Source organism: Stegostoma tigrinum, chromosome 2 (assembly GCF_030684315.1).
Source record: "Stegostoma tigrinum isolate sSteTig4 chromosome 2, sSteTig4.hap1, whole genome shotgun sequence".
NCBI lineage: Eukaryota > Metazoa > Chordata > Chondrichthyes > Orectolobiformes > Stegostomatidae > Stegostoma > Stegostoma tigrinum.
Genome location: NC_081355.1, coordinates 59,192,905 through 59,314,800, shown reverse-complemented (window position 1 = coordinate 59,314,800; position 121,896 = coordinate 59,192,905). Strand labels below are relative to the sequence as shown.

Below are 121,896 nucleotides of genomic sequence, written 5' to 3'. Positions count from 1 at the left end.
GCTACCTATCCATGCAGATCTGCATTTGCTTTTCACAATTTCTGACAAGGTGAAAGCACAGAGTTTTGTCCTGTCAACTCATGCTAAGCACTTTGCAGGAATGGGTATGATATTCACGACTGTTGAATGTCATTCTTGTGGAGAAGGACGATGGGACCAGGAAGAGGATATTTAGTCCCTTGATTCTATTCCACCATTCATTGACCAGCAACTGACCTGTAAATATCTGCTTCCTCCACATCCCTTAGTACCTTGGGATAGTAAAAATCTGTGTCTCAGATTTAGAACTTACAATTAATCAGGCATCAACTGTTGAAAAGAATTCCAGTCTGCACATTTATTGCATGTAGAAGTGTTCCCCACTTACACTTTTGAAAAATCTGACTCTAATTTTTAGCTTATGTGTCTGGACTCAACTCGCTAGTTGTATATAATGTTAATACGTATGTTTCAAACATCAGACCATGCTATTGGCTTGAAATTTGGTCCCCTGAATCCATGTGGATAGCTCTTGCTATGTATTGACCCCAGGGCTAAATGGTCTCAATCCAGATTCCATTTCCCTCTCTACTTTAATATACACACGGGCAGCTCCCAAAGTATTTATTTTTACTTGGATTTTATTAAATACAGTTTATCCACAAATAGAGTACCTACTAATTTCTTGACTGTTTAAAATGCTGTAATTTCAAACTCTTGGCCACATCAACCAGTCATATTTTAATCCTTTCAAGTAGCTGAGAATGTTAGGAACTTCAGAATGGTTTTCACATGCTAGCTGTTTCTTGTAATAATGTGATACAGATTCTTAGACTTGCAGGTAACCATGTCAAAGGATTGGTGTGTGTCTGCCTTGGGGTCTTTGTCTAGCTACTCCAAAGCTGAATGTGGTTGACAGATAATCAAAAATCATTTCTGCAAAATGCTCATAGGCTAAGTTATAAACAACTCCAAGGGAAAATTCATAATTAATTCATCCCATCTACATTTTCAGGACCCTCACTAGAATATATTGATGCCAGATTGATATATTTCATTGAATTGCGTTCAGGTAATTCTTCCATTTCCCATTTCGCATTTAGCGGTGTGATACACCTTCTAGAGTAAGTGTAATTTCCTGTTAATTCCCATCTTATCTCATTAGCAGCTCTGGAAAAAACTTAACTGTTTGATACAAGATCTCATAGCTTTTCTTAGGGCAGAAATCAAACATTCTCATGAGATCCATTATTTTAGACTACATTTTATTTCCCTCAAAATGTTATACAATTTTATTTCAATAAAATATTACTCAAACTTCAAATAGCAGTATTGTTGAACTGATGAAGGGTCTAGGCCCGAAACATCAGCTTTTGTGCTCCTAAGATGCTGCTTGGCCTGCTGTGTTCATCCAGCTTCACACTTTGTTATCTTGGATTCTCCAGCATCCGCAGTTCCCATTATCTCTAATCAGTATTGTTGAACTGCCAGTTTTGTCGGTATTCAATTTTATTCCCTCCCCTTAGCATTCTGCATTAAATAAACACTCTTACCGAATCCTTGGAACGTTCTAAACTGTTTCTCGTCAGCTTTTTAAAATTAATATGTGATTAGCCCATAAACTGGAGATAAACTTTCCTTCTGAAGTGCTTGAAAACATAATTCATATCAATATATATTATCAATTCCAAACTCAGGAACAACAGCCTGATCAGTTGAACAACATGATGTTGAGATTATACTTGAGTTGATGGCACACACACACAGATGAATGGCAGAGCTAAGAGCCAGCTGGCCAATGATGGGTGATGGGGGTCTGTCAAAGTGCTGGAAGCTTGTGCTGCAGTACCATTCTTAAAGCTGTGTGTGATGCAGGCTTCATGCAGGCTATATGTGCAGGCAAGAAAGGAAATTCTACATGAGAGAGCACAGGAGCAGCTTCAGCACCATCAAAGTTTGCTCAATGGCTCGGTGATGCCTCCCTGGAGAAGTTCCCACAAGTATCAAGCCAAAGAAGGGATGCCCTGCTTCCAGAAGATGGGAAGAGCCACTGAGCCTAACCAAGAGGGCGTGGCTGGAAATGGCAGATATAATGAGCTGTCATGAGATAATTGCAAGAACCTGGATTGAATGCACACAGAGATTCAATGATGCATTGTGGCTTGGAAAGGTAGATTTGCGACTGGAAGATCAGCACAAATATTAAAGCACTTATGAGATATGATTGTAGACCAATGCACCGGGCAATAACAGACGGTAAATGTTTACAGTCCCCGACATGGAACTGGCCAAGGTCAATCTTAAGCAGATTGTTATGGCCATGTGCTCCCTGGAGCTAAAACAAGTAGTAGATCAGGACGCTCTGAACAAATGCATGCTGGTTGGTTGGGGAGGCAGTGGCATATTGGTAATGTCACTAGACTAGTAATCCAGGATCCCAGGCAAATGTTCTGTGGGCAAAGGTTCAAACCCCACTGTGGCAGTTGCTGAAATTTGATTTCAATTTAAAAAAACATTCTGATGGTGTCTATATAACCATTGGCAATTATTCTTTTGAAAACAAAACCATCTGGTTCGCTAATGTCTTTTAGGGAAGGAAATCTGCCATAGTTACCTCGTCTAACTGACATGTGACTCCAGACCCATATCACAGGATTGACTCTGAACTGCCCATTGGCCAGTAAGGGCTGGTGAATGACGTCACGTCAGCTTTCTTGAACCTCTGATGCTGCCTGGCCTGCTGTGTTCTTCCAGCTCCACATTTTCTTGTCTCTGGCGTTGACTATCTGCTTTGGGGTACAGCAGCCATCACTGTCCTCTTGTCAGATTCCTCTTTGATCTATTTAACCTAAAGGTGACTTCTGGCTCAATTGGTACTATTTCGCCTCCACAATATTACATCTATATCCGACTGGCACTGCAGTACCTGCTTGTATATAACGGCTAATGCTAATTTTCCATCAGGAGGTACACTTTCATATTACTCTTGATGACATTCCTGCACCTGTTACAAAGACCAGAACTAGAACTCAAACTGAAACTAGAACTAATGATGAAAGACTTGGAACTGAAAATGAGAGGTTGCTGAAAAAACACCATCTCATAAATCCCTAATTTTCAAAGGCATCACCACATTCTGTTGACCAATTTTGATGTAACTTGTTAGAAGAGTTCAAGTCATGAGCATGAATGATCCCACAAAACTCTGTTGGTAACGCTGGTTACCTCCAAATCAATGAAACACTAGAACCCAATATACTGTTTAGTCCCTAGTTTTCTTTTATGCCTTGGCTAAGGAGGAGGCTGTGATCTTGCAACCAGACTGAAACAGTTCATTGAATCATAGACTGAAACACACAGTCCATTCAGCCCCTCGTCCCTGTTTGGAATAATCTGGTGATTTGTTTCATTCCTGTTGTTGGAAACTTGCCGGGCGCACATTGACTGCTGCGACTGGGCCTCAAACATTCTTCATTGCCTATGGAACGCTTAGGACTACCTTAGATTGTAGCTGAAAGGTGCTACATAAATGCAAACGTACGTGCTTTCTCGTTCTTAGCTTTCCTCTCTTCCCCAAGTTTGTCCACTTGGTTTACAATATTCACTCACTTTTAAATGAAAACCTTCTCAAAACCTATGTCTGTGGTCGAGCCTTGAATTTCTGCTTTTGCAGTTCCCCATTTTACATCAGTGCGACGTGCTTTGGGGAGGTTGAAGGCGTTACATCAACGCAAACAGTTTTTGCCGTTGTCTGAACCCGATGTGGTAGGAGGAAGCGGGGGTTTCGACCTTGCAGCCATCGTGTGTGTGAGTGAAGAGCTGAGCCCCGCTCTTTAGGTCTCTATTTCCCTGCCCGGGACACAGAAAGCAGGGACAGACTGAAGAGGAAGCTCTGTGTCGAAAGCTGTCCCTCCTGCAGTCCGGGTGAGTTTGGTGTCGTTCCCGAGGAAGTCTCTGTCTGTCTGCTGGGAGGTGGTCGTTTTATCCGATCCTGATTTAAAGGGACGGGAACCGGTTATACCGTGAGCTGCCAAGCCTATTCTCCTTCTCAATGTTGTCGGTGCTTCTCTCTTATTTCTCTGCTCAGCCCCGCTCAATGCTCGGGCGATCCCTTATCCTTGCCTTTTAAACACAGGCCCAGAATATTTGGCAGGTCAATGGGACTTTGTGAATGCAAAGACTGCTCCTGCATGGACAAATTTCTATGTCTCTTCCACCCACGCCCCGAGAATTTGGCCTGGAGTCAGCCAAACATGTATGTTTTGAGGAAACGTCTCCCTGGAAAGTGAGATGGTGCAGGATATATGTGGATTAGCACTTATTGGGACAGCGTTTGTGAACGGGGTGGGGGGTCTTAAAAATTCCATACTGCATTCAACTAGCACCGGACGCTCGTAGCCGATCACGGGCGGCCTAATGTTTAGTTTGAAACGTAGCGAGTGTCGTGAAGCAGCGAGCTGGGGTTAAATTTGTGAAAGTGCAGTTCCCATGCCCGTAATGTGATGTGATGGCCAAAATCCAGCATTTCTATTACTGCTTGGTAATCAGAGAGGGTACAACCCCGTTTTATTATCTAATGCTGGGATTCTTGGGAAGGAGGTCCATGAGCAGCTCCATTTCAAAGCATTGCCTTTCATTCTCAAGGGTAGCATCACCAAATCGAATTGCAAAGTTTCACAAAATGCTGCCGCTAGATCATGTGATATGGTGCGTATCATTTAATCATGTGACATTTAGCCACGGTTAGCCGGAAGTTTGGGATTTCGTGGTAAAATTGTAGTGTCTCTATGTCTGATCTAGGAGGCTAGGGTTCAAGCCCCACCTGCTCCAGAGGTGTGTAGTTTCGTTTCCGAACAGGCTGATCAGAAAATATCTGCAAACACTTGAAAATATTACAATCTACCAACACCAATATCTCAGTATTACCAAGTGCAAAATAGTGCCTTTCGTTTTATAGAATTAAAAGCCTTCAGGGATATCAAATGGCAGTCACTGATAAACCCAAAGGAAGGATGCAAAATAATAGAAATTTTAAAAATAAGTAGTATTGAAATAAAAATGTGATGTTTCTCCCATTCTCTTATAATGCACCTGATGTAGATGTGTTCTTCAAAACTCTGTTGCCTAGCCCACAAGTCCCATTCACCAAACACCCAAATCACACTGCTCCAATCTGGCAACATCTCAGTGTGAAGGTTCTCATTCTTGTTTTCAAATGAACTCCCTTTCTATCTCTGTACCTGCTTGAGCTGCAGAAACCCATAATGCAAGGATGGATAATAAAATGTGAGGCTGGATGAACACAGCAGGCCCAGCAGCATCTCAGGAGCACAAAAGCTGATGTTTTGGGCCTAGACCCTTCGTCAGCTCTCTGATGAAGGGTCTAGGCCCGAAACGTCAGCTTTTGTGCTCCTGAGCTGCTGCTGGGCCTGCTGTGTTCATCCAGCCTCACATTTTATTATCTTGGATTCTCCAGCATTTGCAGTTCCCATTATCACTGATGCAAGGATGGATGTTATGCAGCTCCTATACTCTAAGCTGAATTCCCAATTAAAACTTTCCACATTGCTCCCTGTCTTTCTTTAAGTTGCTTCTTTCAATTTACTTGCTTGTCTAAGTTTTGGTCACTTGTGGCAACAAACAACTTCTTCCATAGCTTGTTATGAAGTTTCGTTTCAAAATGCACCCATGGAACAAGTAGGATAGTTTTATACTTTCAAGTACTACAATGTTAATGAGCATAAAGTTACATCACCAACATGATGTCTACATACTTTAAAACAATAATTCTTCTATTTACATTTAATCCCTATTTATGTCCAATATTCCAATTTTGAATTTATGTCCTGTGATAGCATTGGTGCAGTCAGCCGCACCCTCACTCTGAGTCATGGGCTTCCAGTGTGAAAATCCATTCTATGTCTTGAACAAATCAAGTACTGCTGTTCCTGTGCAGTACTGAAGGTGTGCTGCACTGTTGGAGGTGTTGTCTTTCAGATGAGGCATGAGATCAAGGCCTCACTTTGCCTCTCAAGAGGATAGAAATGATTCCTTGGTGCTTATTTGAGAGGGAGTAGCAGAACTATCCCTGGAGTCCTGGCTAATGTTTATCCCTCAATCGAAGTCGCTTGACCAGAATGTCCAGTCATTATAACATTACTGTTTGTGGCTATTTGCTGTCCGCAAATTGGCTGCAGCATTTCCTATGTTACATTAGTGACTACATAAGGGGAGACGATGGTGTCGTGGTCATATTAACTGGAATAGTAATCCCGATACTTAGGCTGATGCTCTTGGCATGTTGATTTGCATTCACCATGGTAGATGATGGACTTTTCAGGGGGCTAGTGGGGCAGTGGTCGTGACCTTACCTCACAGTTTCTTTAAATATATAAAAATGGAGAGAGAAGGCCAAGTGAAATTAGGCCCTTAGAGGTTCAGGCAGGGGAAATAATAATGAGGAACGAGAAAATGGCAGAGGACTTGGAAAAAAAAACTGCTTTAATCTTCACATTGGAAAATACTAATAGCATTCCAAAATTGTTAAATATTCAAGGGGCAAGAGGAAGAGAGGAAATAACACCATCAACTATCACTAGGGGGGAAAAAGTGCTAGGGAAACTAACGGAGCTGAAAACTAATGCTTCTGTTGGACCTGATATGATGCATCCCAGGATATTAAAGGGAGCAGTTATAGAGAGAGTGCATGCACTGGTAGTAATCTTCCAGTAATCCTCAGGTTCCTGAAAAATCCCAAAGGACTGGAAAATTGTTAATAGAATACCTTACTTAAGAAGGGAAAGAGACATAAAAGCAAAAGGCAGGGAAGTGGAGTTGAGGATTATCAGATCAGCCATGATCTCCTTGAATGGCAGAGCAGATTCAGTGGACTGAATGGCCTACTTCTGCTTCATCGTGTTGTGGTCACTGGTTTAGGAAGCTCTGGTTCAAGTCCCACCTGTCCTGCCCTGTCATAACACATTAGAACAGGTTGATTAAAATGTTATTGGTGACTGTAGAAGTACTTAATTGGAAGTAAAACGCATTGGGACATCTGGTGGTCATGAAAGGCATTGTATCAAATGCAAATCTTTCTTGCTTTTCCATAATCCCACACACCTCAAAAGCAAAATACAAACTAAATCACATTTCCCTTGAAGTTTAGTTTTCTTGAAATATATTTCTCAAGGATGTTAAGATTTATTGAGTCTCTTAGTAAAGACTAGCCCTTCAATTTTCAGTTCTTTCCAGTTAATTCTAATTTAAATGTGTTAAATTAGTCTCTAGATTACTTTTAGCTTTCTGTTGTACATTTCGAAATCTGCAGCAGCACCTTCCATCATTAACACAGTCTCATTAGAAATGAAAGAAGCTGCATCCTTGGTGCCAAACAATCAGCAGGGTACATGGAATGCTGCTTGGTCACTGGCCAAGGCTGTTTGGTATGAGCTAAAAGCAAAAGGTGCATTCCTCCATTAGCTTGTCAGCAGCTGTGTGAAGGAGACCAATCCCGCATTCTCAGGGGCTGGCAATTTTATGTCTCTTGTTGGAGAAATTCAATTCTTTTAAAAACTACGTTTTGATTAACTGATTATGAAATAAACATTTGAGGGAGCCTGCTCTGAATTCAAGATAAGCAGTAACAGAGGAATAACTGTGTTGGTAGCATGGCTTATGATGGGTGAACACTTATACATTTACCTATAAAAAGCTGAGACCATTTTATTAGTAAAACAGCTGTTTTAAATCTTGTTTAAATACTTGATAGCATTTTCTTAGAATTGCAAATGCCACAGAATCTTGCCTCCATGTCACATTAATTGTACCATGAATGGTGCTTGGTAGTACAGTTAAAACCTGGCTATACAAAGGCCCCATAGACTAGGCAGAGCTAAACATGAATATCAAAGGGTCTAGGCCTGAAACGTCAGCTTTCCTGCTCCTCCAATGCTGCTTGGCCTGCTGTGTTCATCCAGCTCTAAACCTGGTTATCTCATGAATGTTGAGTGTTGGATTAAACGAAAAGGGTATTAGTAACAAAAACAGAAATTGCTTGAGAAGCTCAGCATCAGTGAAGAAAATAATCAGAGTGTAACGTTTCAGGCCCGGTGACCATTCCCTGGAACTGATGTTAGCCGGGAAAATGTTGGTTTATATGCAAAAAATAGGGAGGGGGATGGGGGAGAGAGTAAACAATAGGATAAAGGATAGAGCCTGAAGAGAGATAAGAGCAGTTGGATAGACAAAGGAGTTGATAATGATCAGGCTGAGAGAGTGAATTATTGTTAATGGGAACTGTTAGTGACTAATAACAGGGCGTGTGGAATGGCAGGCTATGTGATGACAAAGCCTGGTGTGTGGGGTAGGAAGAGGAGAGTTTAGGCCCTAAAATTATTGAATTCTGTATTGAACCCAGAGGGCTGCAGGGTCCCCTTGCCAAAAATGAGTTGTTCTTCTGGCTTGCATTGAACTTGGCTGGAACACTGCAGGAAGCTGGAGACAGAGATGTTGGCCAAGGAACAAGGTGATGTGTTAAAGAGGCAGGCAACAGGTAGCTCAGAGTCTTTCTTGAGAGCAGAACATAGATGTTCTGTGAACTTGTCACCCAGTCTATACTTCCTTTCCCCAATGTAGAGGAGATGACATTGTGAGCAGCAAATGCAGTAGACTGCAGTCTACAAAATCATGAGAGGTATAGACAGGGTGGATAGCAAGAAGCTTTTTCTCCCGAGTGGGGGACTCAATTACTAGGAGTCATGATTTCAAGGTGAGTGGGGAAAAGTTTAAGGGAGATATGTGTAGAAAGTTCTTTAGGCAGAGGGTGGTGGGTGGCTGGAATGTGTTGCCAGCGGAGGTGGTAGAGGTGGGCACGATGGCATCATTTAAGATGTATCGAAACAGCTACATGAATGGGCAGGGAACAGAGGGATAAAGGTCCTTGGAAGATAGACAACAGGTTTAGAGAGAGGATCTGGATCGTCACAGGCTTGGAGGGCCGAAGGGCCTCTTCCTGTGCTGTAATTTTCTTTGTTCTAGACTAAATTTTGTAAAGTGCAGGTGGAGTGCTGCTTCACCTGGAGGATGTACTTAGGCCCTCGGTTAGTCAGGAGGGAGGAGGTAAATAGGCAGGTGTTACACCTTCGTTGGTTGCAGGGGAAGGTGGTCTGGGGCTGTGGGGTGTGTTGGGGGAGAAGGAAGAGTGGACCAGGATGTCCTGGTGGGAACAGTCCTTGCAGAAGGTGGACAAAGGAGGGGAGGGGAGGGGAATATTTGTCTGGTGGTGATGGCATCTTGCTGGAGCTAGTGGGAATGGTGTCTGCTGGTCTTCTGGATGTGGATGTCGGTGGCATAGTAAGTAAGGACAAGGGAAACCCTATCGCTGTTGCGAGCGGGAAGAGAGTGGGTGAGGGCGGAGATGTGGGAGGTGGGTTGGATCCAGTTGAGGCCCTGTCAATAACGGTGCTGGGGAATCCTCGCTTGAGGATGAAGGTGGACATTTCAGAGGCTCCCTTGCCAATGTTAGCCTCATCTGAATATATGCTACGGAGATGGAGGAACTGAGAGAATGGGCTGGAGTCTTTACAGTAAGCAGGGTGTGAAGCTGTGTTTGTGTGAGGATAAACTTGACTTGTATTGTCCAGGTAGCTGTGGGAGTCAGTGGGTTTTTACTGGCTATTAGTGGCCAGTCTATCCCCAGAAATGGAAACAGATATCGAGGAAGGGAAGAGAGAAGTCAGAAGTAGACTAGGTGAGTGTGAGGGCGGTGTGGAAATTGGAGGCAAAATCAATGAACTTTTCCAATTCTGAACATGAGAGGGAAGCAGCACTGATTACATCATTAATATATTGGAAAAAGAGTTGTTGGTGGAGGCTGGAATAGGACTGGAACAAGGAATGTTCCAAGTACCCCATAAAGAGACAGGGTTAACTGGGGCCCACGCGGGTACTCATGGCTGCCCCATAGACTGGACAATAATGAGATGATTTGAAAGAGAAGTTGTTGAGGGTGAGGATGAACTCAGCCAAGCAAAGGAGTGTGCTGGTGGTTCAGATCTTTGCTCCAGGAAGAAGCAAAGAGCACTAAGACCCTCCTGGTGGGGAATGGATGTATAAAGGGATTGCGTATCCACGGTAAAGAAGAGGCAACTGAAGCCTGCAAACTGGAAGTTTTGAAACTGGTATAAAGCATTTGAGGAATCACGGATGTACATGGGCAGGGATTGGACCGGGGAGAGAAAACTGAGTCAACGTAGGAAGAGATGAGTTCTGTTGGGCAGGAGCAGGCTGAAACAATGGGTCTGCCCGTACAGTCATGTTTGTGGATTTTTCAAAGGAGGTAGAAGCAAGAACAGCGGGGCTGGGGGACTATCAGCTTGGATGCAGTTGAGGGGAGATAACCAGATGTAATGAGGCCAGTTCCTGTGGTTGATACAATGGCCTGATGTGTCATGGTCAGGTCATGGTCCAGGGGAAGGTAGGAGGAGATAACTGAGAGCTGGCACTCAGCCTCTGCGATGTAGAGGCCAGTACGCCAGACTACAACAGCACCACCCTTATCGGCAGGCTTCATAACAGTCAGGGTTAGAACATAATAACACAAGAACTAGGAGCAGGAGTAGGCTGTTTGGCCCTTCGAGCCTGCTCCGTCATTCAATAAGATCATGGCTGATCTTTTCATGGACTCAGATCCACTTAACTGTGTTCTCACCGTATCCCTTAATTCCTTAATTGTTCAAAAAAATATCTACCTTAGCTTTAAAAAGTTTACTGAAGTAGCATCAACTACTTCACTGGGCAAGGAATTCTATAGATTAACAACCCTCTGGGTGAAAAGTTCCTTCTCAGTTCAGTCCTAAATCTGCTCCCTCTAATGTTGAGGCTATGCCCTCTTGTCCTAACTTCACCTGCCAATGGGAACATCCTCTCTACTTCTATCTTATCTATTCCCTTCATAATTTTATATGTTTCTTTAAGATCGCCCCTCTATCTTCTGAATTCCAATGAATATAATCCCAGTCTACTCAGTCACTCCTCATGGGCCAACCCCCTCAATTCCCTTAGATCTAGGCGCATGGAGTGCAGTCAGTTCAGAGGGAGATAGGTTGAATTTGGTGGGGGGAGGCAGGCGTCGAGAAATTGAAGTGGCCAATATCATGTCGACTGTTCTCGATGAACAGATCGAGTGCAGGTAAAAGGCCTGAAGGAGAGGTCCAGGTGGAGGGTAGGTGTTGGAACTGAGTGAAGGGGTTTGTGGGACGGGGAGAGGACTCCTGTCAGTGTTTAACGGCCTTAGTAGTTTTGTACAAAATGGTTGGCTTTTTGAGATTGTCACTCATTCCAAACTTGGCTTGTATTGGAGTTATTAGAACGATGCATACTTGTGATCTTGTTTGTTTAGCTTGCAGTGCAGAAGGTGCCAATAATACAATTCAACCTTTTTGAAGATTGTGCACATTCTAATCTGATACTACAACTTTAACTGCTAAACCCAGTACGATTGATGTTACAATTGAAGTCTTTCTCCTGAGCGAAGGTCTCGTGTATTCTTTTTATTCAGTTACCGCTGAAATACATTGGAAAATCAACAGTGTTTTTATTTGTGATAATGGGAACTGCAGATGCTGGAGAATCCAAGACAACAAAATGTGAGGCTGGATGAACACAGCAGGCCCAGCAGCACCCCAGGAGCACAAAAGCGGACGTTTCGGGCCTAGACCCTTCATCGGAGAGGGGGATGGGGTGAGGGTTCTGGAATAAATAGGGAGAGAGGGGGAGGCGGACCGAAGATGGAGAGAAAAGAAGATAGGTGGAGAGGAGAGTATGTGTGGGGAGGTAGGGAGGGGATAGGTCAGTCCAGGGAAGACGGACAGGTCAAGGAGGTGGGATGAGGTTAGTAGGTAGGAGATGGAGGTGTGGCTTGGGGTGGGAGGAAGGGATGGGTGAGAGGAAGAACAGGTTAGGGAGGCAGAGACAGGTTGGACTAGTTTTGGGATGCAGTGGGTGGGGGGGAAGAGCTGGGCTGGTTGTGTGATGCAGTGGGGGGAGGGGACGAACTGGGCTGGTTTTGGGATGCGGTGGGGGAAGGGGAGATTTTGAAGCTGGTGAAGTCCACATTGATACCATTGGGCTGCAGGGTTCCCAATGTTTTTATTTTATTTGTATCAATGCAAGTAACAATCACTCCTTAGGATGACTAAACAAATTGCTGTTGTTTGGGACCACTAATCTTGTTTCAGATTTCTTGTGGAAATGTTTAGATTTTTTCATTCATGCACAGAATGTAGGCAGCGCTGGCTCGGCCTGTATTTATTGCCTATCTTGACTGGAGCAGGAGCAGGTGGTAGTGAGTTGCCTTCTTAAATTGCTGCACTCCCGTCTAGTGTACCTATAATCACAGTGCTATTAGGAAGGAAGTTCCAGGATTTTGACCTAATGACTGCAAAGGAATGGCAATACAGTGACAAGTCAGGGTGGTGGAGAAATTGAAGTGAGTGATGTTTCCATGTATTTGCTGCCCTTTTCAGTCTAGGTTGTTGAGACTGTTTGAAAGTTGTTATCACAGAAGACTCAGTATGTTGTTGCAGCGCATCTTGTAGATGGTACATGCTGCCAGTACTGTGACAGTGGTGAAGTTGTAAATCTTGACCCCCGGTGGGGTCTCTCGATTCCGTGCTCAGTCAATGGATACTCGCGATCGGTCTGGCTGTTTAAGACTTGACTCTTTATTTCTTCAATCGGCTAGGTACGGATCATCCAGAAAACACAGGAGTTGAGCACTTCCATATTCCTCGGAGGAGCTGCACACACAACTTAATACAAAGACATTTTTATACTTTTCATAAAGCAGGGTACATGGCGTGATTGCATAGTGTATCCAAACAATTACCAATCAATACATGATATTGCTTCATTGACAGTTACAAGTATTAACTGGTAAACAACTTATTTCACAATGCTTAGGTTACTTTTTGTCTCACCATACAGTGCCATAACATTTGCTACTGAAGGTCAGCTAGAATGGTTAGTACAGCATTATCTTATCACTACTGCGTTATTTATGCAGCTCTAGCAAAACTCAGAGTTCCCAGGCTAAAAGAGCAGCTCTAGCAGAATTTACAGTTCCCAGGCTAGAAGCCATTTTGTTGCTAACTTGCACCGAGAAGCCATCTTGTGCCTGTATCCAAGTTTCTGATTCTCAAAGTGAGTGAATGTTGAAGGCATTAGTAGGATGCCAGTCAAGCAGGCTGCTTTGTTCTGAATGGTGTTTAGTTTCTTAAATGTTGTTGGAAATGGACTCATCCGGACAAGTGGAGAGAGTTTCATGATACCCCTGACTTGTAACTCGTAGATGGGTGGACAGACTTTGAAAAGTCAGGAATCATGTTACGTACATTGAATTCCCAGCCTCTGACCTGCTCTTATAGCCACTTAAATAGCTAGTCAATTTCAGTTTCTGGTCGATGTTAAATAATTGAAATATTTGTTGATATTGAAGCCATCGAATGTCAAAGGGCAATGGTTAGATTGACACTTGTTGGAAATGGTCATTGTCTGGCACTTCAGTGGTGTGACTGTTATTGCCACCTATCAATCCAAACCAAAATATTGTCTAGGTCTTGCTACATGTGTGCAAGAATTGCTTCAGTGTCTGTGGAGTTTCAAATGATGCTGAACGTTGTGCAAACATCAGCTGCATAAAAAGCGCAGTAATGATAACATAATGCAGTATGAGGAAATCCTGCAGAGATGTCTGAAGTCGAAATAATTGACCTCCATAACTGCAACCGTCTTCCTTTGTAGTTACTCCAAACAAAGGAATTTGACTCCAGTTCTGCTGTGTCTCCTTGCTGGAACACTTGGTCAAATGCTCCTTGAGCATTAAGGGCAGTCACCCTCACCTTGCCTGTGTTTTTTTTTAATGTTTGAACCAAGGCTGTAATAAAGTCAGAAAGTGAATCACCCTTGAACCCAAATTGAGTGTCAGTGAGCAGTTAAGTGTCACTTGATAATGCTGTTAATAACACCTTCCATCACTTTGATTGAGAATAGACTGATGGGGTGGCAATTGGTTATGTTGGATTTGACCCTGCTCTTGTTGACTAGACGTACCTGAATAATTTCCCACATTGTTGGATAATGACAGTGCTGTATCTGTGCTGCAACAACTTGGCCAGGGATGAGCTAGCTATGGAGCACAAGTCTTCAATTCTGTTGCTGGAATGTTGTCAGGCCCCTGAGCCTTTAGCAGTGTCCTTTACCTTAAGCCATTACTTGCTACCACATGGAGGAATCAAATAGGCTGAAGTCTGACGCTCCAGTGTTGATGGAACCTTGGGAGGAGTCCGAGGTGGATCGGGATTCGGCATTTCTGGTTGAAGCCGCTTGCAGATGCTTCAGCCATGCCCCTTGCAGACATGCTGGGCTCCCCCATCATTGGCTATCTTTGTGAAGACTTCTCCAGTTGTTTGGTTGTAAATTTGAGGCACTAAGTTCCGTCTAAGCCATGTGGCCGTGCAGTCGCTCGGAGGTTCCACTGGCAAGACAACACATTGGCTTCCAGTTCTGAAGCTGTCATCATGCACAGACCTTGGATGTTTGTACATTAGGAAAGATTATTACAGGGAACATAGTTCATGACTGAATGCGACAAGACTGCAGACCTTGGATCTGATCCATTAGTTGTGGGATCACTTAGCTCTATCCATCACTTGCTGCTTGAGCTGTTTGGCCTACTCTATGTGCCAGTGGTTGCTTCTGGCATTTGCTCTCCTGAACGTTACACTGAATCAAGTCAAGGGCAGCAGATCCCTACATAAGTCACATTATGGAACTTAACTTTGGCATGTTAAAATAATGCATGTGCATCCTTTCCACAGTTTGTGGAGAGCCTTGCTTTACATTCCTTACTTGGTCAGAAGTTTTTAGGTGAGTAAATTCATATCTTGGTAGGAATTGCCACGTAGTTGGCAATTAGTTAAACATTTTGAAAGTCCTGAACTTAAAAGTTGATTACTGTGTTTGTTTCTTTTTCTTGACTTACTACTTCAAAACAAAAACATTGAAGTATATTTCATTATAATTTCTACCCTTGTTTTTACTTTCTGTCACTGTTTTGCTGACTGTACTATTTTTTGATATCAAGTTGGGGAGAACAGTTACTGAGCAGACCTGCTGGGGATGCAGCGGAGGTCTCTCGACAATCGGTGTGGTACATATTTGCTGAGCAGTGGGTTTCTTGTGACTGTTTAATTTTAAACCAGATTATTGTCATTCCCTTTCCCAGTTTCCTGACTAGTCACTGAGTGTAGGTGTGATGACAGTCCATGGTTGTTATTTCAAGGATTTCTATTTAAAGCAAGCCCACTTGCCTGGAGAATCTGACCCTGCAGGCAACTGATGTATTTTTGTTTGGGTCCCTGACCAATGACCTGTACATGCAGCTCACAACTTTAAACAGGATGAAGGGAACCCTTGCCTTGTATGTTCAATAGTGCCCAGCTCCTGCCTTGCAGGAAGATTGGGGCAGCCGTGAGGGGGAAGATGGTGAAATTTAAAATGGACATGAGAACTTTGCTCAAGTCACTCCCTTACTTGTCCTTTGCCTCAGCTACCGCACCCTTTTTCCCCCACCCCCACAAACCAAATCTCTTGATCACAACCCCAACTGGCTGCTACTTGCATAGCTTCAGCCAGCTCAGTGACGGGTCTGCTCCTGCACAGGCATGCGTAGGGTGGGACAATATTTGATGGATCCATTGTGGCTTCTTAAAACCTGGCGGCTATTTGCACAGATATCTCTGATGTCAGAAAGTGTGATATGCCAGTAAGTCTGCTGGAGCTAGGGTCCAGCATCACTCAAGGGAAATAGCAAATGTAGAATGAAAAGAGGGTTTTCAGGGTGATTGTTACAATGTGACTGGCCTATCTAGTTAAAAATGTTTAAGAACATTTATATATATAAATCTTATACCCAATCTGTTATATTGTGCCATGCTTACTAAATAGACATTCACCTTGAGGGAAAATATGATCATAGTGACAAGCGAGCAAAGGGTTTGGATATGGTGAAGGAATTTCTAATCATTGGAATTAATTTATGTTGTGGTGATGTCATGGGCTCAACACTATCTTGTCAGGACTCATACATTCAACAGTCTGGGAACTATGTCTGGATGAGGCTTTTTTGACATGTGCTGAGCGGCTGCAGATATTGTGGGCACATCAGACTCTTTGTCCACCTCAGAGTTACCTTTAACATTTCATCCTGCTGCAGCTTTGATCTTATTTACAGAGTAATATCATGCAGGGATACCAACTGATGATTACCATTTTTGGATTCCCTGGCTGGTGCCTTTTGAATTGCATTCCCAATCTGTCTATGTTCCTGAATCACAACTTCAACCCAATGACTGGAATTGCCCTTCGCAGTGGGAGGAGAATGATAAAGAAACACTGCTGAAGGCACATGGATGGTACAGCTTGCACTTCATTGCAAATACAAGCTTGCATTCGTAAATGTATTGCTGTGTAATATTGTCGCCTGTTTAATTGTGTGTCATTGTAAACTGCAGCTACAAGTTTGCAGGCTACCTCTCCTTAACGCTATACCTCGTAAGAACCTTATTTAGGAGAGTGTTCCTCTTTCCTTAAGACACATCATCATGTAACACCATCTCAGTGTTCAATCTGGGTGTGTCACATGTGGGAAGGCCTTCAAACTATTGAAAACTATTCACTTCTTTTCAACAACAGCAAAAGCGAAGAAACAACAAAAAGCTGCATTTCCGTCTGGGAATCAACAAGTGCAGGTTGTTTGCCTTTTCAGCAACAATGAATTTACAGCTAACAGATGATCACTGAACCCAACTCACACTGATGGGAAGAGATAGCAGGAACTGCAGATGCTGGAGAATCCGAGATAACAAGGTGTAGAGCTGGATGAACACAGCAGACCAAGCAGCATCTTAGGAGCAGGAAAGCTGACATTTCGGGCCTAGATCCTTCATCTGATGAAGGGTCTAGGCCCGAAACGTCAGCTTTCCTGCTCCTAAGATGCTGCTTGGCCTTATGTGTTCATCCAGCTCTACACCTCGTTATCTCACATTGATGGGTAGTTGTGCCTGACACTGTTGTGCTATGTAATGTTGAATGTGGCATTCCTTCTCCTCATTGTCCTCAATCATTATCCTTAATCTTCCTCCTCTGAAGACTGCTGCCACTTCCCCAACACTTTGCCTGCTTCAGTTGTGCAGACCACAGAATGCTAGGTTTGTGTGGCATTGAATGGGTTGCAATATATCTATGCTTGGCCTCGTTCAGGGGGTTGCCTATCAGCCAGTAACCATCATTGTAAAACATCCCGACCATGAAATGAAGCAGGCACGTGGGAGTTCGGAAGAATTTGCATACCGTGGCAGCTTCTGGGATACTTTGTACTGACTTCCAAGATGTGATCATGGTGACCTGTACATTGATGGAATTTAACCCTTTCTGTTGTTGGGGTCAACTGCATTACCATATGGTGCTCTCAGTGTGATGTTCTGTCCTGTCACACCAAGCTCTACAGGAAGCCAGTGATGTTGGTAAAGCTACTTTCCAAACTGTAGCACTGACCTTGTCACTGGGAAAAGAAATGGCACAAATTGTATCGGTCACAATCTTGATGCATTTGTGGGTTGAGGTTTGAGAGATCCTGCACAGGTCCCCAGTTGATTCTCGGAAGGAGCCAGTTGTATGAAACATGAAATTGAAGCAAAGAACTGCGGAAGTTTGAGATCTAAAACAAACAAAAACAGAAATTGCTGGAGAAACTCAACATATCTGGCAGAATCTGTGAAGAGAAAACAGAGTTAATGTTTGAGTCCAGTGACTTTTCTTTAGCATGTTTCAGACTTTGTCTCACTTCTACCACACCCTGAGGGGTCTTTCAGCTGCAACTCCTTCATTTGGAGTCTGTTTGGCATCTAATGGAGACTGCTACTACTCCTGTGCTCAGACCATAAGGAACAGGAACCAGAGTAGGCCATTCAGCCCCTTGAGGCTGCTGCACCATTCAATAGGATCATGGCTAAGAGAGATAATAGGAACTGCAGATGCTGGAAAATCGGAGATAACAAGGTGTAGAACTGGATGAACACAGCAGGCCAAGCAGCATCAGAGGAGGAGGAAAGTTGACACTTCGGGCCTAGACCCTTAGGCCCGAAACATCAACTTTCCTGCTCCTCTGAAGCAGCTTGGCCTACTGTGTTCATCCAGCTCTACACCTTGTTATCTAGGATCATGGCTAATTTGAATTTCCTCATGTCCACTTTACTGCCTTTTCCCTGTATCCCTTGATTCCCCTGCAGATCAAGAGTCTGCCTCAGTCTTAAAAACATACACAGTGATTGTGCCACCACAGCTGTCTATGGCAAGGAGTTCCAAAGACACTTGACCCTTAGAGAAGAAATTCTTCTCCATCTCAGTTTTAAATTGGTGCCTATTTACTCTGAGACTATCCCCTCTGGTCCTAGATTCTCCCATGAGGGGAAACATCCTCTCAGCATTTACCCCGTCAAGCCCCTTAAGAATCCTATATGTTTCAAAGGGACCACTTCCCATTGTTTTAAATTTTAGTGAGCAGAGTCCCAGCCTGTTTAGCCTTTGCTTGGAAGATGATCCGTCCATACCAAGGATGATCCCAGTGAACCTACTCTGAACTGTCTCCAATGAAATGATATCTTTTCAATAATAGGACCAAAACTGCTCTCAGTACCCCAGAGGATATGCAGTCACCTGCCAGTGATATCAGAGGATCACAGACAAGTTCAAGACTACTTAGAGCCAGGTAGAAAGTGACTGGTTGGAGGAGAGAGTGTGTAAGAGGCAAGCGGGGCTTGGGGAGAGTGTTGGGGGAGAACTAATGTAGGGAACAGCCAACTAAAGAGGGAGGTGCATAGAGCAAGGTGGATCTTTAGAAGGGGTGGCACAGCGGCTCAGCTATTAGCACTGCTGCCTCACAGTGTCGGGAACCCAGGTTTGATTCCACCCTGGGGCGACTGTCTGTGTGAAGTTTGCACGTTCTCCCCATGTCTACGTGGGTTTCCTCCGGGTGCTCCGGTTTCCTCCCGCAGTCTAAAGATGTGCAGGCTGGGTGGATTGGCCATGCTAAATTACCTGTCGTGTTCAGTGATGTGTAGATTAGGTGGGTTATAGGGGAATGGGTCTGGTTGGGATGTCTGAGGGTCGGTGTGGACTTGTTGGGCTGAGGGGCCTGTTTCCACACTGCAGGGATTCTATGTGCCTTGTACAGTTACAGTAAGACTTTCCAACTTTTATACTCTAATCTCTTTGAAGTAAAGACCAGTGCTCTACTAGCCTTGCTGTTTCATGTTGCATCTGTCTGTTAGTTTTTTATGTTTCATGCACAAGTGCCTGCTGAGTCCCTTTTTGTGTTTCAGCTTTCTGCAATTTTTCTCCATATAAATAACACACTCTCTTCTTTTGTTCTGAACTCCAAAATGAACAACTTCACATTTTGCCACAATATCTCCATTTGCCATCTTTCTTCCCACTTACTTAACCTCTCAATAACTCGGTAATGATGACTTCAATAAACCTGTGTGGCGAACATCAGAGACAGAACAATATCCAAGTCATGTGAGCAGTCACCATTCATGTTACATATAAATGACAGTCTCCCACTGTGGGACTCGAAGGGCTCTAACAGGAAGGGCAATGGGATGTCTAAACATGGACCTTTATTCTGATTTTCTTACTACTCAAATATATTAGGAGAATATTAATGTGGTAGAATTATTCAAACCTTATCCCTACCACCCCCATCCCAATAACATCCAAGAAAGGCAGTATTACTTACAGTTTGAGGTGCGGGTAAATCTGCTCCAAGCCCTTGTGCAGTCTGAGATCTTTGGATCATGTTTGAGAATTGTGATCTGCAGGTACTATTTTTAATGTTGCCCCTGCTTACTATCTGCAATCTGCAATGACCAATGACCTAGTTTAGATTGTGACCAGGATTTCTAACTCTCAATGCTAGATACTACATGTGTGTCACATGCAGAAATTCTGGTCTTCTCTAATTCTTGTATACTTACACTTAGTCCAGTGCTAAGTTCACTTTCAGTATCTGATTTGATGTTGAATTTACGACTTGTATTTCCAGATTCAGACTTTGTGTTCTTCCTTTAAGGTACCTCAGTCTAATTCCGGAGATGCACAGTTAGTTGTTCTGTTCGCACAGATCCCAGATGCCTTGTAGAGAGCGCAGTGCCGTTTCCATCTCCCACGGCAGTAACCTGCAGAGTAAAATCATGGAAAACCCGTGAATCATTAAATCTAATGATCAATGAATGCTGAATAGCTATATTAGATTCTGGCTCAAAACATTAAGAAAAATGAGCTGAAACCTGGAACAAACAAGCCAAGAGTTAGTCTTAAGCAGCTGCCACATTTGTCTCTGTTCGTATTAATTCCTGATCCGTTAGTGAACAATAAGTACATTGTTTTAGTGGTTAGAAAAGAAGACTACTTACTCAATCCAAAAAGTGATTTCTAGCTATGTGTTATTATTTCCTCTGGCACTTCTATTCTCGATGGTTTTTACTTTTCTTTTAATATTGCTGCTTAGTTCTCACCTTTTACTGCTTCCCTCTATCCAGTGTTGTAATGGAAGCTGAGTGGCTCTGTTGGCCACATAGCCTGACATGGGGTTCAGAATAATGTCATCAGTGGAGGTTCAATTCTTGCTGTGGCTGAGGTAGACTTGCTATGTGCCTCCCAACACTGCCCTGAGAATAGAAGACATTGGCGAGCCATCACTGCTCATTGATGCAAATAAAATGGCTCAAAATGAAACATCAGTGGACAAATAGCTGAGGATCTGCCTTTAGCAGAGTACACGCTGCATGACAGATCGTTGAATAAAGGAGTTGGGCTGTCATGTTGAAGTTGTACAGGATGTTGGTGAAACCTTTCCTGGAGTACTGTGAGCTGTTCTGGTCACTCTGTTATAGGAAGGATATTATTAAACTGGGAAGAGTTCAGGAAAGATTTACCAAGATGTTGCTGGGAATGGAGGGTTTGAGTTATGAGCAGGGGCTGGATAGGCTGGGACTTTTTTCATTGGAGCGTTGGAGGTTGAGGGGTGAGCTCAGAGGTTTATAAAATCATGAGGTATAGATGAGCTGAATAGCGGGTCTCCTTTCCTTAGGGTGGTGCAATTCAAAACTAGGGGGCATACTTTTAAGGTGAGAAAGAAATTTTTAAAAAAGACATGCGAGGCAACATTTTTACATGAAGTGGTTAGTATGTGGAATGAATTGCCAGAGGAAGTGGTCGATATACAGCTACAGTGACAATGTTTAAAACAAATTTGGATGAGTTCACGAATAGGAAAGGTTTGGAGGGATATAGCCAGGCATAGGCAGGTGGGACCAGCTTAGCTTGGGAACATGGTCAGCGTGGAGTGGTTGGACTGAAGGACCTGTTTCCATGCTGTGTGACTCTGTGATAACACTGTAGCATGGAAATTGATTTTCTATGGATTCATTTCATATCAACAATATTTTTGAAGTTATGCAATTAATAACAATGATGAATTCTGAGTACAGCAATTGATTCATGTACAGTAGGATTGCTTTGGACAGGATGGAAAGGGAATTATTAATTCAAATACATAATTGCTGGTAGATGTATGTCATCTTTTTTAATGTTGATTTATAAAACACCTATTATTTACTTTACAATCAATCTTATTAATTGTTTTGCATCAGGCTGTTTAACTACAGTTGATTTTCCCACAATGGAGGTCTATGAAACAGAAATGCAAAATTTTTGTTTTCCTAAGACTAATCAACCTCTCTGTCCATTTCATTTAGGATGTGGCAAACACCACTATTCCTCATTGCACTCGTTTCTATTCAGCCATGCTGTATGTCTGGAAGGTTCACTTTTCTCCGTCAAATGTTTAAGGATGTTAAAGTTTCTACACCCTCACTAGTGGATCCTGGGAAACCCCTCTTTCTCACTCCGTATCTGGAATCTGGAGAAATTGAGAAAGGTGAGATAAACTTTTATCGACAGTCGATTATAATTGCAAACATGAAACTGTTTAACTCCAATTTAAAAGAGTACAATTGGAACTTTCTGATTCTTTTTATCATCTTCCAGTCAGTCTCCTTTTGTACTTAATTATGAAAACATTCTGAATATGAATGAGAGGCTAATAGGTTTCAGCTAGACCCTATTATAATTACAATATTAATTTAGCTGAACATTTCTGTCGCCAAGCTAAAATAAGTGAAATTATTTTCAGAATGTTGATCCAGGTTTGAATCATTTTCATGTACTTTGTCAAGCATTAGAAATATAGAAAAGCATTAGAAATGGAAGAGGAAGAAATTGGCGAGTAGTTCAGTTCTTTTAAACAACAACTACATTTAGAAAACGTCCTTAATGTAGTAAAGTTGTCCAAAGAACTTCACAGCAGACTCGACAAGCCAAACTGCCTAATTTCTGCTCCTTTGTCTTATGGTCTTATAAAGGGTTACAGGGAGAAAGTGGGAGAAACGCATTGAGGAACTTATCAGCCATGATTGAATGACGGAGCGCTCGATGGGGCGAATGATCTAATTTCTACTCCTACATCTTATGGTCTTATGAGGACAGATAAGCAAAAAGCAAAGTATGTTTTAGGGTGCAACTTTAGGGAGGGAGAAGCAGTAGTGTAGCAGAGACGTTTAGGGTGGGAATTCTGGAGCTTTGAGCCTATCACTGGAAGGCACAACTGATAATGAAGCAATTAAAATTGTGGATGTATAAACTAAGAAGTGTTGGGAGAGATTTCGAGGGGGTTGTAGGGCTGGAGAAGGTAATAGAGATCAGTGAGGAGTGGCTTTTAAGAACAGGAGAGCATTTTAAAATTAAGGCATTACTCATCCAGGAGCCAATGTAAGTCAGTGAGAAAGTGATGGGTAAATGAGATGAGGTGAGAGTTAGAAAATTTGCAGAAGAGTTTTCTAGATGAGTTAAGTTTAAGAAGGATACTGGCCAAAAGTGTATTGGAATAGTCAAGTGTGCAGTTAACAAATAACAAAGGCATAGATGAAGCTTTCAACTGCTGTTGAGCAGATGAATCCCTCCTACTGTAACCTTAAACTTCAGATCACATTTTGCAATTTGATACTGAGGCACTAAATTGAAAATGCTAAGATGCAGTGTAATAAAGTGGACTTTATTTAGCGATGTCTGAGTAATGGCTTTAGAATCATAGGATCATACAGTGTAGAAAAGGCCCTTCAGCCCATCAAGTCTATATTGCCAAAAGGATACTTGTACCTACACTAGTCCCTTTTGCCCACACTGGGCTCATAGCCTTGAATGTTATGTGCTTATCTTCAAGTGCTCGTCCAAGTACTTTATAAAGGTTGAGAGATTTTCCAGCCTCATCTACCCTCTCAGGCAGCACATTTTGGACACTTATCATCCCTGGGTGAAAACATTTTCCTTAAATTGCCTCTCAACCTCTTGCCTTTTGTTTAAAATTATTTACCATTCAATTAAGGGGAACAGCTATTTTCTATTCACCTTTTGTATACCTCAATCAGGTCCCCCCTCAACCTTCTTTTCTCCAAAGAAGAAAACCCGAAGTTATCCAACATGGCTTCGTAGCTGAAATCTGTCCAACATCCTGGTGAATCTCCTCTGCACCCGATCCTTCTGGTAATGCTGTTACCAAAACTCCCAGAACTCCAAGTGTGGTCTCCCTAAAGTTCAGTACTGCTCCAACATGACTTATAATCTATGTCACAACTGATAAAGGCAAGTGTCCCATATGCTGCCTTAACCACCCTGTCGTTATGAACCAGACCAAACTCTCTCAAAGCACATTGATAAGGTAGCCTAGACCTAAACACTTTCTTAATTTAAAAGAAAATGTGAGGTTCTGTGTTCCAGATGCAATTCAATTGGTCAAACTACTTGATATTAATCAAAGCACTATTTAAACACAAAAGTTAAAATATAACAAAAGAAAGAGGAACATGGAATAATTTAATTCTGCTGGAGAATTTAATAGAATAAGACATTATTTTGCTACCAAACTGTGACTGTTCCGTTACAGTAACATCACATAATCACACCCTTGGCAAAAGGCAAATTCCGAAAACAGATTGTCTCATATGCACTCCCACAGCAGGCAGAGAACCCCTGCTTTTGGCTGTAACTGAGAGAGGGACAAAAAATAGCTTTTACTTCTTCCAGAGCCCAACAGCAACTGCTGAAATCTGAACTAAAAATTCTGGTTCTGAGAGTGGGAGCTTGACCACACCCGCTGAGACTGTTTCTTGTCCTTAGAATCCCAACATTGTGGAAACAGGCTACTCAGCCCAACAAGTCTGATGAGCATTACTGAACCCCCACCCCCACTGACCAAACCAACATAACCCTGCATTTTTCATGGCTAATCTACCTAACCTAAACATCCCTAGACATTTTGAGCAATTTAGCATGGCCTATCCACCTAGCCTGCACAAACCCCCCAAGATTCCTCCCTCCCTCTAAGCTTCTTAGTGTCATATCATTCATTGATTACTCCCTTCTCTTGTTCCCTCTTCCAAAGTACATAACCTTACATTTACCAGGGTTAAATTCTGCCCACCTGACAAATTCAGTTATATCTTACGGTAACCTAATATCTTTATCCTCACTGTCAACCACCTGCCGATCTTTGTGTCATCTGCAAACTTAATTATCATTGCCCCCACATTGTCATTACATCATTCATGAAAATTGCAACGAATAGGGGACCCAGCACTGATTCCCTGTGGTACACGACTGCAAACTGGGCCCAAGTCACACAAAAAGCCCTCAACTACCACCCTCCGTCTCCTGTCATTAAGTCAATTTTGGATAAAACTTAACCAAGTTTCCCTGAATCCTATGTGTTTTGAGCTTTATCAGTCTCCCATGTGGGACCTTGTCAAACGCCATGCTAAAATTCATATAAACTACATAACTGCCTTACCCTCGTCACTTCCTCAAAACTCCACTAGATTTATTAGGCATGCTGACTATCCCAGTTCAAATCTTGCCTCTCTAAATGGAGATTAATTTGTTACTTCAGTAATTTCCGTGAAAGCTTCTCTACGGATGAGGTTAGACTCACATATTTGTAGTTTCCTAGTCTATCTCTACCACACTCCTTGTAAAGTGGAACCACATTAGTTGTTCTCCAGTCCTCTGGCACCTCTTCTATGGCCAAAGATGATTTGAAAATTTGGGTCAGGACCCTTGTAATTTCCTGTCTCATCTCCCAGAACAGCCTGGGATACAACTGTGGGATTTGTCCACTTTTAAATCATGCCAGATTCTCTAATACCGCTTTACTTCTTATATGAATCTGTTCAAGAATTTCACAGTCCACCTTCTCCATTTCTGTACTTGCATCCTCCTTCTCCCAAATAAGACATGAAGTGAAAACTCTATTGTTGTCCTCTAGGTTCAAACACACATAACCCCCTTGGTCCCTAATAGAATCCATTCTTTCCCTGGTCATTCTTTTCTCATTGACATAGTTATGGAATATCTTGCCATACTCCCTAATCTTGTTTTGGATACAGTTTTATTCAAGGCTGTTTTTTAAGTTATGTGTTTGAATGAATCTGAGGGAAGTTTATGTTTTCTAAGATGAAAGCCACAAAGAAATGTTGACCTTTGAACAAACGTAGAGTCACTTCAGAATTTTGTGTAGAATTATGAACTCTGTTCACCTTTTTTTCAGCTAGAGAATTGAGTTTGGTGGGCCCACTAGAAGGGCCAGTTGTGAAGAGCTACTCTGGTTTTTTGACAGTGAATAAGACCTACAACAGTAGCCTTTTCTTCTGGTTTTTCCCTGCACAGGTAAATATCCATAATGGCATGTATGAACCAAAAATCCTGCACAAAATAAAACTTCAGAAAAGGTGTAACATGCATTCACTGTGGATTTTTTAATATTAGTTTTGATATATAAATCTGACTTTTATCAAAATTCTAAATTTCAAATGGTGGAAAAGGAAACCTGACATGCTAATATTTAATTGTTTGGAACTTTGTATCGTTGAATCCTCTTATAGAATGCATGGTGCAGCTGTAGCGGCATGTTTAATTGGGAGGTTTAGAGTTTTGCGAAATAATGCCTTTGACCATTTGCTGTGTTGTAGGATTCATAACTTGCAGATTGTTTTCAGCAGATGCAAGAAAAAAATGTCAACCTTGAACTATGGTAAAGCTTAGAACAAAATTATTTCTTTCTCATGATATGTATTTGCTTGATGAATAGATAAAACTTTGTCCATTATAGTTATTTTAGTTGTTGTGCTGTCTCTGCTGTTGCAATGTTTCACTGAGCCTGAAGCCCTCAAAATGGGCAAGGCTTCAGTGTATCCTTGAGTTTAGAAGTGATCAGAGATGGGAACCGTTTCCAATATCATTTCTCTTATAATGCAGGGTCACTGGCAGTATTTGTAGCATTCCAAGAGATTAACTAATTCAAAAATCAAGGTCCAAATTTTCTAGTCAGCATCAGTATTGTGCATGATACCGCTGCCTGTGAAGATTTCTGCACCTGACAAAGTTGCATTATTCCAGTCAGGATTCCAATCCTGATTTGATTTAGTTGGATTTATTATTGTCACACGTACCTAGGTACAGTGAAAAATTTTGTTTTGCCTGCTGTACAGGCAGATCATACCATACAAAGTTCACAGGGTAATAGAACAGAGCAAAGAATACAATGTTCCAGCTGCAGAGAAGGTGCACCGAGAGCAAGATCAACATTAAATTTGAAAATTGAGAGGTGAATTCAGAATTCGAATAACAGCAGGGAAGAAGCTGTTTTTGAAACTATTTGTATGTGTATACAAACTTGTGTATCTTCTGCCTGATGAAAGATGGTCGAATACAGTGTAACCAGGGTGGAGCAATCTTTGATGTTGGTTGCTTTCCAAGGGCAACGGGAAGTATAGATGGAGCCAATGGATGGCAGGCTGGTTTTTGTGATGGACTGGGTTATGTTTACTACTCTCTGTAGTATTTTGTGGCCTTGGGAACAGCAGTTGCCAAACCATGCTGCGAGGCATCGAGACAGAGTACTTTCTATGCTGTATCTGTAAAATTGGTAAGAGTCCTTGTGGTCGTGCCAAATTTCCTTAGCCCCCTGAGGAAGTAGAGGCATTGTGCATTCTTGACCAGAGTGTTGGTGTGGGTGGTCCAGGACAGATTGTTGGTGATCACCACTCCTAGGAACATGTCGCTGTCAACCATCTCCACCTCAGCACCATTGATGCAGATAGGGGGGTGACCTCCACCCCGCTTCCTGAAGTTAATGACCAGCTCTTTTATTTTGTTGAAGTTGATGGAGAGATTGTTGTCTTTACGCCATGCACCTAAGCACTCAATCTTTTCCCTTTATTGTGTCTTGCCATTGTTTGAGATCCACCCTCTGACTGTGTGGACCAGTGCAGTCATTCATGCAGAAGGTTGAGCAGATGTCCTTTTATATCATTAATCAGCTGTGATACTCAGGTAAGTTTTTAAAGGTTTTCTGTCTTGGAACGTGTAGGGTAGGTGAGTGAGTTGATGAATAAGTGAGTGGATGAGCACTCTGATCAGCTGGTGATGGTAGTGAGACATGGGCGGGGTCATGGGTGTACTTAGATTGGGGTAGGTGAGTATTCATGGGAGAAAGAGAATCAGGATGCTGACGTTGCGGGGGGGGGTGCGTGGTTAATTGGAGAATGATGGTGACAAGACAATCTGATCAAGTCAAGGACATTGGCTCTGATCAGGGTGGGAGTAGTTGAGCTAGTTTTTGGGGTGGGGTGTGGTGAGATCAGGTTGGCTTGAAGGGGAGGTGGTGGAAGAGAGGGTCATTTTGGTTGGGGAGGGTGTGATATGATTGGGTGGGTGGGTTGCGGTAGAGTTCAATTCTATTGGCTAATCTCTGTTAGACCAGATATCATGCAGTGTAATAGTTCCTGTCTACTTATCCAGCTAAGTCCTGCATATCTGGCTTAAGCCTCTGACACTGAGCTCAGGAGAATTTTGCTCACTGTCCAAAGTAGTGGAAATCAGTTCAATAGAAATTTAACCTTCCTGGATGATTAGAGCATACGTTTGTGTCAGGACATCAGGAGGTGAGGGTCAGATTAGATTAGATTAGATTCCCTACAGTGTGGAAACAGGCCCTTCAACCCAACAAGTCCGCACCGCCTCTTGAAGCATACCACCCAGACCCATCACCCTCTAACCCACATACCCCTGAACACTATGGGCAATTTAGCGTGGCCGATCCACCTATCCTGCACATCTTTGGACTGTGGGAGGAAACCGGAGCACCCGGAGGAAACCCATGCAGACACTGGGAGAATGTTAAAACTCCACACAGACAGTCACCCGAGACTGGAATTGAACCCGGGTCCCTGGCGCTGTGAGGCTGCGGTGCTAACCACTGAGCTACCGTGCCGCCCCAAACCTCCAACTTAATTTCTGATTTTGACAGCATGGATACCAAAGGATTTGGGTCCATTTTGCTTAAGAAACACATAAGTAATTTACATTTATAAAGTGATTCACACAGTAGCCAAGTCCAGACGTCAGAAGTAATGAATTATGGAGTTGTTAGTTTATGTAATGTAAAGCTATGTTTGAGGAAAATGAGTTTTGTTGTTCTGAGTTGGAGATTACTGCGTGATGACAGAGAGATGAAATACAAGCTGAATTATAATGCCCCCAAAACAGATGTGGTCAGGTTAGATACTGAAATGGAAATATGTCAGTCTTGAATCTGATGGATGCAAGTCAAGTTAGAGTGTGTTGTCGACAAAGGTAGCTATTAAATTTTTATAAGACCAGCAATGTTTGATTTAATGCACTTTGCAGATGTAATTGTGGATGGATGGGTTTTCCAGATCTTGGGAAACCTGGCAACTGAAGGGAAGGTGGACAGTTTCATGTCAGAAGATCATTGTCTTTATAGCACCACTTGTGGACCAAGAGAAACAGGAGTGCAATAAGCATAAAAGTGCTGAGAAACTCAGCAGGCCTTGCAACATCTCATGAGAGAAAGAGAAACAGAGTTAATGTATCAAGTCTACTATGACTCCTCTTCATATTGGACTTGTTTCTCCAATGCTTTGTTTTTACTTCTGATCTGCGGATTTCAGATTTAATTCTGTTGTAGTAACATGAGTGCTTCCTCACAAGCTCTGCCTGTATCAGATATTCTCAATCAAATACTCATCGGATTGGGTAACAGAACCCTGTAACCCACCTCTGGGATTTTAGGAGCAGCTACAGGCTTACTACCTGCTGCTATGGTCAGGCCTGGAGTTATCCCTGTCTGCCTGACAGTTCTGCTCTCTTTCAGGTGGGAAACTTCTCAAAGAGAGATTGAAACTGCGCAATGTGTTGAGACACCAGCAAATTTCCTATTAATATCAGGAATACAGATGCAGGCCTGTATTTAGTATTCTTTGTATCACTACTGATAAATTTGAAAGCTCCACAGGTCATCCGAGTTGATACCTCTAAAATTGAATCTGTTTCTCTTGTGTATTACATAACAATCATAGCGCTTTGGTCTTCACCTTTAAACATCATGTGAGCACATGGTTCATAAAATCCTGGAATGTCATGACTGCCAGACTAAAATAAGCTTCCGCAGTTTTGTTAAACTTTCCACCAGAGGGCAGTAGTTGTTAACGACATGTTTTTCCCATCATTGTTCAGAGCTATATGATCTGCAGCTTGTGAACAGTGATTTACTTGCCAGTCATTTCAAATGTAACTTTTCTGCTCGGACGTTATCTATCTTTCTTTTTGTATTTAACTACATAATCAACATACCCTTTTAATTAACCTGATACATTAAGCACAATATTTATGGATGTAATTTGCATATCTAAGCCTGAAAGTACATTGGAAGCAGTTCAGAGGAAGTTTTTACCAGATTGATACCCAGAATGAGCAGGTTGCTTTACGAAGAAAGACTGAACTCATTCCACTGGGTTTGGAAGAGTGAGAGGTGACTTGATTGAAGTGTATAAAACCTTGAGCCACCTTGACAAGGTAGATGTGGAAAGGATGTTTCATTTGGTAGGTGGTCCAGAACCAGGGGTACAATTTTAAAATTAGAGGTCATCTATTTAGGTCAGAGATGAGATTTTATTTGGAACTCTCTGCCTCAGGAGGTGCTGGAAGTGGCAATATGAATATTTTGAAGTTAGAAATAGATTCTCTTGCCTAATAAGAATTTGCAGTTATTGGATGTAGATGAGAAATGGGATGATATTCAACACATAAGCAGATCAACTATGATCTTACTGAACAGTCTAGTAGCTTTGAGGGGTCAAATAGTTTACTTCTGCTAATTCATAGGTTTGTGTGTTTATATGCTGATTTGGCCTAATTATATCATCACCACTATCTTCACTGATCTGTGTTGCCTCGCAGTCTGCCAGCGTTTTCACATAAAATTCTCATCCTCATGTACCATCGAACTCCCTATTTTATGGTCACCTCCAACAATGGAGCTTAGGAGAGTATGATATGATTGATTAAAACATATGAGATCTGGAGGTGTCTTGACAAGTTGAATACGGTAAGGAGATCTCCTGTTGTGGGAGAATCTAGAACTAGGGATCACTGTTTATAATCAAATAGTTGTCCATTTAAGGCAGGTGAAGAGAAATTTGTTTGCAGTGTCTTCTTTTGGAACAGTCTTCCTGAAAAGACAGTGGAGGCGCAGTCTGTAAATTTTTAAAGGAGAGGTGGATGGATTCTTGATAAGCAAAAGGGTGGAAGATTTCCAGGGGTGGGTGGGAATGTGGAGTATCAGATCAATCACAACACTGACGTCTACCCAACAATGTTGGAAATTTCCTGGTAACGTCCTGTGCACATAAAGCAGGACAAATCCAACAGTCTACTCTCGATCATTAATAAAGTGATGGAAGGTGTCATCAACAGTGCTACTGAACCACACCTGGCAGCATCTCGTGAGAGAGAGAAACAGTGTTAAGGTTTTCAGTCTGCTGTGACTCTTCCTCATATTGGACTTGTTTCTCCAACACTTTGTTTTTACTTCTGATCAGCGGATTTCAGATTTACTTCCGTTGTAGTAACATGAGTGCTTCCTCACAAGCTCTGCCTGTATCAGATATTCTCAATCAAAGACTCATCGGATTGGGTAACAGAACCCTGTAACCCACCTCTGGGATTTTAGAAGCGGCTACAGGCTTACTACCTGCTGCTATGGTCAGGCCTGGAGTTATCCCTGTCTGCCTGACAGTTCTGCTCTCTTTCAGGTGGGAAAGTTCTCAAAGAGAGATTGAAACTGCGCAATGTGTTGAGACACCAGCAAATTTCCTATTAATATCAGGAATACAGATGCAGGCCTGTATTTAGTATTCTTTGTATACAGTTTAAACTTGGACAAAAGAGCTGAATTCCATAAGTGAGATTAGAGTGACTGCCCTTAGCATCCAAGCCACATTTGACTGAATGTAGCATTAAGGAATCCTAGAGCATACAGCAGGGGAAAGAGACCCTTCGGTCTAACCTGTCCATGCCAACCATAACCCCAAAGCAAACTAGTCCCACCTGCCTGCACTTGGCCCACTCCATCCAAACATTTCTTATTCATATACCTACCTAAATGTTTTTTAAATGTTGTAACTGTACTGGCATCCACCATTTCCTCTGGAAGTTCATTCCACATACGATGATGATGATTGATGAACTACTCTATAATTTAAAACAAAATGCCCCTCATGCCTTTTCACAGTCTTTCCCCTCTCACCTTAAAGGCATGGCCCCTAATCTAGAAATCTCCCATCCTAAGGAAAAGATATTCACCTTATCTATACCCCTCATGATATCATAAACCTCAGTTAGGTCACCTTTCAACTTCCCATTTTCTAGGAAAAAAAGTGCCAGCCTAACCAGACTCTCCTTTTAACTCAAACTCTCCATTCCTGGCAACATCATGGTAAATCTCTCTGAACCGTCTCCACCTTAATAATATCATTCCTCTAACTGGATGACCAGAACTGGGCACCCTAATCCAGAAGCAGCCTCGCCAATGTCTATCACAACCTCAATATGACATCTGAACTCCTATACTCAAAGGCCTGAGCTATGAAGCAAACATGCTGAATGCTGCCTTAACAACCTTATCTATATGTTAGTGAGTTTAAAGAATTAACTTCCTAGGTCTCCCTGTTCCACAACACTACTCAAGGCCCTACTTTTAATTGTATAAGTCCTGACATTGTTTGTTTTACCAAAATGCAATCGCTTGCATTTATCCAAATTAAACTCCATTTGTCACTCTTCAGCCCACTGACCCAATTGATATGAGCTCTATGTAATCTTTAGATAACCATCTTCATTGTCCATGATACCACCAGTCTTGGTATCATCCGCAAACTTACTAACTACACCTTCTATGTCCTCATCAAAATCATTTATGTAAAAAACAAAAGAGGACCCAGTACCAATCCCTGTGGAACCCTGCTGGTCACAGACCTCCAGTTCAAAAAACTGCCTTCGACCATTACTCTCTATCTCCTGCCTTGAAGACAATTTTATATCCAGTTGGCAAGTTCACCCTGAATCCCATGTGATCTAACTTTGCTACTTAGTCTACCACGTGGAACCTTGTCAAAGGCTTTATTAAAGTCCAAGTAAACAATGTTCAATGCTCTGACCTCATTTATCTTCTTGGTTACTTCCTTTATAAAACTTAATCAAGTTTGTGAGACATGATTTCCCTCACACAAAGTTATGCTGACTATCCCCAATCACTCCTTGCCTCTCTATGTGAATCCTATCTTTCAGATTCACTTGCAACAACTTAACCACCACTGAAGTAGGACTCACAGGTCTATAGTTCCCAGGTTTCTCCTTCCATCCCTTCTTAAACAAAGGCACAACATTAACCATTTTTCAGTCATCTAGGCCCTCACTTGTAGTTATAGATGATAGAAATATTTCTTCAAGGAGCCTCACAATTTCCTCTCTAACTTCCCACTATGTCCAGTGGGACACTAGATCAGGTTCTGGAGATTTATTGACCTTTATATTTTCTAAGACATCCAGCACTTCTGTAATGTGAACTGTTAACAAAACATCAACATTTCCCTGAGTTCTCCAGCCTCTCTCTTTCTCCACGATAAAAACTGATGTGAAATATTAATTTAATATCTCTCCCGTCTCCTGAGGTTCAACACAAAGACAACACTTTGATCTTTATGGGGCACTTCTGTCTCTCTCTCTTCCTTTCTTTCTTTCTCTCTCTCTCTCTAGTCACTGTCTTGCTCTTCATGTATTTGTAGAATCTCCAGATTATCTTTAACCTCATTTGCCATGGCTGTCTCATATCCCCTCTATACCCTCCTGATCTCCCTCTTAAGAATGCTCCTACAATCTTTATGCTGTTCAAGAGATCCATGTGAACCCAGTTGTCTGTACCTAATATATGATTTTTAACAATTCTTGACTAAAGCCTACAATATCTTTATTCATCCATAGTTCTCTAATCCTACCAGCCTTACTTTTCACTCTAACAGAAACGCACTGATTCCAATGAGTCCTAGCAATGCTACAAGATGCTGACCTGGACGAGCCATTTGGTAGGGTAGCTAGAAGAGCAGGTAAGAGACTAGGAATCCTGCAGTAACTGACCTCCTGACTCTCCAAAGCCTGTCAACTATCTGCAATACTTGTGTCAGGAGTGTGATGCAGTACTCCACATTTGCCTGGATGAATGCAGCTCCAACAACACTCCATTAGCTTGACACCATTTAGGACAGAGCAGCCTGCCCAGTTGGTAGCACACTGACAAACATTTGCACCCTCCACCACCATTGTTCAGGGGCAGTGGTATGCACCATCTACAAGATGCATTGCAAAAATTGACTAAGGCTCCTTAGATGGCATCTTCTAAATCTATGACCACTACCATCTAGAAGGACAAGGACAGCAGGTATGTAAGAACGCCACCATCTGCAAGCTTCCCTCCCAGGTACTACTTATCCAGATGGGAAGCTACATCACTGTTCCTTCACTGTTGCGGCGTCAAAATCCTGGAACGTCCTCTGTAAGAGTATTATGGATGCACCTATGCTAAATAGATGCAGAGGTCCAAGAAAGCAACTCACCACTGCCTTCTACGCAACCAGGGATGGGCAATAAATATTGGCCCAGGCAGCAAGCCCCTTACACCTTGAATGAACAAAAGCAAATTGAATGGTTGACTAGACTCAAATGGACGATGTGCCATCCTTTTGCTCCTATTTCATATTTTTGATGTGCTATTATGTGCTCCACCAAAGAAGTTATAATTGCCGATTCTCTATTCAATTCCTTTGAATTAATGTACCCTTGAATACTATATACAGTTGCTAAGTAACAAAGAATGTTTTCAAATGCTGGAGGAAATATAGAGATATGGAAATTATTCACACGAGAAAAACAGGCAAAACTTGGGCTTTTCGGTCATGAAATAAAGGAACCAGAGCTTTTTTAAAAAAAAAAATTTGCTACTGTTTCATTGAGGAATAGAGCAAAGATGTAGAAGTTGATTAAGAATCTGTCATAAATATTTATTGTCTAGTTTGTGAAGTTTCCCGCTATCAAAACTTCAGATTGCACAAAACCATGGGGAAGCCCAGAGAGGGGAGTTGCTGGCAATAGCAAAGTGAATGAAGCTGACAAAGGAAACTGAGAAGGACCTAGGATGCAACAAAAGACTGTACAGAGGACAGACATAAACTCTAAAGGTGGCAGCTGTGGAGCAATAGCAGCAAAGTGAGGAATTAAATGACAGTCTGGAAATGGATAGCAATGATGCATAAATTACAGGGAAGTGATTAGACACGAGTTGCAGAAGTCAACAGAAGGGAGAACATAATAGGGAGACAGTGAGAGACATGTACACAACAGGGGAAATCAAGATTGTAAGTAAGATAATGTTGAATTACTTAATATCAACTAATAAAGCCATCTGTAAAAACATTAAAAGAAAACTGTTTGTAACAGTAATTGTTCAGTAGCTATAGTTTAAAATCATGATGTTGAACTTAAGTTGTCAGAAAATTCTGCAGGAAGTTGGAGCAATTCAAATCTTGCTTCATGATGGTGCGGTGCTGGTGTTGGACTGGGGTGGACAAGGTCAGGAATCGCATGACACCAGACCATAGTCCAACTGGTTTATTTGAAAACACAACCTTTCCGAGTGTAGCCCTTCATCACCTGAAGGAGCTGTGCTCTGAAAACTTGTAGTTTTCAAATAAACCTATTGGACTATAACCTGGTGTCATGCGATTCCTGATCTTGTTTCAGACAGATGGCAGTGTGGACCATAGCTTCACAGCACACCAGTATATCAGAAAGTTCAACCTCACCAGGTTAAGCTTGGTGTGGCACTGATTTGTACTTGCAGCAACCATGGGGAAGCCCAGAGAGAGGGTGGGTTGGGGTGGGGTGGGGGGGAAGCTGGTGGTGGCATGACCTTCCTGCAGGTACAAGATTTGAATGCTGTATGTAAAAATTTAAATAGATTACTACAGAGTTTCCTGTTGAATTTCTGAAGCAGAATCAGAGCATATGGTCTCTGATTTAACAACTTTTGTTTCGCTTCTCACCTCTGCGTTTGTCACATTTTGCTTCTATCTTTGCTCCCTGTCTTCCTTTTTGCATTATGCTGTCCTTTTGCATGTAAAATGGGTAATGTAACATGGAAGGGAGTTGCTAAGGCTGCACTTCCCCTATCTGTATCCATTGTCCATTATTTTGAATAGAACATTAAAACAAGGTCACATTTGAACTTCTTAGGTGTGTGTGAAAGATTCCAAGATGCAATTAGGGGAAAAGCAGAAACGTTTTCCTGAGTGCTCTTGGCCACTCAACAGTAAAAAACAGACAATCTGATCATTTTCACATTTACTGTTTGTAGAACCTGACTGTGTGCAAATTAGTTGTTGCATTTCACAATGCCTACAATCTAAAGTTACGTGATTGGTTGTAAAACACTTAGTGCCATCTGACTATTGTGAAATTTAATATAAATGCAAGTTTTTTTCTGTTGCTATCCACTACAACACATGACTATTATAATCCTGTACACCAAGTTGAAATGCTTCTTGTCCTAATGGTTGCGAAAGCAGTTGCACGGTTCCAATGTGGTTTGAGTTTAGGACCATCTTAAAACCTTAATGGGTGCGTACTGAAACACAAAAATAATCTAATTCTTCATTAAATGGTGTCTGTGGAATAGTACCTGTGGAAAACTGCCCAGGGTGAATAGAATATGCTCTTGGAGTTCTAATATTTAAAGGTTAAACTAAAGCAGATGATCCCTGATGCACCTGGCCACCCCTTAAACTGCTCAGGGAGTGCATGTTTGGAGGATGCATACAGGTGATAAAGAGAAATGTTTCATTCCACAGAACTAGCACTCGTTAATTTCATCCACAAATGTACAGCTGAAATCACTTAAAAACAATTCCTTTGTTAGAGTGTGATTTTCATCTTGCAGTGCAAGATTTCTTTTGAGTCCAGCTGCTGATTGATTTTACAATTCTACTGGATCCAATAAAAATCTAATTATTGACCATACGCTATGATGTACCCCTTCCTCACTGACTTTGAAAGAGACCGAAGCTGACAGTATTATAAAGACTCCCTTATTCATTACACTTGCCCCATTCTACCAGGTCACATATTAAACTTGTTATTTGTTCCTGTTCATTGTCTTTTGAATTTATTTTGAAGTAAAGCTGATATTTCTTCCCCCTCATAGTTGCAGTTTTGAATAACTTTTAATATGTACACAATCATTTTATCTCCCCCTGCCCCCACCTTGCAGCATTCCCCCAGAACCTATGCCATTCATCATTTTACTTCTTATGCTTGTAATTTAATGCTAACTCTGTGTGCTTTTACAGACACTTCCACAGAGTGCCCCTGTATTGCTGTGGCTTCAAGGTGGCCCTGGAGGCTCATCATTGTTTGGGCTATTTGCTGAACATGGACCATATGTTGTCACTAAAAATCTAACATGTAAGTATAGCTTTAATGTTGTAGGGTAGATATTTTGACTCTGTCTCCCTAAATCTGACTGTTATTCTTCCTGTGAAGTGAGCCTCTTCTTTCCATAGGTGCTTTGAAGTGGCAATTCAATTATTTTATTAAAAATCATTTGTTTGGACTTGTCAATTTACTTTGAATTATTGTTTCCTGTTGAAATGTGATATGCTAAGCTGAAATGCATTTGGTTTGCTAATTGATAAGAATTATGTATTTTTAATTGTGGCTCCGGAAGTGAGCAACATTTTTCGAGAGAGCACTTGTTTTTCTGTTTGTACTTGATTCATGCATGAAAGTACATAGCAACATGTTAGAATTTTATTTATGTTGCGGTTTAGATGGCTGAGGAATCGATTCTCACTTCCCATCTCCAAATCTATTGTTGAGAAAATATCGGTTATAACTGAGCGCGAAAGCAGTGTTGCTGGTGTGAGACAGTAGTATTTCTCTATTAATGGGTGTAATACTATTTCAAATTCTTCCTTGTTCATTAACTTACTCATGTGAGAGTGTAAAACTTATTTGTAACTGTAAATAGCTTAGTACTGACTGTAAAACATAACTAGCAATGCTCCATATTGTTCCGATTTAGGGAATTTTTGTTGCAGAAATGAATTTAATTGTGTATGGTCCAGCTACGTTTGTGATTCTTTATGAAAATCTATCTTTTATAATTGGAGATTGTCACACATGAAACACTTCTTTATTTCCAGATTGCTTTAAACATATTGGTATTGAGATTCATCAGGCGAGCTGGCCTATGCTGCTCTTTCTGTTCTTGCAAACCACTTTCTTCATGGGATTAGACAGATTTGACTTAACCATAGGCCTAGAATACGGTTCAACCAAAAGTGATAGGATCAGAAGTAGGCCATTTAGCTTATCAAATCTGTTCCACTGTTCTGTGAGATGTACAACTCCTGGCTACAAACGAACAGCTCCTGGCTTGTAAAAATCAGCCAATATTGCGCATTGATGCTCTTGAAAATTTTATATTTTTCCTTGTCAAGAAAATAAAAATTAAATTCAGGTGTATTTTGGGGAGATGTTTAAAGAGGAGAAACTACCTTCAACAATTCAATGGCCAGCAAGCCAGCCAATCGTCCTTATAAATAAATTTTGGATTGCTAACACCAACTTGAACTTGCGTACACGGATATATTGTGAAATTGAGACCATAAGACACAGGAGCAGAAGGAAGCTATTTAGCCCATCAAGTCTGTTCTGCCATGTAATTGATCATATAATCGGCAGCATGGTGGCTCAGTGGTTAGCACTGCTGCCTCACAGCTCCAGGGACCCGGGTTCGATTCCAGCCTCGGGCAACTGTCTGTGCGGAGTTTGCACATTCTCGCCTTGTCTGTGTGGAGTTCCTCTGGGTGCTCCGGTTTCCTCCCACAGTCCAAAGTTGTGTAGGCTAGGTGGATTGGCCATGCTAAATTGCCCGTAGTGTTCAGGGGTGAGTGGATTATAGGTGAAGGGGTCTGGGTGGGATGCCTCAAGGGGTGGTGTGGACTCGTTGGGCCGAATGGCCTGTTTCCACACTGTAGGGAATCTAATCCAATCTAATCCTCAACTCCAATTTTCTATCTTTTTCCCCATAACCCTTGATTCCCTGACTGATGAAACATATGTCCATCTTGGCCTTGAATATACTTAATGGCCTTACCTCGATAGCACTCTCTGGTAAAAATTCCACAGATTCAGTACTCTCTGAGATTCCTCCTCATCTCTGCTTAAGTGGTGACTCCTTACTCTTAGATTACGACCCTATGGTTTCAGACCCTCCCAAAAACAGAAACAACTTATCCACATTTAGCATATCAAGCCTCTTAAGAATGTTACACGTTTCAATTACGTCATCTACCATTCTTACAAACTTGAATCAACACAGGCCCAATCTATTCAACTTGTCCACATCTGGAATCACGCGAGTGAAACTTCTTTGGACTGCCTCCAATGCCAGTATATCATTTCTTAAATAAAGACATCACATTTGTCACAATATTTGAATGTATAGAGGGATATAAACAGGTTAAATAAACATGCAAAAAGTTGGTATATACAATGTAATGTGGAAAAATGTGGTTGTGTATTTTTGGCAAGAAAAGAAGAAGAGATGAAAAAGAGTCTAGGCCCGAAACGTCAGTCTTCCTGCTCCTCTGATGCTGCTTGGCCTGCTGTGTTAACCCTTATCATAGAAGAGATTAATGTTATTTAAATGGATAGAGACTGCAGAAAGCTACAACATAGAAGGATTTGGGAGTCTTCATCTGTGAATCATAAAAGGATAGCATACACCGTCAGCGAGTAATAGTGAAAGCAAATGGACTATGGCATTTATTTCAAAGGAAGCATTGCTACGAGTAAATATCCCAGTCGTCAAACTGTCAAAATATGTAACCTCATATGTTTTACACATTACATTGTATCTGCCAACTTTTTAAATAACCAATCTTCTATCCATGTTGATATATCACATCAATACTATGGGCTCTCAACTTATAAACTGCCTAATGTATGGTACCTTCTTAAACACCTTTTGGAAATCCAACTGCTTACAGCTACATATTCCCTTTTTTTTTCACCTTTCCAGTTTATTACCACCTCGAAGAAATCTAATCTTTTCAGACAGAATTTCATCTTCATGAAGCCGTGCTTGATTATGCCACGTTTGTCTCAGTGCTCTGCTGTTACACCCTTTATAACATTTTTTCAGTGACAGAGATGTTAAACAAATTGGTGTGTAGTTATCTATATTTTGTCTGTCTTTTTGAATCAGGGTGTTTGATTGGCAGCTTTCTAAACCACTGGAACTTTATCAGAATGTAAGGATTCTTGAAAGTTCAGAACAAGTGCATCCGCTATCTCCTGTAGTTACTTCCTTTAAAATCTTGGGATGCAACCTATCCAGTCCAGGGGACTTATTGGCCCTTTGTCCAATTAGGTTTCCTAGTACTTTTTCTGTAGAGATTGTTATCATATTTATTCCTTCCCCACCCTGTGCTTTAACCCAGGGATTATTTAGTAGTTTTGATATGCTGACATTGTAATGCTGGCATTACAGCCCATCACTGAATGCACAAATGGGTTCCCACCTTTAGTTCATGTCATAAACCCTCAACAGAATTCAGTCAAACCTTCATCTTAAAATGTAAAGAACTGCTAATTTCATGAGCATTGACCAGCAATCGTTGGAGAAGAGATTTTTCCAAGTTTAAATTTTGAGCTTTGCTTTCTCATTTTAATATTTTCTTTTTACGTTTATGCTCAAATCTAGTGGAAGCACGAAAGATACCATGGACTTCGAAATATTCAATGCTGTATATCGACAATCCCGTAAGTTTATTTAGTTTTGTAGTGTTATTTTAATTAAATATTTCTGGCAGATTCTAGAACTACTAGGGGTTTTATGCCCAAGAAGTGGTCTTGTGAGAATGAAATTTTATTAAGATCTCTTTAAAACAAAGAGCAGTTGAAAGAAGAAAACTGATGAAGAGCTTAGGTTCTGTGTGCATCTGCACTCCACTTACTATCCACATTCTTCTTAATTCAAACTATGAAAACATTATCAGTGAATCTTTGGTTTACATCTCAATCTTGATTCCTTGACTTGCAGGCAGTAAAGGTTGCACATAGAACCATAGAATCCCTACAGTTTGAAAGCAGACCTTTCAGTCCTTGGAGTCTACACTGACACTACAAAGAATATCCCACCCAGAACTATCCCCTATCCTGTCCCTGTAATCCTGCATTTCCCATAGCTAATCCATCCAGCATGCACTTGCCTGGACACTATGGGCAATTTAGCAAGGCCAGTCCAGCTAACCTGCATATCTTGGAATTGCGGGAGGAAACTGGACCAAACTCCACGCTGCGGGTGAAATTGAACCCAGGTCCCTGACACGGTGAGGCAGCAGTGCTAACCTCTGAGCCACCATGTGAGTTACCTCCAGCCTTAGGCTCTCAGACTTGTGCTGTGACAACAAAATTAAACCCTTAGGTTTAGTCCCTCACAAGTAAAACATAGTTGTTAAAATTGCATCTTGCTTTTAATTTATGATCAGTCTTATTAATGAATTTTCAAAATTTGTGAACCATTTGTTTGCTTCCTTCACATTGCCATGGTTGATATCAGCAACTCTGAGAAGCAAGGGATTGTTCTTAACAGAATAAAAGAGCAAGCCGAAATCACTACTTCAACTTGGGAGATACTAAGGCATTGGCCGTCACTACCACTGTCGCAAGTAACCTCGCTACCTCAAAGCCTGTCCACCATCCTCGAGGGACAAGTCAGGAATGTGCTGAAACATTCCCCACTTGCCTGGATGAGTGCTGCTCTAACAACACTCAGGAAACGTGTCACGGTTGAGGTTAAAGCTCACTTGATCGGCACCACATCCACCAGCATAGTCACTCCACCAATGCTTTTAAGTAGCAGTGTGTAGCATTTGCAAGATCCACTGCAGAATTAACTGAGACTCCTTAGCATCTTCCAGATCCATGAGCATCACCATCTAGAGGATAAGCGCAGCAGCTACGTGGAAATGCCACCACCTACAATTTCCCCTCCAAGTAACTCACCATCCTGACATGGAATTTTCTCACTGTTCCTTCAGAGTCGCTGGGTCAGAAACCTACCTCACTAGGTCAGAACTACCTCACTAATGGCATTGTTGGTGTAGCTATTCCAAATTGACTACTGCAGTACAGGAAGCAGCTCACCACCATCTTGTCAAGGGCAATCAGGAATAGGCAATAAATGCCACCCAGCCAGTGGTACCCATATCCCTCAATGAATTTAAAAGGAAATTTGCCTTGCATAATGGTCATGATCAATCAGGTTAAAATAAGTGAAAGTTTGTCTCACATTTGTACATACAAAATAGCTTTTAGCAGGCATTTGAGCAGACAGTCTCTCACTGGTGATTGGGTACAATGCATCCTTGGGAGCATGTAAATTATGTTGTTGACACTTTTGTGTGAATATTATTAGTGGCTTTTCAACAAGTATATTTTTTTTAAATGATAATGAAGTCACACTTTTAAAAAGTTCCATTTATTTTTGAAGCCATAATTCATGATTTTTAAGTATATTAATAGAACAGTAAATCAAAAATGCTGGAGGCAATTAAATCAGAAAATGGAAATCTACATAAATGTTGATCTAATCTCTTTCCAATAACATTGGTTTAACACATCTTTACTGCTAACTCAATTTTCAATTTCTTTCTGCTGCTTAATGATTTGTGTCAAAAAGCAGCCCCACGTATACTCCAAGATAACAAGGTGTAGAGCTAAATACACACAGCAAACCAAGCAGCATCAGATGAGCAGGAAAGCTGATGTTTCGGGCCTAGACCTCCCTGCTGCTTGGCCTGCTGTGTTCATCCAGCTGTACACTTTGTTAAGTCAGATTCTCCAGCATCTGCAGTTCCTACTATCTCCAAGTATATTCCTTTTTTTGTTAATTTGGAATACTTTTCTATTTTTCTGAAAATTTGCATGCATTTCTGTTAGCGAGTTTTGAGAAGATTTGTAGCTCAGGTTGAGGTTCTGGATGTGAGTTTGCTCGCTGAGCTAGAAGGTTAGTTTTCCGACGTTTCGTCACCATTCTAGGTAACATCATCAGTGAGCCTCCGACGAAGCGCTGGTGTTATGTCCTGCTTTCTATTTATCTGGTTAGGTTTCCTTGGGTTGGTGATGTCATTTCCTGTTCTTTTTCTCAGGGGATGGTAGATTGGCTCCAAGTCAATGTGTTTGTTGATGGAATTCCGGTTGGAATGCCATGCTTCTAGGAATTCTCGTGCATGTCTCTGTTTGGCTTGTCCTAGGATGGATGTGTTGTCCCAATCAAAGTGGTGTCCTTCCTTACCTGTATGTAAGGATACGAGTGATAGTGGGTCATGTCGTTTTGTGGCTAGTTGATGTTCATGTATCCTGGTGGCTAGCTTCCTGCCAGTTTGTCCAATGAAATCAACTAGCCACAAAACGACATGACCCACTATCACTCGTATCCTTACATACAGATAAGGAAGGACACCACTTTGATTGGGACAACACATCCATCCTAGGACAAGCCAAACAGAGACATCCACAAGAATTCCTAGAAGCATGGCATTCCAACTGGAACTCCATCAACAAACACATTGACTTGGAGCCAATCTACCACCCCCTGAGAAAAAGAACAGGAAATGACATCACCAACCCAAGGAAACCTAAGCAGATAAATAGAAAGCGGGACATAACACCAGCGCTTCATCGGAGGCTCACTGATGATGTTACCTAGAATGGTGACGAAACGTCTGAAAACTAACCTTCCAGCTCAGCGAGCAAACTCACATCCAGAATGCATTTCTGTGTTTGTTGAGTTGTGTTGCACACACACAATTGCAAACAAAATGAGAGAAAAAGGCTGCAATTTCCAGCTATTTCTTTTTCTGACCTTTTGCAGAGATTGAAATGAAAATAGAAATTGAAGCATTGAAATAAATCATTTGCTCCATTGTTCTTGTCGTACATCCAGCTGTTTATTTGCAGCCATTTGCCATCTTCTCATTTCCATACAAAGGGATTTCTCTTAACCTCTAATGGAATGACAATTAATAACCACTCATTGCTAAATTCTAACCAGAAGAAATTCCCTGTTTTATGCTATCTTGCCTTTCACCATTTTCAAGACACCTATTGAAGTATTTTCTAGGCCTTTCTGTTCTGATAGAATCTGCCTGCATAGCTCCTGTCTTTTCTCATTACTGTAGATTCTGTTCTTTGCATGGCCTCAGTGAATCTGTACTGAATGCCCTTGTGGTTCCATCACCTTGCAGTTCTAAATGGTATCCTAAGTCTTCAACTTAGTGGCAAGAAGCATGATTTGTACTGTCTATAGGTAAATGCCAAAAATTAGCCTGAACCGGATGCTAATCCCTTTGGATGCACAGATAAAGGACCAACCCATTCTTTGAGGCTCCCATTACCTGACCAGTTCTGCAAGCCAGGGCTATATGTGCCCTAATATATGACCCTTTATAAGGGACTACCTGTTAATCTGTAGCCAAAAAGAAATGCTATTAAAATGTATTTACCTCTACGTTTTTGACCTAAGATGAGTGGTCATCCTTTCCGAGCACATTTTTAAAAATTTTTGTGTTGGATAAGGGTGTTGCTAGCCAGGCCAGCATTTATTGTCCACCCCTAATTGCCCAGAGATGCAGTTTAATAGTCAACCACAATGCTGTAGTCACATGTAGGCCAGACCAGGTAAGGATGGCAGTTTGCTTCCCTAAAGGACATTAGTGAACCAGATGGGTTTTTCCAACAATCAACAATAGGTTCATGGTCATCATTAGATTCTCAATTCCAGATTTTTTTTTGTATTGAGTTCAAATTAAATCTGCCACTGTGGGATTCGAACCCAGATCCGCAGGGTCTGTGGACTAATAGTCTAGTGACAGCACCACTAGGCCATCACTCCCGATTCGAGGTATTCAACACACCCAAGCTCTGTCCACTATCATTCACCACCAATCCTATTCTCCCCACCCTCAATGCTGTTTTGTCCCACTCCTGATACACTGCTGCGATCTCCTGTATGCCTCCTTCTCAGTGATTCCACTTCATTACTTACCTAGGACACCAGCAACGGAATGATCTTCAATCAGCAGCAAGCCACAATTATTGGCTGCCACTCAGTGGGCTAATGGTACAGGGAATTGAGTCCCATTGCCAGATAAGTCTCAAGCATTACCATTTGTTTGCAGAAATTGTCCCCCATATCCAAATTTTTATAGCTCTTCGATCTGCAGTCAGGCATTTTGAGATGTTAGGATTGAATTGAAGAAGAAAGCAGGAAAGGAAGACTTGCATTCATAATCATGGTTTTCTTGGCCCTGGATGTATGTAAACACTTAGTATAGCCGCTGCTAATGTATGAAATGCAACAGTGAATTTTGCACAAAGCAAGTTCCCATAAACTGAAATGAGATAAGAAACAAATGATCACTTTTAAAATGATAAGGCAGATGGGACCTCCAATATAACTCTCGGCCAAACAAAAAATGACACCTTCAAAGTCAGGAAACTATAGACTGCTGAGTCTGAAAGCAGTGGAGGGCAAGTTTATTGGAGGAAATCCTGAGGGCCAGGATCTACATGTATTTGGAAAGGCAAGGACTGATTAAGGATAGTTACATGGCTTTGTGTGTGGGAAATTGTGTCTCACAAACTTGACTGGGTTTTTTGAAGAAATAACGGAGAGAATTATTGTAGATCATAGAATCCCTACACTGTGGAAACAGGCTCTTCAGCCCAACAAGTCCACACTGAATCTCAAAGCATCCCACCCAGACCCATCCCCCTATAACCCACCTAATCTACACATCCCGGAATACTACGGGCAATTTTAGCATGGCCGATCCACCTAGCCTGCACACCTTTGGACTGTGGAAGGAAACCAGAGCATCCAAGGAAACCCACGTAGACATGGGGAGAATGTGCAAACTTTACACAGACACTTGCCCGAGGCTGGAATCGAACCTGGGTCCCTGGCGCTGTGAGGCAGCAGTGCAGCAGTGGACATGATCTATATAGACATCAGTCAGGCTTTCGACAAGGTTCCTCATGGTAGACTAGTTAGCAAGGTTAGATCTCATGGACTACAGGGAGAACTAGCCATTTGCATGCAGAACTGGCTAGAAGGTAGAAGAGGGCCGGGGTGGAGGGTTGCTTTTCTGACTGGAGGCCTGTGACAAGCAATGTTCCACAGGCATTGGTGCTGGGCCCACTGCATTTTGTCATTTTATATAAATGATTTGGATGTGAACATAGGAGTGTGGCTGGTAAGTTTGCAGATGAAACCAAGATTGGTGGTGTAGTTGACAGCAAAGAAGGTTACCTCAGAGTAAATGGGACTTTGATCAGCTTGACCAATGGGCCAAGGATTGGCAGGTGGATTTTAATTTGGTTAAATGTGAGGTGCTGCATTTTGGAAAGGCATATCAGGGCTGGGATTTACTTACTTATTGAAAATGTCCTGGACAGTGTTGCTGAAAAAAGAGACCTTGAAGTGGAGGTTTATAGTTCCTTGAAAATGAACTCGCAGGTATATAGGATAGTGAAGAACACATTTGGTATAAGACCATAAGGCATAGGAATGGAAGTAAGGCCATTCAGTCCATCAAGTCAACTACGCCATTTAAATCATGGCTGACGGGCATTTCAACTCCACTTCCCTGCACTGTCCCCGTAGCCCTTGATTCTTCGTGAAATCAAGAATTTGTGGATCTCTGCCTTGAAGGCATCTAACGTCCCGGCTTCCACTGCACTCCGTGGCAATGAATTCCACAAGCCCACCAGTCTCTGGCTGAAGAAATGTCATCTCATTTCCATTTTAAATTTACCCGCTCTAATTCTAAGGCTGTGCCCACGGGTCCTAGTCTCCCTGCCTAACGGAAACAACTTCCCAGCATCCACCCCTTCTAAGTCATACATTATCTTGTAAGTTTCTTTTAGATTTCCCCTCAACCTTCTAAACTCTAATGAATACAATCCCAGGATCCTTCGCCGTTCATTGTACGTTAAACCTACCATTCCAGGAATCATCTGTGTGAATCTCTGCTGGACACGCTCAAGGGCTAGTATGTCCTTCCTGAGGTGTGGGGCCCAAAATTGGACACGGTATTCTAAATGGGGCCTAGCTAGAGCTTTATAAAGCCTTAGAAGCACATCGCTACTTTTATATTCCAACCCTCTTGAGATAAACGACAACATTACGTTCGCTTTCTTAATCACGGACTCTACCTGCAAGTTAACCTTTAGAGAATCCTGGACTAACACTCCCAGATCCCTTTGTACTTCTGCTTTACAAATTTTCTCACCATTTAGAAAATAGTCCATGCCTGTATTCTTTTTTCCAAAGTGCATACCTCACATTTGCTGAATTGTTGAATTTCATCAGCCATTTCCTGGACCACTCTCCTAAACTTTCTAAATCTGTCCGCAGCTTCCCCACCTCCTCAGTACTATCTGCCTGTCCACCTATCTTCGTATCATCGGCAAACTTCGCCAGAATGCCCCCAGTCCCTTCATCTTGATCATTAATATATAAGGTGAACGGCTGCGGCCCCAACACTGAACCCTGCTTGCTTTTATTGGTCAGTGCATTGAGTACAGGAGTTGAGATGTCATGTTGTGACTGTACACGACAATGATTCAGCCTCTTTTGGAATACTGCATGCAATTCTGGTTTCCCTGCTATAGGAAGGATAGCCTCAAACTTGAAAGGGTTCAGAAAAGATTTACAAGGATGTTGTCAGGGTTGGAGGGTTTGAGCTACAGAAAGAGGCAGAATAGACTGAGACTATTTTCCCTGGAGCGTCGGAGGCTGATGGGTGACCTTATAGATGTTTATAAAAACATGAGGGACAAAAAGTCAAGGCAAGGTCTTTTGCCCAGGTTAGGGGAGCCTAGTTTCTGGTGAGAGGGGAAGGATTTAAACGGGACCAAAGGGGAAACTTTTTCACACAGAGGTTGATGCATTTATGGAATGAGCTGCCAGATGAAGTGGTAGAGGACGGTACAATTACAACATTTAAAAGGCATCTGGGTGGGAACATGAATAGAAAGAGTTTAGAGGGATATACGCCAAATGCTGGCAAATGAATATCTGGTCAGCATGGAGAGTTGGACTGAAGAGTCTGCTTCCATGAAGTATAGTTCTATACCTCTCTGACTCTAAAAATCCTCTAAGTCTGCACTGGAGTGTCTATCTTTTTTTTACCCTGGGACATCAGCCCTTCAAACCCAAAGAGAGGCAAGTCAAAACAGACTGGACTGTGATCTCTTGTGATTAAAAGATAACAAGGGGCTGCTGAACCCTGCAGATTACGTCCCACAGTGTAGGCACGTTTGTGTTTTTCTCTATAAAGAAGATGCAGAGACGGGCAAAAAGGCCAGTTTCATCTGTGCTGGAGGACACCAGTGAGACTGAACTCAGGTACCAGCTTGGGTTTGAGCATTAATGTGCTGTGAAGGTTATATTTGAAGAACTGTACCCTGGTTGTTCCCTTTCATCTGAGCACTGGAAATCTGTTAACTAGCAGCCTTTCTAAAATAAAATCCTTTCTCATACCAAGTGCTGCAAACCAATTTTTAAAAATGAATCAGCCAGCCTGTAAAACGAAGAAGCTGGAAAATGAACTGTTCAACTAACGATATCAGTGCTTCCAATAACCTCCACTGCAAAGACCAGCGCATTCAACTATCTACTTTTCACAAACAATTCAGATAATGATCCGTATATTTGATTTTTTAAAAATAAACCTTTAATCCCTTTTGACTTGCCTCTTTTTCTAATCAGTGTGACTGTGTGCTTTGTTAGTATTTCTTGCTGTGTGTAGTAATTAACAATCTCTCCTTTGTAATTCGAGAAAGCCTGCTTAAATTGTCTCTTTATAAAACTTGAGCTTGTTTGGGTCTGGAAAAAGGATATCCCCGCCAACAACAGGTGAATAAAGAAGGGGAGTCAATTTATCCCTCCTCACTTGGGAGCTTAACTATTTGGGTGTCTCATCTGGAGCTGTAACAAATTGGGGAACCTTGCCCAGGAACTGGGTGTAATGTGACACAAACCAATTTCACAGCACGCGCCCCATTTCCTGATCCTAACCTTCCTAACTCAACACCCCCACATTTTTTAAACATCTGTTTATTTCTAAATATGTCTATTCCTTGCCTTTGTTAAGTTCTTGCATTTAAGATAACAAAAGTTAGAGGCAATTCACTGCTAACCTCCAAAATTCTCCAAATATCATTAATCATCGTTTACAGTCTAATTTACTTAAGTATATATTTAAATGGTTTTGCTCCAGAGGAATTGTCAGAATTCTCCCCTAAAAGGGACTGTCCATTATAATCAGAATTGTACCAGGTCTTCAAACTGTCAGCGTACCTTGCTGGTGGAGCTATTCTTAATTTAGCTAATACTTTGAACATTAAGCCATTAATGAAGCTTTTATTAAAAAGATATATCTGTCAAGTAAAGATTCTTTGACCTTGATCTCAGAACAGAATAGCTGTTTGCCCTTTGGTTAAATGTGGCACTATTCTACTTACTCAAACGCATTGTATTTCATTCCCCATGCACTGCAAATTATTCCTCTTAGTTGTCTTACCCAGTTTATGGGTGTAGTTTAATTTTCCTACATGCCACATTGCCCTATAGTGTCCAAGAATGTGCAGGCCAGGTGTATTTAACCATGGTAAACAAAGGGTTGCAGGATTGGGGGTCTATGTATCTGGGTGGGATGCTCTTTGAAGGTTTCATTGCAGACTCGATGGGCTGAATGGCCTCTTTCTGCATTATAGAGATTCTGTGATGCAGAGGTAACTCACTGACTTTCAACATTAATGTATTGAAATGCAGACTGTAGTCAAATGATATACAAGCACCTGACTGCTTAATCTCCACTCCTCCACCACCCGACCCAAACAACCATTCTCAGTGGCATTTAGAGGTTTGGTATTACGTAATTTGTGTGAATTGTTACATATTATGCCTTTCTATCAAAATTATTAAAGAGGGACATTACCCCATGTTATAAAATATAATGTTATTTCAACTTGTTAGAATGTTAACACAATCCCAGGCTAGCTCAGCTAGAATAGGAGGTGGAAATATGGTTTAATAAGTTTGTGATCATCTTGTTAGTAGAATATACTAAACAGCTATTAGAATTACAACAGGACTACTGTTGCAGAATCTGTGACCATTTATGGGCCTCAGCTTGTGTCAGTGGTCCATAGTCGCGGTGATGCAACTGAGAAACTTCAGGTCCAACATCTTTCCTGTAAAGAACCTAGCTTTAAGCATGTTGTGAAATAATTCCAATTCACCAGCTGCAGGAATTCTAAATCCCTCAACAAACTTTTGTGCCAATGCATGTGGTGTGATAATACTTATCATTCATCACTTTGGACTGCTTTAAGAAAGGCTGTCTGGATTTATTTAAATTTTGCAGCAACACTCCTTGGGCACAATTGGAATGGGTACAAAATTTGTGTGTAATAGAGGAAGCCAATGCTCCAGATGTACGTGCATTATCTATACTCACTGAGTACGTTGTGGTGTTTTTGCCGTTGAGGTGAGGCAGTGGGGAAGATGATTAATTTCGCCTGTGAGAGCCCTGTATCATCTCGGATAGGGAAGGTTCTCGAGATTAAGTGTCACACTTGACAATGGAGGGCCTTCCTTGGCTTCAAAGTGGCTCTATTGAATGGCAGGCCCGTTGGGAGACTGTGCTGCTGCAGTTGGTGGGATAACCTTTTGTCATCCAGTTGTGTTGCTGGATCCCAGGCCCCCAGCTGATGTAGAGCAGAGGGTGAGTCCTGGAGGACTGAGATGAGGTGCATTGGCTGCAAGGACTGGGATTGCTGTCAGCAGACAGACCCCTTCCTGATCAGGGATGGAGTTATTTTGAATGAGAGATGAACCCTGCGATATACACCTCTTAAAGCCATAGTGTCATCATGGTATTTACCTGCTAATACCTTGCCATCATTATACTCAACAGGGGGAAGGGCATTAAATGCCACCTTGTGTTTACTGATGCTGTCTACAGGCAAAGGATGATAACACAAATCCCTGGGTTTCAGCCCCTTTGTTCGAAGGTTTGCTCACAAGTTATGTTAGGAATGAAATCTGAAAGTTGCTTTCAGGCTATGGGCAGTTTGATACCAAACCCCAATACCGTGGTTAAAGCTGGAAACTCTCATTAATAACACCACTGTTGATGAATTAAACAGAATCCTGTGCATCATTAACCAACTGATTTCAATGCCACAAATCTTTTAGCATTAAGGCAGCATCCCCTTTCCGTGTTCCCATTCCTTCACAAAGCCAGTGGCATTAGTTAGAACAACACAAGTGCTCAGAAAGGACCCATCCATCCATCAGAGAAACACATACTCATGAAGATTGAATTGAACTAAATTGGCTTTATTGTCACACATACTCACATGAGGATAGTGAAAACTTTACAAATCGCCACTTATGATGTTATCTTAGGTGTAAAGGTACTGAGGTACAGTTTCCTGAGTACAAATTCTCAGGAGAAAAAATAGAAAAATGATGAAATAATAAGTGCAGCATTACAAATCTTCAAAACTGCAAAATCATTGTAATAAATTAGAAAAATAAGGAAATAAAAAGTTCAGAGTAACAGTCCTTCAACAATAGTATAATTTTAAAAAATTAGGAAAGAAGAGAAATTAGTCATTTCACAGCTCTGGGCTGAAGGACCCAAACCTCCCATGATGCCAAAGGAAAGCCGCACGGAGTCGCAGACCGACACCAAATCCGCGCCACAAGGAGACCCAAATATTACTTCAAGACCGAGATCAAGAAGGGTCATAAATACACATCCTGCTATTCTATAAACTCAGTCTAAAGTTATTGATGTGGAAAGCCCCACTGGATTCAATTTATTTCAGCTTTGCAGCTGGCCCAGAGATTGGCAAGCCTCTCTCCTACTAGCCCCTTTACCCTGCCTATCCCCAAACCACAGATACTTGCACTAGATTCTTTGGAAGGTCTATCTACTGTTGGAGTTAATGTGATTCTGAGGCCATTTCCTGGTCTAATCTACACCCTCTGCCTGGTTACCAGAGTTGTACTAATATGGTAATAGCAATGCTGCAATTGATTTTAAAGTCCTGTTTTTACTTACTTCAAAATAAACATGGGAGACATTTAAATAAATAATTCAAAATGTTTAATAAATGTGCATTCCATTAAAACAGCAAAACCTCTGCAAGAAAAAATATGTCCCTAGCTCATTTGGGTCATTAAGATTTGTATGAGACTAAAAGAGCAGGCTTGTAGTATAAGAGAAAATCATAACAAATCTGAGGATTGATTGGAGTACTTTAGAAGCCAGGAAAGGATTGTCAAAACTTTTGATGATAAAGGAAAAACAGAATATGACCGTAAACTGGTCAGGTATGCAGATACAGATTGTAAGAGCTTTTACAAATACATTTTTAAAAAAAGAGCTAAAGTAAGCAATGGCCTATAAAACGCAGAAAAAAAATTATGGGCAATGAGGAAATGGCAGAAACATTGAACAATTTTATTTTCTTGTCTTTATAGGTCAAGATATGCTCATTCTAAAATAGATGGTAACCTAGAGACTATAAAAAGTAAGGAAATTAATATCAAGAAAGAAATGGTATAGGAGAAACTGAAGGGCTAAAAATTTGACGCATTCCCTCAATCTGATGCCTTCATCAGTGAGCTCAAAGAGATATCTGAGGAAATAGAGGTTGTACTAGTCATTACTTTGAAAAATTGCTTAGATTCATGAAAAATCCAGTCTGATTGGAAGGCAGCAAATGTAATGCCACTTTTGAAGAAAGAAGCAAAATAAAACTGGCAACGCCAACACCATGTACCTAGCATCAATTGTTGGAAAATGCTGGAGTCTGTTTTTGCAGATGTCTTACCAAGGCATAATATGATTACAGCAAGTCAATCTAGTTTTACTAGGGGAAATCCTGTTTGACAAACTTATTGATTTCTTTTTTCCAAGGATGTATCTACTAAGGTAAGTAAATGGAAACTAGCAGACACAGTGTATCTGTTTCCAAAAGCCAATTTGATAAGGTACCACACAAAAGGTTGATGAGGAAGAGAAGAGCAAAGGGACTTGAGGATAGTGTAGTAGCATTGATAGAGGATTGTTTAATAGACAGGAGCAGAGAATGGGCAGAAATGGCACTTTCAAGTTAGTAGGCAGTGGCTGACATCTCAGTTGCTGACAGCCCACATTGGTGACTTAGCTGAAGAGATGGAAAGTATTGCGTGTAGGTTTGCTGATGATGCAAAGCCAGATGGAAAGGTAACTGTGAGGAGGACACAAAAATGGCTTTAAAAAAATTGTTTCTGTTTTTGTAAAAAGATAGGAATAGATTGAGTGATTGTGCAACAAGATGCAAGATGGTAAATAATCGAAGTAAGTGTGAAATTGGGTCAGAAGTATAGAAATACAGAGTGTTTTTCAAAACTTTAAGTGCGGATGCTCAAGGAGATTCATTTTGCTCAGGCAAAGTATGCTGAGAGTCAGCATGCAGTGAACATCCTGCAGTTAGGAACACAAATACCATGTTGGCCTTTATTTAAAACATAAAATATCCTAAGGGGTCTTGCAGGATAGAATTAGAGAGAATGAGTCCTCTTCTAGGAGAATCTGAACAAGGGTCACTTAAAAATCTGGCGTCAGTCATTTAAAACAGATGAACTGAATTTTTTACACTGAGGTTTGGGAGTCTTTGAAATTCTGTTCCTAAAAAGATAGTGGAAGCAGAGTCCATTATTAACCTTAAGCAGAGGTAGATGGACGCTTGTTTATCAAGGGATGAAAATTATCAGCGATAGGTGGGAATGTGGATTTGAGGTTACAATCAGATCCAATCATGTCTAATGGGGAAGAATACCCTACTCCTGTTCCTAATGCACAGTATTTTGTATCTGTGTCTTAGTGTTTGCAGTACAGGAATAAAGAAGTTTTAGCTCTAATTGTACAGGGTATTGGTGAGACAATATCTGGACGATCTGCGCTGCTTCTTGCTGTCATCCAGACAAAATCGGCAGCTTTGCTTCTGTTTTCATTTTTCTCTCACCTTCACCTGGTCCATCACTGACTTTTTCCTTCCCTTCCTGAACTTCGCTATTTCCATTTCTAAGGATCTGCTGTTCACCAATATTCATTATAAATCTAACAACTCCCACTGTTGACATGACTTCACCACCCCACACCCTGCTTCCTGCAAGGGTTTCATTGCATTCTCTCAATTTCTGTGTCAGTCACGTCTGTTGAGGTGATGCCAGCTTCCGAAAGGCTGGCTTAGACAGCACTGCATTTTTCCTCAACCAAGGATACCCATCCCCATTTCTAAGCCTAACCCTAACTCCCACACACCCTCCCCCTCCCCGCAATCAGATCTGATCAATCTTTGGCAGTTCTGTCGTGTGGAGTATATGTTAGTATTTTCTTCAGTATATTTTGTATAGAGATAACTTTTCATTATTCTTGGACATTAGGTTGGCACTGGCTTCAGCTTTACTGACCATGATGAAGGCTATGCACAAAATGAAGACGATGTAGGAAGGGATCTGTACAGGTCAGTACAATTATACTTTTTGTTTATGTATTTATACTTTTACACAAACAGAAATGTATTTTTCTATTCCTTCAATAAATGCCCTCAATGTGACCTGTTCAGTTTATATTGCTGCCTGAATCTGTGGTTGGCTCAGTTGGCAGGATGGTATTGTGATGCCAAGTAATGCCAACAGTGCGGGTTCACTTCCCGGCTAAGGTTACCATGTGGGTCCCGTCTTCTCAACCTCACCCTTTTCACCTGAAGTGTGGCGACCCTCCGGTTGAACTCAGCACCAGTTATCTCTCTGAGAGAGCAGTCCTATGGTCTTCTGGGACTGCTGCAACATTATTGAGGCTCTGTAGAATGAGGCCTAACTGTAGTTTCAAAACAATCCGTTGTGGAATGAGATGGGCTCTTCATGTAGCAAAATTTACTTTGTACTGTTACTATCTCTCTCTCTCCACCTCAGCCAATGTTAGGTTCAGTCTTGTGCTCAGCTTGTCTCCAAGGCATGTGCTGAAGCATTGCACATAAACATGGTCGTTTAAACATTAAGTAAGTAAAATGCAAATATTCTTGTCTTAGCCTGCACTGGTGACTTAAGATTGGTTATTATGATTTTGGATCAGTAACAAATTGCATTGAAGCTGCACTGTTACTCGTGCTGGGTAAATGTTAGTTAACTAAGGAAAATTAATTAGTGATTACTGAATGCTGTGAATGAATAACTGTCTTCTGGCAACTATTTTCAGACCTGTAGTGAAATGACATTGTTTTTCTGTCAGTATAGATGGGATTGTTCCTGTTCATAGCTGAAATATTCAGAAAGAATAAAATGTTGTTCTTGAGTTGTTGGATATAAAGTGTAGTCACAGGATTAGTTAAAAAAAGAACATTTTAAAATGGTTTCAGAGACAGTAGAAACTGCAGATGCTGGAGAATCTGAGATAACAAGCAACATACTGCTTGGCCTGCTGTGTTCATCCAGCTCTACACCTTGTTAACTAACATTTTAAAATGCTGTTCTTTTGCAGTGCCCTTATCCAGTTCTTTCAGATATTCTATGAATATCAGCAGAATGATTTCTATGCTACAGGAGAGGTGGGTAGTCTAATCTTCTATTTGTGTACTTAACAACCTTTGCCTCTGTTTTGACTCTGCTTTTGGGGGAAAAAACTGATATTTATTGGTTACCCAATGTTCAAAAGGTACAACTATATAGTTTTTTTGACCACTTTTCTCCTCCCTTCCAGGATATGTTGGTATATTTGATAGTTTCTGTGTTTGTAATTTCAATATATAAGCTGGAACATTGTGAGGAAGGTATATGCCTGTCGGGGTGTTAGTCAAGATCAGTTTGGAGGTTGACCTTCTATGTTAATGCAAAATTCGTAAAATGCTTTGGAGAATCATTAGGTGTAATCGTGTAAACAGTGAAAAGATTCATGATCAATGTCTGCATAAAGTAATCTTGGAGCAACATCAATGATCATTAAATACAGTTGTTTGGGAAATCTGTTGTGACTTGATTGTACTACTACTGCCAGCTTCCATTATGTTTTGTTTGTTTTCTGACACTCGTGGATTGCTTAGTACCACTCATGCACTCAACTCAGAAAATTGTGATATTAAGCCCATCTCTGACTTGAATGAATGAAAATCAGAAGGCACTGTTACAGGCATGCATTCTTCAAATTAATTCTGTCTCTCCATTCCCATTAGTTAGCAATTATTGACACCAAAACACAAAAGAAAGAAATTTGCCTTTGACCTTGTATTCTAAGCTGAAACTTTGGTCCAGTGTTGCACAGTCAAAGTGTACTCTTTTACATAAAATATCAAGCCATTTGGATGTAGCAAGTCCCATATTAGTACTGAATTTAGAGTAGAGAGTTTGTCTCAGTGTATCAGCCAACATTCGATCCCCCTCAGTCAATGCCCACATGAGGTTTCAATTAATAAAGCACAGATATCTCTGAGGATTATGAATGTGAACATTAGAGATATGGGGAGGGAGTGGGGAAGCCTAGTGTTATTATCACTAGACTATTAACAATGGAGATCCAGGTAATGGTATGGGACTCTGGTTCGAATCTTGTCGTGACAGAAGCATTATCAACTTATCTCCTTAACAACTTAACAGTATGGTTTGTAACTATGTAAGTTCTCCACTCAATTGCATCATGCTTTCTCCAGTACTGTTCTTATAAGACACAACCATCTTTAAGGTATTTACGTCTGTAGGGGCCATTCCTCAGTATGCCCTAGTGCTCTGGAGATAACGTTAACTCTCCTCCCTTCTGGCTATTCTGAGGTAAGACTTCCATTTACCATCTCATGATTGCGCACTCGACAAGCAAATGGATCCCACAGAATGTGACAAATACAAAGGCCAACATAGGGCAGTGTCATGAAAATGAAATTAGGCTGTCCTGGTGATGGCATATATATGACATTGGAAGCTCATTTCAAGAACAAATGTGACAGCAAACCTGTGAAGAGATTGGATAAATCCCAGACTGTTCCAGAGAAAGGGAAGGAGTTGGCAGGGAGAGAGCAGTGTTTGGAATGGGGACTGAAAACAAACGCTTTTGCCTCATCAAGATTTAACATTTTTGAATGTTTTTGCCCTGGATCTTGCACACACTCTCTGACAATTTAGCATCAGGGGAGGAGTCAAGAGAGGTGTCGTTGAGGTAGAACTGGGCGTCATCAGTATAAGTGGGAACATTAATGCTGCACCTTTGGATGATGTTGGTCAAATGTATTGGGCCAAGGAGAGATCCTTGGGGAGAATGGTGCAGCAGCAGGAAGAGAAGCCATTGCAAATGTTTTTCTGGCTACAGTTAGAGGGGTATGAATGGAACCACGTGAGTGCAGTCAGACACAGTTGGCTAACCTTGGAGTGGCACTGAAAGAGGATGGTGTGCTTAACCATGGCAAAAACTCAGTTAGGTAGAGGAGAACGAGAGGGAAGTTTAGATTTGCTGCAGTCATTTGTGATTTCAAAAAGAGCTATTTTGCTATTAAGGCAGATTTAGAAATTGACTATTAGGGATTCAAACAAGGATTTCCATGACAGGATGGGAGTGGATAAGCTGGGGTTGGTTTCTTTGGAACAGACGAGACTGAAGGGAAGCTTAAACTGACATATATAAAATTATGATGGACTGAGATGGAATGGATAGCAAGGATCATTTCCTTTAGGAGAAAGATCAAAAACAAGGGAATCATGGACATAATTTTATGCATGCAGTGTGCATGTGTATTTGCATTGGAAGCTGGCTGAAACCTGGACTGGAAATGGGCATGGATAGTTCAAATGTTTTAGAGATTCTGCCAATATCAGAAGATAAGTTTCAAAGCTACACCAGAGTTAGGTGTGATTTCTATGTCACAGATGAGCTAGATGTTTGTATTTTTGCATTCAATAATTTTTTGCAATCAATGCAACTCTTAACAACAAACTCTTAATTTTAAAAAAAGACACTATTTTTGGTGGCACAAATTATGCAGAAAAGGAAAATTTCAAAATGATAGGTGCATATGTGTTGTAAATTTGGTCGATAGTCCCCATAATCATTCGAAGAATTTCGCTTTTTGACAAAGTTATATTGAGTGCAGAGTATGAAACCTGCTCCTCACTCATTCACCCAAATCTGCCCAATGTTATTGCGAAAGGCCTGAATAATTTTCATGGTATCAAGGAAATTTCCACTGCTGTTTGTGCTAGAGTGTTACAAAGATTAACAACCTTCTGAGGTCAGGAAGTGCATTTGACCTGCCTGGACATCAAAAGAATTACTGCAGGAACTTGCTTGCAGTGGTTTTCAGAGCACTTCCTTTTTATGGAGCACTGAATAAGAGCAGAGTCTAATGTATAGCAGAAATTCCCACTTTTTCAAATGTTAGGTAGGTGCCTGTATGTTTTAGGAAGGAGCACTGTTTACCTATAACTCAGTCCACTTCAAGATCATGATGAGAATTGCAGGAGTGGAAGCTCACTAATAAGTGTGTACCATGATTTTGATCATGAAATTGCACAATCCCACTCAATGGAGGGATGAAAATCAACCACTTTGATTTTCATTTTCCTTATTTTCCTCATATAATCATAGAAGCAGAATAGTGACCTTAAAAATAATATTGTCTCATGTTCTGTGGTCTTTCTCAGTCATCTCAGTGCCTGGATTGGTCATCTTGTAAATGCATAATTGGTTAATAAGTAAGTAATTGAGCCCAGATTGTTTGGTCTTTGTACATTCAGAATCAGATATAACCTAGAAGATGTGTGTCAGGACTTGTTAAAAGTCCCGTTGCACTGACTATATGGTAATTGGCTGGGAAGTTTAAACATCCAATGGGAAATAATCCAACACCTGGAACACCCTGTGAAAGTCTCCTGTTCTGATTAAAAGTCCAGAGACTTTGGAGGGCCCAACTTAGTTTCATTGTTAACCTGGACAAGTTAGAGGAATAATAATCTGCTCTAACATCTGGCACTGTGACACTGACTATCCCACCCTCACATTCCCAGCAGATCATCCCAATATATTGCAGTGACCTCAAATACTCAGCCCAATCCAACACACTCCACTCCACCTGCCATCCGACTTCCCCACCAACAACTGACCGACTCAACCCTCCCATCTGCCATCCTACCTCCTACTCCACCTGCCAGTCTGTTTCCCAAATACAAGCCTGCCACTCTACATCCTTACCCCATTGCCTTCCATGTGTACTTTACTCTAGCTGTCAAAAAGGCTTTGGGGTCTTTAAAATGTGTTTACTTGTCGGAGTACGGCAGCTAAAGCTGTATAAAGGCAGCATGGTTTCTACAAAGATCCGCTCCAATATGGTTTGTGGAGGGTAAGACTATTAGAATGTTCCTGTTGGGATGAACCCTGCATTGAAACATGGGTCCAGACTACCCTGGGTAAGGAGGCATCGATTTGGCTGACCTGGGTGGGAGGTGGGATCAGAAGATCCAGCGCCATATAATCTGGTGGTGAGCTGTGCTGACCAAAAAAATCTCAAGGTTGATACCTGTTTATGGCTAATTAATGAACAGCTCAAAATTATGGGATTGCAATATTTGACCTTAGTGGTCTTTGATGAGATGGGATTTTTTTTCATCAGAGCTGTAGTTCTGGTTACCTATCAATGATGCCGTCTTCACTGCAATGAATATTAACTAAGAGCAACGTTAGACTCAACTGAGGTGTGCGCTCTTGATTCAAGCCTGCTGTTTAGGCCTAAGTGAGGAAAGAGTACTTGAATGAGACCTCACTGAGCTCTTGATACCTACAAAGCGGTGGCCTACCACAAGTGTCTGTACGCAAAGAACAAAAGACTGTTGGTGGGCAGTTACATGTTTTCAGTGAAATCATGTACATAACTTGTGATCTCGTTTTTCTACCACCATTTGCTGTAGTATTCTGATATGTCACTATTTCCCATAAAATTCTGATGTACCAAATGTCACAAGAATTTTGGACACTGTAAGGTGAGGTTCTGAAGTATGCCTTCAATTCTGACGTCACTTTGTAGTGAGATCAGTTATATCAATGTGTAGGCAGATTATTTATATATAATTATGACCCAGTTATTGAATACAGTTTTTCCTTCAATTACCTAATCAAAGTTTGGGCTGTTTTATGTTGATAATTTGCATAAAATCTATTTTGTCTTCTTTTAAAAGCATTGGTTTTATTGGAGGAACATAGGAAGTTAATAAAATCATGCCAAGCAGTAGGGTCATGAATGGAAGGAAGATGTTTCACTTACATTTTTACTTGTGTCTTTTAATATGTGAATAACTTTAGTCCTATGCAGGAAAGTATGTGCCTGCAATTGGTTACTATATTCATACCCACAATCCTACTGCTAAAGTAAAGATCAACTTCAAGGGAATGGCTATTGGCGATGGACTGAGTGATCCTGAAGTAGTAAGTGGTCTTGTTATAAATTAAGCAGAATGCTTGAGTTGTAATTTAGTTTTATCATGATAAAAGGAAGTCAGTTCTCCGACTACTTCCTCATAACTTCAAGACGCTAATTCTTACCATATGTTCATCTTGCCAGTAACTACTAGATTGCTTTAAATTATACCTTGCTGACCATGTTGATTGCAGCCTTTGACTTTGAAAAATCACTCTTGAAATTTTAAAATTGAATTTTTGTAAGGCAACAAAGTTACTCCTTTGTTGTATGTCTGTTGCACAGATGTTAGGTGGTTATGCAGAGTTCATGTACCAGATTGGGATCATCGATGAGAAACAAAAGCAGTACATCCAGCAGCAGACAGACTTAGCAGTGCATTACATCCAACAGAAGAAATGGAGGGAAGCCTTTGAAGTATGTACCCGAATCTTGGTCTTGGCCTTAAAATTAGAAACATCTGACTAAAATGAGGGTCAGTGGAGAGCATGATGGGAGGTCAGAAGTTTGTTGCTCAATGGCATGTTGTTGGCTTAAAAGCAATCTGTTTCATAAACGCTCCCCCTTTCCAAACCTTTTCAAAATGCAATATGATCTATGTTTCTCTATAGAGCAACTCTGAATTGTATATTTAGTGCTCAGAGTAGAACACTTTTGTACTTGTCACGAGATCAATGAGTTAATGACAACTGAAAAGCATTGGGAGAAGGATTCAATACTGTAATCTAATGCCATGTAATAAAAGTCCATGCCTGATTAAATGCTGCCCTCATTTCTATAAAAGTAAGAGTAATTTAAATCAAATCTCATTCTATTGATTGGCAGGCTTTCCTGTTCTAGTTCACTGTGCTATTTATTGTTCCAAATATGATGGTAATTTAATCAGCCCTGCAAAATCAGAATGAGCTGGCTGTTGATCTATCCCTGTAGTTCACATTAATCATTTTTCTTACTGTAATCTATCAAAAAATCAAAATCAAAAAACTATCAAAAATGATGTGGTTCCATATTGGAATAAGTTCTGGTGAAAAATATATTGTGCCAGAATATTTATTACATTTTTAATACTCTTGCGGTTCACCACCCACACAATAACCCTGTTATCTACAACCTATTTTGCAGGTATTATGAACAACTTCATTCACAATTACATTTGGTGACAACCTTTTCTCTTCCACAATAAAATATGAGCACTTTCCCTTCCCTTTCATTCCCCGTTTTCTGCTATCTCTCCTAAAGGCTGTGCCACATTCTGCAATCAAAGTTTCATGGGTGTCTGCTATTCTTTACTACCTCATCATACTGCCACTTCACTTGTGCTCCTGGGTTCCAAGAGACATAGGGCTGCAGGAGACATTGCAGCTATATGTGATCTTATCTTCACCTTTTGTGTGCTTTACACTTTCCAGAAAGTGTAACTGGAGAGTAACTTGGAATGGGGCAATTGCTAAAGTTTTGTGCTTGCTCTGACTCAGCCAATTGTTGTACCCCAAGCTCCAGATTCTCTGGAAGTATCTTAGGGCAGACGTAGTAGGAACTGCAGATGCTTGGGAATCTGAGAAAATAACGTGTAGAGCTGGATGAACACAGCAGGCCAAGCAGCATCAGAGGAGCAGGAAGGCTGACGTTTCGGGTCTAGACCCTTCTTCAGAAATAGGGGAGAGGAAGCGAGTTCTGAAATAAATAGGGAGAGACGAGGAGGCAGATAGAAGATGGAGAGAGGAGAAGATAGGTGGAGAGGAGACGGACAAGTTAAAGAGGTGGGGGTGGAGCCAGTAAAGGTGAGTGTAGGTGGGGAGGTAAGGAGGAGATAGGTCAGTCCAGGGAAGACGGACTGGTCAAGGGGGCAGGATGGGGTTAGTAGGTAGGAGATGGAGATGGAGCTTGAAGTGGGAGGAGGAGATAGGTGGGACGAAGAACAGGTTAGGGAGGCGAGAACGAGCTGGGCTGGTTTTGGGATGTGCAAGGGGGAGGGGAGATTTTGAAGCTTGTGAAGTCCACATTGATACCATTGGGCTGCAGGGTTCCCAAGCAGAATATGAGTTGCTGTTCCTGCATCCTTCGGGTCGCATCATTGTGGCACTGCAGGAGGCCCAGAATGGACCTGTCGTCTGCAGAAGGGGGAGTTGAAATGGTTCGCAACTGGGAGGTGTAGTTGTTTAGTGTGAATGGATCGTAGGTGCTCTGCAAAGCGGTCCCCAAGTTCCGCTTGGTTTCCCCGATGTAGAGGAGGCCACAACAGGAACAGCAGATGCAGTATACCACATTAGCAGATGTGCAAGTGAACATCTGCTTGATGTGGAAAGTCTTCTTAGGGCCTGGGATGGTGGTGCGGGGGGAGGTGTAGGGGCAGGTGTAGCTCTTCCTGCGGTTGAGGTGGGGCTAGAGGGGAGTGCGAAGTGGACAATGGAGCTATGGAGAGAGCGGTCCCTCCAGAAGGCAGACAAGGGTGGGGAAGGACAAATGTCTTTGGTGGTGGAGTCAGATTGCAGATGGCAGAAATGTTGGAGGATGATGCGTTGGATCCGGAGGTTAGTGGGGTGGTATGTGAGGATGAGGGGGATTCTGTTTTGGTTTTTATTGCAGGGAGGAGGTGTGAGGGATGAGTTGCAGGAAATGCGGGAGACAAGGTCGAGGGCATTCTCGACCACTAAGGGGAGGAAGTTGAAAATCGAGGACTTCACAAGCTTCAAAATCTCCCCTCCCCCTACTACATTTCCAAAACCAGCCCAGCTCGTTCCCGACTCCCTAACTTGTACTTCCTCCCACCTATCCCCTCCTCCCACCTCAAGCCCCACCCCCATCTCCTACCTACTAACCTCATCCTGCCTCCTTGACCTGTCTGTCCTCCCTACACTGACCTATCTCCTCCCGATCTCCCCACCTACACTCACCATTACTGGCTCCCTCCCAGTCTCTTTGACCATTCTGTCTACTCTCACCTTATCTTCTTCCCTATCCAATTTCTATCGGCCTCCCCCTCTCTCCCTATTTATTTCAGAACCCCCTTCCCCTCCCCCATTTCTGAAGAAGGGTCTAGGCCCAAAACGCCAGCCTTCCTGCTCCTCTGATGTTGCTTGGCCTGCTATGTTCATCCAGCTCTACACCTTGTTATCTCCATATCTTAGGGCAGGCAGGTTGAGGATAATAGTGAGAATTTCCTGCAGTTCAGGACTCAATTATATCATTTGTACATTTAATCATAACTGGTGAATTTACACACATGCCGCAATTAACAGATTACCTAAATGAAATGTTCGCAATTTATAGGTATCTGAGTATTGAAATACACCCTAGGTATTGGATCCAGCAATAAAATGGTTTGTTTAAAAGGAAGAGATAATGGGAACTGCAGATGCTGGAGAATCCAAGGTAACAAAGTGTGGGGCTGGATGAACACAGCAGGCCAAGCAGCATCTTAGGAGCACAAAAGCTGACATTTCGGGCCTAGACCCTTCATCAGAAAAGCTGAATGATGAAGGGTCCAGGCCCGAAGCAGCAGCTTTTGTGCTCGTAAGATGCTGCTTGGCCTGCTGTGTTCATCCAGCCCCACACTTTGTTATCTTGTTTAAAAGGAATGCTGATTATACACAAATTAATTTTTCAAACCTCTGAAGGGAAAAACTGCTTTTTAAGCACTGTTTTTAACCAACATTGCAACTTTATAAGAAGTCTCCTCAGATCATTTCTGACCTATTCAAGCTTTGTTTTCAATCATTAGCCATAATTAACACAATAGTTAATCCCCTATGATTGCTACAATATGTACATTCTTTTAAAGGCTCATAGGAGAGATTTATGCCATCTGATTTAAGAAAAATCTCCTGTCTCAAAATGGACCAGTGTTTGAATATACAAAAATTGTTTCATTTACTTTATTCCATGATTTATATTATAAGTTTGCCTTATACTAACAGGTATTAAAAAGTATTTGCTATAGATGTCTATTTACAAGATGGTTTTTCATGAGGAAATACATGTTTTGTTGTTTAAGAAGACCTTGTTAAACTTGTCATTCACAGAATCAGAGAATCATGCAACATAAAAGGGGGCCCATTTGAGTCTTTGTTAGCATCTGCCAAGGGCAGTCCAGTTAGTTTCATTTGCCCTTCTCTTCCCCATATTCCTGTCATTTATCTCCCTCAGGCATTTATACAATTTCCTTCTGAAAGCTGTTATTGAATCTCTGTGCTCTGTTGTATCAGCTGGTACATTCCAAATCTTAACTGTTCAATGAATAAAAAAGCTTTGCATGTCACTTCTGTTTCTTTTGCCAATCACCTTAGCTCTATGCTTCTGATCTTTGACCTTTCAGTCTTTGGCAAGTTTATTTTTATTTTCTTTATCTAAATTATTTCAGGTAAACTGATCATTACAAGTTAATCAAAGCTGTTAAATTGGACGTTGCAATTTTAAATGAAAAACCACATGCAAAATAATAGTTTCCTATAACGAATTAAAGTAATTGACTTGAGGATGACTATGGCCGAATTTATCTCCCTGTGTGATAATTTTAGTTTCAAGTAGAGCTAATGCAATGCCTCTTAAAATACTACAGAATAGACTTATGTTACAGCTGCTTGCAGTTAAAAGGGATATGTCACAGACCCACAATGCAAATTAATTCTGTGGAAGAAACGAAGAGGAGGAAATTATATAAATACCAATATTGACCTATCTATATATGGTAGTCTCTACGAAATGGATGTATGCATGTTCAAACATTAATCAGCCAGTATTCTGATATAAACGGATTAGCTAGGTACATGGATTCACTTCCTACTCTGTTGTTTCTTGGTTGGATAATTGACTAGCAGTTGGAATATATTAACTTGGATCATTTATGGTGAAGGTGGAAAAACACCCCCAATACAATCTTTTTGTTGATTTAATTTGTTCATCGTGGCTGCGTTGCAGCTCTGTCAAAGTCCATCACTTGTTGACGTTCTCTGACATGCTTCCATTGGATTAGATGGGTTTATCCTTCCTAAACTAACAATATTGTTAGCAATATTGCCAGTACACATCAGTTAAAGATAGTGAGGTTGTTTTTGCATTTCAAGAAGAGGAATTAGCATGCTTTTCATTCAAGAAGGTTACTATCAGGGCTAAGATAACAAAGTGTGAAGCTGGATGAACACAGCAGGCCAAGCAGCATCTCAGGAGCACAAAAACTGATGTTTTGGGCCTAGACCTTTTATTAGAGAGGAGGATGGGGAGAGGTTCGGGAATAAATAGGGAGAGAGGGGGAGGTGGACCGAAGATGGAGAGAAAAGAAGATAGGTGGAGAGGAGAGTATAGGTGGGGAGGTAGGGAGGGGATAGGTCAGTCCAGGGAGGATGGATGGGTCAAGGAGGTCAGATGAGGTTAGTAGGTAGGAAATGGAGGTGCAGCTTGAGGTGGGAGGAGGGGATAGTTTGAGAGGAAGAACAGGTTAAGGAGGCGGGGACAAGCTGGGCTGGTTTAGGGATGCATTGGGGGAGGGGATGAGCTGGGCTAGTTTTGGGATGCAGTGGGGAAAGGGGAGATTTTGAAGCTTGTGAAGTCCACATTGATACCATTGGGCTGCAGGGTGCCCAAGCGGAATATGAGTTGCTGTTCCTGCAACCTTCGAATGGCATCATTGTGGCACTGCAGGAGGCCCATGATGGACGTGTCATCTAAGAAACGGGAGGGGGAGTTAAAATGGTTCGCGACTGGGAGGTGCAGTTGTTTATTGTGAACCGAGCGGAGGTGTTCTGCAAAGCGGTCACCAAGCCTCCACTTGGTTTCCCCAATGTAGAGGAAGCCACACCGGGTACATACTCTCCTCTCCACCTATCTTCTTTTCTCTCCATCTTTGGTCCGCCTCACCCTCTCTCCCTATTTATTTCAGAACCCTCTCCCTGTCCCCCTCTCTGATGAAGGGTCTAGGCCCGAAACGTCAGCTTTTGTGCTCCTGAGATGCTGCTTGGCCTGCTGTGTTCATCCAGCTCCACACTTCGTTATCTTGGATTCTCCAGCATCTGCAGTTCCCATTATCTCTGATTACTATCAGGGCTAATTTGTTCCCTAATGTGACAGTATTTGTAGGTGGCATTGTTTATTTCAAATAATGCTGTAGGTCAGGTGATCTTGTAGAGAGAAGATGTTTTTGTTTAAAAATTAGCATTGACTTAATAGCCTAATTCTGTATCAAAGCCCTCTAAAATTTTCAAGTACAGTGCTCCTTTCAAGAGTAGTGCGATGTCTCTTGCAGAACAAAACTGTGAGGGGACATAAGCAACTCAGTAAAGGCAAGAATGTCCTATGCAACTGGAACCTACAAGTCATCATCATTACAGTTTTTGGAAAGGACTGTTGGATAAATTTACAGAGTGAGAACCTGTGTTAATTTTTTTCCCCCATAATCTGATGCATTGGTGCCACTTTTAACTCCCTATGTCTTCCATTACTATCCTGAGACCAGCTAACTCACTGTGGTCCACTGATCAATTGTGGAACTTTGTGTTTTCCTATGATCGAATTGTTCACAACAGGAGCTATCTGAGATCCCTATGACTTATTTTTACTTCTGAGTAATTCTATTGTCATGTTTTTAAAAGTCAAATCTGCATGTATTTATTAATATTTCAGATCCAATTTAAAAATAAATAATTAATTGATAAACCGATTATAATATCTCCTGGTTTCCTGTTTCATGCTTTGTGTGTTTGTTATTTCTTCACTTCAGGTGTTTGATACTTTGTTGAATGGTGATACAACTGAAATTCCATCCTTCTACAAGAATGTCACAGGATGTACCAACTATTACAATTTTCTGCAGTGCACAGTGAGTAACTGAAATTTAAAAATGTTCTTGTGATCTTAGTGTATTTTAGGATATCATCTGCATTTCGATTGAGAAACTGAGAAAAATAACAGAATTGAAAAGTTTTACATGATCACATCTTGCACCAAGGTAGTATTGTGGCATAAAATGGATTACTTCAGTGAAGCAAATCTAAAGTATAACCATTATACTTCAGAAAAATTCTTTGTGTGATAATCACCTGACTCAGCAAGTACTGTAAAACCAAAGACTGTAATCCATGAAAACTGCTGCGATACTTAGAACCTATTATCCGCTCCACATTTACTGTAATACTCTGTTATATCCTTTTTATAAAATGAACAAGCTGTGTTGGAGTTTCTTTTTTTTAATCTTTGGAATTTGAAGATTAAGCAAATGTGGAGTATCATTTCCTCTGGTATTAACTGTAGTTGGATTTATAAGTTAATAAAATGTGAGGCTGGATGAACACAGCAGGCCAAGCAGCATCTCAGGAGCACAAAAGCTGACGTTTCGGGCCTAGACCCTCTGATGAAGGGTCTAGGCCCGAAACGTCAGCTTTTGTGCTCCTGAGATGCTGCTTGGCCTGCTGTGTTCATCCAGCCTCACATTTTATTATCTTGGAATCTCCAGCATCTGCAGTTCCCATTATCTTGGATTTATAAGTGCCCGTTTTCCTTCTGTTTCTCTTATCTCTTTCTCTTTAATCTCCTTATTCTGCTACATATCTGTGATTTTACATTTTACTAGCTATTCTAGCTTACAGTTGATGCTTCAAACTTGGAAAGCTTCAGGAAGTATTTATTAATCGGATTGGTTAATGAATTCAGATTGTTTGCTGAAACCTCTGTAGGGGCAGCTATGCCAAAATCAGTTCCTAATGGCAGCATGTTCCATGGAAGATCCTAAAGGAAATCTATTGACTATTATAAGTGTAATGGAAGCCTAATGTCATTTATTTACAGGTGACTGCAATATCCAGACCAATATCTTTTTGATTATCCCACGCAATATTCCATATGCCTACCACTGAATGCCTCGTGTAACAGCAATACAATGTTTTTCATGTTGCATTTAAAATTGCACAATTCCAACGTGGTGTGCAAAATACTTGCCTTACACGGGCAATGTGCAGAGATTACCGGCCATTGACTTTTGCATAGCTCTATTCGTAATGCTTATTCGTTGCAGTAGAAATTCGGAAAGTAGTATGGAAATAATTAGCAGAAAAAATTCTAACCTTCTCTTAAGTCCCACTCCAGGCTAAAAGGGTTGGCAGGCAAACACTTCTTTGCTCCCTACCAATGTGCCTGTGAAACTCAATGCTGAGTGCACTGAAGAAAAAAGCCCTTGGAATAACCTCAGTGGTTCGTACTGTTGCCTCAGCCCCAGGACCCTGGGTTTGATTCCAGTCTTGGGTGATTGTCCACATAGCGTTTCCATGTTCTCCCTGTGTCTATATGAGTTTCCTCCGGGTGCTCCAGTTTCCTCCCACAGTCCAAAGCTATGCAGGTTAGGTGGATTGGCTGTGTTAAATTGCCCGTAGCGCCCAGGATGTGGGTTAGGTGGATTAGCCTTGGCGAATGCAGAGTTATGGGGATAAGGTTGGGGAATGGGTGTTCTCTTCAGAAAGTCTGTATGATTGATGGGCCAAATGGCCTACTTCCAGACTGCAAGTTTCTATGATTCTATGATAATAAACATCCTACAATTAAGTGATGAAAGTTGTCAAAATACCATTTGACCTTTCCCTTCAAATATTTTTTTCTTACCAACTTTTGAAGACCAGAATCTGAAAACTCAGAGTAAAGCATAGACCACTGTGCAGACATTGATATGCGTGACACATTACATTAAATAAACTGTATCACATTTGTAATTTAAAAAACCCTTGGGTAAGATTATTGCTCTGGAACCCTATTGATTCACTACCAGGGAACTGAAAGTTGAAACTTGTGTTTTATGCCAGCCCTGTTTCTGAAGTTTTTGAGTCACATTCTGAAAAGTACAATTAATAGTAGTGTGAAAGCTTTGAGTGTTCAGACTTTTAATTCAAATAACTTTGTTTTCTGTCACATTTGGTAAATTATGTTTTGTTATTTTGGTTACTCCCAAAAAAAATTTTAAGTATGTTAAATATAATATAACTTATTAATAGGTATCACTCAGAAGTGGTCCGGTTGGAATGATTGGGTACTAAATGTTAATCATGTGCAGCAGTTTATAATTTTTCAATATAAGTTTACGGTATGAAATGCCAGTTCTACGAATTGCTGTGCAGCATAAATAAAGAACATATGTATCCTTAAATGGTATTGTTCTTTACAAAACATGCTGCCTTTTTTTTCTTCCCAATCTCCAGCAAAAATCAAACATTCGGTATCTAGGATTTCCTACATAAGGAATTTCAGACAATTGTTCAGTCTCCTACCTCACTTTCACCCTCAACCTTGGATACACCAAGCACTCTTACATGTAGATCCTACCTGGTCCTGGCTTCAAGTTGTATTTTGATATGAAACTAAATTATAGGGACATGGCATAACTCACCTTGCTGGATTTTAACTTTTTTTTGCGTTTGAAAGGCTTTGCTAGATGGCTAACAGATATAAAGCAAACATTCAAAGAAGCAGCTCTAATCTCACCCAAGGTTGCAATTTCGACAATTGTTTAAAAACTGTTCAGTGTAGGAGTGAAGAATTGGAAGGAATGCACCAGTCAACAGAACATTGTGTCACTGATACTATTCCACAATGTAGAGAATTAAGTCTAGTCAGGTATCAGACTTTATGACATGTATCATTTGCCGAGTAGCAGAGAGCAAATTTGTACGTCTGCCCAATAAGATTTGCATGCAGTTTACAATGCATGTCCTATGTCATTGACAATAGGAAGCTTCGGGAATATGAAGGGGATATTTCACCAAGTGTTACCAAATGAAATCATGTTTGGGTGATCATGCACAGTAATTTGCTACTGTGACTCAGGTGTTAAGTCAAATTCCTTTCACCTTGAATTTTATGTGATTACCAGATGTTTTTGTCTGAGATTGTACATGGCAATGAAAAGCCAAGTGCAGTCTTCAAACCAAGTGAAGTTAGAGAATGACGTAAATGGGCCCAGACAAAGAGAAAATTGCGAAGCCGGAAGAAGTCAAACAGGAAGAGTTGGTGGGGATAAGATGAAGTGGGAAGGTACACCAAATTTAAAGGTCTCTGGGTGGGATTGGATGGTGGTGAGTGGGATGAATACGCTCTCTGCTACAGTGGTGATTTTCTCTTGTACTTAGCAAACTGGGAATTTCTAACAAAAGCCTGTGAAGTTGAAGGTATGCGAAGTGAAAAATTTGAACTGCTTAGTCAATGTCTTTTAACTAATCTTATGTAATGTAATCCTATTCATATTGTAACTGCAGGATTTCAAAATCTTGTATGAGCATGAAGTTATGTAATGGTTCCATGGATTTATTTTTAACAGGAGCCCTTGGATCAAAGTTACTTTGGTAACTATTTATCAAGGCCTGAAGTGAGAAACTCAATTCATGTGGGAAATCTGACCTTCCATGATGGATCAGAAGTGGAGAAATATCTTTTAAATGATCTTATGCAATCAGTGAAGCCATGGGTAGCCATATTAATGAATAATTATAGGGTAAGTGCCACTTCTCTAGAGGTTAGGCTACTGAAACAAATTCTCAAAAGATGAATTTTCATTTATTGTTATAGATTTATAGAAGCTGTACTTTGTGAGCTCAATACCAGCATTTTGGTCAGATTGGAGAGCACAGTATAATGGTGGAACATAAAACGAGAATGTTGAGCACTTGCACTTACAGTGCATGTATAAAATCATTCCAAAACATTTCGGACAGATGTAATAAATAAATTGTTACTGAGTTAAGAAAGGATATATTGAAGGATTGTCAACAAGAGGGATTTTTTTAACTGAGCTTTAGAAAAGCTGTGGGAGAAGGAAGTAGGGTAATTTAAGTGTGAAAGGAAATTCCACAGCTTAAGGTCACCAGCGAAAGCCATTGTTGTCTAATGGACAGATAAAGGGAAGAGACAATGCAGTAGAGAATAGAGACCTAGAAACATGAGTGCGGTGCTTCTAATGGGCAGGACGTTACAATGATGGAATTGGATGAGGCAGTGGAAAAATTTCAACAGCAAAGATGGGAATTTTAATCTGAGATGAAGTTGAATAGAGATCTAATTGCAAAAGCAAATGAACAGCAATTGAAGGGAGAAACTATTTGCAACATTAACTCATTTATGGACCAGGAATGAAGAGGCTGGACACCAATAAGTGGATTAGGAAAGTATCAACAGATGCAAATCACTGCTCATTGTTTTCATTGAAAGCAAGGAATTTGTTTGTGTTTAAGGGCTTTTAAAATTATTGTGCGACTGTGCATGTGTGGTAATTTAAGTTTCAAACAGAGGGAGCATCAGATGCAAACAGTGAGGAATACAAGGAGATGGCCAAAGATGGCATTGTCATTAATCCAAACTAGGGCCCAAGAGTGAAATTATTTGCCCTGTTGAATCTCCAGTATCAGATCCCTTACTGCGTCACCTCACCTCTTCATATTTTATACGATCCTTCACATCTCTGGATACCTAGAATCGGGAGCCATCATCACAATGGCGTTGAATTGTTTTATATTAGCTTAGCAAAACCTCTTGGCTTTTATATTCTACTGTGTAAAGCACATTGAAAGTTCAGCTTGTATGATACACTTTACAGTCGCAGTTTTGACAAGCAATCACATACAACCTGGTCATTCATACTATGTAGTCAGCTGCACTCCTTTGAACCTGGCCTATTGCAATATCTGGGCAACAACAACAAGCAGTGCAAATAATATCCCCTTGTACAAATAAAAATACCTTGAATGAACAATGGTGTATTCTATACTTGTGTGACTCCTGGCTTCACTTCCAAGTTTAACCATGGTAAAATCTTCCAATAAGTGAGCACCAACACATTCTCTGCAATAATGTGCAACTCCTATCCACACAAGTGATCATTTTAAATTGAACCTAGCCATAGTTATAAATATGCAGCATGGAACAAATAACAGAAGAGCAAAAGACTACAGATTCTGGACATGGGCCACTTTTATTTGGGGGTTATATTTTGGTTTTCAGCAGATCCCTTTTTACTCTCAAACTCATTTAATTGTCCATTCAATGAAATATTAACAGTACCTTCTACACTTGTTTTGACATATTGGATATTTACACTCTCAAGCAGAATTGGAAGAATTCAACAGTGTCTTCAATATCATCATTGCATTCATTTGCAAGTCATTTCTTACCCCAGTGATTTCCAGATTTCCTAGGTCCCAGTTAGCTGAAGGTTCTTTTTGTGGAGAGTGTTAAAATTGTTTTCTCTGCAACTTTCCTCTTTCTCCCAGACATATCCCAGTAGCACCTTTGCAGTCTCCCTGCCATTCTTTCCCCCCCAACTTAACTCCACCTATACTTCCCCTTAAAGCCTCCCTCTGTGTACACCACTAACCATTGGGCCTATACCATCATGGGGGCCCAGCCCAGGATGGCACACGATGAGCACTCCACTCCAGGACAAATTAGCAGTTTTCCAACATCTGATTGTCTTGAAGGAAGAGCCCAAGTCTCTGTGCCCATCAGTTCTGAAGTTAAAGGATGCACCCTTGGCCAAGCACTCTCCTGGGCAGGTGTAGCCCCACCGAAGGTTGACAGGAATTGTCAAAGCTCAGAATCCACATAAGGCCACAAGCCATGGCCTGGGAAAAGTGGCTCATGGGGGTAACAGGTGAAAGGTCTCCCCTGTGTGAGGCTTCATTCCTCCAATCAGAGGCTGTTTGCTGCTATGAGGTTCAGCAGTAACCACAGGATAGAAGCAGCCTCTAAATTGGAAAACCAGCAGGCAATTATGAAAGGAAATGCTGGTAGTGAGAACATTGCTATAGGGGAGGAGTCCCTTTAACTGGGGGCCAGGCTGAGGTAGGGCTGTCTTTAGCGTGAAGGTTTTTGGGTGGGGTGGGTGATGTAGGTTTGAGAGGGGCCTGCCTTTTGCTAGGTCTGGATGAACAGGAGGCAGCTGTGGAAGGGACCATGAGTTTGAGGGCATGTGCATGGCAGCAAAAAGATGGGGGGTGGTGGGATGTGGGGTTAGAATGGGGCGGGTTGTGAGGGTAGGACAGGATGGCCTTTTTTGTCATGTGCACTCGAAAGATTGCAGTGAAAAGTTTGGAACATTGCCTCTTGGCATCATCTTAGCTACTGGGTACCAAGGTACAGGTACTTTAAGTAATGTTATAGAATTGAAATAGTTTAAAAAAAGATCAGCATAGGAATACAGAGTTTAAACATCCAGAATAAGTATAAATAGTGCCTTCTAAGTACTCAAGTTACAGTCCTTTTCTCCTGAACCCATTCATGCTGGGCTTCAGAACACGAGGCCTGGATGCCTTCATGCCCCCACATTTGCATCCAGGACTTGGCCCGGCTGGCCCACACTCACTCTGCTCCTGCGCTCGCTCTCCTTCTGCCCCGGCCGCAACTCACTTCTGGGACTCAGCCCGTGCTCGTTCAGCTCCCACTCCGGCTGCAGCTCGCTTCCAGGTCTTGGGAGGAAACACAGGAGAGAACAGCCTGTGATTGGAGGAATCAAACCTCACACAGGGAAGACTTTTCACCAGTCACCCCCATGAGTCACTTTTCCCAGGCCATGGTTTAAGGCCTAATGTGGATTCTGAGCTTTGACAATTCCTGTCATTCTTCAGTGGGGCTATACCTGCCCAGGAAAGAGCTAGGCCAAGGATGGTCTTCATCACCCAGGATGCATCCTTTACCTTCAGAACTGATGGGCACAGGGACTTGGGCTCTTACTGCAGGACAGTCATATCTTGGAAAACTGCTACTTTGTCCTGGAGTGGGGTGCCCATTGTGTGTTTGTTTGTGAGCTCATTGAGGGCTTTAAGAGTCAGTGGCATCCTGGGCTGGGGTCCCATAATGGTATAAGTCCAATTATTAGCAGTGTACACGTTCATCTTGCCCTGGTTCTGATCAAGAGGTCATGGGACACTATATGTTCCAATGGGACGCTATGGAAAAAGGTGAAGAGATCCTGTAGATGGGAGGTTTACTGAGGACAAAAGGCAAGTGAATTCAGGGAAGAATGAGCAAGATAGACTGAAATGAAGATGGAGATCACTGAGAATGAAAGGTCACTCTATTTAAATGGCTGAGAGAGCAAAGGAAGGATACCTTGGGCTAAAATTTGGAGTGAGTGTTGGGGATCTGGTAGTTAATTTGGGTTTAAAGGACAGCAAAGGGATAGGTAAGATGCTTGAAGGATGTGGCGTTGTGGGAACCAGTGAGATCTGATGTGGTAACAGGGTTACACATCAGCTGCAGCAGTTTAAATGAGGCAAATGATGGAAAGTGTAGAGAGGCGGGAGGCTTCAATAAAGGAAAATGTTGCCACATGACGTACATAAGGCAGAATGTGTAATAATAAACACAAAAGCATAGATAATATTGGGTTATGTTTGACTTGGTTTGGGGTTTTTCTTTCTTTAAACGTGTAATTACTAATCACTGAAAGGTGCATATTTAACTAGCTAACAAGAGTAGCACAGTCTGTAATTAAATGAGCTTCGTGAAAGCTAAACAAATTTAAAGTAGGCATCACTTTACAGGTTTGGCTTCCATCCTATTAATGTGATTGCATGTAATGCAAGTTTGATTCACTTATTATGTGGAAAAAAATCAAGATCAGGAAATTGCATTTTTCCTGATTTTTTTTTAATCAGAGGTATGGTAGTATGGTAGTTCTGTAACTGGACTTGTATTTCAGAGAGTTGAAGTAATGGCTGGAGATATTAGTTCAAATGTCGCCATGATAGTCGGAGAATTCAAATCAATTAATCAAATAAAATGATAATTTTTTAAAAAATCTAACACCGATAACAGTACTGACAAAAGTACCAGATTGCTGTATTTGGGAAAAAAAAGCTCGTTCAATAATGTCCTTCAAGGAAAGAAACCTGGTCTGATCTGTACGTGACTCCAGATGTACAAAATTGTGGTTGATTCTTAACTGCCCTCTGAAATGGTCCAGGAATATTTTTAGTCTTATTTGAGAACATGTCTTTCTGCCCTTAGCTTCTCAAGGGCCATTAGGCATGGACGATAAACATTGAATTTGCTTATGTTGCCTGCATCCAATGAATATGAAGGAAACAACCAATTTTAAATAAAGAAAGAAAGTCTTGCACTTACGTAAAACTTTTCATGCCCTCAGGACGTGCAAAAACCAATTTACAGCCAATGGGATATTTTGTAAATTTAGCCTCTGTCCTAATGTATGGAAGACATCCAAAAGTAGCATACAGATAATCTGTCTTAGTGGTGTCAATTAAAAGAAAAATATTTGCCAAGACTCCGGGGATAATTACCCTATTCCCTGATGCAGTGTCATAGGATCTTTTACATGGAGAAGGCAAGGCTTTTCTAACATCTCATCCAACTTGGATTATGTGCTTGAGTTTCTTTGCTGAAACTTGAACCCAGAACCTTTTGACTCAAAGGCAATTTTTTTTATATTTGTTTAGATATAGGTATTGCTGGCAAGGCTGGCATTTATTGCCCAGAGTCAACCACATTGCTGTGGGTTCGCAGTCACAGATAGGCTGTGTCATGTAACAATGGCAAATTTCCTTCCCTAAAAGATATTGATGAACCAGATGGATTTTTACATGAAATGGCAGTAGTTACGTGGTTGCCACTAGGCTAATTTTTCACTCCAGATTCATTTTGTATTGAATTCAAATTTCACAATCTGCCATGGTGGGATTTGAATCCATATACCCAGAACATTAGCCTTCCATTCTGGATTACAAGTTCAATACCATTACCACTACACCACCATCTTCCCCAGGTGTTACGAATGGAGCCATGATAAAGCATCGATAGAACTGCTGTGTGCACATTATTTTATTGTTTGGAAGCTAAGTCTGGAAATTGTTCTTGACAGGCTGGAGCAGGTGACCATGGAGATACTTAACAGTTATATCTGTATCATTCTACACAGGAAGACATCATTTGAATTAAATACTGCAACAGCTGATTATCCAGAATAAAAAACTGTTAGCATAGGAAATATACAGCAATAATTTAATTAAAATCCATTGCTTTTGACTAATGTTATTCTTTTTGGTTGGGCAGTGTTTTCTTCTCCTTAAAATTGCCTTTGCACAAAATGTCATTCTTCAGTCTTTCCAACTCCCATCCAACATTGAACTTTCCTTTCTTGCAATTGAGGATGACCTCTACAGCTGTTGTCTGAGTTCTTGCGGATATTGATTCCATTTTCTGTACTGCTGTTCCCATCCCTTCTCCTCCCTCACAGAACATTTGTCTTCACCTACCATCTCACCAACCTCCACATTCGACAGATGCTTCAGAAAAATGATATTTCTGCAATCTCCAACACAGAGCCACTGTCTGACACATTTCTCCCTTTCCCTTTCAGCATTCTGAAGGAACTGTAATCCCTGTGACTCTAGTCCACTTCTCTATCATCTTTAGCGTCTACTTCCGTTCCCATAGCAACTTCCCATGTGAGTACAGCAGTTGTAATTATTGATGATTCTGCTGTTTCCATTTATGCCTCTTCTTGACCATTGGTTTGTACATTTGCTTGTCCCATTACCATTGCCTCTTGCCCATTTTCATTACTGTGTCATCTGACCTTTCCTATCTTTCACCATTTTACAGACCTTTCCCTGTGTTCCTTCTCAATTCTATACTTTTTTCCCTTACTATTTCATTTTAACTTTTCTGATTCCTGCTGAAAAAGCGCATCAATCTGAGGTGTCCCTTCTCTCGCAACACATGCTGCCTGAACCGCTTAGTGTTCCAGCATGTTACATTTTTAAATACAAGTCCTGGTGTTGTCCAGTGTCAATAATTTTTATCAGTTTAAAATTGGTTGTTGAGATTTGTCATAAATTTCCTGTTACCTTTTCTCTCTCCTGTTTTAGAGGAAGGCAGCTTGCTTCTGTCACACAAGTAGAGTTTTAGAGAGGCAAATTGAAAGTCTAAACTTACTCAAGATAATATGGGGTGGAAACTTGTCAGTTCCTGAAAGAAATTCATGGTTTGTTATCTAGACTAATTAGGCCTCTCAGGCCTGCAATGCGTGATATACTTTAGTCTCTGCCATGTGTTCAGGGATCACTTGATTATTTCCACATTGCAACATGCACACACACCAGCTGTGAGGATTTAGTATAGAACACTTGACAATTGTTCTATCCTTCAGTTTCAATTCTTAAGTCCAGCAAAGGTTTTCGAAAGTATAAGAAATGACATTTCATCCAATTTGTTGGCTTATTTTACATGAATTATGCTGAATATTTAAATATTTCATACAGTAGCAAATGGGCCAACAAATGATCTGACAGCATGGATGTTGAAATGTCATGATCCAGAACATTCAATATAAAATCTTTTATACCATGGGGAAAGATTGCTTTCACCAAAAGTTTTGAACTTACAGACTGAATGCTCAAGTTCCTCCAAGGCGTAAAGTGGACATTAGATAATATTTACTTTTCTCGATTTACTTCCTTTAGGTATTGATGTATAGCGGACAACTTGATATAATTGTGGCAGCTCCTTTAACTGAACGTTTTCTGCTTACTGTGCCATGGTCCAGAGCTGAAGAATTCAAAAATGCAAAGAGAAACTTTTGGTTCATCAATCCCAATGACACTGAAGTAGCTGGCTATGTTCGAAACGTTGGTGATTTTTATCAGGTACTACGATCATAATAGTTTGCTGATTTTTTTATGAGACACGTAAGATTGTTTGGCAGCTGTGAATTGGCAAGCTTTCCTTGTGGGTTTCAGGAGCCTAACATGAGGCTCATGCCAGGATCTGAAACCAGCACGGTGTGGAACAATCACCAGATGTGATTTTCCCCAAAACTGACCAGCGATTGGGTGGAGAGCTGGCTCAACAACCAATTAAGGACAACAGAAGTGTTCTTGAAGCTGGAGAGTCAATAGAAAGGCCTTTGGGATTGCCTGGCACAGGAGGCTGCCTTTTTCAATAATCTGGGAGTGGACGCTCTGCAACATTGTAATGCTCTCTCTCCACAATTTTTGACAATAAATCAAATATGTGCTTCAACACTGGGCCACCATTATGGAGGGGGTTGTTCCAGTCGGCGTCTTACAGTAGGGGTCAGATTTTCACGGAGCTGGGTAAATTCCAGAGGCTGATTGTTTTTAAAAATGGTGGATGAAACCTGGATATGGAAGTCCCAGGATTGCTAGCAGATCCCATTTTTGCTGGGGGGGAATGGGAGCAAGATGTGAATGACAGGTGGGAAACCTGAACTCAGCAGGGTCATTTGAAATGACTGCTGAGTTCAAACAGACCCTACTTTTACTGCTCCAAGCACCTTACTCTACAGTGTGGGAACCACCAATTTATGGAGGAGGCACATTTTGAAGACTAGCTAAGATCTCTTTAAGTGTCATGGCCAGAAGTCATTTAAAACCCCAGACAATTAAGCATGAAAAAGATAATACAGTGTCAGTTACAAGAAGAAAGTGTCACCTACTGCTTTACTATATTGATAGGCGGTCTTGTATGGCTTTAGAAAGCCATTAATCATCTATTCCTACAGGTTCAATAGATTGTGCCCCCACCAACTGCAAGAAGGCTGTTATTCTCTCCGAGCCCATTACAAATGCTTGGCTTAGTTTCAAAACACTCCAAAAAGAAACACTTATTCCATCAGGAGGACTGAGTTCATATTTTGACTAGCAATTATAAGGCCATTAAAATATTATTTGTCTTAGATGTAATGAATGAATTAGAGTGAATTAGTTTGTGGTTAACTCTGGATTGACTGCTAGAAAGGGTTTAAATTTTTTTATAATGGATTTCATGAATTAGATTCTTCAGTATTAAATGTGTATGTGTGTAAGAGAGAGAATCCTCTTAGATTGTGGGACGTTTAATTTACTGAAATCTGTCCCTGGTGGATACTGAGTGGGTGGGTGTGAGGGAACTTGGCGATATGACGGGGCATGGGGGGGACAAGGGGAAACATGGGAAAGGGAGGAATAGTTGTGGGAGTGTTAAGTTACGTGGACTGAACATCACACTTACTTATGTACAAATGGTTAGACAGCAGCTGTCAACGTAGCTGTCAGGCTTTTTAAATAGAAGTTGACTGCTGTAAAAAGAGGGCACGGGTTGACTTTGTCTGATAGTTCTGAGTTACAAAAGAACTATCAGAATGGAACTGTGGTTCCACATTTCAGAGACAGCATTGAGCAGAATCTCTTCTCAGCAATTTGAAGTATTTAAGTAAAGAACACGGGCAAATGAAAGTGGGCACCCAGAATGGGAAGGAGACAGAGCAGAGAGTGTAGGGTGAAGGACCAAAGGCATGATCAAGGAGGAGAGTTTGAGGAGGTTTTGAAAGAGTGGTGGGAAGTGACATGGTAAGGGAAACTGGAGAGAGAATTCAAAAGGCAGAAAATAGTTTCTGAATGAACATATGTTCAGAAAGACAAGGCAGAAGTAGGTCACTAAAACAAAGTGAAACAAATTCTTATGTAGTTTCAAACCAAGGATGGGATTTTTGAAACAAACAAAAACAGAAATTGCTGGAGACACCCAACACGTCTAGCACTATCAGTGGAGGGAGAAACAGAAATGACATTTTGAGTCCAGTGAGATACTCTCACAACATTTAAGAAGCATCTGGACAAGCAGTTAAATGCTCAGGGTGTGGTTGGCTATGAGCCAATTGCAGGTAAATAGGATTTGCGTAGTCTTGTGTTTGTGGTCAACAGGGACATCATGGGCCAAAGTGCTGCATGACTCTACGATCCTATTCAATTACAGAGCTGCCAGCTTTAGTTAAAGTGAAGGGCTGAAGTGGCAATCTGCCTCAGACTGCCCCTCCTGCAAAAATCCAGCCTCCACTTATCACTAAATTGTGGTACAAGCACAAAAATTAAGCAAATGCCAAACTCATTCCTGGGATTGGGCATTTAGCCCATTCCTCATTCTCCTTAGCTGAGCCTGACCCTTTGTTATATTACTGAGGAAATATTAATGCTGGAGGTCCTGTCATTTGATGAGACTGTAAATAATACCTGATCTACTTTTCAGGTGGATTTAAATCAACCAACTTCATCAGAACAATTTAGAGGTTAATTTTTTTGTGCAATGTTACTGCACACAAGTTGGTTCCTGTGTTCTTTTAATTATTTTTATTGTTTTAATTAATGGTTGAAAAGTGCTGTGAGAAGTACTTAGGGCAACAGGGAGGTTAGCACTGCTGCCTCACTGCGCCAGGGACCTGGGATTGATTCCAGCTCGGGTGACTGTCCATGGGCAGTTTACACATTCTCCCTGTGTCTGCATGCATTTCTTCAAGTGCTTCTGTTTCCTCACACAGTCCAAAGATGTGCAGATTAGGTGGATTGGCCATGCTAAATTGTCCATAGTGCCCAGGCTAGATGGATTAGCTGTGGGAAATGCAGAGTTACAGGGTTAGGGCAGGGGGTGCATCTGGGTGGTCTGTACTTTGGAGGTTCGGTGTGAAATCAATGGGTCAAATGGCTTGCTTCCACACTGTAGGGATTCTATGATTCTGTTCTGTGTCAAGAAAGAGGATATATAAATGCCACAGAAACAGAAGTTGCTGGAAATGCTCAGCAGGTCTGGTAGCATCTGTGAAGAGAAATCTGAGGAAGGGTCACCTGAACCAAAATGTTAACTCTGATTTCTGTTCACATATGCTGCCAGACCTGCTGAGCTTTTTCAGCAATTTCTGGTTTTGTTTCTCATTTACAGCATCCGTAGTTCTTCAGGTAATAAGATATACAAATACAAGTTTTTTTTGTGAATAGTATCAATTTGCTAAATAATTTTTAGGTGAAATTCATACACTTTTTGAATCCAGACACTCCTGTGGACCTTATTGTATGAAGTCTTTGTTTAAAATGCTTTGATAATTTGAACACTTACAGACCAACCATTTCATGAAAATTAGAGCAGTTATAGCCCAATTTATGAAGCCGCCTGAAATCATGTTTCATTACATTTGTGCAAATTCAGAAGCCCTCAGATGCCTTAAAACTCATCCAGATGGCAACTGTAATGAAATTGGAAGAAGAAAGTTTGAGATTTTTGTTTAAACCACAAGCAGAATGATGCCATTATGTTTTCACTTTGATAGCAAATTTGCACATGTGCAGAGCATGGAATTGAGTGCTGTGGGAAAGAAACCACAACTTGGAAGTTGAAGTAAACTTCAGAACTTCTAAAGGGAGTATCCCCTATGTTCTGCATAATACAAGTGCAGGCATCTCCATATAAACTGAAGTGCAGTTTATTAATGATAAGTATCTGCTTTATCACTTCAATACATCACTTTTAGGATCAGAATTTGAACAAAAAATGAATGTCAATCAAAAGACAAACAATGCATACTGACGTTAACAATGCTCAACATACAAAGAGTCAGCAATTGAAATTGAAAGACAAGTTTGAGTTTGAATGAGGCATTGTATCAAGTATTTCTTTGTTTAAACAGTGTCAAGTGTTAAATTTGATAGTGAGTTGTTTTGTGCCATCAGTGCAATATTTGAAAGGAAGAAAGACTTGAACATAGTTATTTCCTGGATGTATTCATTAATTACCCGATCTGCAGATTTTATGCCTATTGTGCATTATTTGTCTCTGTAGTTTCTGGGAAAATGAAAGGTTGGATATTCATCACCAGTTGCAATTAGAACACACAGACCTGATCCATCTGTCATGAATCATGGAGACAATCATGTGCTGGAAATCTAGTCCCAGAATTCCTAAAGCCATCAAAAATATGCTAATTTGATCAAACCACTGAATTGCACAATGTTATTCACTAATTCAGGTTAAAAAGAAAATGTGCACCAGGCTTTTTTTACTGCATGAAAATTGTTACTTATTATAATCAAACTGTTCGATTAACTGTTAAACCAATGGGAAGACAAAAGCATGAATTGTTAATTTGTAACTCTATAACTTAACTATACCCTTTTTAAAATTCCCATATACCAGACACAGAGTGACAGCACACAATAATGTGACAAATATGTGGGGTGGGGGAAAGCCAGAGAAGCACAGTTTTGGCATTGCCTGGATCATAGTTGTTGATGAGTTGTTTTCTCATCTCCTTCCAATTTAGCAATACAAGGCTTTGGATACACCATTTCTCAGTCTTTCTTTCACTGGTTGAGGAGCCAACCTTTCTGTACGTTTGAAAGTGCATTTTCTCCTTTTTCCTTTTGAGGATTTGCAGAAAGAACAGCTTTAGAAAGCAAGGCAAGGGACTGTAGCTAGCTACTAGGCATTTTCTTCCCCTTCTCCACACGAGAGAGAGACAGAGAGTGATGAATGCTTTCTCTTTGGTACCTGGATGATTCTGCACTATTGTCCACACCCAAGACTGTGGCCATCTGCCCAGGAAACAATCAAGTAGGTATTAGTTTGCTAAGCCCTTCTGAGTGCTCAGTAATCATAAGACTGTCACTGGGAGCACACACAGGCATTGCCATTCTGTCTGGAATATTCCCTCACTGCTTGAATAAGACAACATTGTAGATTCAACTCATAGTGTCCTCCAATAATTTGTTTTTAAAGCTGCAAACCTCATCTCCTTACTCCTTTGTTTTCAGTGAGACTGTGTATCTTTCCCCATTTTTAATCCACAGCCCATAAAAAGACTTCCCACGTAGAAGCTTAGCCTACTATCAATACTGGCCAGATAAACTAAAAATATAATTCAGTATCCATGAAGAATCATCATCAAGTTGCTATTCTCTGCACTGGCTCAAAAGGAAGAGGTATTGAAGCCTGAACTGTCATCTCCTTTGGCCTTTTTGTATTAGCTAGTCCAGCCTGACTTTCCTCACCAGGACAGAAATACAATGTTTCCTTGAACCTTTGTTTGCTGTGTGAAGGCTGCTTATTGCACTGCATTGGTCTCTTTTCAGATTGATGCATTATCTGTGCAATTGCAAGCTTTAAAAGAAAGGTTGCTTGTAGTTGACCTTGTAGTTTGATCCCCGTGTGATGCATTTCTCAATTACTGTAGAACTGCATAGCCACCTTAAGTGGGAACTGGGGACCTAGGTACACAACTCGCAGAAACACATCAGTATGTCACTTTTAAGTGGAGCTGGAGGAAAAAGTGCGGCCATTAACGCATCATTATATCAGATGCTAATTGGATAATTCAGCCTTTTTAAAACAACTGTAGCAAATTTGAAGAACAACACGTTTATCTTCTGCTTGGGCACCCTACTGCCCGGAGGACTCAACATTGAGTTCTCCAATTTCAAATAACCTTCCCACCCATCTCCTGGCTTCCTTCCCAGCCCCATCTCCTTCTTTCCGTTGCACCTACTGATCCTCTGTTCCAGCCACCGACCGGATTCATCCCTCCCATCGACCAACCAGATCGTATCTACTGCCAATGTCCATCTATCATCACCATTCTGCTAACTTCTCTCTTTATCTGCAGCTCCTCCCAACCCCACATGCAGTCCTGAAGAAGGGTAATACCCAAAACATTTTCTGTTCCTTTCCTCTGGATGCTGCCTGGCTTGCCTTGCTTTTTTAAAGCAACAGTTCAATAAAATTTCATAATCTGTACTAACTTACTTTGTATGGAAGTAGAAGTTAGAATTTCTGGTTTTCAATTTACCATTGCATCTTCCATTATCTCTGTCTCCTGCAAATCTCACTCCTATGGATTGTTTAAAAGCCGCATAAAGCATAAAAGCTAAATTGGCAAAAAAAAACAATTAGGGCTTCTTCAAGGTCATTCTTCATCTCCATTCATGAATTTTCTTATTCCCTCATACACGTCAGCAGTTTTCCGCTATTCAGTCTTTCCAGGGGTCTAGTCTTTGAGTGTGGTTGCAGGAATGTTTAAATAAATCGGGGCTTTCCTTGGGAATCTAAGTTGCTGGTTGCAAAAGGCCCGAATGCAGACTGACATCCAGGCTGAAATTTCACCGTTGTGTTTAATACCTCGCCTGATTTTTGTTCTCTAAAAGTTGTAGATGTGCCCATGGTAATACCGCAATTGGAAAGTAAGGAGATTTAACTAACTCTGTAAAAATAACTGGTGACGAAATATAGAGTACAGTTTTAAAGAAACATTGGGAAGACGAGCATCAGAAAATAGTTTTGTTCCGCATGTTGAAAAAAAACAGAAATTATCAATTACTAGGAAATACATCGGTAATCTCAATGTCTATTTAACGTTAAGGAACTGATTGAAAAGATCAGAGCTCCATCCTAAAAGAAATAACTTAGCAGCCATTGATCTCCTTACGGGGACTATGATTTAAATTAATTCTGGTGTGTGAGCCTTGTGCACTAAATGTTAGACAGAGCTTCACATCCAATAATAAAAAGATGCAACACTTGTTGTACTGTAGACAGTTACTTCTTTATTGGCCCAGTGTTAAATTTTTGTAGTTTTCTTTTCAGTTTTTCACTCTACATTTACATCCCAAAATGTAGTTTTCAAAAATTGAAGCAATAGAGTGGTAATAGAGATCTTGGAGGTAGGAGAGTGATGTATTTAGACACTATTACCTTCTTGCCTCCTCCAGAATTAGTTGTTGGGTGAGAAGGCTCATCTTCCTGCTTTCTGTACAACTGAGGTCCTTAAGTAGCCAATGAAGGGCCACTTAAGAGCTTCTGCCCAACACCATTGGCTTAATGCAGCTGCCAGCAGGCCTGTTTATTCAGCACACACTGTAGGTGGAACTGTGTAGGCCACTTGTCACCTTTGGGTGATCAAGAGAGTGGGCGTTGGGAAGGGAGAGTTGACCATTCCTTACCCTTGCCTGTGACCCTCATTACTGTAACCTTGCTCTTCCTTAATGCTGGTGCTCTGCTTCCTCAGCTGCTACAGGCTTCTTCATGGCACTGCTGAGCACAAGCTGCAAGCCTCTGATTGGCCAACAGAACTTGCCACACCGGACTTCCTCCTCCTAGGGTCTTCATTCCGGGGAAGGCCTGTTGAAGTTCTCACCACTGCCTGAATGACTCGCAGTTTGACACAATTCCACACGATGTAATGCGGGTGTCTTGTCAACTCTCAAACTGTTTGGTGTGACCCTGCCTCCCCGCTCCCCAATCCCACAAAAGGATTCTGCCCCTAGTTCCTACTTTAAACAGATCACGCTACAACTTTTAACAATGCATAACTAACAATGTAAGTTTGATCAAGCATTGCTGCTGTAACACTGAAGGGGAGAACATGTCAAGGCTGTGATTTCACAAAGCATAACTTCTAAATCATAACCATAACACTGAGAATATGCCAAGCAGAAGTGATTCAGAAGGGTGAGGATTAGAGTTAATTTGCATGTATAATGAGAAAGAATATTAATTGTTCATCCCTAGTTGCCCCGAAAAAGGTGGTGATGGAGTTACTCCCATGGTAATGTTATTTTCAGAGTTCCATGATTTTGACTCTGCTATGATGAAGAGGTTGATACATATCCAAGTCAGGATTATGTTTACTTTGCAGGGAGCTGAATTTAAAGCAACGGTTTTCCTAAGTGCATCTTTCTAGTATCCATCTAAATAGCAGTGACCCAGATTTGGGAGCTTCTATCGAAGAAGTTCTGGTAGGTTGCTACAAAACATAAAGATAGCAACCAGCATACTTTTGAGGGAATGAATGTTTATGCTGGTGAATGTGATGCAAATCGAACAGGCTGCTTTATTCTTGATGTGGTCAAATTCCACAAGTGTTATTAGAACTGTATGCATCTAGGCAAATGGTGAGTATTCCAACACACCACTGATATCTGCATTGTAGGTGGTGGATAGGCATTGAGTTTCAGGAAATAAGTCACTTGTCCCAGGTTTATGAACCTGCCACACTAGCTACAGCATTTATTTGACTGGCCAGGTGAATTTCTGGTCAACGAACAAAGTGCCAAAGCAAAGAGATTTTGCTTGGCCCATGACCAGAATTGAAGGAGAGGAAGAATGGTTTTTATTTCAAGACTTCTTATTCTCTTTTACATTATGCATTAGACTCAGGCCAGAACTAAGTATATACTGAATTTCAGCAGTTGCTCACATATTAATAAAGTAGTCTTTGCCAGATCCTGATGAACCAAATAACTTCAGGTCTTTTGGACAGGTAAACATATTGGCTGAATTAAAATTTCAAAGGGACTTTAAATCAGTTGCATTTAATTACATATTTACAACAAAACTAATACTTCAGTTCTTTTTTTTCTCTGGTGCCTAAAGAAAATGTAGATGAGGTGGCTAATCAACTGAACATCAAACAGCTATAAGACTTGAGATTGCAATGAGAGTTCTCTATGTGAGCAGACAGGTAAATGAAAGCATCCTTGAGGAGATATCAAGTATTTCCCTTTCCCAGTAAGGAGATGTGAACCTGAGCATGTTTAATTGTAGTATACTGCTACAGTAAGCATTTTTGACTAAAACTGATAGAGGCCTAGGAACAGCTTGCTGATCCCATCTTCACAGTTTTTCCATTAAAAATGAGAATATGAACCAATATTAACTAAAACCAACAATGAGCAGTAACAATGAGAATACAAAATTTGGTGAACACGAGGAAACCATAGTACTTAATGGATTAAAAACAAAATACCAGTGATGTTGCATATCTAAAACACTGAATACTAGAGAAAGTAAGCAGGTCTAGCAGCGTCTATGAAGTTCTGAACAAGAGACATAATGGACTTGAAACGTCAACTCTGTTTGTCTCTCCACAGATGCTACCAGAACCGTTGAGTTTCTGTGTCACTTTCCCTTTCTTTCAGATTTCCAGCATTTGCAGTATTTTGCATTTATTTCTTAATGGCTATATCTAATGGATGTTTTTGAGCAGGAAGAAAGTTTTTTTGCAGTAAAGTTACCAATTAGTCATGTTGAAACTCCTCCTTTTCCTCATATATATTTGACTTCTCATGTTTAGCCACTTGGAATTTCATTTACCACTTGCCCACCCTAATCCAGTACCATTCTGGGTCCTTTCAAAGTCCTACACTATCCTTCTCAAAGTTCAAAGTCCTTCTAAGTTTCGTATCAACTGGAAATTTTGAAACTGCACCTTGTACAGCAAGGTCTATTTACTTTTTCTTTCAGGTGGAGTATTGCATCTAGCTTTCGGCACCTCACTTTAGGAAAATGTGAAGGCATTAGAGGGTGTAGAAAGATTGTATGATAGTGATACAAAATGTCCTTTATGTAGACAGATTCAACATGTTTGGAGAACCTTTATAGAGTCATAGAGATGTACAGCATGGAAACAGACTCTTTGGTCCAACTCAGCCAGGCTGACCATATATCTTTAATTAATCTAGTCCCATTTGCCAGCATTTGGTGTATAAGCTTCTAAACTCTTCCTTCTCATGTACCCATCCAGCTGCTTTTTAAATGGCGTTATTGTACTCGCCTCTACCGCCTCCTGTGGCAGTGCATTCCATCCGTGCACCACCCTCTGCATGAAAATGTTGCCCAGTAGGTTCCTTTTAAATCTCCACACCCACCTCCCCTCACCTTAAAGCTATACCCTCTCTCGTTTTGGACTCCCCTACCCTAGGAAACAGACTTAGTCTATTCACCCTCTCCATGCCCCTTATGATTTTATAAGGCCTCTAATGCTCCAGGGAAAATAGCCCCAGCTTATTCAGCCTCTCCCAATAGCTCAAATCCTGCAACCCTGACAACATCCTTATAAATCTTTTCTGAACCCTTTCGAGTTTCATAACATCATTCCTATAGCGGGAGAACAAGAGTTGCACACAATATTCCAAAAGAGGCCAAACCAATATCCTGTACAGCCACAACAATGACCTCCCAACTCCTGTACTCGATGCACTGACTAATAAGCCTTGGAAATGAGAATGTTGAGAGGAGATTTGAAATCATTTAAAATTTATGAAGGGTCTAGACAGAGAAGACAGGGAAATCTACTCCACGAGTGGAAGGATCAAGAGTAAAAGGACGTAGAGTTCACGTAGTGGGCAAAAGAAGCAAGCGAGACATGATGAGCAATCTTTGTACACAGTGATTGGGTAAGGTCTGGAATGTACGGCCAGAGATTGTGGTGGAGGCAGGATTGATCAAGGTATGGAAGAGGGAGTTGGAGTTATGTCTGGAAAGGAAGGATGGGAAAATACTTTGGTTTATGGGGAGAGAAATTCAGTGCATTGTTCATTTGGAGAACTGGTGTGTGCACAATGGCTCAGATAGCCTCCTCCTGTACTGTAACAATGATTTATTCTGGGTTTGTTTAAAAATTACAGCTCCAGATGTTTCCGAAATTTAGGGCAGCGTTAAAACTTTTAAAGGACATTATTCTAAATCTTCAGCATGTGCTTCAGTGTAATTTGTTTGCTTACATACTATATGTATGCCCAGTATATATTTTTTTAAGAAATGGTTTTGAATGAAAACTTACTAGGTGCTAGAATGTAGTTTCAATTCTGTGAATATTTGGAAACTTTGTACTTCGTGTTGAAAGTGTCTTTCTAACCTGTCTGCATGCACCTTTCAGATATTTTGCCGATTCAATTTGTCTACTTCCATATCAAACCTATTGGGGGTGTGCTTAGCTCAGATGGCGAGTATATGCCTCTGATTTACACCAACAGCACAAGGTTCAATCCCATTCTCTCTGAGGCAGACTGAAGATTTGCCTCCACACCCTACCTATCATAGAAAATCTGGGGTTCAGCACATAGTCACCAAGGACCTACTTTCAGGCAGAGAAGATATGAACACAAGTTAGGAATCAAAAAAGACCACTTGGCCGTAAAACCCCCTGTATCATCAAACAACCTAGCAGCTGATCTGAGCAAAACCACATTGCTTCAGTTCTATAGAACATTGGTGAGACTACACCTGCAGTGCTGTGTATAGTTGTAGTCCCCTTGCCTGAGGAAGTGTGCGTTTGCCATAGAGTGAGTGCAGCCGGAGTTTGCCAGATTGATTCCTGGGATAGTGGGAGTGACCTTTGACAAAACCGTGTGCCTGTACACTCTGGCGCTTAAAAGAATGAGGGGTAATCTCATAGAAACTTACAAAGTCTCAAATGGATAGACAGAGTGAGTGAAGAAAGGATGATTCCCCGTAGCAGTGAAATTTGTAAATGAGGAAGGGGCTGGAATCAGTCTTAAGATAAAGGCAAGCAAAACTCTCCTGAGCACACAAATGTATGGAGACAATATGACTGGTGTTCACCCCCAGTGCTTAAATAACCCAGTATTGAAGATGAAAATGAATTTCTGGAACTCTTTGCAGAACTACAAATCTTCGCCAACTGTTTCTTTGGTTGAAACCAATTTTTTCCCAGTTTTTAGTCCATAGTTCAAGAGGTTAAACTTTGTTTATAAGTGTGAGATATAGAGGCAGAATTTCATGACGGAGGCCTACTTGGGAGTGCCAGTTTGCAGGATTTTCATCTTGCAATAAAGGTGTGAATATAGGGGTGGCCTCGAGTCCAGAAGTGACAGGTGTCAAAGTAGAGAAAGAAGTGGCTAGGTTAAAACACACACCTCTGTTCACCAATACATTGGAATTTTGGATACCACTGTGAGGCCCCTGACTGTCCTGCCTTACCCCCCCCCCCCCCCCACAAAATCCAAAGAACAGTATTTCCTTTAAATTGAGCTTGTCATTCCTTTGATAACATGTTGAAGCTTTGAAGAACTCCAAAGGAACATTACTTGAATTGCTGTTTTTAAAAGCACTATACTCTTCAAACAATCATAAAGCTGTAAAAATGAGCAAGTTCACAATCCCTAGAGAGCTTTGTAAACAACCTCTGTTGAGTAGAACCAGAGGGTGGTTTGAAAGGCAGCCAAGCTTTCAAATTGACCTTGCCGAAAGAAACTAAATAAATTGGGTTCAAGTCCCAACTGATCCAAAGTTGTGTGGTAAGATCTCTGTACCGGTTGATTGGAAAATCCTTATAAATTAGGCCCTGTGAGCAGAATGCATTTGAGTTTTTGAAGAATGTCGGAGGCTGAGCTATCTGTTAAAACACTGAATCAGCCAAACAGATAGTTAGGTTGAACGTCAAGGAAAAATATAAAGCAATGGGCTTATTTTACAAAACTAGATCTCCCTTTAAAACTGGACTTGCCTTACAAAATTATACAATGCAAAGTTGCACTTTATGCAGTGGAAAGCCTCAAGCACCTGAAAAATTTTACCTCTTCCATAATGTTGTTCTTTTCACTTAAGAGCTTGACAATTGTCAGAGGTAACAACCAGGCAACACAATATTTGATGCTTACTTACCTTTTCAAATCCATTCTCTTATCAGTCACTGTAGTAAAACAGATATACGATATTCTATGCATTTCATAATAGTATGTAGGATAGGCAACACATTTTGTACTCAACCTTTCCACAGTTCCCAACACAAATCCATGGTTTTCTCATGGTTCATGATAGCTCTGTGTTGGTAAGATTCACATTGCCTTCCAAAACCCACACACCTCCAAAGTTCTAAAACACCCATTTCTGCAATGGTTCCAGCCATGTGGAGGCAGCTAGATCCCAGCCTGTCCCAGTGTATCCTCCAATGAAAATTGCTGTGCGGCAAACAGGGGCTGGGGGAATCCAGGCCCTGTGTCGAGGGGTCACCTACTATGTTTAGGGCCTGAGAAACATACTTCATTCTCTGCATCAGGATGGATAATCTGGTTCTTGATGTCTGATTAATAGAGAGTTGAGTGGTGGGAATGCAGTAATTTGACCAGTGTACGAGGCCCAAGGTGCAGTTGATAAATATTTAGCATTTGAAGGTGCCTCTAATCACATTGACTGCTTTTGTGAGGTCAGTGTACTACTTTTAACACTGCATTCAGCTTCTTCCTGTTTTACTTGGGACGCTGACCTCCAAGGCTCTGTGTGTCTTGACCATGCAAATTGAGAGAGTCCTGTCACATTGCAGATACATGATATGCCTTTCTTCCTTTCTATCTCTGACACCAGGACATCCAGGATGACATCTGAAAGCTGTGGAGCCTGCTATCTCATTTATTCTGTCATTCTTCCCTGATTTCCTGCACAGATTCATAGTGTGAATGGCTCCCAGCAGGTGGCCCAGCCACAATACACTTGCCTTTTTAAGCGATGCAGGCTATTTGTTGTGGGGCTGGAATATAAGTATGATAGACTCCATGCTCACACAGCACTGGCTGCAAACAGGAATCATTATCATGAATAGGTAGCACAAAGTTGGTATATTTCCTGCTTTTCAATAAAGCAGCACGGAATAACCACACATTGCAATCCCTGTGTCCGTTTTCCATGGTCTCCGTTCTGTCTTGTTTTACAATTTCCTTCATGAAGAGTAGCCACTGAAGGTTTGTTTCATGTGCCTGGAGACTCTAGAATGGTCTAAGATGAGATATTCCTTCACCAGAGGAATATTAATCTTTGAAATTTTCTACCCAAAGATATAGATGTTTATTGATTATTTTCTCTGGAGCATTGGAGGGGGAGGGGTGACCTTATAGAGGTTTATAAAATCATGAGGGGCATGGAAAGGGTAAATAGACAGGGTCTTTGTCCCTGGGGTGGGTGAGTACAAAACTAAAGAGCATAGCTTTTAGGTGACAGGGGAAAGATTTAAAAGGGACCTAATGGCCAACTTTTTCACGCAGAAGGTGGTGCATGTATGGAATGAGCTGGTGGAGGCTGGTACAATTACAACATTTAATAGGCATCTGGATGTGTAAATCAATGGGGAGGGTTTAGAGGGATATGGACCAAATACTGGCAAATGAGACTAGATTAATTGAGGATATCTAGTCGATAACAACAAGTTGGACCGAAGAGCCTCTTTCAGTGCTGTATATCTCTATGACGCTATGACTAAGTATATTTGCGGCCTAAATTGATAGCTTCCTAACTGAATTAAGGGACATGGAAATAGGGTAAGAGAATGTAGTTGCAGTAGAAAGTGAACCGTGATCATGTTGAATGGTGAAGCTCACATGAAGGTCATGTGTTCTATTCCTGCTCCTATCCCTAATCATCTTATGACAGTCTAACGACTTTTTAAATTCACTTGATGCTGATGAACTCTTTCAATGTATACGATGCATTCCTTACTTAGCTCGAACTACAACATTTGTTCCTTTTGAATATTTCTGAATGGTACCTGGATATCTAAAGAGTGCTTCCTTTCCGAAGAAAAATGTCACAATAGCCATGCTAAAGTCTTGCATTTTGCATGCATTGCAGAAATTTCAACCACCATCTGGTTGTTGAATTTTAACTTTATCGATACCAGACCTTTGACAACACCATGAAGCCTCAAATTTATACTGTGCAATACCATTTGTGTTCAAAAAAGAAAACATTTCAGAGCACTTTAAAAAGGATTGGGGAAGGTTAAGATGTTGTGGGAGATTTAAGAAACACTTTGGAGAAATTGGGGAAAGCTCATGTGCCCTACCTCCTTGTTTGGTCCATCTTCAAATAAATTATTTTGGACCCCTGCAAGCGAAACAAATACATGAACGAAAAACAAGCTCTAGTTGTTGTTGCTTTCCTTGGTTACACATGGACATGGTTGTAATAGTGAGAGCTCAATGCATGTATTGGGGCAACTGGCTCCACTGAGCCAGTGAGCTTATTTGTGGTAGATGAAGATGAAGTTTTTTAAACGTCCTTGTATTTGCTTAACTTTGTTCTTGATTGTCGGCAGAGGGAATTCCTTTTACTTATCTCTTAATAAAACCACCTGCAAGTCGCTGTGTTTGGAGGTGTGTATTGTGATCACCAAGGTGTGGTGCTGTTTGGATTACTTTCCTTTAATTCCATCCATGAGAAACTGTTCAGTTATAGACCAGAAATGCAGTGGAACAGAGGGAATCAGTCTGCATTGCAACACTTTGCAGTTATAAATACTAGTTTTTTTCAGCTTGTGGACACTGCTATTCCATGCTCCACTGTAATGATTTCAGTCTGCTTAAAAATAAACACTTTGGGTCAAGATTGTGAAATTGTTGGTTATTTAAAGTACTAACAAATGCACTCCAAATAGAAGACAGTCAAGTTGAGTAAATTTTTAGGTTTAAAGTATGCATTTTTTTTTAGTATTTGCGTTGAAGTTTGAAAAAGTTTTGTTCATGATGTGCAATGTGAATGCACATTTGTTTTGCCCTATAGCTGGAGAAATGCTACTATAGTTTGTGGAAGTTTTGCTCTTTTTCATCTTACTATTAAACACAGTTATCAGTTATCTTGCAAATTAATTTAACCTAGATCTGTTTATGTGGTAAGAGATGGGAATCTGTTATAAGCCTTGAAAGGAAGAAAGTACAAGCAGCAAAGATGTGCAGGCTAGGTGGATCGGCCATGCAAAATTGCCCATAGTGTTCAGGTGTGTGTGGGTTACAAGGGGATGAGTCTGGGTGGGATGCTCCAAGGGGCGGTGTGGACTTGTTGGACCAAAGGGGCTGTTTCCACACTGTATGGAATGTAACCTAATCTAACCTAATCAAAGTATCAAGTTCATGCAGAGATCAATGAAACATAGATATTTTCAGGGCACTTTGACCAGATAGTACATGCAAGAATTTGTGAAGAAATTTGGGGGTGGAGAAGAACCGAGAGAGAGGACAGCTTTGATGTAACATTAATACAATACTGAGTTTCCAATGAATGCAATCTCAAGGTGAAAATTTGCATCATTCACAAGCGACAGGAAGCAACTTTCTCTCGAATGATGACTATGCTTGCCCATTTACATCCTCCCTTACTCAGTCACCAGGTAACCTGGGCCCTACCTGTACTTCATTCAATCTAGTCTACTGCATTTGCTGCTCATAATGTGGTCTCCTTTACTTTGGGGAAATGAAGCATAGACTAGGTGACCACTTTGCAGGACACTTACCTCTCCCCTGTATAAAAGACCCTGAGCTTCCAGTTGCCTGCCATGTGAACACACCACTCTGTTCCCTGGCCAACATCTCTGTGTCAGGCTTAGTGCAGTGCTCCAGCAAAGCTCAGTGCAACCTGAAAGAACAGCACCTCACTTTCCACTTGGGAACTCTACGACTTCCTGGATTCAGTATTGATTTCAACAGTTTTTGGGCTTGAGTCACTTTCTCCCATATTCTTACTTCAACCCCCACCCACCGGGACTTATTATCGTGTGATCTGCTGTTAAACGCAACCCATTGTTAGTCACTAATAGTCCCATTTAGAAGGCATTCATTCTCCGAGTTCTGAGGAAAGGTCACCGGATCTGAAATGTTGAATTAGAATTAGAATCCCGACAGTGTGGAAACAGGCCCTTTGGCCCAACAAGTCCACACCGACCCTTGATGCATCCCACTCAGACCCATCCCCCTTTTATCCACCCAATCTACAGACCCCTGAACACTACAGGCAATTTAGCAATCCACCTAACCTATGTTAACTCTGTTTTCTCCTTCACAGATGCTGCCAGACCTGCTGAGCTTTTCCAGCAACTTTGTTTTTGTTCCTGATTTACAGCATTTGCAGTTCTTTTGGTTTTTATTCATTCTCCAAGGCTGATTGTTATCCACTCCTTTGTCTGTCTAACTGTTCTTATCTGTCTGTGGGCTTTATCTCCACATATTGTTTACTCTTTACCCCGTTCCCCCCACCCCGTCTTCTGCATTAAAAATAAACAATTTTTTTTCCTAGCTACAATTAGTTCTGAGGAAGGACTCGAAACGTTGATTCTGATTTCTCCCCACAGATGCTGCCAGACCTGCTGAGTTTTCCAGCAATTTCTGTTTTTGTTTCTGATTTCCAGCATCTGCTGTTCTTTAGGTTTTTATTTAGAATAAAAATGAGTTTATTTTCTTTATTCCCAGCAGAAACTCTCTCCTCCTTACTTGCCCAACAGCTTTAAAATCATTCCCCAACCTCCCCATCACTCTCTTGGGCAAAAAGAAGGCTGGCTTCAGAGCCTTACTTCTTTCACCTCCCAAAGTAGGCCTCGCCTCCCGCTGCTCCTGGAGCAGGCCTCGCCTCCCTCTGCTCCTGGAGCAGGCCGCGCCTCCTGCCTGTCCCAGTGCAAAAGGCCCTCCTGCCTGTTTCTGTGAGTACATGTGGCAATAAAGCTAATTCTAATTCTAGAATCCCCAATTCCCTGACTGCTCACTCGGCTTTCTGCGGGGCTGCCAGGTCACTGAGGTGGTTTCTCTCTCTGACCTCAAACCTCAGCAATGGCCACTGTTGACTTGAGCATGGCTGAGTTGTTGGTCCTCTGGCAGCTCTTGGGCGCACCTCAACTGGCTGCTGCTTGCAATACGCGCCCCCATCCCCTGCTGGCCGGCTCCTGCCGCCAATTCGAATAGATTGGCCTCTCGCTTTCAGACGCGGCACTAGGACTTCTGCCCCCTCCACAAAGATTGGCCCCAGTGCTGTCTGACGCTTGCAGCAAATGGTGAGTTAGGGGAGTGGGAAGCTGCAGGTAGGGGTCATTTAGGTTCCTATGAAAGATCGTTGGCCTGAATCATTAACTTTGTTCCTGTCTCCACGGTGCTGCCAGAAGAGTTGAGGATTGGCAGCTGCAAAGATTTCTTTCACACCATGTTTTGCTCCATTTGCAAATTGCTCCAAATCCATGCTCAATAGTCCTCGTGTCCCAAAAATTTTAAAGATGCTACTGAGTTGTTCAAGATCATCTCCCCTAAATCGTGATGTTTTAATTTACATTTTTGAAGTTTCAGCATCGTGTCCTGGCCTATGCCAGCAATTTATTATGTTAAAAGATCATTCTTGGTATAATGATGGCAAAACACAGAATAAAAGCTGAGGGCTCAGAGCTACATTTTCCTCAGCTGCTATTTTGCTTTTGCTGTTGGGAGGTAATTTTTCCATAGTCCTACTGGACCAAGAGTGGAGAGAGAGACACAACTGGTGGAGGTTTAGCCTGAAGGTTGTAATGCCTTTGGCACGGGGAGAGGTTGAGAAGAAGAGTCCTTCATGCTAACCTCAGCTGGTAAGGGGATTGAATCCACATCTGGGCATCAAGGGGCAGCACAATAGCTCAGTGGTTAGCACTGCTGCCTTACAGCGCCAGGGACCAGGGTTTCAATTCCCACCTCGGGCGACTGTCTGTGCGGAGTTTGCACATTCTCCTTGTGTCTGTGTGGGTTTCCTCTGGGTGCTCCGGTTTCCTCCCACAGTCCAAAGATCTGCAGATTAGGTAGATTGGCTGTGCTAAATTGCCCGTAGTGTTCAGGGATGTTTAGGTTAGGAGGATTGGGTCTGAGTGGGATGTACTAAGGGTCGGTGTGGACTTGTTGGGCTGAAAGGCCTGTTTCCACACTGCAGGGATTTTTTGATTCTATGATCACTCTGCATTGCAAACAAGCCATCCAATCAACTGAGCAATCTGTCCTCTGTACAGGAGCTAGCCGCCTTTCACTCCATAGGTATGTAGATATAATACATGTGTCATGGAGAATATCCCTTGCACATCTTCATAGTCACCTTGTGCCATAAGAAGAGGCCTAAACTGCATCAATTCAGGGGTGCTAGTTAATACAGTTTGAGTCCCACTGTTGGAGTTGGTGGCCAAAGAGGGTGTGTTCATAGTGTAGCCAAGCAAGTTGAATATCTCTGTACAATTGCTTCCAGGACTCGCCGCAGGAAGTGGTAAAAATGATGGAGATTTCTGATCAGCTTTATGATGGAAACAGAGTTGGAATTTCTCCCAGTACTACCCATACTTCCAGACCACCCCATATATGGACACTTGCATATTGACATAGCAACTTTGACTCCCTGCATAAACCAACAAATCACCACCACATGGCAGACAGTATTAAAAACTGGAAAAGAAACAAATGGGGTCGATTGAGTGATGAATTAGTACTTAAAATTTCTGTGTGATCTGTACTTTAGGAAACCTTGCCAACAAAGGTACTTTTTCATTTGGCTTCAGTGTAGAGAACATTGGTGAAGTTTTTATTTTATGGTTGACAACCAGGCAATCTTCAGATGACATTGATCTATAATATGTGCTGAGTGCACTCGTAACTTGAATTTAGGAGAGATTCAATACGAATGTTAAGTTGTGACTTTTATTTTGTTGTTTTTAACTTTATTAAAGTATATTTTATATTTTCTGTTCAAGGTAATTATACGAGGTGGAGGACACATCTTGCCTTACGACCAACCTGAAAGAGCATTCGACATGATTGACCGTTTCATATCCAGAAAAGGACAATTCTTTTGAATTGTATTGTGAAATCAAATGTCTCTCATTTTTAGATTATGATACCATGTGCTTTAAATGAGAGATCAAAGTATAAGAGCATGCAGAACTTTGCTTTCATCTCTCAATAGTAATTTTATGCAAGGAGCAGAAACCAGAACTAATGTCAATGACCTGGAACATTAACTTTGCTTCCCTCACCACAGACAATACATGTGTTGTTGAGTATTTCCAGCATTTTTTTTTTGCTTTTATTTTGGGTTTTCACTTTTAATTTCAGATTTTCAGTGTCTGTGACATTTTGTTTTTGTAACAGTATTAAAAAGTGATGATTTGATATCATTTTGATTTGATATAATTTTTAATACAAGTTCTTCCAGGACACAAAATAAATTCAGAAATAAATTATTTGATATTGTTGATTCATAATGTGTGATAATTTGATATTTGCATATGAAATGTTACCCAAGGATAACTTCTGATAAAATGTCAATGACCACTTTCTCAATGGGAGAAAATAGAAAGCAGACTTTGAGTAAACTAATTTCAGATTTACAAAGAAGCCTTTTTTTGTGGTTAAATATAAGAATTTATTTTCTTTTCTTTTGGAAAAAGCAATATTTGGAAGAATTAGTCAATTTAATCCTTGGTGATCTGAAACACCTACCCTATGTATTTATGTAAAAAAACTAATAGAATGAAAGGAAATATTAAGTAGATGAAAAAGGAAACAGTTGAAAGGTGGGATCTTTTAGCAATGAGCAGGGCTGTATTTTACTTGCGTAAGGGGATATTAAATAAGCTTAATAAATGTTTGTCTTGATTTTCTTAGTACAAAAGCCTTTTAAAAAAAATTGTTGGACTATTTGAACTAACCTTTTCCAGAAATATCCACTTTAAATTAATAGGGCCAAAAGAAGTACTGTCATCAAGCCCAGATAAAATGACCCGCCCAGAATACTGAAAATCACTGAGAGATTGCACTAAACGTAATTTTCGAAGAATGTTCAGAAACATGAATTGTGCCAAAGGACCAGATGTAACTTCCCTACTGAAGAAAAGAGAATGCAATCACACACAAGTTAGAACATAGAACATAGAAAAGTATAGCACAGTACAGGCCCTTCAGCCCACGATGTTGTGTCGAACTTTTACCCTAAACCTAAAGTCTATCTAACCTCCACTCCTACCTTACACCATCCTATCCAATAGATGCTTAAATGCCCCTAATGAGGCCGACTCCACTACCCTCTCTGGCAATGCATTCCACGCCCCTACCATTTTTCAGTATAAAGAACCTACCTCTCACATCTCCCTTATATCTACCTCCGCTCACTTTAAAACTATGTCCCCTTGTAATTAGCTACCTCCACCCTAGGGAAAGTCTCTTGGCTGTCCACTCTATCTATACCTCTGGTCATTTTGTACACCTCTATCAAGTCACCTCTCATCCTTAGTCATTCGACGGAGAAAAGCCCTAGCTCTCTTAACCTTTCCTCGTAAGGCCATCCCTCCATTCCAGGCAACTTCCTGATAAATCTCCTCTGCAACTTTTCCAATGATCTTTCTGGTAATGAGGTGACCAGAACTGGACACGGTGCTCCAGATGTGGCCGAACCAGGGTTTTGTACAGTTGGAGCATAACTTCACGGCTCTTGAACTCAATCCCTCTATTAATGAAAGCTAACACACCGTACGCCTTCTTAACAACTCTATCAACCTGGGTGGCAGCTTTCAGGGAACTGTGGACGTGAACCCCGAGATCCCTTTGCACCTCTACGTTGCTAACAATCATTCCGTTAACCCTGTATTCTGCTTTCAAGTTTGACCTTCCAAAATGAATCACGCATACTTTTCAGGGTTAAACTCCATCTGCCACTTCTCAGCCTAGCTCTGCATCCTATCAATGTCCTTTTGTAACTGAGAACAGCCCTCTGCACAGTCCACAACATGACCCACCTTCATATTGTCCATGAATTTACTCATCCACCCTTCCACTCCTACATCCAAATCATTTGCAAAAACCACAAATAGAAGAGAACCTAGAACAGATCCTTGTGTTAGAGTTGGATATTTAGCACCCACTACATCTAGGAATAGACTTTGCACCTCTGGTCTACATGCCAGCTCCTAACTCAATCCCTTTTTCCCAATAGCACTTTTAGTGGAATGTGGGGTGAGTGAAAGCAGGAGGGCCACCCATGTGCAATCAGTGGATAGCCAATTGGTCTAGTTATAGGCCTGATAACACAGATCAACTGGTTAATTTTCCATTTGGTCTCCAGTTCCTCAGAGGTTGGTGCAATCTTCAGGGATACCATGGGAATGTTGGGGGTCCAGTGGCAGGAAATAAAGGGAAAGCTAAATTTTGAACTTACAGTTTGAAACTGTTCTACAGCTGCCATGGCATCTTGATTGACCCTGCGGCTTAGAGAGCCCATCCTTAACTGGGTGGCAAGCCTCCTGTCTGGCCATTAATAGACTGTTCCAGTGAAAACATATCGAGTAACTGTTCCCCACACAACATAGGTTTTGGATCCCCATTTTAGCCTGATGGCAGAGTTCAGGAGTTTGCATCTGTGTTGTGAATAAACATCTCTAATTTAAAATATGGGATGAAAGCAGTGAATGTGAGCTAACCAGTGACTTTTAACACCAGAGTGGTAATGAGCAGCTCATGCTTGCCTGGCTTTCAAGAAAATTGATGAGGCAAATTTTATCTTGGTGAAGAAAAGTGGATAACAGCTGCTTGATTGTCAGTTTTATATCCTGCCCAAATTTAACTGACGTGAAGTCAAGAAAATTTGGCAGTAAATAAAAAGAACGGATGATTTGGGTTTGCCTGGCATTAAAGCTTTGCGGTACTCCATTTAGCGTTCAAATGTACCCTCATTGCTAATCTCTTCTTCTTCTGACTTTTTCCATGTTACATAGGGTCACCATAATATTGGTTGATCAGCCTTGATGACTGTTTTTGGATATGATGGTGATATTACAACTCAATACCTTTCGTCATTCATCCAGACTGGGCACTAGTGCACCACTGGCTTGAGTACAGGGCCTGTTTTGAAAGATTGGTGAGATGAATGTTAAAGAGAAGGGTATGACCGTATGAGGGGATTTCCTCTTGCCTACCCCACCCTCTTGCTTGACACCAGTTTTCTGAGAAAAAGCTGGGATGGACTTGCCACGCAACACCTCCACCACCTCCCTGTAAAATGGCAGACCGGTCAAAACAGGTTGGGCATGCACTGTATTTAGAAGCACCATTGTCTTTGAAGGGCCCAACAGAAAATGGTAACATTTTGCTTAAAATGTCCTGTTGTCACTCAGTGATATTCTTGACTCCCTGTATCCAAAGATATGGGAACCAACCTGAAAGTATTTCTATGATTTCTGAACCTCTTGTAATAGGATTATTACCTGATGTCAGTGCTATATCTGATCCTGATTCTACCAAATGCTAATAGTCTGCAACATATTCAATGTTAAAGCTTACTTCATATATTCCCCTTCATAACAAAAATTCCTAGTGGAGTTTGCATTATCTGTGAGTCATCAATTCTTACCTGGGTGATATATTTAAACTTTTGATTTGAACAAATGTATAAATGCACTGAATTAATATAAGATACACCAATTATGTTATCATTTTATATTACTAAAATTACTTATATTTATTTTGACATGTGAGTATCTTTTAACTCAACAGGCCTATATGTCTGAGCTGGAGTACAGAGCACTAAGCTATAGTCAAGCATTTGGTTTCACTCTACTTGTGATGAGTACAAATGCCTATTGTTATGAACATTCCTTTATCCAATTTAAACACCAACATCATGCTTTTAAGCATCTGAGTTAGTGCTGTTCCAGCTTATTAATTTTATTGTCCTTATTTTCCTTCTGTTAATTTCTCTGTTTCATTCCATTAATTTTTGAATAATTCTAATCCATTAGATTACAGTGAAATCTTGCCAAATCACCTGCTCGAATAAACTTAGTTTGTGTTGAAGTTATCAACCAGTTTCACTGGAGAATATCAAAAGCTGTAGAACAATGCCCATGATCAGCTGAAAACCTGCAAAGGTTGATCTGGTTCAGCCAAAGTTTTTCTGGTGCCAGCAAGAAAAATAATGCTGAAATCCTTCAGAAAAAGAGGAGCATCCACATTGCAAGCGGGTCAGTGTCTTTAACCAGTGGATGATTTGACTGAAATAACGCAGTGCAGCCAGTATCCCATCACCAGGTCACCCTTAATTTAGCACATGAACAGTTCTCGACTTTAGTACTGCCTGCAGAGTCAGGTACCTCAGCGTCAGTATCTCTGATTAGTACCTCTGTCAATATCAGTGTACTCACATTTGAAACACTGGACAGGCCATCATTTCACAGTGAAATCTCTCTGGCGTGCGATGCACAAACCACGTTGGAATGACAAATCCTGTGAGAAAATTACAAATACTGTTGGCTGGGGAGAAGGTGAAGTTGGCAGGTCAAAAGGAAAATGTATTGTGATGTGAAAAGCAGCCATCAATAAGAGAGTGAGGGAGGTTTCACAATCAAATTATGTCCATTCTGAAAACCAAGGGGAACATCTTGGAACTATTCAACAAGGAAGATGATGAGAAGGGCTACTCATTGCAAAGTCGAAGAAGCTCTGTCAACATTTTTCAAGGCAACCCAAACTAAGAACATTCCCACCTCCTGCCCAACCTTGCAAGATAGGAGATTTGTCCTGAATAAAGAGCTGGATCACCTAGAAATCACATGCAGGTATGGATGGCTAGACTGATTCATGATGAGGGAACAAAGTGTGGAGCTGGATAAACACAGCAGGCCAAGCAGCATCTTAGGAGCACAAAAGCTGATGTTTCGGGCCTAGACCCTTCATCAGAAAAAAAAAAGATGCTACTTGGCCTGCTGTGTTCATCCAGCTCCACACTTTGTTATCTCAGATTGTCCAGCATCTGCAGTTCCCATTATTTCTGATTCAAGATGAGGCATTGAATCGTCTTCTGCTCAGTATTTATTGAGAGCACAGCAGTTGCCACAGAAATGCCAAATGCTTAGACACCTGTTGGAAAACAGAACAATAGAAGTGCTAGTTTTATGGTGTCTTCCAACATGGGTGGCACTGAAAAGCTGCCACTTCTTGTGGTAAGGATATTCAAGAAGGAGGTAACAAGGTGTAGCGCTGGATGAACACAGCAGGCCAAACAGCATCAGAGGAGCAGGAAAGCTAACTTTTCAGGTCTGGACCTGGAACAGTTTGTTGCACACCATCAACATGGATCAAAGGAAACAAATACACGAAAATGAACTCTAACATTTCTGAGCCATGGACCACGAAAATTGAGAAATGGTAACAGCAAAATATAGGGAAAATGCCATCAAGGTAGATGCCTGAATTGTGCACCCTGATATTACTTACCTAAACAACAAGAAAACTCCCAAGACCATGGCCAAGCTCCAGCCATCAGTGAACGATTAGGCATCAGAAAACCCATTACCAATGGCAGCATATTTCTCAGCTCATTAAGGCCATCGATAAGAAACAGGGCTATGATCCCACCATGCGAGAGACCAGGCTGGGGTGAAGGGGGCATGGAAAATGGTGAAGGAAATTAAAGTCTCAAATCACTTCCACTGCGTTGGGTTCAGACAGGTTTGTCACCTTAATACTTTGCACAAGATGATGAGTAAAAGGCATAGAATAGTAAGCGCAGCCAACCTGTTAACAAGGCACTTTTCATTTGCCTACAGAAGGCCTACATGGAGGTTAGCACAGGGACTGCCAGGGAAGCTTATTCAGTGGCAGCAGATACTGTACAATGTAAGACAAATGTGACAGATGATGCCATCATAGATGCAGTACATTCTTCAAAGGATATAGGGAGAAAGCAGGAAGAGGGTACTGAGTTGGATGATCAGCTATGATCAGATTGAATGGTGTTGCAGGATTGAAGGGCCAAATGGCCAAATTCTGCTCCTTTTTTCTATGTTTCGACGTTTCAGGTTAGGAAACTGAAGCTCCTGATGATTCTGGTGAATTCCTGCATTCCTACCTATTGTTTCCCAGTCAAATGCCAAGAGGGACTTAAAGATGCTTTGGGGTTTGAAGTGCAGCATGAAAACACATTTGATTGCATTGTCAACATGTGGACTGGATCATGCATCTCCAAAACCAGCCCAGTGAATAAAATTACAGAGTTTCTTTCAATGCTAAATTCCAGCCCTTTACCTGGCCAACAAATGTGAGATGTAGTTCTGTCACAGGGTTGGAAATCCACACAGTCTTTAAGCTGTTATCCTCAACAAACAGTTATCCTCAACGAACATGATCTTTGAATAAATGTAATAAAGAATTTTCTACTCGTTTCAAGCATTCAAAGCACCGCACTAAGGTGATGATTAATATATTGCAGCAAATGCTCAATACGTATCATGCAAATAAACCACGCGTGAATGCATTTTGGGTTACATTCATGTAACATATATCTGCAGATATCAAAATTCCCTGCTTAACCTAAATTTTAAGACAATCCTCCAGGGACTTGACTCATTGAGAGTTTACTGTAATTGTCTGTTCTGGTCAACACATTGATAGAAAGTTCTAGGACATATGTTTGGATGGTGCGGCCCATCCACCTATCGGTGTGGACTATTATTCCTATTTCCTTGGAAGGTGTGGGAGTGATGGTGAATGGGGGATTGCTATTGTGATTACTAGTATTGCAGTTGGATGAGTCAATCATGGACAGCCTAGCCAAAAAAGGGGATGGATTGGTTGCCATTCTCCCTTCCTCCTTTTCAGCTGCTCTCCATATCCTTGGTGATAAGGACTGTGCCATCATGATGGTAAAAGTGTGCAGGATATAGCCGAGCACAACTAACTGTGACCCATAGTTGATAGAGTACTCCAGGGCTCCTCCAGAATTTGTGTGTGGCAGCAGCAGAACAATTTGTGCAATCACTTGTCTCCTGAAGCAATGGGAAGGGCCCTATTCTAGCAAGTATCTATTTCTTTCTAGCGAGACTGAAGGAAATGTAGTACCTTTGCTTGAATGCAGCAACATTGTCTTTACTTAACAGTGCATGGTGAAATGAAAGATACTGGACATACCCTCTGTTCCAGCCTGGTTGGAGTCTAATGTGCAGAAATTCATGGCCATGGCCAGTTTCTTAGTCACTGTCAATGCCACCTTCACCCTGCTAAGGATGAAGGTCTGACTGTAATGGGTGTCTAAAATGATTTTCACTGAAATTGATGTCGAAGAATTGCTCTCTTGAGATCTTGAGCAACTCTGACCCGCATTAACATGAAATGAATATTGCAAACTGACTGATGTTACAGTCTCCGAGATAATGGGGACTGCAGATGCTGGAGAATCCGAGATAACGAAGTGTGGATCTGGATGAACACAGCAGGCCAAGCAGCATCTCAGGAGCACAAAAGCTGATGTTTCGGGCCTGGACCCTTCATCAGAAAAGACAGTCTGCCTACTCTACATACTTTTGACATTTTCACAGTGTCTGCACTAATGCCGTACCTCAACATAAATGGCTTGGAGGAACAAGTAGCTGTCCTAATTAGTAAGTGTGCAGATGACACAACGTTTGGTGGAGTTGTGGACAGTGAGGAGGGTTGTCAGAGTATACAGAGGATATAGATCAGCTGGAGGCATGGGCAGAAAAATGGTAGATGAATGTTAATCAGGAAACATGTGAGGTAATGCATTTTGGAAGGTCAAATGCATGTGGAAATTATACAGTGAATGGCAGAACCCTAAGAAGTATTGATATGCAGAGGGATCTAGATGTGCAGGTCCACAGATCACTGAAGGTGGCAGCGCAGGTAGATAAGGTACTAAAAAAGGCCTATGGTGGGCCTTCATTGAAAGGTGTATTCAGTACAAGGATAGACAAGTTATGCTGCAGCTTTATAGAACTTTAGTTAGGTCACACCTGGAATATCGCATACAGTTCTGGTCACCGCACTACCAAAAGGATAAGGATGCTTTGGAGGGGATACCAAAAAGGTTTACCATAACGTTGGGAGATTTTAGCCTGAAGAAAGGTTGGATAGATTGGGTTTGTTTGCATTGGAACGCAGGAGGTTGAGGGGCAACCTGATAGAAGTTTATAAGATTTTGAATGGCACGGATAGAGTGGAAACTATGAGACTTTTTCCCAGGGTGGAGGGAGCAATTACTAGGGGACACAGTTTCAAGGTGTGAGGGAGGATGTTTAAAAAAGATGTGCGAGGCAAGATTTTCAGACAAAGGATGGTGAGTGCCTGGAATACGTTGCTAGAGGAGGCGGTGGAACCAGACACAATAGCAACATTCAAGAAGCACCTGGACGAATACATGAATAGGAAGGGAATAGAGGGATATGGATCCTATAGGTGAAGATAGTTTTAGTGTGGAAGGGCAAACTGCATTGGTGCAGGCTTGGAGGGCTGAAGAACCTGTCCCTGTGTTTATTGTTCTTTATACTTTGTTCTATGCCATCCAGCTCGGCTTACTCCAGAGGCAACATATGTAGCTCAAACTGTCACCCAAATTTTGTGGCAGTAGCCTTTCCCACAATTTTGTTGTGTAGTTACTCTGTGATGGATGTTTTCTTAATTTTATATCTAGATGTTTGAATTACACACCATTTCACTTCTTAAGATATTTCTTATCCCTCTTGCTGTTATGGAGCCAGCCTGGTTTTGTGCTTTAAATAGTTCTAGTAATTACACAACATGCAAACCTCCAAAGGCTTTTATCAGATTACCAGATCAAGCAACAACTTGCATTTGCAATGCTTTTTCAACCAAGGTGAATGAAAACATAAAAAGCCACAAACGGAGATAAGAGCTGGGTGAACAAAGCATTGGTCACATGTAGCTTTTAGGGGTCAGTTTTTAAGAAAGATTGAGGTAGACAGTTTAGGGAGGGAAGGCCAGAACTGAAGGCGTGGAGCTTTTTTCAATTCATTCACAGGATATGTGCGTCGCTGGTCTGATCAGAATTTATTGCCCATCCCTAATTTCCAAGAGTGCGTTTAAACGCCAACTAAATTGCTGTGTGTCCGGAGTCCTGTGTAAGCCGTCTGCCTGGTTCAAACCCAGGTCCCTAGAACTTACAGTCATAGACTCATTGTGTAATACAGCATAAAAACGGGCCCTTTGGCCCATGCTGTCCATGGTTCCCACTCAGCTAGTTCCAATTGTCCTTATCTGATCCATTTCCCTCTAAACCTTTCTCATCCATGTACCTATCCAAATGTTTTTCAAATGTCGCTATTGTACCTGCCTCAACCAGTTTCTCTGGCAGCCCATTCTATATATGCACCACTCGCTGCATGAAGAAGTTGCCCTCAGGTCCTTAAATCTTTGCCCCTCTCACCTTAAACCTATGCCCCCTAGTTTTCAATTCCCCAACCCTGGGCAAAAGACCATATGCATTCATCCTATCTACACTCCTCATGATTTATTACATCTCAAGAATGTCACTCCTCATCTTCTACATTCCAAGGAATAAAGTCCTACCCTGGCCAACCTCTCACTATAACTCATGGCTACTAGTCCTGGCAACATCCTCGTAAATCGTCTATGCATACGTTGCGGTTTAGCTATATCTTTTCTATAACAGGGTGACCAGAACTGTACACAATACTGCAAGTGCAGCCTCACCAATGACTTGTACAACTGTAACATAATGTCCTATACTCAATGCCTCAACTGATGAAGGCCAGCATGCTAAATGCCTTCTTCACCGCCCTGTCCACCTGTGATGCTGCTTTCAATGAACTATGTAATTGTACTCCTAGGTCCCTCTGTTCTACAACACTCCTCAGGGCCTTACCGTTTACTGCATAGGTCCTACCTTGATTTGGCTTTCCAAAGTGCAACACCTCACACTTATCTGTACTGAATTGCATTTGGTAATCCTCAGACTATTTCCCCATCTAATCAAGATCCCTTTGTATTTTTTGACATTCTTTGCTATAACAATACCTCTTAATTTTGTATCATTGTCAGACTTACTAATCATAGGCATGATTGTTCACTCACATGCCTTCTACATTCACATCCAGATCATTTATGTAAATAACAAATAACAAAGTTCCCAGCAATGACCCCAGTAGTACATTACAAGTCATAAGTCTCCAGTCCGAGAAACAACCTTCAGCCATCACCCTCTACTTCCTACCATCGAGCCAATTTTAAATCCAATTCACTAGCTCTCTCTGGATTCCACGTTACCTAACTTTCATGACTAGCCTGCCATGTGGAACCTTGTCAAAGGCCTTACTAAAGTCCATATAGACAACATCCACTGCCCTAACTTCATCTATCCTCTTGGTTACCTATTTGAAAAACTCTAAATGATTTGTCAGACTAATCCATGCTATCCCTAATCAGACCTTGACTATCCAAACATTGCCTACCACTGATGACAGGCACACTGGTCTGTAGTCCCTTGGCTTGTCTTTGTTACCTTTCTTAACAATGAAATAACTTTAACCATCTTCCAGTCTTCTGGAACTTCAACAGTGGCTAAAGATGAAGCAAAAATCTCTGCATGGGCTTCTGCAATTTCTTCCACTGCCTCTCACAACATTCGAGGATGGACTTGATCAGGCCCAGGAGATTTATCCACCTGCATGCACTTTAAGGCTGCAAGCATCTCCTCTCTGGTAATGTGTATGTGGTCCAAAACATCCCCACATGATTCCCTTATTTGCTTAGCATCCATCATTCTCTCCTCAGTAAACACTGAGAAGACATATTCATTAAAAATCTACTCAATCTCCAGTGGCTCCAAAGATAGACAGCCATGCTGATCTTCAAGTACACTTTTTAAAATCACCTAGGGATTCACTTGAGCCCAATAGCTTAAACCCAATGTATGTCTTCATTTTTGAGCCCGATAGCTTAAACCCAACGTATGTCTTCTTTTTTCTTGACCAGAGCCTCAATATCCCTCAACAGCCAGGGATCCCTAAAACTGCAAGGTGTTCCCTTCACCCTAACAGTTTCCCTGGGCTCTTGATATCACACTTTTAAAAGCCTCCCACTTTTCAGTTGTTCCTTTTCCTTAAAACAGACTCATTCAATTGTCCGCTGCTAGATCCTGCCTTAAGGCTCCAAAAATGGCCCTGCTCCAGTTCAGCACCTTAACCTGTGAACCTATCCTGTCTTTGTCCCTAACTATGTTTAAACTAAGAGAAGTATAGTCATTGGACCCAAAGTGCACTCCGACTGACACTTTAATCACTCGCCCAATCTCGTTTCCTCAGTGGAGGTCCATTGTTGCACTCTCCTGAATAGGGGCCTCCACATGTTGATTTAGGAAACTTTCTTGGGCACCTTTGGTAAATTCCACCCCATTCAGGCCTTTTACACTTTACATGGTCCAGTCAATACAGGCAGAATTAAAAACTCCAGTCAATACTACCCTATTATTCTTACAGGTATCTGCTCCTCTGGTACTTGCTGGCTATTTGGAGGTCTATAATACAGTCCCAACAGAGTGGCCATCCCCTTCTTGTTTCTATGTTCTAACTATATGCCCTCAATTGATTACTCCTTAAGACTATCCTCTCTCTAAGCATTGTTGTTATGTTCTCCCTTATCAAAAGGGCAACTCCCCCCTCCTCGCTTAGTTGTACTTCTGTCAGGCCTGTAGCTTCTGTATCCTGGAACACTGACCTGGCCAGTCCTGCCCTTTCCTCATCCATGTTTCTGTTATGGCTATAATTCCCCAGTCCCCGGAGCCAATCCATGCTTTGAGCTCATCTGCCTTTCTAGTCAGGCCTTGTGCATTGAAATAAATGCACTTTAAACTAGAAGTTTTTTTCTGTCCCTTTATGTGCCCCGGCCATTCTGCACAGTAAACTTACTTACGATGGTTCATGTGTTTTCCCCTGACTTCTTGGCCCCTCTCTTACTCAGAGTCCCATCCCACCTCCACCAAACTTACCTAGGTCTCTGGATTAATAGTCTAGTGATAATACCACTAGGTCATTGCCACCACTTTTGAAAATCAATATCAATCACAAAATCAAAATTGGAAGCAAAGCAGAGATCTTAGAGGATTGTTTGACTGGAGGACCTTGCAGAAATAGGGAGATGCAAAGCCACAAAGGGATTTGGAAACAAGAACATGAATTTTAAAATTGAGTTGACGCTGGACTGGAAGTCAAGCAGACCACCAAGAACAATGGTCTCAAATGAATTAGGCTTGATGTGAGTTAGGATGGAAACAGCAGAGTTCTAGACAAACTCAATGTTACACAGGGTGTAGGATTGGCCAGGGCAGCATTGGACTAGTCAAATTTAGAGTTATCAAAGGTATGGGTGGGTGTTTCATCAACAAGTGAGTTAAGGCTGCAAGGCAATATAATGCAAGTGGAAGTATGCAATTTTGGTAGTGCAGAAGATATGGGGTCAACTTCAACTGCAAGGTGATGAATGGTTTGGTTCAGCTTCAGAAAGTGGCCAGGGAGAGGAATCAATGGAGTCAATGACTGGCAAAAAGAGCGTGTAGAGTAGACCGAAGACAATTGTTTCAGTCTTTCCAACAGTTAGTCAGAGAAATTTTCCTCACATCTATCCTTGGATGTCGATTAAACTAAGTGACAAATCATAGGCAATGGCGGGCAGTGATCTGTGCAGGGTAGCTGGTTGCGTGGCAATGCAGATTATATTTATTTTCAGTAGTACGTGTGTGTGACCAAGGAACAATCTTAAAGGGGCTGTTCACAACCAAGAAAAGTACCACAAGGGAATTTGGTTGAGGGGTCAAAAGAAGTGGTGGTGACACTGAGCTGGGTGACATCAGCATCCATGTGAAACCTAATGGTTTAGATGGAGTTACAGGTGAAAACGAACACCAATTTCAAAAACTTCTGAATGGCAAGAAATACATTACTGGAAATTCTTTTCTTCTTCCTTAGGCTTGTCTATATCCTTTTCTGACAAGAATGTATCCTTCAGCCGCCATTGAAGTGTTCTGAATCCTTTCGTCTCAGTTTGTTTCAAACTGAAAATGGCTAAAAGTGCACCATCTATATTACTGAATGCACTATATTCCTTGTTTACTAGATGGCACAGTTTCTAACGTATTTGTTCCTAAACCTCTCTTTATACCACTACTAGGGTCATTATGAGATAGAACCAGTTCTTACATTAAACATACATTATCGAGATAAGAGCTAACAACTATTTAGACATATATTTCAGCTAATCTTATGGATCCAATTAGCTCACATGGGAATTACTTTCCATTGGAGTTTTACTTTCCATCCCTGGGAGACTGGCGAGATTACAGAAACTCTGTGAGCTCATCCTAGCGGGTACCGCCAGGTCAGACATCTGAGAATTGGCTGAAGTTCATAGTCACTAGTAACTATAAAGTGCTTGTTCCCTCTATGGTATGCGTACAAAGGCAGTTGCAGAGGAGGGTGATTTGATGATTTGCTCCTGAGAATTATTAGGCTTATTCCAGACAATCTTTTCAAGATTTTGAACTTCTTTAACTGTTTTAACAAATTAAGTTCCTCTTCTATTGATCTTTAGACAAATTGTTGTGTATATCCTTTCCTTACGGACGACTGAACTCTTTATATTTCAATTTTTTTCGATTTTTTGTTACGTACATTGCACTGAGGCAAACTTATGTCCAGCCCATGCTCTATATGAGGCCAGAGGTGCTTTGCCTCAGTAGAAAAACATCTGTTCATGAAACCAGAGGGTTAATATTCCTGGCTTGAGGTTGCTGAAACTGTCAATCTGCTCTTAAAAAGGGGCGAACTTTTTCAGGCGTGTTTTGCTGGTAATACTGCCGCTCCCTCTGAGAGGTACAAGCTTTTCTGTGCAAGGAGACTAACTATAAGTTTCCGTTTCATTCCACTAGTTTTCCCTGAGAATCCACAGCTTTCTATCCTGCAAGAAAAAAGTCCAAATAATTTCAGCTTTGTTCAGTGCTGACCTTTCTATAGCCTTCTTCTCTCACCTGTTTTCAGTTAAAGCACTGCAGCTGCTGGTTGGCTATTTTCAATAGCTCGTTCTTTATCTCTGCTCTCTCAAATTGTCCTAATGAATAGCTGTAACGCAGTGCATTAATATCCCACAAGCAGCATTACCAATTTATCGGTAACCACACTGTTCCCTATTCTTGGAAATATTTGAGTCTTAACAACAGCTTTACTTTTTGGTGCATAATTTCCACAATTGTCTTAAATTCTTTATGTTTAGAGTTTCTTTCAGCAGGGTTTTCATCGTTAAAGTGTTAGTTCCTCGATTTTAGTTTTTACACAACTGTATGTATCCTAAATTCATTACAGTTTGTAGTTGTGATCTATACAATCTCCGAGTTTTGTTCTTTCAGCTTTGTGCTAACATCATAGTCCTGCTGTTGAATGTCGGATCCTAGTATTTGATAAGTTCATACATCACCATTTTCCATTCTAGCTCTTCATCTCCAGATGAGTATCTTTTCACTTCAAATGGTTTATTCTTGATCTTGGTCACTCTGTTCAAGTTTAGTTTTCATTTCAGAGTTTGATTTCTTTTTCGACTATTCCCTAGGAGGCCAGAAGCATGGGAAGATATGTTATTGAAGTCTTCATAATGAAAATTCTGGACCGATTAAATAGAGAGAAAATGTTCCCACTCATGAAAGTGAGAAGCACGGATTTGAAGTAATTAGTAAAAGAGCTAAAAGCAATGTGAGGAATATCTTTCTCACAGATTGAGTGGTTGGATTCTGGAATGCATTTGAGAGGGCCAGTGCTCACACAATGGGCTGAGTGAACTGTGAGAATTCAGCGACTCTGTGTGAGCTGTGGCTTTGATAATATTCACTGCCTTCTTCTGTGATAGCTGCTATTTAAGTTCTTTATAGCCACACACAATTTAAATTGCCTTCTGTGCATTCCAAGCGCCTAAGGTTTAGGAAGTGACTGTTGAAAATAAATGTTATTTGGCTTCCTTTGACTTTTAACTTCCATACTGTTTAGAAATGAAATTCTGTATTTTGATAAGCTTCTGACAATTTAGATTCAAGTTCTGTATATGTAGATATTTTCTAATCAACCTGTTCAGAGATGTCATTACACACCTTAGGAGCAGGTGGGACTTGAACCTGGGCCTCCTGGCTCAGGAGAGCAGACTGAACCACAGAAGCTTTGTTGCTCTTAGATTGTTCTTTTGTGAGTTGTTATGCTATAATAGTAGAAACAACTCTTCTAAAAAATGTGGAGAGACAGGGATGAAATTTGATGCTCTTTTCCCCCAAAATGGACACAAGGATAATGATGTAAGTATGCCTGTTGCTTCTGATACAAGTTACCCACAAACTTTGTGCAGCTGGTGAATTAACAAGATCCCAGGATGTGGCCAGTGCTAACCACACTGTTCAGTGGCTGCATGGGGCCCAGAATTCCAAGAAACAAACACCAGCTAAAGGTAGTCTGTACTACTTAAAGGCAATTTACACTTCTTAAAGGGATGGTGTTGGGAATCAGAAAGTGTGTCATCTGACGTATCAGGAAATGGCCAGGAAAGGTACAACATGGTACAAGGCAGGCTCCATGGTTTTGAGATACAAGTGTAGAAATTCAAAAGATATACTTTATCCACATTGGAACAGAAGCTTTTCAGTCACACTTTCAGAAAATATTGGGACCATTTGCTGAGGCTGTCATTGCTAGAGTGAAGCTCCAAGGAACTGGATGTAGTGCCCCAAAAGTGCAATGCTCTGACTTGAGTGGTCTAGGCCACTGAACACAACCTTCAGCTTTATCACACCTCTTAGCAACTGCTCAATTCACCAAACCTCATCCACTCAGCTGCTAACAATGTCTATCAATTAGGGTTCTTATCTCACATTCATAACTTCACCTCAACCTCTTTACTTTACAATTTTGCAAGCTTCTTATCTATATCTCACAGCATGCACAAACAGCAGCTATTCAACCATGACCAAAGCAATGCACAAAAAGGTTACAAATATTACTCGCTAACATGGTTCCCTGCCTCTTGTCGAATGTAGCACTGCATAATTCATGGTAGAAGGTACAACACATTAGGGGTTAGATGTGTTTCAATATCCATATCCCGATGAACTAGATGGATGCTCTCCTTCATTGGAATGACCAAACTGAAATCATGACCAGAGGTAAAGTAAAAACTATGGGAGATGTTGGTGCCATCTCATAAGGTGAATTCTTCTCACATTTTCCTTTCCCCTCATCTCCAATCTTTTCTAATTTACAAGATTCATTTTAAGCATAGACCTCCTACTCTCACAACCCTGTATCCCGGAACACCCTGGCCTTGTACCATTCTCCTTTCAGATATTCAAGAAATGCTACCTCAGAGTAATGTAACAACAAGTAAACAGCAATGATGAAAGCTGGCAATCCCATAAAACCATGAGCACACTCCACTTGCTGCAGTCTGGCCAGAGATTGAAAAATAGTCAGTTCTCTTTGATTAGAGGGCCTTAGTAATCTCTTATATGAGGGTCTCTTAGGTAGTCCTTGGGTATATGAAGACTTCCTTCCATTCTGGAGTTGAGGGTCCCAATATGTGTAAGCGGTCTACTGCTGGATTCACAAACCCTCCACAGTTGAGGTGTTTATTGAAATGGAGGGATTGGACGCTCAAGGCTTTTACATTCTCATTCCATTGTTCATGCTTGACCACCACCTCGGTCTGTTGGAGATGCAAATTGGTTGGTAAATATTTCTTTTCCATTTGGGTGGAGTTGAGGTGAAGATACTCATGAGTCTATGGAGACATAATCTTTTTTCAGAAAGGTTATGATGACAACTGTGAAGCATTTCCTCTGCCTTCCTGGTAACTGCTTGCGATGACTAAGTTTAGAGTTGAGAGCTCATTTTGGCAATCTTGTCTCCGGCAAGTGGATGATATAGTTCCCCGAGTGTAGCTGATTGATGGTAACTAGTGCCTTGGTGCTGGGATGTTATCCTGAGAAATGGCACTGATTTTGAAGAACATATTGTTCGAGTGAATTTGCAGGATTTTGTAGTCATTGCTAGTGTTCTTTCTCAAGGCTTTTGAAGCGTTTGGTGTAGATTGTCATTGTCTCAGAAGCATACAGGAGAGTTTATAACAGTAGGCCAGGAGTGGTGACGATTTTGAGGTTTTAGCCATAAAGCACTCTGTTCCTTAGATGGCCAAAGGCTGGTACACTGGGGGACACAGTTGAAATTTGTCTTTGATGTCTGCCCTTGCTGTGAGGAGGCTATCAACATTGAACCATGTTGCTCAGTGGTTCATTGCGGGTCTTGATAGTTGGGTGACAGTTTTGTGGGAGCAGGCTGGGAGAGGACCTTTGTCTTCTAGATCTTTAGCCTAAGGCCCATTCTGTCATATGCCTCTGTGAATGCATTGATGATAGTTTAGCCTCTGAGTCTGAGCATGCGCAGGCATTATCTACATATTATTGCTCAATGACAGAAGACGGAATGTTCTTGATTCTGCACCAAAGGTAACCCAGGTTGAACTGCTTGTCCCGTAGATCAGCTCTACATCAGTTGGAAACTGTAGATTTAGGCAAAGTATTTGTGAGTAGGTTGGAGAAAATGCCTCCCTGACCCTACTTTGCACACTTATTGTGTTTACATTACACCTATTGGTGAAAAACCAAGCTTGCATGCTGGTATGCAGCAGGCAAAGCATGGTGATGAATTTCTGCAGTCAAACAAATTTGAAGATTATCCTCTGTAATCCCTCCTGGTTGATAGTTAAAAGCCATTATGAGATTCAAAAAGGCCATCTTTTGAGGTTGCACCTGCTCTATGCACATTTTTTGGATTTGTTGCATGTCCATTTTGCCTTTTGAGGGACAGGCTCCTCTATGCAATGTTGGATGGTAAGCTACCTGCAAACCAGTCCAAAGATGTACAGGCTAGGTGGATTCACTATGGTAACTTGCCAATAATGTTGAGGGTGGGAAATGCAGGAATAGGGTAGGGGGTGGGCTTAGGTGGGATGCTCTTTGGAGGGGTGGTTTGGACTCAATGGGCTGAATGGCCTGCTTCTACACTGTAGGAATTCTATGAATCTATAAAAATACCTCCAGTTTGTGGGAAGCCAGATATATGAAAGTTGATTGTCACAGTCAGCCTCACAGCCACTAGAAATGTGCTTCCCACTCTACTCTGAGGTTGCTGTTATACCTGCTGCAGGTAACAGATTTCAGTTAGCGTTCTTAGTGAAGAGCCTGTATTTTAGACATTGTTCCTTACCAAGTTTCAAGTAAAGCAATTTTACCCTAAACACTCTGGCAGTTGTACTGTCCCTCCCCCTCCTTCATCTCTCTGATCCAACAGCATTCTGTGCTATGGGAGCTCTCAGTTCACTCTTACAGTCATGTTGCATTCCAGGGGGAATGGCTACCAGTGTATCCATGACTGAGAGCCAGTGGTTTGTCCTGTGAAATCAGGCCCAACAGCTTCAACATCTACCACATCACTCCCTATCATGAAAGGATATTGCTAGGGTTGGAGGGTTTGAACTATAGGGAGAGGCTGAATAAGCTGGGGCTCCTGGGGAGTCAGAAGCTGATGGATGATCTTATGGAGGTTTATAAAGTCAAGGGGGCGAGGGTACAGTAAATAGGCAAAGTCATTTCCCCAGGTTGGGCGATTCCAAAACTAGAGGGCATAGGTTTAAGGTGAGAAGGGAAAGATATAAAAGGGACCTAAAGGGCAACTTTTTCACACAGCTGATGGTGCATGTATAGAATGAGCTTCCAGAGGAAGTGGTGAAAACTGGTGCAATTACAACGTTTAAAATGCATCTGGATGGGGATATGAATAGGAAGGGTTTAGATGATTGTGGGGCAAATGCTGGCAAATGGGGCTGCACTTATTTAAGATATCTGGTTGGCATGGATGAGTTGGACCGAAGAGTCTGTTTCTGTGCTGTACATCTCTACGGCTCTTTAAAGAATTCTTGAAAACATCAATATTTATACAATTACAGCAACAGCCAGAGTTACAATCAGCAAGCAAACTGAAAGTAATTGACCCCTTTAAATAAGTTTGACAGTTGGTGCTTCCTGCTACTGAATGTATATTCAGTTGGATCTGATTGGATTATAGGTACGCTAAAATGGGAACTGTAGATCCAAATAGTTCACCAACAATTTCCAGCTGGAACATTTCATCAGAGGTTTCTACCACATCAAATGAATTCAAGTTTAACCAATGGTTGGTAACTACATTGAAGACTCAAGTCAAATTATTTTTGTTTAATTTTTGTGAACTTTGCCTTTAAAAAATAAATACTGTCTGGGATTCTTGCTCTACAGCTCCATTCCAACATCATTCCAATCCTCTGTTTGCAGCTGTTAATCCCTAGTAAATAGACAAGTTCTTACAAATTCAGACTCTATAAACTCTTTGTCCTTAATGTGCACTAGAGGCAATGCAAATCTTTTGGCCATTAACTGTCTGCAGTTTATCCTTGTGATCTTGGCAAGGGTTCAGATTCACTGAGATACACTTTATAAAGTTCCTATATTGAGTTATTCTAATTGACCTTATACAAGATGCTGACATCACAAAATTCATGCAGCTTTTTAGGCTAAATCACACTCTAGAACTTTGTGCAATATAGTGTTAAACTCAAATTAAACCAAATAAGTCACCAATACTTTAGACGGAGGAATACTTAATTCTGAACATAACACCAGAAGGCATGTTTCTGAAATTCCAATGTGCAATCTGTAATCAATAAAATAGTGGCAAAATAAGTTCTTCCTACTTGCTGAACAGCCCAAATTAAAAGTTAGATCGGACTCTACCACTTCTATTTGGGGTTTGTTAAATGATAATACACATACATTCTGATTTGGAATGTCCCAGGTATCTCAGTCCAAATCAAGTCGGTGCCTATGCCAAACCATTTACAATAGGACAGCAGCGCAACGCTGAATGAAATGTGATTAACTACTACTTGCCAGGATTCACTAACCAACAGTGAAAACATTGGCAAATACAGAGGCAAATAGATTCACTAACAAAGACTTAAGTAGAAACGTTTCAATAATTGGAAACTATTAAATCTGTTAAGTCGGTTTTTTTTATTACAGCCTGAACGGTGAAATCAACCACATATTAATAAATAAATCATAGGCAATTGGCTGAAATTTCCAGAGGAATTGTCAAAACTTGGTAGGTCCAAAAATTCCTTATTTCAGGATAGCAGTTTGGTCTACTACTTGGCGAAACGATGTCTGGAAGATTCTCCTGAGTCCTTATCTTAATTTACAGCATAACGATTTAACCATCAGTCAGTTTTTTTTTAATGGCGTCAATTTTTGCACATTCAATCTGATATTAACATCTAAGATCACCGCAATTTGTTTCCAAACTGTACTCATCCGCTGTTGCAATGTACAACAATTCAACGTTTTACTCAATCATTTATTTATATTTCCACATCTTCCGCTAGTGAATTACTTTTGTTTTCAAAGTTTCCAACAATGGTTTAAAAGAAATAAACTTTCTGGTTTCGGAAATAGATTCAGGGATGGAGTTCCATCCAAGGCCATAACAATAGATCAGATGAAATAACAGCTTTCAGTGTTAAACTGAGCTTCCGCAGAATAAAAATCACTGATTTACTCTGACTGAAGCCTGTTGTGCGTTTTGCAGATCGCTTGAAGCCACTGGCAGTGAAAGTGTCCTGGACAATGTATCTCGATATTATACCCCTCCCACTGCCTCCTCGGCCTTCGCATAAACACATCTGCGTTTTGGCCGAAGTCTCTTGAGGGAAATGCAGGGAAGTACAAATTTCCGGCTGTTTTCTTGGCATAGGTTAGTGCATTTTCTAAATCTGCCACTGTCCAAAGTTCCCCCTTTTGCGTCTTGGGTACTCGTAGGGTTGCGAGAGTCGACGAGTTAGGGGCACTGTTTTGTATACAATGCTGAAGAGCCTCCAAGATTTCTCTCCACAACCAGGGAGGGGGGAGGGGGTGGATTTAATTGTATTTCCAAATGCAGTCTGCAAAAGAAGTTAACCAAGTGCGTTCATCTCTCTCTGCGTGCATGTAGCAACGGTTAGATGGACGAAGCTGTCTGCCTGTCTCACCATCGCTCGCTCTCTTGTCTCAAACAAAACGCTTAGAAACTGCACCCCCGACCCCCCACAACCGCAGAGGAAGATGGAATGCAAAGGATAACAAAAAAAAGTCAAGGCAGCTGACCATTGGGGATGGAAAGTTTGTGGATGGTCTGGCTGTTATTTCTTTGTTTGATCTGCTCTGCTGAATCATTCTGTCCCTCGCAATGTGAGTGCCAGCTCCAGAACCTGCTGTGTACAAACCGAGGTCTCCGCACGGTTCCGGAAAGCCAGCAGAATGCTGCGGACATCCTGACTTACAGCTTAGGGGGCAACTTTATCAGCAACATCTCCGACTTGGACTTCCCGCATTTCACCGGGCTGCTCCGGCTGGATTTACAGTACAACAAAATCGAGTACATTCATCCCAAAACTTTCGAGAAACTTAGCAGACTGGAGGAACTCTACTTGGGCAATAACATCATCTCTATCATCCCTGTCAATGCTTTCCATTATCTCCGCAGACTGAGGCTTTTAAATATGAATAACAACTGCCTGAAGAAGCTGAATCCAAATGTCTTTTCACATCTAGGTAACTTAGTGAGGCTCAGACTGGACGGCAATTCTCTGAAGATTTTGCAAGATGCAGTTTTTAAACATTTGGGGAACCTCCTTTACCTGCAGCTGGAGTCCAACCAGATCCACACCATCAGTGGGAATACTTTTATAAACTTAAGGAAGTTGACATATTTAAACCTTGCCAAGAATAACCAGACCTCCTTACAAAACAGGGCCGTGTTTGCCCATCTCAGGTCACTGATCACTTTAATCCTGGCCGAGAACAATATCAAGTATATCGGAAACCGAGTGTTCCAAATGCAGCAGAAACTTACCAGGCTGTCTCTGAGCCAGAACAAAATCTCTCATATCGCAACCGAAGCCTTTGGAGGCCTGGGTGGGCTAAAGGAGCTGCTCATTAATGGTAACCTACTGAGAGAAATCCCAGATAAACTGCTGGACCCTTTGCAAAAGCTGGAACAGTTAGATCTCAGCCAGAACCATATCAGCAGTGTGCACCCACAAGCGTTTAAAGAGCTAGCAGCTCTCAAGGTATTAAAACTGAAGAGCAATCACCTGACCTACCTACCTGGGGATGTGTTTGCGTTCAGCAACTCCCTCTATAGCCTTGATCTGAGTGATAATAACTGGACGTGCAACTGCCGCCTCAAAGGTTTAAAGCGGTGGATGAGCTTGGCGCACGGTCAAGGAAGGCTGCTCACCATCTTTGTTCAGTGTAATGACCCCCCTGTGTTGAATGGAAGGTATCTCGATTATCTGACAGATTCAGAGATGCAAGCAGCAGGCAGGGCTGACCTGTGTCACTCTCAGAAGGCACAGCCTTTGACGAACCGTTCCCAAGGCGCTCCAGATGGCGTTGTACTGTCCCCGGTGCAGGTCAATGTACAGTCGGATCAGGAGCGGTTCCTGCAGCCAGGCAAAACGCAGACTGAAAGAACCATGCGCCAGCAAGAAGCTGACACCCGGCAGAAAGCACCTTCTTTAGCGACAACGGTGTCCAACCTGTTGCCTGAAAGTAAGCATGTCGTTCTCCCGCCTAAACCAACCAAAACATTTACAACCAGCCCGAGCTTGGGAAGTGTTGGAGAAGCTCCGCAGTCCCAGACTGTGACACGAGACACCTTAGAAGTCTCTACTTACACGACTGTCCTGGTTTCATCCAAGTCAGAGCGTTATTATCTCCTCAAATCTAAGGACAAGTTAGTGCAGAAACCACTGATAACAGATCCATGTGAGTTTAATAAGCTCTACATTACCAACCTAACAGTGGATGAGGTTACCTCATCCACTGCCACGATCAGATGGAAGGTGGCACACCCTGGTTTCAGAAACCCTATACATTTTCGGGTGCTCTTTGACCGGTTTGGCCAATCAGTGACATTTCATCGCTTCATCTACGTCAAGGATAGATTGGAATGGGTCACTCTGAGAGAACTGCAGGCAGATACTCCTTATATTGTGTGCTTGGAAAGTGTCATCTCTGACCATGTGTGCCAAGTAGCTTCCCGCGATCATTGCCTGGGGGTCCTCACTTTGCCTCTGAAGAAAGGTGCCCTGGATGTGCAGCATTTTATTTTGATTTTATCGGCTGCCAACGCTTTCCTGGTCTTCCTCGGCCTCACAATCTGGATGTCCCGAGTGCTGAGAAAACTGCGAAGGAAACGGGCCCCGGTCAACGTGAGGCGGATGTACTCCACACGCCGCCCATTGCGCTCCGTGGGCTCTGGGGTTTCAGCAGGGGACTGTGGAGGCTTCCAGTCCAACAGATCGCGGTCAGTCATGTATCAACTGAATGAGGCTGATCTGATGGATTTCCAGTCAGATCGGCTGATGGACATCAGTTTAAGGAGGGAAGACCTTGGACAACGGTATGCTGACTAATGCTCATAGTCAAGTTTGCATGTGGATGTTAAAACAAAAGGGAAATGACCTAATGCCCTATTACTGGGTTAATGTAATAACAAGATCACTGATTGACCAAAGGTTTGCTGTAGTTTATGATCCAATCGTGTTAAAGTAGCAGTAGCAGTGTCTGTAACGTTCGTTTGAGGAAGTGTCAACGTTGATAAAATGCCTTTCAGATACCCCAAAGCACTTCACAGCAAAGAAAGATAACAGAGCCAATTTGTGCACTACGACCAAATAAGTAATCAGAAAATGGGTCGTGTCATGATTCTGTTTTGGGGATAACTATTGGCCAGGTCACAGAAGAAATCCTTCTACACAGTGTCATGAGATCTTTTCCATCCACTTAAGAGGGCAAACATGATCTCATCTTATGTTCTCATCTGAGAAGTAGCATCTCAGATAATATTTGGATCTCTAATTACTGCACTGAGGCCTGAGGCAAAATTTATAGGCCCAAGTCTCTGGAACGGAGCTGAAAGCCACTAATCTTTATTTGAAGAAAGAGTGCTGCCCCTATCCAGTCTGACATTTTTGGAGTAATATTACCACACTTGGTTTGGTTTGTGCCCAAACTAGTCCATTAAATTAAATCTATGTGCCCAACTCTTTTTTTCATTGCATTTTGCCAAAGCTTATTTTTCATGATATACTGTAACCTCACCAGTCCACAATACTTGAGACCATTCAGTTCTGGATATTGGAATTTTCTGGATTATGGGAATGCCTAAACACAAGCTTGTGAATCAGGAAAAAAAACTCTGGATATAAATAGCGACTTGAAACATAAAGCATCAATAACCATTACATTAAAAAATTTACTTATCCAAATGTTACAATTTCCATGCTTCCACTTCCACAATATGGTACTAAATGATGCAATGACCTTGAGAGAATATGTGGATCTGCTCAAAATATTTGCAGACAACCAGTGATTTCAAATAATAGATTCCTGAACTGGAGAGAATACAGTGGAATATAAATG

General features: G+C 41.3%; 2 protein-coding genes across 5 annotated transcripts in view; both read left to right on the top strand.

Moving 5' to 3' along the window:
• Positions 1-3,412: 3,412 nt before the first annotated feature.
• cpvl (carboxypeptidase vitellogenic like) lies at positions 3,413-98,126 on the top strand. Of its 3 annotated transcripts, none has more exons than XM_048557502.2 (13): positions 3,413-3,903; positions 21,858-22,039; positions 25,760-25,878; positions 36,969-37,083; positions 40,391-40,449; positions 54,206-54,285; positions 55,302-55,368; positions 60,093-60,215; positions 60,493-60,624; positions 66,920-67,018; positions 70,496-70,669; positions 76,547-76,634; positions 77,652-77,794. In XM_048557502.2, the coding sequence occupies exons 2-13, from the start codon at positions 21,859-21,861 to the stop codon at positions 77,663-77,665; spliced, it is 1,251 nt and encodes a 416-aa protein (XP_048413459.1). In that variant the 5' UTR covers positions 3,413-3,903; position 21,858; the 3' UTR covers positions 77,666-77,794. The 3 variants fall into 3 exon arrangements, with proteins under 3 accessions (XP_048413459.1, XP_048413439.1, XP_048413450.1); XM_048557482.2 differs by lacking the exon at positions 76,547-76,634 and adding an exon at positions 97,250-98,126 and having other exon boundaries at positions 3,419-3,903; positions 77,652-77,834; XM_048557493.2 differs by lacking the exons at positions 3,413-3,903; positions 76,547-76,634 and adding exons at positions 3,904-4,001; positions 97,250-98,126 and having other exon boundaries at positions 77,652-77,834.
• A 19,926-nt stretch (positions 98,127-118,052) lies between these two features.
• The window catches only part of tril (TLR4 interactor with leucine-rich repeats), a 5,277-nt gene continuing 1,433 nt past the window's right edge, over positions 118,053-121,896 (top strand). The window contains exons 1-2 of one of the 2 annotated variants that reach the window (XM_048549812.2): positions 118,053-118,183; positions 118,421-120,874. In XM_048549812.2, the coding sequence (XP_048405769.2) occupies positions 118,581-120,874 (2,294 nt within the window). In that variant the 5' untranslated portion in view covers positions 118,053-118,183; positions 118,421-118,580. The other variant, XR_007249452.2, reaches the window with a different exon arrangement.

Excerpts from the sequence above, each read along its gene's own strand:
- cpvl (XM_048557482.2), top strand. The coding sequence starts at position 21,859 with ATGTGGCAAACACCACTATTCCTCATTGCACTCGTTTCTATTCAGCCA. Across the intron at positions 60,216-60,492 it reads GACTGAGTGATCCTGAAGTA|ATGTTAGGTGGTTATGCAGA; the intron begins GTAAGTGGTCTT and ends TCTGTTGCACAG. Across the intron at positions 67,019-70,495 it reads ACAATTTTCTGCAGTGCACA|GAGCCCTTGGATCAAAGTTA; the intron begins GTGAGTAACTGA and ends TATTTTTAACAG.